General features: G+C 37.7%; 1 protein-coding gene across 5 annotated transcripts; it reads right to left on the bottom strand.

The window, feature by feature from the left end:
- Positions 1-3,218: 3,218 nt before the first annotated feature.
- On the bottom strand, positions 3,219-83,869 carry COBLL1 (cordon-bleu WH2 repeat protein like 1). 5 transcript variants are annotated; one of them, XM_069020790.1, is made up of 15 exons: positions 78,226-78,277; positions 76,998-77,055; positions 40,580-40,759; positions 33,312-33,513; positions 32,159-32,387; positions 30,470-30,508; positions 29,497-29,591; positions 29,132-29,371; positions 20,945-21,089; positions 19,936-20,004; positions 14,838-15,096; positions 12,249-12,334; positions 9,288-10,900; positions 8,477-8,659; positions 3,219-5,751 (listed from the first exon to the last, which is right to left on the bottom strand). In XM_069020790.1, exons 2-15 carry the CDS (start codon positions 77,045-77,047, stop codon positions 5,665-5,667), a joined length of 3,477 nt encoding a protein of 1,158 aa, XP_068876891.1. In that variant the 5' UTR covers positions 77,048-77,055; positions 78,226-78,277; the 3' UTR covers positions 3,219-5,664. The 5 variants fall into 5 exon arrangements, with proteins under 5 accessions (XP_068876891.1, XP_068876893.1, XP_068876894.1 ...); XM_069020792.1 differs by lacking the exons at positions 76,998-77,055; positions 78,226-78,277 and adding an exon at positions 83,578-83,869; XM_069020793.1 differs by lacking the exons at positions 76,998-77,055; positions 78,226-78,277 and adding an exon at positions 83,578-83,869 and having other exon boundaries at positions 40,580-40,756.
- Positions 83,870-107,195: the final 23,326 nt, after the last annotated feature.

Below are 107,195 nucleotides of genomic sequence, written 5' to 3'. Positions count from 1 at the left end.
AGACAGAAAAATAAAGCTGAGGAAAAATTATGAAATTCTGAGTCCAACTGTAGTTTAATAAGTTTTTTTAACTGGAAATATTTTAACTATTACTAAGTATTCTAGTGGTTAATGTACACCAGCACTAGCACACTGAGTACACTCGTACTTGCAAACAGCCACTGTTGGCCAGATTTTTTTTTAACAACTTTTTTAGGTGCAAGTTCGGTGGACTTAACTCCCCCTCTGCCCTGAGCCAACTGGATGCTTCAATTCCTTTACTCCTTTGGATACTCACTACCACATACACAAGCCCAGTCTTTAATATTCCAGTTCCTTTAACTATTATGTCACTTGTGAAGATTTCCTTGCATGTATGGTGTTTTAGCATGTTCTTGTTGCTCTGGCTGTGATGATATCAAATGTAACAGGCAAAGCAAGGTCTGCCCTGCTTAGTACTGAGAACAACTGATAAAATAGATGAAGAGGCTAAAGAAAATTTATTCCATCAGAGTGGAAGACTAGGAATTTCTGAAGAATACACTCTAATCTTGTCTTAACAATAACAGCTTACATATCATGTTTGTTATTTGTGTTAACAGTGACCCAATTCTCAGTAAAACATGGGCATCAAGGATATTGTACCAGTTGTTCTGAGAATATTCAAATGACAAAGGGTGAACCTAAGAATTAGCTTTCCACCCTACCCCTAAACTCCCGTTTTAAGCATTATTTGGGAATGCCCAGACACTCATGGAAATCACCAAGCAGATTTGTTGAAACAGAAGACAGTTGTTCTTCACACAGAACAGCTGCTATCAACAAAATAGCTACTAAAAATACACTCATTGTATAATCACAAACTGGTAACAAGCAAACGTCACTGGCATTTGTGTATAATGACATTGCTATGTTAGTGGCACAAGACTGTTGTCAAAGTTTGGAAAGTTCACAGAGGAATTACCAACTTACATTCAAATTAAACTCTTAGGGATTCTTTTTGGCACTAGAGTTCTATTTCAGTTGGGAATTATACAGCCCTTGTCCATTCATGCACAATCACTCTGAAATAATACTACTAATTCTACTACTAAGTTGAAATTTCCTAAAATTTTTAGTGTCCTTTTCAGATATATGTATTTTTCCTTTTCCCAATGCTAAGAGATTTTCTTCCATCACTAAATTAGCAAATGTGGAACATCTGCTCAAGAAAAGCATCCAGATCAAGTAAAGCAAAATTCCTTTTATCTCTACTATCTCTACCTCATCCCTTCTCCTTCCCTCTCCCACTATTTTTTTTTCTCTTAACTGTCTTGAATAATTTAGGAATAACTTAGGCCATTAACAGTTTTGGTGGTCTTTCCAGGGTGATGGAGGGATGTGAGAAGGGAAGTGTTCATCTCCTCTTTCACCTGAACTCTAGCTGTTGTACTGTTAGTGAATGTGAGGTTTAATACAACTAAGAAGATTATACATCCCTTCAAAATATGCTCTTTGAAGACATAAACCCACCCAAAAGTAAAGTGTTTGTGTTAATAAGTAGGAACAGCTGACAAAAAATAATGCAATTTTATGTACAATATATTGCAATAGACTCTTGATGCAGAGTTTGTGTTAGTCCCCATGCCACATTAGCTCTTTCAAGGAAGACCAAACAAAACTAAGTGTTTAAGTTTTTAACAAACACTTTCCCATACTTGCAAATTTCAAGTCATTTTAACAAGGACACCTTCCCTCTCACCTAATCAGCTACCTAATCAGAAATTTTAAAGAAAAAAAAAAATCCATCTTAGCTGTGATTTTCAAATGAATTGCATAAAATAGTCCCCACAGAAGGCATGCTTTTCAATTAAAAGCTGTGAAACATTTCCACTGATATTGCTACAGCTTTATCATCAAAATAGACTTCATAAGCAATCTGTCTACAAGTGATGTTTCAGCCGTGCTGTCAGCAGCCAAGCACTAACAGAACACCACATCTTCAGAACCTCAGATCATTCACAGCACCCACAAACAGTTTGGGGCCTGTGATTACAGCAGTTCTGGTCCAAACACACCATTCTGACTTCAGCCTCACATTCAGTTAACACAGACAGACAAATTAAGATGCGTGTTTCCTTCTGCTAAGAGTTCTGTTTGTTTGGCTACCAACCCACCTACTTAGTCATTTACATTTAGTCTTCAAGCTAGTTGTAGCTGTCCAACACCTCATAGGATGCAGTCTGGCCAAGCATTCAAGGATGTACACCCCACTGCTCAACAGCACTTTTTCCTTGTTTCCATTTAACAGAAGTATTTCAAATGTTTTAGCAACTGTATATTAAAATAGGATTCTAAGCAGCTCCAACTGAAAGTGTTTGCTTTTGCTGGTAACAGCTACTTGTAATAAACAAAGTTAGAATTATTAGCTGCTGCCATGTGTGATACCATGCTTCTTGGTTCATATCTACATAATTTTCATGTCTTCCTTGGAGATCATGTTGTATGCTACAATTACATGTAGCTGGAAAAACCAGGGCACTGACTACTGAATATATGCCCCATAAATGGAGACACTGAGTGGTTTAACATCTTGCAGCTGCAAAGTAGGAGAGCTCTTACCTTGACCTTACAATCTTTAGTCACAAGAATATTTCCAAAAGTTATCTGGTGATGCTGTCTCAACAAAACTGCTCCCTTTTCCAGGTACGTCTGTAGTCTTAATTTTATTCTTCTGCAGAATAAATTAAAAAATATTTCTTCTATAATTACTAATAAGATCATTTTTAATACCTACCTCTCTTTGCTTCGCTAGCCCTCCTTAACTTACGAAGGCTTGGAGTCTGAACTGTGCACTGTGCTACATGGATACCTGGTGCTTCTTCAAAGAACTCGTACCAGTAGGTCATAATGCACCTTCACTGGGGCCTGCTATTTCATCTGGACAATTACATTGCCATTTCATTTACTTCAGTATCCTGACTTTCATTCCTAAACATTTTGACTGCCATGCAAAAGCAAGGGGATTATAAGAGGTATGGCATAACTAGTTGCCTCCTGTTAGAAGACATCTGTGATACGTGTTGTCAAACTAAGCATTCTTGGGCTCAAAAAATAGTCTGTTTACCCTGCATGTAAGGCATTCACAACAAAAATTTACTGCTGTCTATCTTGGGCTTGCAGTTACCAGAAACACTTACTTGTTACTTGAGCAGAAATGTTTTCATGGTTGAATAATGAATAAACACATCAAGTCCATCAAGAGTTTCTCTGGTAGAATTTAATAAAAGAGTGTAAGAAAAAAAGCATCCCTAGAAATACAATAGCAGTATTTAAAAATGTCTTACATACACATGTTGGAAGAAGAGGCAAAGAGGAAGTTTTGCTAAAAAAAATTGCCAGCTAGTAACAAAAAGTCTCATTGAAAAGTTTTACAGTACTATAGCATGTGTAGACATTTCAGTTAGTTATCAAGCAAGTTCAGTTACACAAAGAAGAAACCCTAAAATTCAAGCAAGGTGGTTTAATCTCTGTTACATAAAATAATATTTGCCTTCAGGAGTTCACATGAAAAGGCAGTTTATTTTTAACATATGGGACTAAGAAACAGACAGTATACAGTTTTGTAGTCAAAACTAAAGAAAAGAACAACGTACAATTATTTGAACTTTCCCCAAAAGAAGAATAATTGGACTCTGTTGATTCATTTGAAAAAAGTGAAACATTGTATATATTTGTATTAGCACAGATGGAGATTAAAGTAATTTTATGACATAACTTTGGTCACCTTGGCAGAGAATACCAAGGTTTGAAAAAAACCCTGTAACCCCCATATACTCAAAGTACAAGGAAGAGACTCTTTTCACAGTGCAACCTCTCTCTGGCGGTTACAGATCAGCATGTTGTATAAGAATGCCTAAAACACAGACTTCAAATATCACAATGAGCACAGACTCTAAAATCCAGGGAGCAAGTTACAATTTTCAAGTCTGTCCCTCAAGACACAGTGAAATCTAGAATGTAAGCCCCAGCTGGAAACTAGAAAAGCCCCTGTATCTTTTATCTCACTATTTTCAAGTGAAAGTTGAAACTTTCTTTTGCTGTCAGACCCTGAAACAGATCTTCTGAACTACGATGTGAGCTTCCCCCACCCTTGGAATGAGCTCTTGATTGGAGGCAAGAACAAGGAGGAGATGGAAGTGGTAACACACACTGACAGGGGAATAAGATACAGGACAGAAAACAGGAGAGAACAGCAATGAAAAAACGTTCATCAGCTCTCTTCATGAATTTTTATTTACTAAAACATTCCTTAAAGGGTTTCAGCATTAAGTTAACACCATAACTTGTAATCAGTAATTGATTCCTTACTACGAAAGTAATTAGACCTCTTTGAGATTATTGCACAAAAACCTGGCAGCAAACAATTTGAAAATGCACATATAGATCAGTTTCTGAAACTGAGTTACATAATGTTTCTAAAGTAAAAAATATATATATTGTTAAAGAATAGAAACTAAATACAGTTGCTTAATTTTAAACCAAGTCCAGCAAGAAAATATTTTTATATGGCAAATACCCTAACACTTGCTGCATGTCTCCATAATGTAGCTATTTCATCATGACTGTGATCGTATTTCCATCCCCTCCCCAAAATGTATAATCTTGACAAGAAACTCAAAATTGATATAACATGAAACACTTTCTTTTAATATATATTCCCATTTTGGTATTTAATGCTTATTCTATAAATAGATGCTCTCTGACACAAGCATGATTTCTGTGTTACAGTGCTGTTTTAATATTAAAATATTTTATATTAATAAGTCCAAAGCAGTTCATTTTTTAGTTATACTTCCAGTGAAAAAAATATATTCTATTTAATTAAGTATCAGAACTGGAATTTCTATTTTATTAGTGACTATGTGTTGATGACTACTTAAAGATATAATTAGTTCACAAAAAGTATTGCTTATCTGAGTACTAGGTAAATGCTATATACAGATATTTAAAGAGTAGTTGAGAAACATCATGTAGTGCTACTGTTAAGAAAAGGTTTTGAGTAGTACAAAAATTTCCAATAATTTATGTCCTGATTTTTTTGTGTGTGCACGCTACCAGGAAAAAAATGACAGGAGAGTAGAAAAAAACCAAAAACCCCACATATCCCAATTACTCTCTGCTAAAGGAACAAATCCATCTATCGTTTATAGACATTAGATTTAGACATAAGATTTCTACTAATTAAAATTTTTTTTTAATAAAGTAATATGGAGGCAGCATGTGGTAGATATAAGTTCATACAATCTGTTAAAGTAATACACAATTGAAAACTAATTATCTGATCTAAAACTTTTAGGTTGCTTCCAATCTATAGTTTCAGCATAGTGCTACGTATTATTCAGTCTTGAAGGCTAAAAGCAAGAATCTTCAATTCTCATTCTATCATAAGCAAAGCTCACCTACACCTCGTCTTAAAACGTTTTAGCAGCACAGTCAACTTATAAAGAGAAAAAGGCAAAATATTACCATAATTTACATATTCTAATAATCTTTTCAAGGCATCAAAAGACCCAGCTTGAAATTCTTATAACCGTTGACAAAAATATATTAACATATACTTGCATTTACACTTTCAAAAATTTGTAGTTAGTATTAAATTGGCCTATGAAGCAGTAGTAAAGTGCAAAATATTTGGTATAATATCTAGGGATTAGCCTTAGCTTCTGTGGAATACAAAGGATTAAGCCTGGCTCTTCCATTGACAGCTATGGTGTTTGATGGAGGACCAACCTGGAAGCAGGGAGGGAAAAAAAAAGAAAGAGAAAAAATATTAAAAAATGCCAACGTAAATTTCCAGATTTTTCTCTCTCTAATATGTTACACAGTGTTACTTCATTTAGTGCTTTTCTCATTGCAATGGAAGACCTCCTATATGATTTCTGAACTAAGCATATATGCTACAGAAGTGGAAAAAAAATATAAGACATTACTTAAAAACATATTTTTTCCTGACAAAAAATTTCATGTATAACTATTCAAAAGATGCCTAATTTTTAGTCCTTTTCCACACCTGGTTGCAAAGAAATACTTGAAAAATATCACTAAACCAAACACTTTTTATTAAATATTGAATAGACCTGATTTCTTACTAAATCTTCTAACACTCCTTTATACCATGGTAATGTTTCATTTATCAGAAGCAAACCATCACTTTTAGCACAGAGAGCCAAAGCCTGATTTTCAGTGGAACTGCACAGCCCAACAGCTCCAGCTAGAGTTAATGGCAGCTGTAGATGCTCCACAGCCATGAGAACCACATACCACAGCACACAGTTTACGAAACACAATGAAAACATTCTCAAGAGAAAAATTATTAAAAAGAAACCTCACTTGACCCATTTTAGGTTAGTAATTACTGAGGGCCCTATTGAACAGGACAGACCAGCAACATAAAAGGCCACAGATCTCAGCACTGCATACTCACAACACATTAAGTAAAACAGAGGGTGAAAAAAATTAAAGAACTTGGCAAGTGGTGCCAGGATTATATTTTTTAAATGACTCTCAGAGCTGCAAGAAGGGAGAGAGTGGGGTAAGAAGTAAAAAGAGAAGCAAGCACCTGACGGATGTCTCTCATAATTCAAATGGATCAGATTATTACTCCTTTTTCTGACTGCAGTATGACACTGGAAGCTATGAGGTGTATGCATTCTCCAAGCCCCCTCAATTCTCAAAAGCACTTTTGGGTGCAAATAACTTATTGTTACAAAATGCTTCATTTCTCTGTCCTACTACTGCCAGTTCTCCAGGTTAAACATAAAATGAGACCATGTTTTTATTAAATTTGCTGTAGGCCAAAAAAATCTCCTTCTGCTGTCAGACATACCTGTACCACAGCATATGCACTCTGAAAGTGAAAAGAACAGCATGTACAATTTTATGCCTAGCAAAACTTCAGTGAGTTCTTCACTGCATTTTATTTGTGTTCCAGGGGGTTTTTTTTAAAGCCTGGTTCGGGTTTCTGTGCTGTAGACTGCTCTTCTTTATGGTTACAGCTTCTTCATTATTAGAATTTCTCCTTAAAATGTACAGCCCTTTCATCACACCCCAGTCTCAACATGTAGTTTACTGACAAAGCACATCTCCCACCCACAGAAGAGAAAGGGAGGGGAAAACCGATTTCAATCATTATCTCTCTCCTCTTCCCCATGTCATTCTTGTACCTAGACTGATAAAGACTACATGGGTCAAATCTACACTAAAACTATTTCTATTAAAAAGAATAAATAAGTAAAGTGTCATATTATTCAGAATGTAATTATGCATTAGAAGAAAAAAAAATATATGCAAATAAAATCCAAACACTATTTCTGGTAGAACAGATTTTGCCTCTAACGGATTCTGAACAATACAGCATTTTCTTAATTTTTTCCTGCTTTTAATGTGATTACTGACATATAGTGAGAAGCAATTCTATGGTGTATCATAAACCATTTGTACTGACTAGAGATCAAAACCTACTTGAGCATGCTTGTAACTTTTCCAGGAAACTCAGTCTTCCTATTCATTGTAGAAAGGATGGGAGATCTACAAGCCTCAGAGAGGCTGTTGCACTGCTACAGTGAAACAAAAACCTATGAAATGGAATGTTTCACTATCTGACCACTCACTGTGAGATTTTGACCCGAGGGAATCAAAGACTTGCATAACACAAACAAAAATGTCCCTTGTATCCACCTACCATACAACATAAGTTTCTTTCAAGTGAAAAAGGGAAAAAAAACAAAAAAGTACTGAATGTCTTTGACCTTCTGCAGTGAGAAATTATTCCTCAAAACAGAATGCAAAATACTAATGTGATGTCAAGAAAACTTTGTGAGACTATGATTGTCTGGTTGCAAACTTAAAACAGTACAGATTTTAGAAATGTGCACTGTTTTACACAATGAGAGATGTGTAGGTTAATTTTAGGAGAGACAATTTTTAACCAGAGGGGGTAGAGGAAGATGGTCCTTCCTGGACCATTGACAAAACATAGAGAAAAATCTTAGTTATGATGCCAAACAGATTAAGGACCTGATAAAGTCTAATAAATAGGAAATAGTCTTCAGAACTGTGTTATCTGCCTGCAAAAGGTTGCAGCCATTTCAGGTCTAGAGCAAAGCTGCTCAGCAGGTTTCTAAAACCATATCATTTCAAACAATGTAAATACAAACAAATCAGACTTTATGGACAAGATAGAAATCTCTAGGTTATCAGTTAAGTATTTCATTTCAAGAAGATTTTGATTACATTTGTACTGTATGAAAATACAGACATTCAAAGCTCTGTGGGTGCATTCACCAGTTTATTCTGCAAAACTGACCCTCTTCCCCATCTCCCTTTCCCATTGTTTAGAGACCTCCTGGCAGCAGTTTGTGCCAAAACTAACTGCTTTTAGAATCAGGCATTAGCATGGTAATTTTGAAGGAAGTACCATGAGTTCTTTGTTTTGGATGCAATGATGAAAACTCACCCTTTTCAATTTGGCAGCAGCTTCTCCAGAGCGGATTGCAGCCAGCAAGCTCTGGTGGATCTGTTCGGGGTCAGCGCGCGGGAGCGTCATCGCGGTTTGTCTCTTAGTGACAGGGCATGGGTGGTCAGGGGAAGCACTTGACTGCGCCTGACTCTTCTGCTCACTATTCACATGGCTGCCTTTCTATAAAGGGAGGAAGTGAAAGGAAAAGAAGCCAAAAACCTTTAATCTGAATTAGTTATAAATGGAAATCTGAATCAACCTGGCACAAGGTTGCATAGCAAACTGCTGCCATTCTAGTGTTCGCTTGATTCAAGACTTCAGAGATCCGCCACATTTCCAGCATAGCACAGTTTCTCTCTCACGTAATTATGCCAGCAAAACTTTGTATCTCCATTCAAGCATGCTTGTGCCATGACCACTTGAAGCCAAAGAGATCACACCACTCAGAATTAAATTTAAGGAATCAACACACAGAACTATAAAGAACAAATCATAAGCACTCCAAGCATAAAAATAAGTATTACACAAGAGGAGTAACTATTTAATTTACAGTTCTTTAAATTAGGGGATGATAATTACGGCAGGAAAAGTTATTTCTGATCATCTGAATGATGTTGCTCTCATTTTAACATTCCCTGTATCCCTGTACTTCATTATAATGCTGTGCTACTGGTGGACACCACAGGGTATTCTCTCTGTACAAATACAGAGCTTTCTGGCCAGGGAGCAATTCAGAAACAAGCCTTTACACTGGTTGCACTTGATGGCAGTGGATCCACAGTCAATTAGTATTAGAAATAAAGTTTACCTTATCCATTAGACTATTTTGTGACCCCGCTGTTACGGTCTGTAAGGAAGGGCTTTTCACTTCAGGCATGGAAGTAGCTGAGGAGAATCCAGCTGCCAAAGGGGCAGAGGAGAGTTCCACTGGAAATTCCTCTCTCGGTGCCTGGCTAGCGATTGTACGCGTCTTATTGAATGATTGTGACCTTTTGACTGCAGATGAGACAGCAAGAGCAAAAGGGGATGGTCTTGAACTGGAATATGGCTTTGGAACTGCAAAAGTTCTGAGAGTTCTTAGATTCAATGGTGCTGGAGGACAGGAGGGAAAACTTAAAAGCTTATTGCTTTTAACAGGAGAAGTGGAAGATTCAATGTTTTTTCCATCATCAACTTTTTCTTGATCTGCTGGAGGAGAGGGAATACTTGTTTTTTGTAAAGCCAAAGGAGTTAAATCAGGTGATGAGATTTTTTTACCCATCTCTGTATTCTTAATTTCATTTTGAACTGAATTAGGAGCACAAACTGTACTTCTGGCAACTGCAGATGTCACATAGTGACCGGAAGCTCTTCGTTGCATCTGCAGATAAAAAGAACTAGGCTTCGTTGTGGGACTTAATGGACTTAATGCAGTTGACTTGTCCTGAGTCTCAGAAGAAGCATTTGTATTATCCAAACTTAGCAGCAGCGGGACACACTGCTTGAAAGACTCTCTTTCCGTCTGGTTGCTCTCAGTAGTAATCTCAGCTCCAGAGGTCACAGTATGATCAGAAGTGCTGCTCACTCTCTGCAGCAGATCATTTGCTGCTGCAGCTTCATTTTGTGAACCAGCCTGTGAAGGACCCATACTTTTTGAAAGATGAGGAATTTCAGTTTGCACTATGAATTCTTTGGGGTCTTCCAAAGTAGATACCTCTTGTTCCTTATGATCTAATGGAACTTCTGATTCCCAGCTCTTCATCATTTCTAGGAATTTTGGAGGCACTATTTTATAAGTAGTCATCCCAATTTTTGGTATGTAATCCCTTGTAATTTCATTAGCAGGTTTGGGTTTAGGTTTGGTGTCCTGTCTATAAAAAGGGTGACCTTTTACAGGAGAATCATCTGGAGTTTCTGCAGTTGTTTCTCGTGAAGCGAAGTTACTGCCATTTATACAGATGTGACTCTGGTCTTTCATTGGAATTACTCTTTCATGAGTAACTTCTTGTGTCTCAAGATTTTGTTCTATTGAAGTTTGTTCACTCTCTTGATGCATTCCATGCATCACTTGAAGAAGGGGGTTCTTCTTATCTCTGTTGTGTTGAGGGACTAGTTCTCTAAATGTGGATGATTCAACACCTTGAGGAACAATAATTTCCTTCTGTGTAGTCCTTCCCAAATTGCTATCCAAAGTCTGGATTCCAACATCCTGAGTTTTTACTGTGTCCAAGCTGGTTTGATTTGTTTTGTCATCTTGCTTTTCTGAAATCAGTTGAGGATAATTTCTATGACTTACAGAGATGTCATTTTCACATGCCTGGCAGTTTGATAGTCTGTCAACTTCAAGCTTGTTATTTTCTCTAAAATCTACTGTTTTAATTTCAGCTGTCTGAAGTTTTTTCCCTTCTTCTGTTGTTGGAAGGAGTTTTGTATCACTGTGATCTTTAAGTTAAAGAAAGGTTCCAAAATTAATACCAATGCCAAATCAAATACCAAAAAAGATTCAATCTTCCTCATTACATTCTATGTATTTAATAACAATGACTGCTTTTCACTGATGCAAATTTTTCCTTAACACTTTTAAAGGCTATTTAAAGATGTAAATATATTTGACTAATATTGCCAAATAGTTGTATTCTGATTCAGGTACTCTTCCTTGATAAACAGGTTACAGATGCCATGCATCAACTTAATAGAAAAAACTATTCTCAAACAATTTAAAAAGTGCTAATGAATTTCAGTTCATTATATAGGCATCAGTGACTCAAGAGCTCAAGGACTATTCAATATTGAGTTAGATGCAGGTTTTATTTAGTTCCACACATTTGTGGCTTCTGTCCTTTAGTTTTAATGTTACAAATCTTATTTGTCAACTACGCCTTATGTATTTGTACAAGGTACAACTGAAAAACATTATGGACAAGAGCAATTTGGCAAACCTATTTTTCCTACCCTTTAGGTGGTCTGATAATTCAATTTTCTACCCCTGGACTAAGCATGTGATCAAATCCCAAACACATGAATATTTGAGTCAAATTATTTTAAATACAATATTGGGAAAAATTAAATTCTTCAGAAATAATCATTTGGAGTGGTATTCTGTAGGGAAAAAAAATCCTCATTTCATGTATGCTATAAAATGGCAGTTAAAATTTGTATCACATATAAACAGGACTTGTGTTGTTATGATTTATTAACAGAGGTATACTGAGTATAAAAGACTATAGAAGGCCTAATATATAAATCTGAAAATCAGTGTCACAAAAGAGTAAAATAAATCAGTCAGGTCACTAAATCCACAGGAAAATTTATGACCCATTAGATGCACAGGATGTCGTCATTTTGTTTCAGATCAGTGTGTCACTTTCTTTTATTTGTGCTTAAAATCATTTGTATTTTCATGCAGAAAACTCACCCTAATTTCATAAGCAAAGAACAACTGATGGCTTCTTCTTCCCCACAGGGGTGTGGCAGCCATGTCACCCCACGTGGCAGGATTACCTTTGTGTTCAGCTTTCCCTCTACTCAGCACTGTCCCACCCAACCATCCTACAACAGCACGAGGAAGCTTTGACTACTGCTAAAACAAAAGTATATTAAAAACAAACCCCCAAAAAAACAAAACTGCAGCCAATTTTTGCCACTTCATCTCAAAGAAAATACACTAGAGCTAGAGAAGGTGTTAAGAAAATAATCTCATTATAACAATTCAAGAATTGACTGTATATCCATTTCTTCAAAGGAATAGAAAAGTTCAAGCTTCAAGTATTAACAAGTGGGAACTACTCACCATCAATTTTATTTTGATCTAAAATTTTAAGCTTCCCGTCTGTTTGAAATCCAGCATCCTCACTGCTTATCTTAGTCTGTAGTCCTCTGCAAAGCACAACAGTACATTAAATATGCTGGTATCATTCATTTCAGTAAACACAAGGAACGATGCAAGAGAACTGGCAATATTCTCCAAACACAGATGGACAAAACAGAACTGCTCTGCCAAACACTGGAATACTCAACAGAATAGATTTCTTTTTTTTTTTAAACAAGAGGAAATGCTGCCATGGTATTTTACCAAAATGACATGCAGCTCCACTTGCTTCTGTGTAAGCAGATGATCCATCTTCCCTTCTCTTTTCCCCCTCCTTTTGTTTACACGTGCAGTTTGAACAAGCCACTTTCCAATAACAACTCCATTCCAGTGAAGCCACAATGGTTTTTCACTTTATATGAAGTGTTCTGACACCCCCCCATCTAAAATGTGTCCCTGACTTTGTCCCCAGCACAATACACAGGAAGCTGCCATGAGACACCGCGTATGGACACACAAACTGAGCAGTACAGACTTCACAAAAGTGAAGTGAAGTCCCTTTCAAGAAATACCTTGAGAACAGAAAAGAAACACACACAACATGTTACTTGCATGCTAAACATCTTGCAAATACATACAATATCTATTTCCCTCATTTCATGGGGGACAAGAGAACTGCAAAAATGCTGAATAAAAAAGTAATCTTTTTGAGGGTGGGGGGCGATATTAAGTCCTTGGCTTCAGAAGGTAAATGAAAAAGGCAAAAATACTTAAAATTTCTTTATAGAAAGTTATTACAACTTCAAACTTTGTTCGAGATATTTTTACTTTATGTAGTTAGAAATACTGGCATTATGAAGATTCCAATTAATTTGCCACATCAAATGTATCAGTTTTCAGAATCAGTGCCTTGAGCTGACACATCTGCTTTGAATCATTTAAAATGATACACTTCTCAATAACCATCCATGCTCATGTTGCCTGTGTAGTCCCAAACATACTGTAAGTGTCCAATAAACCACCAAATGGTTTTGAGAGCATATGCTCTCAAAATTAGTATTGGAAGAAAGTTAAAGCTCAGTCCTGCACTCTGTACTCTTACTTAGCTCCATTCCTTTTAACACAGCTGAGGGACTGAGCTAAAACTATTAACAACAGTCTGAACTAGATTTTTAACAGGAATTAAAAAAAAAATCAAAACAAAACCCACCAAACCCAAAAGCCATAAAACACCACCGAGTATCATTATTGAAATTAGTGGTTTTGACTGGAATATTTTGCATATATCCCTGATTTGATTAAAAAAGAAAACACTTCTCAAAGTAATTGGATCTTATATATAAGATTCAAATTATCTTGTTTTCCAGATATATGATGTCAGAGAAACCCTACTCCTCATTTTGGAATCCCCATGATATTTCAGGAAGCAATTGCCAAACTCTAAAGCCAGAGTGCAGTACATTCTAGCTGACTCTCACCAGGATTATAAAACATGAAAGGTTACTACCAATTCACAGAGGGGAAGGGACAGAAACATCCCCTTGACAATCAGGCAAACTGGCCCAATAACACAGGCCTCATAATTTGCAAATTCAAGACAATTTATTAGATCCCCAAAGAGGAAAAACTGGGACAATATTTGCCAGGACAGAGTATCAAATATTTTTGCAAAGCCACATCTGACTTTGGACTGACAAAAATGTCCCTTCAAATACAAGTTAAACATCTCTTTACTACCTTGAAAGTTCTTGGCTACTAGGGCAGTCACACGTTTTGGCTTCAGTACAATAATCGAAATAGTTCTTTCAATTTAATTTGGGAACAGTAGCCAGCTTAGTTGCCCCAGGGAACAGAGAAATAGTGAATTACATTAACACAATGGGACTTCTCTGGACAATCAACATTTATTTCAAGCAGGCACTAACTCATGTTGGAAACCTGCTGAGTCAGGCAGTTTAACAAACATGCTGAAGGGCAAAGGTACAGCATCACCAGAAGGGAAAAAGAGTGCTTAAGGAAACTAATGTGTTTATTCTTTAAAAAAGCTGAATTAACTTGTTTTCCTGAGAGCAAATGGATTGAGACAGGTCAAGACCACACATAAAGAAAAGAAAAAATAAAAATTAAAGCCAAAACAAAGATGCAAGCAATAAGAATCATGCCCAAAAAACCAGAAATGGCTGATGTATCCATTTTTCCCCATCTGTAAGAATAAATTTGTATATTTTTATTTACCTAATCAAGCCAAATTTTTTGCAGCACACTGCTCTAGTAAATACACTGGACATTTTAGAGCTGGGTTCAGCTTTTCTGGGCTCCAGCTGTTTGAATAGTAAGGAAAGGGAAGATTAAACAGAATAGACTGCAGAACACTTCATTGTCATTTCTGCTGAAAAGCTTCATGAATTACTGTGCACAGAAGAGTGCTACAATGAAAGCTAAGCATATTAAAGCTCATTCCTCTCTCACAATTCTCTATTTTGTACTTCACAATGAAACAGCACTCTGCATTTTATTTGCCTCCCCCATTGTCTCCCCAATGCTCCTTTCTTTGTCACAAAACGTACTTACTTGCCATCTGTGCTCATATTTTCTTGTTTTTCTTCCTTGAAGCTTTGCGAGTTGTCTACGGAAACACTGCCAGGAACGGGAGCTGATGAAGCAGGATCGTTTTTGTCATTTTCCAGTGGTATCTCAGCAGAGCTGAAGGCTGCAGCAACCTCTCCTATCCTGGGAGAGGTATTGGTACTTTCACTTCCCTCTCCCTGTTGCACACTTATCTCTTCCCTTTCATCAATTTCTTCCAGGTTGTATTCTGAGCTCCTTACATCTACACTCACAAAGGAAAGCAAAAGAAAGTGAAAATACCCCCAAACCCAACAAAACCCAAACCAAACCACAGCTCTCAATGCAGGTTGTAGATAAAAAGGGACTGCTGAAGGCAGCCTAAGTAGTTTGAAGAAGGAAAACTGACTTTTTTTTCATAATTCAGGTAAATTAAAAAAACAAAAAAAGAGATCCATCCAGACTTCACAGCATTCTCTAGCTCTTTACAATTATCTTCTGACACAAGAATATGGTCATGACCATACTACTGTCCACCTGGCTCTGTATCTGTACCTACTTTAAAACATTTTCCATGTTTAACCCAAGTACTGGATTAAGATTGTTAAATATATTTTGATCTATCTCATAACCCCTAATTTCATGGAGGCAGACAGTTTCTTTTACCCAGCCTTCTTGTACTTCCATTAGCTTTCCAGTGAGTTTTAAAGTACACAGTTCCTCTATATCAGAGCAGGAATGTTAAAGAATTAAAGAGCGACCCAAATATCAATTTTGCCTGTGGTCTGAACAAGTTTCATCACCATTAGCAAAAATTTCCCATAACCATCCTAAGTGTATTAAAGTGTCTTGTGCAGTTCTTCATGTTACAGTAGAAAAATAAAGTTCATAGAAAAGTGTTAATCCATAAAAATACTGACATTTGCAGTCAGAGCATAGTTAAACTAAAAGGTTGGGTTGCTGGATTAGGACAAAGATAAATCAGTGTACTTGAAGTTGAACTAATAAATACACCTGACTAGGGTACTCCCATCAGATTTGGGTGCACTGATACCTATTAGGAACAAGCCTTGCACTTGGAAAATTAGGTTGCAGTCTTTCTAAGTAGTATCAGTAAATTTCCAAGAGTAAAAGTCAACAAAGTCAACAAAGAAAGCAAAAGCGAGGAATACTGGAAAGTCACAGATCCCAGAGTACAAAAAAAAAATATCTTAGACTGACATTTTTTTAGCAGTTGGTATCCTACAATGCTTCCAGTACTTCTAGAGAAGTACACTATTAGACAAAAGTAATAAGAGAATGTATGTATTGGAGAAAGGCTCAGTACAGGACAGAAACTTTGATGTTTACAATAGAGATCATTTTAGTAATGGCAGTATCATTATGTGTGAGAAGTTAAATATATATGTCAAAATGCACAAACAAGGCATAACAAAATGTGAGCAAACATTAAACCGGCCAAGACTATCCCACAGCCCATAACTGGCTCTCAAGAATATTGCCTCCTTCACTGGTGAGACCTATTACACCATGGGCCTGAGCCATTACCAGCTACAGGAACAAAGCCAGATTTTTCAGTCTGAATACTGAATTATACAACAAAGAATAGCCAGGACTTCTGACAAGATAAATGGAAGCATTCTGGAGCTGTTACGGTTTTATGCCCAGGCACTGCTGTCATTTCTCTGCTGCTTTTCCTCTGGAGAGGAGTGTAACAAAGGCTGAGTTATATCTATACTCCTGGGATGGAAACTTAGCTTGGGTTGGTAGGAGACATTCCTGCTACGTGAAAGTCTGTTCTTTGCTGTGCTAGAAACACTTCCAAGCATTGGGGTGGACTAACCAGACCTACAAATGGATAATACCAAACAAAAACAGCCCTCACACTTCTTAAAAAATGCTCTACCTCATTTGTCAGCATAAGATCAGCTTTGCTTGCTAGTGGGTTTTCATCTGTTACTGGGTCTCATTTCAGACCTGGGCCGTCACTGCTGTAGCAGAATAAAGTCTGAATACATTTGAAAACAAACAACATTTAACAACCGTCCTTCACTTACAACATGCAGTTAACTCCCTAGGGGAGCAGGTCAGATTCTGATTTGTTTCCAAACCCTCAGCCTATAGCTTTTACGTGCAACATACTGCTAGGAAGAACTTACACTAATACTGGCTATATACTGTTGCCTTACTGCTTATACACCCTATCCGCAGTTCCATATATAATATAAATTGCATTTCTACCTGCATATAATTTATTCTCTCAGAACTTTAGTCACTGGGTTTTAAGTAGCCCTAAATCAACATTGTTAGAATCTACAGGGTGCCACTGTGAAGATAGATATATATAAATAGATATAGATATATATACACACACCTGATGACTGACATACCAACTGTGACTCTCCTTTCAGCAGTAAGAATACCCTTTGCCCAGCAGAGAACAGGCTGGTGCTGCTCTGTGAGCTCTTATGCTCATAAGCACCAGAGCCAAAAAGCCTGACTGCATCATGCAAATCTGCTCCTGACTCTACAGCCCTTAACAAGGTGTTTAAGAAATACTGTAACCAATAGGATTATATCAATTTGTTTGATAGAAAGTTTTTTAAACATCTCTAATTTCAAAATTTGTTTTGAACACTGTTTTACCCTCTTCCCTAGAAAAATAAAGACTAAGCATTAATTAAATTTTGGGAAGGTGAACAAAAATCATAATTGATAAAGTGAATTGATGCTTATAATCCTAAATGTTCACATTAATTCTTTGTCAATGCTTATTCTAGTAGATGTGTACCTTCAAACTACTTTTGTCAAAGTAGAGACTGTTTTTACACCATGGGAAAACTGTCATTTCACAAGAGAAATGTTGCCTATTCCATACTATAAAGCTCCACTCAATGTATATGTGTCTAAGCAGTGCATAGTTAACAGACACCAAATTGAATACTTGCAGTGGTTCATTCTAGGGCAAAAGGTAATGCTGTACTTGCAGCTTAGGTTATTTTGCTTATTTGCTGAAGTAGCACTGCATAACAGAACTACTATGGAATGCCAGTCATAGCTGGACAAAAACTCACAAAGCTTCCCAGATGCCCGGCAATCAAAGCAGTATTAATCCAAATGGATGGAACTCTGGGGTTTTTGTAGAGTTAAAATGGCGTCCCACTTTGCAATTAAAGATATACTGAACTATTCTATCCATTTAAAACAATTGCCAAATGTGGTAATTTTCAGACTAGGAATAGGACAAGTATACTGCATCTGATTTTGCTGCAGGTTAATATTGGTTCTCACAGCACAACGGGCTTTGCTGAAAGGACCCTTTATACACAGGCCTCGTACAGTTTCAGAGATGCCACCAGAGAGCAGCAGTATCCCATGAGGAAAAAAAAGAGGCAATGAAGCTGTGCTATGTGACTTGTATGTACATTTTCAAAAACTGCACTACATCAAGTCTTCAGCAAAGGACACTGAATGAAGACACGAGAACTAGAGATTGAAGATTGTCACTAACTGCAGAGGTAAATCCAAGGACTCAATATAGACTGCCCTAAGCCCAGTGAAGGTGATTACCTTTCTCTATTTTATTCCATTACAGCTTAAATTAAAGTATTTAATTACAGAACTCAAATGCCTCAATCAGAAGTTTCTAAATCTATCAAAAAACAAACAAGCCATTTCTTTGAAGTTCAGGGCTGTTTATCTACACAGCACTTGGACATTACAGTGATGGGAAAGGCAAAAATTCTAGCACAGATCAACAATCTTAAGATAAAAACAAGTACAAGAAAACAAGAAAAACTTCATTTAAAATCCCAGTATGATAACCTCGCTCATCTTAGACCCACTGCATGTAGATAACACAGTTTTCAACACACAAAATTCAGTACTAATAAACAAGCCACTCAGAACTGATTATTCTCTTTCATCTGCTACAACAGCTAGGACAAGGAAAGGTTACAAGTTTGTTAGATCTTCAACCTCAGACTCCACAGTATAGGTTCATACTCCCATTTATTATATTACGTATTGCTTCTACTTAATGTCTTTTCCAATAATTTACATAAATTGCCCTAAACACAAACCAAGTCCAAGTTTACTGATTACTGATTTTTTATTTTTCCCCCTTTGCCAGTGACCTACCATCCTAGCAGATGACTTTTTCAACTCTTGTGGTACATTTGTGTTTTAACACTCCAACCAATTTGACTGGCATCCTGAATAAAGCAGCCGGAAAACTACTTAAAAATTCCTGTCAACTAGCACAGTAACTGAGTGTTTAGCCTCATATAATGACAGTGGCACTCCACAGGCTTAGCATTTATATACTTCATTCTTATGAAATGCATTGAAGAGTTATTTTTTCAGATTGCACTGGCACTGATTATTCTAAAAGCTTTTGCAAATTTTAGAAGACTTCTAGATGTTGTATCTTGTAACTGAACCCTACAGTCTGGTGCTTACAAACAACAGTACTTCACAGTACAAACTGCATAAATCAAAAAAAGGATTATGTTCAGCAGCTAAATAATTGTATTTTAAACAGCTATACTTTCATATATCACATTTTTCCCATAACACCCAACAAATAATTTAATGTATAAACAACTATTTATGCATTCAGTTTAGATTTACAACTTATGTTTTCAAGGCTGTTCAGATGCCAACCAAAAGGCAGGCACAGATTTGCTCCTGCCCCTATGTTATGCAGGTCAAGGGCAGCACAAGGCAGGGTTCTAAAAACAACACTGGGCTTTAGCTTTTGAAAAGCTTGTTATGAGGTACAAAAAAAATCACAGAAATTCTGGATAGTTCTTCTCTATAACTTGTGAGGAAAGAGGGAAAACGGGGATAATGTTTAGTTTATTGAATGTAAAGCACAGATACCAATACAAAATATATTGTATTTGTTTCTGTAGACATTAAGGGTAAAATATCTTTATTTTAGAATGCCATATTTTTACTTCAAACGAAAACTTAATTGATCTGAAGCATTAAAATTAGTTCTATACTTATGACACATCTATAGTATAGTAATTTATTGCTGTGAATTACCATAGCTTGCTATGAAGCAGATTTTATCAATACTTTTGTAAAAAGAACCAACCTGTTTCAGGCTGCATTTCAGTGGCTCTTCCTTCCAGTTTAGTGGAGGCTGATTCTGTTGACTCTGTTACTGCAAAAAGTGAAGCATCAACCTTACCACCTCTCAATTTTTGCACCAAGAAAAGTTCTAGATAAAATGTTAGATTGTGGTCATACAGACTAGTGATTTCTTCAAGAAACTCCTCTGAAGCAACTAGTGCTCACTGTCACATTTTCCAGATCTTTTAATCTCAACTCAGGCATTTTTGAACCAGAAAACTGAATTTCTGATCAAACAGAAGAATTACAAAAAAACAATATTGAACTTTCTCCAAGATTCTTCTAGCGAGTCCATTTGCTATTATACTCTTTCTGATCCAGAGAAGCTAATCTTTTCTCCCCACCCCAAGCAGTCCACCTGAGTAACATAAACACAATTCTATACCTAACCTAACTATAATTAATTTGGTATTGTGTTTTCTGATCTGCATGTTCTAAATACCTCTTTCTCTCACACTTGAGGGAAAATAACAGAAGATTGGTGAGGAGGATTGTAAACACACTCAAGTGACTTGCAGTAGGGGTGCAAAATCCCACATATATGATATTAATTGCTGTTTAATCTTGTGTGTTTGACAAGTGGAACACCTGCATTCAGATAACACAGGCCTGTGATAGACTTACAAGGCATCTTATGGAACATGCTGGAGATTCCTGCCCTGCTGTGGGAAAGATCAAAGCACTGTGGTAAATACATCTGGGTGAATCCCTGACACAGAGGGAAGGGAGCAGGTTTGGCAATCCTCTGGCATGTACCGAGCTCTTCGGCGCCTGTGTTCCCACTTGGGTGCCTCTGCTCGGGTGCTGCTTCGAGGTTTCCCCAGTTGGTGAGGTAACAAAAATAAATGTACTTTGCATCTGCAGTTTTGTGGTTGCTCACTTGAGGTTCTTATCTCATAAGGTGGCTTACTTTAATGTTTAGCCAGCTATACTTTCAGTTGCCTTCCAATTAAACAGCATAAAAAGATTACCAGGCTCATTACTGCTTTCACTTTGATCTTCTGATGCTTTAGAGGGTGGTGAGGGTGCCTTGCGCTTCATCCTGCGCAGAGAGGAGTTCACGGAAGCAGTGTCACTGAGTGGCAGGGAACCTTTCCGTACTAATCCCAGAGGGGCCTGCCAAGGGAGACAGGGCAGGAAGATTATTAGCAATCAGTAAAAAACAGCAAAATAGCTCTAGTAATTATTCTCCAAAAGTATTTGTAATATACATTTGGGAAAGAGAGAATGTATTACCAAACATATTGTGGTTTTCATCTTAATTCCTCCAAGGAGTTGTTTTAAAAAAAAAAAATATTTTCTCAAGTAATTGAATATATTCACAGAGGTGCAACATAGAGCAGTAAAAGAAAATCAGTTGCTACATATAGTGTAGAAGAAATCTGAATTCTTTTATGCCCAAAGGCTATTCTACAAACCCAAAATAATTCTTTTCTAAAAGTAGCTAAACTCATTGTGGAAAGAAGTTTCAACTACACCCCACTGTAATGACATAACATAATGTTTCCTTCTCCATTCCTTCAACAGTAGTCCTAATTGGCCTGTATACATAATTATTATGAATTTCTTTCCCTCCTTGAAATACCTGAACTTTCATAGAAATTTTTGGAATGCCTGATTTCAATACTTATCAAGTACAACTGTCTTATTACAATATTTAACAAAGTTAAATTTTAGTAAGTTGCGAAAAAAAATTTTATAGTACCTACTGATGTTATATCATAGTAATGTCTTCATTTTTGTAGTAAAAGTAAAAAGTCTTAATTCACAAATAATCAAAACAATTAAAAAATGGATAAAGGGTACCTGTTGAAGACCTCGTATTTTTATGATATAGCAGTCCAATTGCATTTTGTTTTAGAAACACGTTGTCTGTCTCAGAAAGACAGTAGTAGTAAATTTGCTCACCATTCTTAACTATGGCTTGCCTTATGCTGAAGAAAACTATATCCACATCTACTAGAATGACAATGGTCAGGATCCCAGCAATAAAGGAATGCATTTTGGAACTAGACACAGCTGCCTGTTTCTGATTCCTATCACTTGTCTTCTCAACAATGTAATAAAATCTTACAGTGACATTCATTTCTAGCTAGAAGGATCCACACAACAGCTGGGTGTGGGGTCATCTTCAGAGAACTTCTCTGTGCTTCAGTTAGCCAGCCCACTTCACAAAGCACAATATCAAAGAACAGAGAAGGCATATAAAGACACCTGCATATTCTTGTTTCACTGGCAATCCTTTCAAAAACATCAGACAATAGAATTGTTGACCGTGTCAATTTCCACGGAAAAAGATGCTTATCATTTAGAAAGCTATCACTGAACAAATACCCAAAGATTCCACAGTAAGTGGGATATTAAAGACCTAAAGCCAGAGTATTTGGTTGTACACAATCAAATCTATAAAGAAAATGACAACAGAAAGGACATTGGCACAAGGTGTCTGTCAGGCAGTGTTTGGCAGCTCCTGTGAGATTGCAGTACAACACCTGAATGAATGAACAGGGCTATGAATGAAAAACTATCCTCTGGGCCACCCTGGGCACCCTCAGTCATCTGCTTTGTCTGACCCTGGTATCAGGTATAACATCCACAGATACTGCACTGTAAGGAGCACCACTGTCCAAAAATGTTCACACAATTCTACCCATCACTCTAATGCCAAAGCAGGCAACTCAAACCTTTTACAGAAAAGCAAGAGTCGGGGTTTTAGAGAGAAAACACAAAGCACAGGGTGAAATATTCTTTTAAGAACACCAGAGGATAGGAACACATCACTCCTAATTAAAAATACTTGCATGCTTGAGTAGTTTTTAAATAAGTCAGTTTCCAGATTAAAATGTCACATAACAAAACCGCTTTACACTTGTATAATTTCTTATTCATAGTTCCAAAATAGTTCTTAAAAAGTAAAAATAATTAATAGTATTCAGCCTTTGAATTTATTCAGGAGGGGATATCGAATACAATATTATTTCCCCAGATGACGGGGTTTTTTGTTGCTGAAGTATTTCCTCCTTGCAGTTGGGCAGTGGTGTTTGTCTCCTCTCTGGCAGCTGTGCTCAGGCTCTGCACAAAGCCACATTTCCCTGCCCCAAGGTCTGCACCTCTCCAGCTTCACACAGGCTCCCTCAGTGACTCGGCTGGCACCGCGCTCTGCGCACACTCACTCAGCTGAACAGATGTCACCAGAGTTCCCTTCTGCACACAACAAGTGTGTGTGTAGGGGGGGAATAATGTTCTCAGCATAAGAGCACAAATGCTACTAGATTTTTATAAGCCTTTCTACTGCCCTTTGCATCCAAAGAAACAAACAATTTGCAAAGAGAGATTTCAAGAAAGTACTAAATGTTCCAGTTAAGGTTCAAGTGTTGAACAGATTTTCTCAGGAATTATTCAACATATGAATATTAAGAGCTTTCAAATCCTAACAAAGGCTGTAATGTGAAAATAGTACTTTACACAGATGGGAAAAAATTTAAATAATGTTATTAAGACATATCTGACAAAGCTTTGGAATATACATCTGGGTGTTCATGTGTCATACCAACTGCCTATGATAACACCAGTGCTTTTTCAGTTACATTTACATCAAAATTCTTGTTAGGATCACTAAAGTAGTTAACGGTGTTTATGCAGAAACATCAGTGAACTCTGTCATAACTTCTATAACATAAGCAGGAGTTCTAGTTTTAATACCATACACGCTCTTCATCCTGCAACAAGCAAGGGTGGATATGAAAACTTTTTAGTCTCAAATTTGGCACCAAATCCCACCCAAAGCAAACACTGGTAGATGCCAGTGCTTCCCAAGTTCCAGCCTCTGTATGCAGTGGCAGACATAGTGCCTTCCCCTTTTTATCACTTCAAAAAGCAAATAAAGGTAATTAAGGCACAGTAGTTTGCAGCTACAATGGAAACAAAAATTCAAAAGCATTTGGAAAAGAATATAGTGGTAGTGGAGCATTTCAGTGTGCTGGAAAGCCTACCCCACACCAAAGGTCACTAGACAGACATTTTCCTATCACTACATCCTACTTCTTTTGCTCCATACATATCTAAATTTAACAGAGATATACAGGTGACTGTGTCACGTGGGGATAGAAAAGCACATTGCTAATATTTCTATCTTCCCTTTGTGTATGCAGGCAAATGTATGTCCAACAGAAAAAATATGTATTTGCTCCTACAATGACTCATGCATTCGATTTCTATTACATGACTTAACCCTCCCAAAATACTTAAACTTATCCTCAGTACTACAAAGTAAGTAATGTACCTCTGATCTTTTGGAAAGAAAAGACATACAGAATGTATTTGGAGAAACTCAGCTGGTGATATTCTGTCCAAACAACCAATATGACTATTTTTTCCTAGGATTTATCTTGCTGGTACAGAAGCAAATACAATAAAGGAATAAAGTTATGCATTTGATATACTGAAAAGTAAATGCATGCAAAATTCACCACCAATTCTGAAACATCTCAGAATAATATGAGATTATCTTCATGCAAATTTCAGGTAGTCCTGAGCACTCTCTTCTCCCAGGTAACCCTGACTCTACCCAAACCCTCCCTGCTATCCATAGTGCTCAAAGCATCATTGTCCAACTTCTCCTTTAAAGGGCTGACCATCAAGTTGCAGGCAAGAGAGCCTCCGGTGTAATTTCTTCAGCATGGAACTCACCCCTCACAGAAATCCTAATTAAGCTGTCCTGTGACAGTGACTAAAAAAATCTTTTCAGAATACTTTATGGTTTAGTTGCTTCCCACCCTTCCCCCAGTCTCCCATCTTCTTCTTCCCTTTCTTTTTTAAGAGGTAGCCTGGAGATTTAGATTTCTTTAGGAGTTAGGGTTGTGTAAATAACAGCAATTTGTATTTCTATAGTTGAGAAGATCCATCCGTTATTTTAAACTGTAAATGTTTTGACTAAAAATCTTCACCTAATTTTTTCTACCCAAGCATAGTTTATGCATGCTCCTATACAATACCTGTAAATAGTGTAAGGAGAGAAACATTGATGGGATAAAATGCAGATGTATCAGTCTAGCTTTTATAAATAAAGGAGTAGGAAGAAAATCAGCCACGGCATTTTGGGCATAATCAAATGCTTTTCTTTTAAAGAAGTGCTATTACTAGAAAATTGCAACCACTTTTATGAAAACTGTGAAGATACCCACACTAAATTATACAACAACACTTTGCAAAAACCCTTGAGAGTCCTCTCTACTTGCAAGTGTATTTAAACTTGCTAGTTCTAAACATACTTCTGGCAAGAGCCATCTTGCCCAGAATTAGAACCGACAAATAAGTGAGGGATTTCAATATTAGAGACTAACATGCTCATTTCCCACCTGATTTAACATAGACATTTCCTGGACAAGCATTAACCATTTAAGCTTACTAGGCATCTTCCAAGTCTCATATAGAAGAATAAGCAAGTCATGCTGTGTAATAACTTGCAAAAGGTACCCTGACATGCACTGTACTATTTTCTCCCCTAAAAATAGGACTGTGTCCCTAAAAACTAATTCTGTAATCACCTTGAAATGGAGGCAAAAAAAATTCCAACCCTCATATCAGAATGTAACTACTCAAACAAAGAGAAAGCAGTTTCTGTAACGGAAAAGTAGCAGAGAAGCTGTAGGAAGTAAACATTAAAACCCTTTTTCATACTGTGAGAAACTGGACTACAATATGTTGAGAATTTGAAGAAAGACAACAGTGAGAACTCTGTTCCCTTAAAGTTGGCTCATTCCACTGTTGTCTGATGTTACTACTTTGACATGTTTCTCTCAAAACCAGGCAGACAGTTTATCCAGGCAAAACTGACACTTCACTTTGTCTTCCTTGTGGATGTTACAAAAGAGATTTACCCATAATAGGGCCCATGCAGAAGGTCATCCTGGTCCATAGAAGAAATTAAGTATGTATCCAGTCTGCCAAGTAAACCAAAGGGCAGGCTACAGAACTTAGGCATTCTTAAGAGCAGTATGATTTGCAATGAAATGCTTGTTGTGAGGCAAAAAGTGATGTAAAAGTAACCCTTAAGAAAAAAAAGTATATCTTCACATTTGTAAATTCACTTCATTGGACACTGAAGTTACAGCCAAATTCCCACACATACTTAATAGCCCAGAGAACACACCAATCAGCCTGGTGAGCAGCCTGAGAGAGACTAAGTCCTACCAGCAGGACACACATTTCAACAGCAGAGAATATGACAGACCAAATTCTTATATTGTTTACAATGAAATAATTGTGATCTAGTGTAACCATCATACTGGCCTCCTTACTGAGAGCTGACCTGGATTAAGCGAGACCTTTTGAGATCATTTGGTGCAACTTTGTTGAAAACAAGTTCTTACACTTTATTATTGGTTATTGCAAGAGCCTGTCAAGGAACATCTCAAACATTTCCAGCAAAGAAGCTTCTACCACTTCTCATGAGTGACCTATTCCAATAGTCAGTTCTCACAGTGCTGAGTTTTGTTCTTCAGTCCAAATGGAATTTCCTCTGGAGAAGCTAATGCCCATTGGTTCTCATCCTGTCCCCACGCAGCCTTGTGAATATACCTCTGATTTCCCTTTAACACCATCCAGGTATCAGAAGAACATGATTAGATACTATCTGAGCCTTCTTTCCACTAAAACATTTATTTTCTCCAAACCTTTAAACACCATGGTGGCCTGCTTTCAGTCTCTGTCTTGAACTGCAGGAAACAAATCTGGACACAGTAGTGCAGGTGTAGCATAAAATTATTGGGTACACTGGATTCAAGGTGGATGACATGACCAGACCCCAGCCCATACTGATGCTTGGGATTACTTCACACAGAGAATTTCACATGGTCCTTTTTAAAATCTCATTCAGCCTGTCACTGCCTCCCTGAGTGGTGGCTGGGGTACCTGCCTCTCTGCCCATTTTGATGTCGACTTCAAGTTTGTTGAAGCTGGATTCAGTTCCATGATGTAGATCATTTATAAAGATATTTAACAGTAGTGGCCATACCACCAACTTCTCAGGAATTCCACATTACAACCAGTCTGACTTGCAGCCATTACTCCCACTGTTTGAACTGCAGCCACTTTTTGTCCTATCTTATGTTTTGTCTGTCTGGTTTGTATCATACTTTAAAAAAAAAAAATTGACGTAGACTGTGATTAACACCTTGCTAAAATAAAAGGCAGATGACCTCATCCTTTATCCTTGGATTTCTGCTTACCACTAATTCACAAATTTCTTGCTCTTGACATCTTCTGCCACTTGGAGCACCAGGCTTGCTTTCGCAATCCTAAGAGCATCTCTGCATGTCCAAGAAATATCTCTGTATTTCTCTCTGAGAATTGTTCTTCCCCCTTTTATTTCTGCACTTGAGTTCTCTCAGCAGGACATTTAAATGAGACTGTTTAACAACATTTAACTATTTGTTTTTATGTCTACACCTATTCCCACTCAGGAGAATGGACCACTCTTGTGCTGCAGGAAGGCTGTCTCTTAAAATGTTTCAGTACTTTTCCAATCAGCAACTTGATTCTCCAAGGAAGTCTCTCACAGGATCCTTATTAGTAGTTCCCTGATCAAGTTGAGCAATATGTACTATGCCAAATTCATTCACTAGATGATATTTATTGGAAGGTAGATACCAAAAGACAAAATATTTTACTTGAATAAATAAAATTCAAAGGAAAGAGTAAATATTTGCCCACATTTAAGTCCCAAGTGCTGTATTTTCTGATAAATCACTGTGCAATTGAATCCTAGTGAGATAGAAGTCACCTTAAAAATGTGTGCCAAAGGCCTCTAAGTTTTAAGTGAGTTGCACACAGCAGTACAAAATAGAAAATACACACAAAAATATACCTTGATCTGGATGTCCTCTTTGTGAGCTATTCAACTTCAGTCAGATCACTTTAGCTCAGTAAGAAATTCAGTACAAAATAATAAATCTAAGCAATTGTTTGAGTGACAGCCAAGTAGTCATACATTACTTTTAGACGTAATAGGGTATTAATCATTTAAAGCATGTTGACATTAATAAGCTATTTTTTAAAAAATTGAATTCAATTAAAAGAGAAACATGGTGAAGTAAAAAAAAAAAATTATTATTTTCTTACTCTCCCCAAAGGTTCCTTTTACTAAAACTCAGAAAGAAACCTTTGTCTTCTTCAAATGATAAAGCTTTTCAGCAGGACACAATACACAAAGAGAGAACTTCTGGTAAACAGTGCTCTCTTGTGGTTCTGTGCACCAGTGAGAGACTAAATCATTGTATAAAGATAAAGGTAGTCACAGTCTGAAATTTCTTGTCTCCAAGTCTAATTCAAAATGAATCCCTCAGACTTGTACTTCATTTAGTTCTGCATTTCATTTTTCTAACATGTCAGTAACTTCATATCTAAAGACCATCTTTAGATACTGTATTCAAAGCAATGTATGAAAAAATTTAAAAATAAATATAACAAAAATTTTAACTTTGATCTTTAATTGGAATTCACAATTGACAGTATGTCCAATACCAGGATAGCAGTTAATGAGTCAATTTTCACAAATTCTATTGGCAGAATTTTTGCATGTCATGGGATACATATATATATATATATATATATATATATATATAGGTTACTCAGATAGGTAGCCCACATCTCGTAGCTTCAATAAAATACAGCCCAATTTTTAAAATAAAAACCTTACTTTAACTTGCTGGGAACACAACAATGTTTAGACTGCTCCCCATGTCCACTTTTTTCTACAGTATAGTGTAAAGAACAAACTACTCATTATCCCATGTAACTAAAATATTCAAAATTAACAGGAATATCCCAACCCCAGGTACTACTTATAATAAAGTGAGACCACATTCTCATATTTAAACATATAAAGTATTCATCCAAAAGAACAAAAAGGTGCTTACAATATCAATTTATATAAGAAGTTGGTTTTACCTTTTCAAAATACAGCAGCTACTTCAGTTATAAAGTTTAAAAGGAATGCATCATTCAATTTCTATTGTTATTTTCTAGCTAGAATTTTTTAAAGCAGTTACTTCACTTTTATTTCCCATTTAATTCTAGCCTCATCATATATTAACAACAGGGTTATCAGGGTTACTATGTCTGTACTTATTAAGAGAAGTGAAGCAAATGTAACTAACCTGTTCATCCCTATCAAAGCTGTTGGATTTCACCATATCAGATGTAGGCCTGACTTGGCCTCGTGCGAGTTCCTGGGGAGCACTCTGAGAGTTCGGCATGGGTGGCAAAGGAGCTCTGCGCTTCTTCGGCATTTCAGCGGGCAGAGTGTTTGAGTCATACTGCTTGCTGACAGTGTTAGATCTCGTGATAAATGTTGGCCTTGGCTTGCTCATCAGTGGAGTTGCTGGGGCACTGGCAGCCTTGGGGTGTGGGAAATAAAAAGAAATCCAAGTTGCATACATTTTCTGGAAAACTATCAACAGTACTGACTGCCCAACTGGAATATGTTTCCTAGAAGTTTCGCTTATACAAAGCTACACCTTACTTGTTCTCTTTTCTTCTTGTTTCGTTGAAAAAAGCTGAAGAATCCTTTGTTTTCTTTCTCCTTCAGAACATCCATGTTTTCAGATTGGTAGGAGCCTAAAATAGAAAACAATAGTCCTAGATGTTATTTCATGCAGAGATTATTTCTCTAGCATTCTTACTATTTCACTGTGTCATAAACCTCCTGCAATGATACACAAAACACATCATAAATCACCTAAATTAAATTTTTTCTAGGTGTTGCAAAGTGAACAGTTTGCCTACCATCCATGTTCTTCCTCTCCTTCTCAGAACTCAGGACAAATGAGTTTCATCTGCTCTTAATACCCCCAGCACTTTGTCCAGCCCACCCCACTTGTCATATGTTATGGTTCATATCACAAACATAGTAAAAGGCAAAAAGAGCACTACACTTTTCAGCTCTCCACTCCTACCAGCTTCAATTTATGGCAAAGTGTGAAGTGGGACAAGCCAGGCCCCAGCCTGCACATGGGTGTAAACTACAGAGAAAGATCACCCAAACACTCAATCAGTGCATATATAATTGCATGGCAGTCATAGTAAATACAGTCAGAACCATTCTTGTTATCTTGCAGAATTTATCCTCCTTAAATTGCTGTATTCATGCTGAGAAATTGTAAGTGTAATGACTGACTTCTAAAAAATTTTATTAGAATGAACTTTTTTGAAGAAATCCCATTGAATGCAGATGTAATGAGCAACAAATCAGCAGGTCTGGTACAAGTATCAATATAAACATGATTCTAAATTTAATAAATTGATCTAGGGTAAAACTATTCAAAAATACTTTCTATGTAACTGGGTATATTCAATTCTGCACTATTATTTGCAATATGCATTTAAGATAGGACAGAGATATTACTCATGTCACAGTTAAGCAGATGTTATAGCAGGAGCAGGTGCTAATGTCCCTCAAGTGCTACAGTTTCACCGCCTATTTCAGTAAATCTTACCTTGAAAAGATGGTAAATTTAAATCAACTGGTGATGCAGCTACAGAGACACAAAAAGAAAGACAGAAAGTATGAATCTGAATCAGACACAGTAACAACTTACAAACACAGAAAGTCAAGCTGGATCTTCAACCTTAGGGAAAAATTAACTGGGTACTTTGCAGAAGTAAAAGGATGTGTATCTTTACTGCCTAATACTTAAGTCATTCAAGAACTTGAGCCTGAAGACATGCAACAGAGACTGAAACTGTGTACATAAGGAAGGAGGCTCCACTTGTATTTCTGAAGCAAAGAGAAAAATCAGTATGTAGAATAGTTTGCTCTGGTCTGGATGGTCAGGCAGTCCAAACTTGGAAAATGAACAGGAATGTATAATTAAGATATAATGTTAATAAAATAAAATTTGAATTTAAATTCTATTAAGTAAAAGATACTTCTCGCAATTTACTTTCATAAAGATAATGGAAAATTCAGAGCTTTGAACCTGCCTGCAAAATTGAAATGCTGAACTACTTCTTATTAAGAGAACTGAAGAATTTCTAAATTTCCTAGCAGGGCATTGCTATGTAGAAAGGACATATGCCTTTGTATGCCCTCCTAAGGATTTTTGGCTGTTGATTCAAGTGAAACACACAGCATATTGTGCAAAAAGCAGCTTTGCCAGTCTGTAGATGAAAGCCGTAAATAACCAGACAACAAACCAAATAATGCACTTGGGGCGCATGTAGTCAAAGTAACATGTTTAGGCAAGTTAAAATATGTTGGTTTCCAGTGTGGAAGAGAAAGGTATTTCATTTTTGATTTCTCTATGGAAAAAGGACATACTATCCAAATCTGTCATTCTGACCCTTAGCAAGTAAACTGAGATAACTCTTGAAACTGTAACCACCAAACAGTAAGGTTACCATATTTAGGTAGAAAGAGGGGCAAAGACAAAAAAAAGCCCCACAAGTTTTAGAGCAGAAATAAAATCAAGCAAATAAAACAGTGGTCAAAACCAGGAGTGAGTCAATCAATATTACTGTTTTCTACACTGAGGTAAAATTTTCTGCAAGAAATGTCTGAAATGGAACAAATCACACCGTACAAAATTTTTAATTACAGTATAGTAAACCTGTCACTGGCCCAGATGAATTTAAAATCTGGCCTAGGAATTTCTGTCCAAATATTAGAAAGTTAATACATTGTATCCCTGTTGGATCGCAATTAAAAAGACAATTATTATTCCTTCACAATCTATAAAATTAGCAAGCAGCATTCAGAAATATACATAAAGACCATCAGAATATTCTAACACTTTAAATACAAAACTAACTTTCTCTAACATTTCTATTCTTTTCAGGTCATCATGATGATGTGCAGGAGCTAAGGGAAATAGGGTGGTGTTGGGTTTTTTGGGGAGGGTGTGAGCAAAGGAAAAAAAGGCTTTGCATTTAAGTGAGGATTTGTACTCAGCAACCTCTGCTGGTAGCAAACACTTGGTTAGAAAATAAAACTTTTATACAGCACTTCTGAAAACAAAATTCCAGGTACACATGAGTCAGTTTCAGTTTTGTGAAAGACTAATGAAATATATACTAAATTTCTAGAAAATAATTTCCTAAGTAAAAAACCCAACAACATGTATACATTATTAAAACACACATTATTAAAAATGTTATATAGTAGCAATTTACAGAAGTTATCTTACCTTGACTGACATCCATGGCATACAGTTCTCTTAGTCCGAGGTCATTAAGAGATTTTGTCATATCAAGGGGCTCTTGAGACTGGTAACTCTTCAGTAGTAGAGTGTGCGAAGGATCAAACTCACATTTGCTACTGATAATTGGTATGAGCTCTTGAAGGGGTGAATGTGGACTAACTCTTACTACTGTCTTCTGTGTCTTCTTGTAGTTTATCACTACCCTTACTGTTTGCTAAAGAGAAGAAAATTCCAATAAATACTGGCACAAATTCTGAAAGAACTGCCATTTTTACAGCAGCCTCACAGTAATCACAGGAATTTCACTTATGGACAACTTCACCAGTGATGCAGGTTCAGAAACATTACATAAGATTCAGAAACATAACTATTTTGCTCTTCCTTTCCGTGCAAGAAAAGGACACGTGAAGCAGACTGCTTTCTCCTTCATCAGTGCCATTTGCCTGTGCACCAGGGTACGTGCCTGGAGGGAGATGCCCTGCTGGGTTATACTGGGCAGCTGTAGAAGTGAGGTGATGAGCCACAAGCAAGTGCCTGTGCACACGTGTGTAGGAGGAAGGCAGAAGGGCAGCAGAAGAGCTCTCTTGGCCCTCTGTAAGTGCTTTAGATAAACTAAAAGTCAGTATTCTTCTACACAGCAAAAGGACAAAGGTGGAAGGAAAGATTTAGGCAACACCCAGAAACTGGTTTAGTACTTCTTAAAGCTCCCGCCCTTTTCAGGGTATACAAAAAAGCCAAGAGAGAACAGCATGTATTAAAGGAAAATCAACATACAATTAGAAGGGCACATATATCACAGCATGACAGATGGTACAAGATGTTGATTTTCAGTTTGTTCAAGGCTGTACTCAGCTACACTTCATCTGCAGAATTTTTCAGAAGGCCGATAAGGCATGGGATTTCAAATAATACTGTAATATTTCCTTCTTTCAGCAGCAAAGATGTTTGCTGCAACAAACTGAGATGTATTTTACCTAAGAGGAGCTTATCAAAAACAGACTAAAGCATTTCACAGAGCTTCAAGGTGAGAAGATGAAAGACAACAGGAAAAGCTAAAACAAGAGGATGAGCTACCAGCTCAATATGCTGAATACAGCAGTGATTCTAATTTCTCAATACACTTAATTTTAGTTCTCACCTCTGGTATAACTGGTGCAGGTTTCTTCTTATCCATTTGTTTCGCCTTTACAATCACCTTTTCCACTTCAAGCATTCCCACTGGTGTGTTGGGTTTGAATTTAATCTGGCTATTTTCTGCGGATACCAACTCTATGGTATAACTTGATGGATTTAAACGATACTGTGAACAGAGAAAGATCAGCAAGTCCATCATGGGCTTCCTGTAAAAGACAAATGGAACTGTCACAACAGATGACAATTAAGCAGGCTATAACAAGACGAGCAGCTAAACATTTAATCCAAGTCGTCCTTTCCCTTCCAGGACTAAATAATTACTGCCAGACACCAACTTTAAATATCTTCGAGCTTTAAAAAAAACATAATTACAAAAAAATAGCCAACTCCCAAAAAAAGCCACTAAAAAGAAAATGAAACCAGTTTGCACAAAAGTATGCCAAGTACTTGAGCAGAGTGGGACCTGCTTGCTTGTGTGAAGCTTTTCCTGAGGTCAACAGGGACATGTGGATTAGTCACTTCATTTGACATTTAGTGGGAACTTTAACAGTGGTGATAAATACTCTGTTATTCATTAAAAACAGTTCTTTTGCAGAGCTTGGCATTTTTATATCCATTTTGAGTTACAAGGGACTTTCTTTTCAGAAAGTCTGTGCATGAGCCACTTGAAAGATGCAGGAGAAATGAAGCTTGAGAAAGTCACATTTTAAGAAAGTCTTGCATTAGGGATTCCAGAATTATCTAGGTTCTTAATACCAACAGCAAGAAAAAAGCTAAATGACAATATAGCAGGCAAATGCCATTTCTTTAGAAGCTCTGTGTGATGTAAGGTGTCCTTCCTGCAATGAAGAATGGCCAACAGAATTTGTCAGATGTAGTACCTGTATGTCCTTGTTCCCTCAGTGCTTAATGAAGAACATGCAGAACAGGGTATTAAGATAGGCTGAGTATTTCCAGTTGCTACTGAAATACATCTATTAAAGTTGTACTTGAAACAGAAGTGTCATAGATGTTTAAATACACCAAAAGTAAGGAGAACGTCCTTAATTCAGTTCTGTAACACGCAAAGTAAGTTATAGCACTATCAAATTATTCCTCAATAATTTTTTTTGAGGTGGGTAAGGACAATTTCATCATGACACCCTCTGCATCTTTCAGTTACAGCTGTGAACAAGGAAATCCATCACCTGCTCTGTCTCACAAGGACATTATGAAAATAATATCTTTGTGAAGCAATCAAATGGTATGTTGAAAAAAATGCTGAAGTGTCTATGAGAAATACAGGGTTTGGCTGGTATGGCTTTATCAGAAATCTTAAATTCTAGATGCAATCTCATAACAGAGGCAAGTATTCTGTTAGCACAGCCAAATGAGGAAATAGCTTCTACAAAGAACCATCAGATTAAACAGAATTCTAGATAACAAAGATCATGACTATATTAAGCAGTAAGTTAAAGCAGACTTTTCATATGATGCAGCTCTGTAAAAATAATTAAGAATGACTCAATGTTAAAAGTTACTGTAAACACTGAATTATTCCCCTCTTTAATTTACCCTAGAATATCATTCCTGTTTCCCTTCCTCTTAAAGGACAAATGTTCCATAAGCAAACTGTCTTCTGATTTCTAGCAGCAGGGCTGAACTCTCCAGTGCACATGCTGCACTTCCAGAAGATGGAAACTGTTTGAAAGCTGACAGATATTTCCTTTCCAGAGGAAAGCTTCTGCCTGCTTAAGTGGCAGGAGAACAGTTGCCTCAGGAGACAAAGGCAGGAGGAACAATAAAACAACAACAAAAAAAAAACATACAGAAATGGTACTCCAATGTGTGGGAAAGCAGTTTCAGATGGGCTGAAGAGGCATAGGAGAATGTAATATACTCCCATGCTTTCATCTATATCATCAGTGGCAGCCTGAGGAATACTATGCGAAATGCAGAATAACAACTACACCTCCCCTTTCACATTGCTAAACCAGAAAGTTTATTTCAATTCATCTCCTGTATATAGCACAACCTGCTTCAGTTACAAGACAGAAGGAGGAAATACTCCATTTCTTGTACTTCTAATCCCTAATGAAACGAGTACATCCATGCCACCCTAAGAAGAAAAGGGCTGCAAATGCAAATATCATCATTCCCCCATCTCACTAGGGGCAGAGCAGGGCAGGGCCGAGGAGGAGGGAGCCAGAGGAGGCTGCAGACACTACTTCTGTAGTGACCTTTCTGGATACTTAGTGTATCCAGTAAGTTACTTGTTACCTTTTTTTCTGGTGAATTTCTATACACTGGCTTTAAAAGCTGCCCTTCAGTTACTGTAGAGAAGTAAAATTATTAAAGATGACCAGAGCAAGAATTGACAAGCGAGGATCCCAGAAAACCATCCCATGGAAATGCACCACAGTGACAGGGGCAAGCCCTCACGTTAACCAGTCACACAGCAAGTGACAGAATGATAAGTCAGTACCAGCTGCACACAAACAACAGGTACATGCAAATTAGTACATGAGAACAGTGATTCGGTACAAATTTGCTTTCCATTGGTACTTCCAGAAACAATGTGCTTGACTGGAGGAAGATGGACTTTAAGTCCCCCCACTCCACCGCAGGCAAGACATCTTCCAACAACTGCTTCAGAAAGATATTCCTACAGAGATTAAAAAACCAACCAAACAAGCTCTTCTTGTAATCATAGACTCCAAAACTAGTAAAATGATAGGGACCAAGTCCAGAGAGCTGGCCAGAGTAACGATACGAACACCGATACGATTTGAGAATCGTTCTCCCTTTATTGTTCACCTATACAAGCTTATATCTACATTTGCAAAGATTCACACCCAGTCCCTCTAGACAGCCTCTAATCCACGGGCGAGACAACCAGTGTATAACTTTGCCAAGGACTTTCAGGGCTGCCTGCAGCCAGGTGATTTCCAGGCTTGCCTGCAGCCAGGGGCCAGTTCAGGGGCTTTTCCTCAGCAACCCTGGGTTGTCCAATCTTTCCAGGGGTATCATACACCCCTGTTCCACAAGGAATCCCTCTACAGTAAAACTCTTTTTTCCTAAAGTCTGCAAGGATTAAAGATGGAAGAATATATGTATCACAGTACATTTAACAGCTTCCATAATTAATATTTAGCAAACCACCAAGAAGTGGCCATCAGCTACCTCAGATGACATCATCTGCTGGTCCTTCTTTATCTAACTTCAGTAAAATACTTATTTGCAACTTAACTTCATTAACTTACTCTAGGTTTTCTGGAAATCTCTGAGTGTAAATATATTTACATACTCCTGCACCCCTTCATCTCTCATCTATTTTTCTCTGTTTAGTCAGGTTGTTCCTACCTGACTAAATAACAATAAAAAGTAGCTAAAAGCAGCCTCTCATTACATCACATAGCTGATAGTTAAAAGATGACCCTTCACTAGAACTACACATTCACTGGAATGTATCAAAGCCTGTTATTATTGTAATCAACAGTGTAAGGTGTCACTTCAAGTGCTCAACTGTTTAAAGGGGAAAAAAAAATGCATCAAACTGACAAACTCCTCTCCAAAAACAAGGGCTAGAAATTTGCTACTTAAAAAAAGTTGAGATTCTAGATTTCTGATACAATCAAACTTGAGGAACTATGTCTTCCCATAATGAGATTTCCAGTAAGCACCACCAAACAAACAAAACTGTCTCAATAATCACCAAAAGTATCCCTAAGTAGGGGTGGAATATTAAAAAAAGAGAGAAAAGAAACATACACACAGGCTTTCTATAGATCTCCAATTACTTAATTATAATGGTTTCATGGCCCTCCTTGCAAAAATATTTGCTAATTCAATTCTCTAAAGCAAAAAAGACACTTGTTTTCATAGAGGACAACAAAACCCACCAAAACTCACAAAATTTGTTACGAACAAATTTAAGTACAATAGGTTTTGAAAAGTAGGGCACCACAACAAAGCTTGTTATTCACAGCTAGTTATAGAGAGTAAACCAACGGTTTATTAAGAATATTTTAATAAATGGAAATACTCAAGAATGGAGCAAATGAAACCTCACAAAGGACTCTTATAATACAAAACAAATTCAGCAAAGCTAAGGTCTCTCTAAAAGACATCTGAAACTGAAGCCCCAAACATACTACCCTGCACAACTATTTTTTTAATACACCATTTCCAAATTAAATGTGTTATCATCATATTGGCTCCTGAAACTGCTAAGTTAATTTACTGATGCATACAACTGAAACTATACAATTTCAAGAAAACTTTCTCAAACTCTGCATTTATTCCCTGTGGGTAAATAAAAAAAGCTATCAAACTGATTAGGCTGCTAAAAAAAAAAAAAAAATTCTTCAAGTTGGGTTTGGGTTTTTTTCCTCCTTAGGCTGCAAAAAAATTCTTCAGCTCTATGCTATTAAATCACTCTGAAAAATGTTCCAATTAAACAAAAGCAGAACAAAACAAAACAACCAACAAAAAGCTCCACTCATCTTTCTATTCCTTCTTCAGAACACTGTACCTTCACTTCCTACCACTCATTGCTCTTACCACATTTGAGGTGGGTGAGTGGTTGTTGCTTTAAAACAACTGCTTGCCTGAGATCCCCCTTCACAAACCCTGTTATCAGAGTGCACACGTCCTGTCAGACTCTGAAGAGATGAACTGAATCTCTATCACCAACTACTGCAAAGTACGAATTGGTGTCAAGGCTTCAATAAGAGAATCCACCCATTCCTGAAATTTCAGAATGAGAAATGACTTATTTCAGTTCTTCCTTTTCTCAAGTCTTTCGCTTTAGTTACTTTAGGTCAACCCAAGAATGAATAATTCTTCTCTGGGAATCTTCTTCTCTAATTCTTCTTTTGAATTTCATTCTGATCCTCTTCTACCTACTTCTACGTAATCAGGATATTTGTCTCACTAACACCTTGCTTTGTGCTACACAGCTCTCTCTTGCTATCCACTGTGCCAAAGTAGGGAGCAAACTAACTCAACTTAATCTGAAACTGAAGGTTTCTTCTACTGGAGCATGGAATTTGAGCACATGGCTGTTAAAACTCACCATTTTGCTTTTTCTAGTATGAGATTTAAAAGGCGTTCTCTCCTCAGGACCTTCAGAGCTGCTCACTTCCAATTATGAATGAAGAAAAAGGCAAAGTAACAATTTGTTTGTTTATGTCATTTCTAGAGGGAACTTGCCTATTTGTTCACAATATATGACTTAGAGCAAAGCTGGAACAAATGATAGTTCGAAAAATGTTTCATAGTGCACTGCAGGTCTTGCGCATCTCCCCTCATTCTGAGATGAGCCTAACAGTGCTAACACTGGCTCTTATTTGCAAGACAGCCATGTATGAAATCAATCATATACAGTATCTTAATTGAAAAATCCCATAACTGTGGGATAATAAAACTGATTGGGAAACGAGTGCAATTCTTGATAAGCCTGTAAAGCCTGTCTCAAACACTGAATAATTATATACAGTGTAATCTGACCAAGTGAAGATAGATGTAACATTTCTTTCTGGCACTTTGTTCTGAGCAAAGAATAAGAGAGGGCCCATGGTACTTGTAAGCATGGACAAAGGGAACAAAAAGAAGAACAAGAAGTTCCTGGCAGTGTACACATGGAGCCTCATTTCTAAGAAGGTTTAAAATCAGGAAGGCACCACATTTACAGATTGCAGTATTCCTTACTATAAACATGCTGGAAAGAACACCATAAAGCATCAAGTACTCACATTATTTCAGAAAATTTCTTCTGAGAAATAAAACCTCACATTTAAGTTATCCTGAAAATCACACAGTCAGGGAGAGGTGTAAAAAGAGCCACTGTAGTTCTGGTGAACAAGCTGATATTTGATGTCTAAGCAACAACCTCATGAACTCCAGCAAATGACAGTGTGCAGATTCATGCCAGACTTCATCTCTCATTAAGAAGTAGGTAAAAGCACACATTTACAGTACCTGGCTTGAATGAATAAATAAGTCAGCCTGCTTGGTTTCAGCAGGAAAGACATGGGCCATACACTAACACAAGGATAATATACAAAGAGGTTTGTTTATTTCAGCTTAGGATAGCAACGAACTGGCATCCAAATTGCTGTGATCCATACACAGCCTTGCACAGGATTCTTCTTACTAGACCTACATTTTAAGTCCCAGGATTTACAATTTCAGCTTAACAGTAAATGTTTAGCTCTTTCTGAACCAAAGGCGACTTGACAGTTACATATACAATCTATCCTACCAATTAACACTCTGAAATATGCATTCCAAAGTAAAACCAGCTTAAGCAAAACATAATTGTTATAAGAAATCCAAAGGATTTGGATATGTATTTATAGCTATAAATTTTTTTGAAGCATTACAGAATTTTTCTGAAGTGATGACATGCTTTTTGAGGACTGCTAGTAGTTTACAGTTAGTAATGCTGAGCAAGTGCTGAACACATAATTTTGTACCCAAATAGGATGAACAAACTTCTCTTTAAAAAGCAAAATGTATGTGGGAAAACTCACTGAATCATACAAACCAATATTTTATAGAGATTTTTAGTGACTAGAAAAAACAACAGATGTGGCTACACATACCATCAGGTACCATACAGAATTTTGGAAGCTCAAAAAACCAGGCTTCCGAAATGGTAGGTACATTTATAAAGTAGGTGTTTCCATATCTACCCAAAAATCATAGTAGAATCACAGAATCATTTAGATTGAAAAAGACCTTTAAGATCCTCAAGTCCAGCCATTAACCCAGCACTGCCAAGTCCATCACTAAACCATGTCCTCAAATACCACACCTACATATCTTTGAAATACCTCCAGGGATGGCAACTAAACTAGTTCCCTGGGCTGCCTGTCCCAGTGCTTCTCAAACCCCTTCCATGAAGAAATTTTTCCTAATATCCAACCTAAAACTCCCCATTGGGGAGGCCCATTAGGCAATTTCTTCTTACTCTATCACTTGTTACTTGGCAGAAGAGACAAACCCCACCTGGCTACAACCTCCTTTCAGGTACCTGCAGAGAGCAATAAGGTCCCTCCTGAGCCTCCTCTCCAGGCTAAACAGCCCCAGCTCCTGCAGGTAACCCTAACCCTCCTAACACTTGTGATCTTGACACTTCACTTCGCTGCTCTTCTTTGGACACACTTAATGTTCAGGCTTACACAAGTCATATATTTTACCAAATGATTATAGCCTGGATGAAGGCTGAAGTAAACTTAAGCAAAAAAAAAAGACAATTAAACAAGACTATCATTCTGTGTAACGTACCTCCCGTTAACTGTAGTGTACTTGATCACATCTCCTGGCAGGACCACTGATAATTCAATATCTTTATCAATTACATTCTCTTTCTGTTCCATGATGAGGTTGGGTGGCTCTGTGTTATCAAACGGAGAAACAGCAATGGATTTTGTTTCAGATGGAGGAGGTGGTGCTTTAGATTTTCTTCTGAAATAAATAGATAAAAATTTAAAATCAAGTATGCATTTATATATATGATTCCATACTGGCAAACTAACAAGTCTCCAAACAGAAACCAACAATACTTTATTCTTTTCTAAAGCAATATGTGCAACAAAGGGATAAGAGAATATTTTAAACATACAAACAGTGGTGACAGGAGACAAAACAGGTTAAGGTATCCATCACAAAAAAAAAAAAGCACCCAATAAACATCAAGCCAAAAAGAGTTCTTTAAGGTACCATAAAAAAGTAAATTAGTTAGTTGTTTTGGTTTTTTCCTCCCTTGGGTTATGCAAAGACCCTATTTGTGCATTCTCCTAAGAGATTTACTGGATTAGTATAAACAGGAATACTGTACTATACAGTATGAAGCCAAATTGCACTACCAGTGTGCTTAATATAGGACAGATACTGGAGCAAATAGTGAAACTTTTCCTCCCTAAATTCTTCTTTTGGTCATTAAAATTATCCAAAGAAATCCTACCAGCTCTAGATAATTTAACTTCTATACAGTAATAAAAAACCAGTGTAACCAATTCTATTTTGTTGTAATATTTCTTGACATTTCAGTCACAACATGCTTTCATATATTCCCCTCACCTATGTTGATTTTCTATTCTAATTTTGTTGATACCCTTTCCCATGTCAGTGACCAGACAGTTTACTCTTGAATACAAGGACTGACCACTAAATAAGATGTATTTACTTCACTTTAAAAAAATTCTAAAACAGTCTGAAACTCTCTGCATCTCTTAATATATGCATGTTACAGTAAATTCTGAATGCAGGATTCTCATGTCCCACAACATCTAGTCCAACATCTCCCTTTATTTAAATAACTCTACACAATTATATTATAGAAGGAAGGACATTCAGAAGGAAAAGATACTATTATTAAGACTTCTACCACCAGAAACAAAACCAAAACAGAGTCAAGATGCATTACTTCATGAGAGCTTTTGAATTTCTTACAAACATTCTTGAATGGAGCCACATTCACAGAAAGTTAAAAGACATTTCAAACATAATACACAAAGGTTCCAAAAATATGCTCGTCATTTAGATGGAGCTGTACCGAAGTTTGTTTAATTTAAACCTAGGGAAAGAAATTAACTCCTATAACTGTCCTACAGAATTAAAACAAAAATGCTAGCATACAAACAGAAACACAAACCTTTCCTGGGAAAACGAAGTTTAAAGTCGCTCACAATGAAGAACAAACAAGGTCCAGAGCAGCATTGCAAAAAACAACTGTAACGAGGCTTCACATGACCGATCTGTTGCTGAAAGTGCTTAGAGTTTTGAACTTCAGAACTCTGTGCTGAATAATTAACTATTCACAGCCCCTCAGAGCTAATCCAGAGTACTCACAGGCCTCCAAAAACACTGAACGAGGATCCACATTCAAGATTTATACCTCCTCTCTCAATGTTTTAAATTAGTTTGGTGTGCCCTGCATGCAATTCAAGATGTGCAACATAAGCTGAAAATCTGACTTTGGTCTCTACAGCAGCTTGCCTGGGCTGTTTCAGGGTTACATGAACATTGCAAAATGTATGAATCAAACTTCTTTGTACTCCTCCCTGGCTTCTCTGAGGTTTTTTTCCCAAGATATTTAGCTTTCATATAACTGTCAAACATAAATTATTAGCTAATACAGAGCATCAGTACAACTATTAGAAATAAATAAAATCTCAAAAACACAAAAACTCACCCTATGACATTAATATGAAAAAACCCAAAGTGAACCAGTACTGCTTGTCCCCCCTTCTTTACTCTTTCTTACATCTTTAACTTCAAATGACTGTTAAAAGCTATTTATCTCAGAATGTAATCTTTGAAGAAGGGTCACAGATTGTTTTCAAATGATAGTGGACTCTATCTTCCATTACGCAGACAAATGCAATTTTATCACTGGAACACTACTGTTACCAGAGTGCTTAATGACACACAGCAATAAATGTGGTTTATTCATACAGTGTCTAACTTAAACTGTATAGAGCTAAAACTGACCAAATACTCTCATCAAAACACATATGCAACAGTTGAAATTCCATGTATTTATAAAGAACACACACACGGGGTCAGGTGGTCTAATAAGGTCGCTGAAGCCTCGCAGCCCCCAGTGCAGAGCCACATACCCCACCCATCTCTAGAAAATCTGAATGTGCTTTATGGCTAGTTATGCTTACACGTCCCACCCCACACAAAAGGAGGAAAAATCCCAAGTTTACTTCCTCAGAAGTTATGCCAAGTTTTGGCAACCTCTTATTAAACAACAGGGATCCCAATGCTTTCATTTTCTGCTTCCAGATGCCATGTCTGTTTTTTCTTCAGCTCTCACCAATTCTCTCATCTCTCTTTCTTAGCCCAAAGTATTTGCATTTGGTCTCACTGCTTTTTCATTATTTGAGCTTGTGTCTACCTTACCAGAGGAGCAGTTGCCTGACTGGCAGGCTGGGCTGCACTCCCAGCCCCAGAGCTGGTATGAGCAGCAAGAACAGTTCAGGTGACCATGATTACATAAACAGGTGAAGATGGAAATACACTTGCAGGGGTAGTTTTTCCCTACAAACCCTCCTCTCCTACTCTGCAATTCAAGAAGCTGATGAAAGTGATTTTCTCACCAAGGTGTCCTCCACACAACATTTTATCCTGACACCAAAAGTAACTCCAAGTCTATACCATCACTTCAAATACCTCTCCATCATAAAAAACCAACAGAAGCCTGGTTCTCTCGTCTCTTAACATATACCAGGTACTCAGCAAACCAGCAGAGCTGTTGATTTGTAATGATTTTGCAAAAAAGGCAGAGAGATATTAACCTAGTTTCTTCTCCTGAAAACAAAACCTGTTATTTTTAGTAAGACAAAATACAATCATAACAAAGAGAGTAATTCCCCATCATATAAAAACAACACTTCAGAGGCCAGAAAAAAGGTGCTCAGTAAGTGGTCTTACTCCCAGCACCTTTCATGTTTAGATAGCTTCCAGATGTGCTAGAATCTAAGCCAACCTGTTCTAATTTTCAAAATAAACATTAGAAGGAGTTAGAACAACCAAAAACATGCTCTTCATTTTCATGGCTACTATAGAATTACAGGAAAGCTGCAGGAAGAATCAAAGTGCAGCATATTTAGCTATGAATTAGTTAATACAGAGGGAATTAAAAGAGAAATTTTAACCAAATGAGGCCACAGCTCAATAACAGTAAGAACTCCTCTGGAAATTGTGCTACAGTATCCTACACGATGTGGGTCCTCACTCATTCCTTGTCCCCATGGGTCCCAGTCCCATCAACTGGCTAACCTTCCCTATACACCAGACATTGAAACTGCCCAATCCCAACTCTCTAGAAGAGATGCGCTCCACACTGATTATCATAAGATAAACAATTCCAGAAACATATTATCTTCTACATAAATTTGCTTTTTAAACAACTGCTGGAGCCAAAGCAAAAAAATAAATAAATGTTTATTCTCTGATTCTTCCTAGCCCTGGAAAAGGCAGCCAGAGGGACACCCACAATGCTCTCACAGGGACCCACAAACATAAGGTAGTGCAGCCTGGGCAGAGTTTCTGTTTCCCTTGTTACCAAAGCATCTGGAGCCCACTGCTTATGCCAAGGCACTCAGCTGGTTCCCATCTAGTAGAGATTACACTGCTCCCCAGACAACTGATTCCTATCTCTTAGATTTTTAAATTTCTGAAGTCCCACCTGCAATTCCTGCCGGTCTATATGACAATACAATCCCTGCATTAAAGAATTCTCTCAGCAAAATATAAATAGAAGAATATAATTTTTAAGAGAAACAGTGCATCTTTAAATCAAATCCAAGACCATAAGGTCAACATTTCCTGTGCTTCAGATCCCACTTCAACAGAATAAAATGTCACCGATGTATCTCAACAGCTTTCCGGCTTGCAAAGAAAAAAAATAACAATGTCAGTGATCTGGATGCTTAGAAGCCTTTTTAAAATAAAAGTCTGACACAGTAAATAAATAATGCGTCTATTTATTCGATTTCTCAAAAAAATCCTGTTAGAAAGTTACAAACAGTATATTTTTAACTATCAGTAACTAGAGAAAGGCAACATAAAATAATGAAAAATACTTGAACTGGACCTGGATATTCCAGTTTTCACCAGCACTTCTTTTCAATAAGAACCTCTTTCCCAAAAGAAGGAGGGAAAAAAAGAAAAAGAGGAAATCTATCTGCTGGATTAGTGTACAATCAAAGGCTACAGCATCAAGGAATATTACTGTTTACAGCACTTAACTTCCCATTTGGAACACAATTACATGAGAGTACACAAAGACAGCTTGATAGCACTCTCACTGAAATTATTTTGAATCTAACCTCCAACATCAGAACCTTTTCTCAGGTTTCCTATGGCATTCACCTAGGACAGGACAGGTCATAAGGATCTCACTTGAAATTCGGTCATCGCTCAGGTACTGAAATAGTTCACTAAACATAGTGCATTAAAAACCTGCTAAGCACAACACATACACTTCAGTTGGTTAATTTGACTTACGGCACTATGAAGAACACTGATTTATTCAAAAAGCAATTTTTTTTTTTTTAATCAAACTTTACAAAATTATATTTGCCACAAGTACAGGAAGCACTCTGTTTTATTTTCACTCAAAGTCAGAAAAGGATCTAACTCTACTAAGATCGTAGCATGAGAGGAAAAAGGCCCGTGCAACAAAACTTCTTCTAGATCTTTTCTTGTCTTCGGCCTCTCTTCCCAAGCAATTATTATAATGCTCTCCTGACTATTACAATAATGCTGTTTCACCACCACATCATAGAAGCAGACAGCCAAGGAACAGTTGAACAAGAGTTCAGGCCTATATTAAAAACGTGGATTTGGGTTTTTTAACAATGATACATCAATTTCGGCCAACAGGTATACAAAATATTTAGGCTCCTATTTTCACCTATGGGCATTCCCAGCCCAACACTCATTTTTTAACACTAACAGAACAAATTTGTCTTCTAGACTGAGTTTATTCTGTTCTCTCTTTGTGGATAATGGTTTCACAGCATCACCACTGCAAATCTTCAAGATCAAACACTGCTTGCTAGGAAAAAGCTTGGAGACAACTGCAGCATTACTGTCTGATCTGCTCCTCATAGTCCAGCAAATGACCGAAGTTGCCAAGGCAGGTCACTCAAAAAATCACTGCTATGTATTTCAGGCATAAGTATAGATGAAAAAATACTTTAAAAATAAATTCTATTCATCTTCACTAAATTATTACCAGGCACACAGGTTTCTGTATAAAATTTGGGATGCCATTTAGTGCTTCAAAAAGGTTACTTTGAAGTTAGATATACGGTAGTATTCTAATATTTCTCCTTAACATTAAGCAGCCCAAATATTTGCTGTGCCAGCCCCAGAGCATGACTATCAGCCTTGATACTGGGCTTTCATCTCAACATCAATATCACTGTTTGATATACAATCTCTCTCTTTATTTTTACTATAAAAGCACCAGTTAGATGTTAAGATCAAGGTATGGATCAATGAGAGTCAAACAATGTCCATTCTTAGGTTATCCCCTCAAGCCTGGCTTATGATACTTGTAGGACAATATAAAGAAAAAATATTTGCTGTATCTGCTCCAGAGAGAAATATGATCTTTCAGATTCTAAACTCATCCATTTAGTTATCTGGGGAAGAATGTGAGGTCATATTGTACAGATATGCACAGTCTAGCAGATAGCCCAAGAGGTACCAAGAAAAAAAAACAAGTTCAAAAATACATTTTAATTTCAATTTCCAGGTAGAGGAACAAGCATGAACAGTTTGTAAATATTTTGTGATAATGGGTTATTTTACAGGGCACTTCTCTATACAGATTCTCAATACTGAAAGGATATAAGTATTGTAAATAATACTGGTATTTTAAAAATAATAGAGAAAAATAATATGGCATCAAATAAGGCACTGGGTATATGTCTCTGCCAGCACAATAATTCATTGTGCAAGTGATATATCAACTGACATGGCAGTAGTAACGCTGTTGGTGATAATATTACTAATTAAGTGATCTTTGAAGATTTTCTCTATGGATTTACTCAGGGAGGTTCCAGCAAACAACAAATCACCTGCAGATGTTCTCTGACTCGTGCCTTTATTCAGATTACTGCTATAAAGAAAGTAAAAAAAAATGTAAAGTGCATTTCCACTCTCTTTCCATAAATAAAGTGGATCAAGAAAATGAGGCATCCCTGGAATGAGGACATCTTTTCAAAGATCTTGTGAGAGAAAAAGCTTCCCTGGTCAATGGATGTGTGGATTTACGCCCCCCCCACCCCTCCCCCCACCCCCCAGCTAGCCTCATTGCTGCGAAGATTTTTTTTAAAGTCTTATCCTAGAGAGAAATAAATCACAGAACTGGGACAGTAACCATGACAGTAAGGTGAAAGCTTAATGGAATCTCTGGATGTCTGGTTCACACTAAAAGCAAGAAAGCAGCAAATGAATCCTTCAGTTCCCTCTAGACCATTTGGAACAGACACTTGCCCCCTCTGATTATTTGTCCCCATGGCAGTGACAGTCTTGAAAACAGAAGCGACTGTATTTGAGCCATAATTCATTAAATGTTTTCTCTCATTACAAGGAAAAAGAGGCAATTCTGAGACAACATAAACACAAATCTGTATTATGGGCATGTTTTTAATTGTGCTCCTCTTAGCATTAAAGGGGCAGTAACTCAGATATAAACCTATAATGTAAATCATTAAAGTACAAATTTAAACTTTTCTAGAAAAAATATTAATTCATCGCCCTTCAAAGCTAAATCATAACTAATATTACAATGATCTTTTCAAGCTCACTTAAAACATACGAAAGACCCAACTTCCTAGAACAGAAAGCTGCTTAGTTGTCTTGTACCATCCAACAAAAGACAGTTAGCTCCTCTCTATGCATAAGAGTTGCTTTGCTCTTAGGAAGAAAACCAAAAGCTCAGAATCCTAGCAGGCAAGAGAGGATTAAAAAGAAACAATACTTTCTCCTCTAAATTAGCATGAAGTTTATTATTATTATTGAGGGACTACAGAAATGTGTTCTGATACAAGACTTTTGTTACAAAACATTCTGTTGTGCCAAGAGAAGTATTTCTTTTTCTCCTGGGAAAAAAAACAAAACAGATCAAAACTAACAAATAAAGTGAAGTCAAAAATTAGTTCCAATGATATTATTTCTAAAGAGGTTGAGAACTTAGGCTTCTGAAGTAAGTAGGGCTAACACAAAATACAAATACAAACTTCGCATGCCCATGTGTGACATACCTCTGCAGTAAGCAGATACTTATATCTATTTTTGCAACCTTTTCACAAAGTAAAACATGCAAAAAAGTAGCCTAGATTTGCTACCAAAAGAAAGAACAAAAAATCTGAATGGCATTCAAAACTATTAAAACCTTGTATGGCTCACTTAGCCTTTATTATATTTACAGTTACGAAAACAGCCTGACAGAATGGAAGGAGAGCAGGGAAAAGAAAGCAGTAAATCTGTAACAGTAATTGAGTAATATATAACTGACTGAATAAACAGGAAAAGAAAACAAAGAGCAGCCTGATCTGAAGGGGGGAGCTTAACCTTTGATACACTAATAAATCTAACAAATACTTAAAACTCAAGCAAACGTATGTTACCTCCACTAAAAATAAACCCTCAAATCTTTTTCAAGAACTAAAAAGGTTGCTCATATAGCTGTTTTTCTTCCATTACCAGTAAGAAAGTTCAATTAAGGGCTCTCAAATAGAACAAAACCTGAATCTGTCCTTCTGGTTGTTACCTCCCAGTCATGAAAGCAGCTACAATGCCACTGTCTTTTCAAAGCCTGCAGATGAAGCACCTAGCTCTGATCGTGGCTTTTCCAGCCGCTATTCTGAACATCAATAGAAGTAAGAATTGTCAATTTATCTGAGCTTTGCTGCTGCTGCTGCTGCTTTTCTCTCCTGTTCAAAATCATGTTTTAGAAGTAACACTGGAGGCAGGCACTGGATAGATTTAGAGGCTGGGAGAAGTAAGGAAAAGGAAAGCAGAGCCACTCATATCACAGCAGCCAGGAAAGGGGCTAATACAGACCCTTCCCTTTTCCCTCACAGACATACATGCCTCAAATATAGGTACGTTGGTGTAAATGTAGGTGGGTGACAGATAAAGTACTGCAGGGCAGCAGCTAAGAAGCTCTACACTAACAGGGAACACAAAATCTAACCCCTCTCCTTTTAGCTGCTGTAGAAGGCTGAGTTCAACTGCAACAGTCCCGCTTCCCAGATGAAAATTCAGATATGGGAAGAATAATTGAGAAAGCAGAGCAATGCAACTTTAGAAAGCACTGCAACTCACTTTCATTTTTCCTGCAGGTGTTTCAAACAGAAAAAGTTTCTCCCTGGTAGAAAGCTCTTCATTCACCAGAAGCCTTCTCTTAGCAGTTATATCCTTTATCTACCTAGAGTTTGGTAACACTTGAAATCTTTTGTACATTCACACAACCAAGAAATAGGAGAACTTAGTAAACTGAAGAACAGAGATGACATTAAGCATTGGAAGGGAATGGGAAGCAAGAAAAGTTTCCTATCCTGAAAAAGAAGATTAAATAGAAATATATCTCTGTGTGTGTATCTATGTACATATATACACAGATGCTATGAGACACATGATGAATATATGGTGAGTTCCTACATAGACAACGATGTCAGCAAATAAGGCATCCTTGCTCATTACGGGAAAGAAAGAGAAAAAAAGGGTTAAGTTTAGGCTAAGAAATTGTATGAAACCAAGGATTTTCTTTACTAGATTTCAAGAGGAGCATCTTGGCAGTATCTGGAAAAGTATGATGTAATGAAGAGGTTTCTCCCATAATATGAGGACTGTAACTAGTTCCCCTAACAGAAATACCGAGCATCTTGGGCTAACACTGCTTGCAAAACTAAGAAATGCTTTGAGTACCTACCTGCCACCAGATTCTCCTGCTCATCCTTTACAGCTGCCTTCTATCTTGTGTCTTCACCGTCCTCCAAAAGCAAAGTGGAAAAACCTTTTACCTTCAGGACCAGGGTCACATTTACTACCTCCTCAAATGCCAGTGCTGCTGCTGGAGCCCCAGCCTCATCTCTCAGGCACTCTGTGAGGGGCAATGGGTGGTACAAAGCAGAGTCACAAGTCCCATCCCTGCTCTCTTCACAGCATAAACCCGATCAGCAGTTCTCATGGCCACCTTTGCAGCCACTGAAAGCAGGAGATCCCTCCCCTTTGTCCTACTTTAACTCCCTCATTGGTTGGCAGCTCAGGGCCCCAAATGAATGCTCCTATTTTGTCTCCAAACTCATCCCCATCTGCACACAAGAGCTGTCATTATCCCCTTTCTCTGCTTGTATCTGCACACTCAAAATCCCCTGGATCCACTCCTTACTGGATTCTTGCAACATGCAAGAGGCAAGGAAGAAAGAAGATATTTCTTTGAAGGAAGAAGATATTTCTTTGAAGGAAGAAGATATTTCTTTGAAGGAAGCTGGCTCCCCTGCATTACAGTAACATCAAAGCTATTTTGGATGACCACTTACTTACATTAGAAAGTGTCTGCAGCTTCTGTAAAAAGGTACAGGACTTCAGCATCAAATATGAAGTAGGAAAAAATTCTTATTTATATAAGAATTATTATAATCATCAGCAGTCTCCTCTGAGGAATGTAAAGAAACTTTCCTAATGAATGCTTTGCTGTAACTACTATACTTCACTTTTATATTCACTCCTGCATCCTTCTCAACTTTCACTACCACAGCCAGTTTACAGCCAATATACTTCACTGCTGAGTTTTTAGCATGCTAACAGATGATACAGCACCAGCAGCATACTGACTTTTACAAGAAATTCAACTGAACACTGTTTCTTAAACTCTTTCTTTGTTGCTGTAAGCAAAGTCTACCCTGGCATTGTGCAGTTATTTAGGAATTTAGTCTGTTTAGATACTAGAAAATATTTTAATGCTTTCCATGATAAATGAAAGTGGTATACAATACTCAAGGAACACACAGAATACACAGCAAGGACTCTACCATATTAAACACTAAAAGATAAAATAACTTTTACAGGTTATTACAAGCAACTAGTGGAGCTTTTTACCCCAACAACATTTTAGATCAAAATCGGATTAACGCAAATCAAAGAACTCAGAAAAGCCTTACAGTCTGCATGAAATAACAGCATTCCTCATTTAAAATAATCTCAAAAATCTCATTTGAGCTTCTAGGCACCAAGTATCAAATAAAATAGGCAACAGCTTCTATAACCACAAATGTATCACTGAAATTTCAGCAGTCTGTCCACATGGATAAAGGTCTTTACACATCCTCATCTTTTAGCCAGAGATGGGATTTTAAAAACCTTTTGTACAGTTATTACATCCTTTGTCTGAAAAAGGACAGAAGACATTAATTCTTCTTCCCTCATACAAGCCTATATTTAAGTTCTGGCCTACAACTGGATTCTGCATTCCCTGCAAGAGCAAGGACTTATATGCTACTGCAGGTATATAATTACTGGTAAACATTTTTCCTCACAGCAGGTGTTAGGACAACACAACACAAATATTACTTCGAAGCCATTCTGTTCAGCCTCTAAACAAGGAGAAGGGAGAATAATAGCTAAAATTGATTATTCTACTTTTCTGCTTACCTCCAAGATAGCACAGGTGGTTCTTCTCCATTAATATCAGGTGAGTTTCCTTCAACAGCATATGGAGGTAGAAGGGAGGGTGTGTGTGTGTGCATGGCAAGCTCACTGTTGTTCCCTTCTGCTACTGCTGACATCAGTAAGCCTACCTATTTATAATCCCACCACCTGACCAAACAGCCTACAGAGTACATCTAGAGATTTGTACAGCCTGTAATCCTGACATATCTACTTCAGCCAATTCAAAAGAGAGTATTAAGTAGCTTTGTTATGTCTTCTGTGGCTTTATACCATAGAAAGAATCCAATCCTGTTTCCCGCACCCCTTTTATTTGCGCAAAACAAGTTTAATGGGAATTTTTAGAACCAGGACTAGTCCTTCCATCCATGCTTTTTAGCTTTCCCCATTTCTCTGACTGTGAGATATCCAACTAAACACCTCAGGTGATATTCTAGTGAATATTTAGACAACAGAGGCAAACACCCATTTACATCCAGTTAATTTCATCATCAATACTACCTACAAAGTTACTGACATTTAAGATTTTCACAAATCAATTTCACAAGCAAAGTACAATATTTATTCTATCCCAAAACCAAAACCAACTCAGAAGTGTTTAAAGTAGGATAATTTACAGAAGCGTGACCTCATTGTCAGTTAAAAGCAGAAGCTGCTTAAAAGCAGCTTAAAAGCAATTCTTGATTCAGTTACCTTTACCCAAAGTCAGACCTAATGCATGCAGCCACAGGAGGGCTGCTTGCAGCTGCATCTGCCATGGGACTGGGAAGGAAAGCAGTCAACAAGCTCTTTGGGCAAGTGCTGTCATCACTGGCAACATCCTGCAGGTTTCTATCATTGGTAAATGTTGCTTCTAGATCTGTATCAGGCCACAGTGTGTTTCGAAGTGGCTTGAGTAGTGCTTCAGTTAGAGGAAAACACCTGTGTGAGCGCCTGTGTGCTGAGTAAACAACACTACTGACAGTTCCTTATCTAACCTTTGCTACCTGAGAAGTCCTACCACCAGCATCCATTCTGCATTATGCCAGACAAAACAGAAATCTAAGTCAGCTTTGCCTAAACATGTGTAAGGCTGAATGAAACAATTAGATGAATCAGTTGTGTTCCAAGTCAAATGCACTCTGCAACCAAACTTCAACAGTTAACAGTAAAAGAATAAAAATCCTTTCACTTGTTTGATAAGCTGGAGAGGGCAATAATGCAGATGCAGCCAGGCTTGCAGGACAGGACTGCCAGTAAACGTTTGGTGCATACTGGGTATCAATGTTGCCTAAAACACCAACATACTGCCTATGGCTGGTATGTCCCACACAGGACACAACACTTGAGAATTTCACTTGGAGGCATTAATTATTATCTGGGTCTAAGGGCTGGAGCTAGAAATACACAATTAATACTCACAGTAATAAAACATCTGATTTTTTTTTTTAGTCCTGCTGTTATCTTGTGGTTATTCTACATACAGTTTATCTAGTTAGCATTACCTTCCTTCTGGCTTTTACAGATAAATTTACTGCTTAATCACTGTTGAAAAATCATATGGCTTTCCTTCAGGGAGTGACCAATGGAATTTAATACTACTGACCACAAGCAAGTGTCCAACATTTCAGATAACCTGAAAGGACAGAAAAGTTTTCCAATTTTACAAGTATGTACCTGGCCATTTTCCCTTCATCTGACAGAGGTTACTTTTACTTTTTCCCCAGTATCACTCAGCATAGACTATTAGTTTTTTGGGGGGTTGGGTTTTTTTGTGGTTTTGTTTTTGTTTCTTAGGCTCCCACAATACTTGTGGAAGGTAAAATAATAAGAATTTTAAAAGATGAGGAAGGAGGAGAACTTACACAAGGTATTAGGAAAAAAAAAACCAACAAGCCACCATATAAGGGAACAGAATTTAAAAGTTTTGCTAGAATTTGGTTTATAATTTTAAAGTACTTCTCATTTTTTCATAAAGCATCTACTTAAATTACAAATCCCGGCATTGCCTTGTAGCAAACACTTCCTAAAACTGAAACATCAACGTAATAGTATCAGCAATGAAAGGCAACGTATGTGAATGCACCATAAACTTGAATTTATTTTATAATTTCTTGTGTTTATATTTAAAAGAAGCAAAAGAATTCTGTTTTACTAAACAGAATGACACTATGGGGCTAAATACAAAACACTTCCTAAAGAGGTCCCTGTACAGGTCTCATTTCAGTACAGATCTTACATGCTCTTTAATCCACAGAATTGTTTCCAAGACCAAAAAGATAAGACTTTTATGTACTAGTGAGGAAAATAAACCAAAACCTTTGCAGTATTCATTTTTAGATCTTTAATACTTTCAGATTCACTTGTCAGTGATTACCCAGAGAATTTAGTACTTTTGCAATGGGGAGAAAAAAAAACCCCAAACCACAATTCCAAATGCACTGTTAGAACTCAATGCTTGTGTATCAATAATCTGCATATGGAAAAGCTTCTCAGAATTATCTGGTATTTAATATCCCAAACAGGGATGTATCTGTGAAGCTGGGAACTCTTTGAACCTATTGTCTCTCCTGTTATAAACAAAAGCCTGTTTTTTAAAACTGATACTTTATCTAACCCTGAAATAGTAATGATTATATTTTTTAAATTATATCCATGAGAAATGAAAGTCTGAAAGCAGCAAGAATAGCAGGAAACCCAGATTACTAGGGTAAGAATGGCATTCTTCCAGATTAAATTCTTGCTCTATTAAATACTCTGTTTCTTCAGTTGCTTTGTACCTACTGAGATGACATCTCATCTGTGATGGACCAACACAGTCAAGTCTCCAGGGAAAAGCAAATAGTTTTGTTATATCAAAAAGAATTGGAGAAGAGAGCATAGACAAGAGGCTTCCAAATGGCTTGGAAACAGACCAAGAACTTGTTTTTCTTAGGCAAGCCACACATCAACAAGGAAAGTTGTTGATTTTAGATTGTATCATCACTTAACATTAAGCGGGACAATTATTTTACCATTAGTTAACATTTGGTTTAAGGATTTCATGCATCATCAACAGACAATGCTGTTGTATGTTCACTTTTCACTTACTTGGAACAGATAAAACATGACAAATTGGTACATGTAGAAAAGGTAAATGAAAGAACATGGTCTCTCAGCTCTCATGTCCCTTAAGCCGTATCTCACCTTTGACCATCTCTCTTGATCCTCTCTGAACCTTAGGAGTCTGTTTACTAAATCCCTTTGGCTATGACAGAGACCAGAACCATGCACTGTATTGTCATTAGAGATTTATACACTGACGAAATCCTGTTCTCCCTTTTGTTCCCTATTCCTTTGCTAATGCACACAGCAAACTGATTTGTAGTAAGTCTATCTAAAGTGAATTTAACCTCATTTTATTATCCATTTACTTTTGAAAAACCTTTCTGCAAGTCTTCACAGTCATATCTCCTCTTATTACAATGAATAATAACTTTTTACTGCCATCAAAGTGTCACTTCACTATTCAGCTGCTTTCCTACATTATTAACATGTTGAATTAAGAGTTCCAGCACAAATCCCTACGGAACTCCAAGGCGGCATGCCCTCACCTTCATAGCAGAACATTTACCATATCACTGTTCTTATTTTGGGGCAAATTATATAACCATGCAAGGTTTACTGTCTTATGCCATGTTTGTTTAGTTTCCTAAAAAGCTTTGGGGTAGAGACCAGAAAGAGCCTTTTGAAGGACAAGCACAACTGTGCCAGAGGGCTTTTCCTCAAACATTTGGTCAGCACAGCCCTTAGATTCTTTTCTGTTTTTACAGCTTAAGACACATTGTAGATACACTGCTATATCAGAGTTCCTGATTTTATTCTAACTATGCTTGGTGCATGAGTCTGCAGAGAAACAGATTTTTGTTGTTAAATTCAGCCACCAAATTTAGTTTGTCTTGAATAAGATAGTACTTAAGAGCCCTCAACAAAGCTGTCCTAGTTGCTGTGCAAATTCAGAACAAAAAAGAGAGTGCCTACTCAGAAAACATCTGTGGACCAAGGGACAAGCCTGTATTTTGGGCTGCCTTTTGGCAGTATGACTTCCCATAAATTGGTGCCTGACCCTTTCACTTCTCTACCTCAATTACAACCTTTTATCCTCATTTTCACATTATAGATCCAATCAACACAAAAGGTAACATGCAAACACTAGCCTATGTTTTTACTTTACTGAGTCATTATTTCATCAATCTGCTGCAAAAGATCTGCCTCACTATTCCAAAATTGTTTCAGTATCTTCTTCTGTCCCAATTCCCTGTCCCACCACCCAAAGAACAATTTCTGTAACTTTTTCCATGGGATCACTATGCTCTTCTCACCTACAGCTTCACTTGCATTACACCTAGTACATGACAACTTCCCTCATGTTTAGGGTAAAAGAGAACCAGAAATCAAGGGACTTAGGATAGTTTGTGACAATTAAGCTCTACAGAGGAACACAAGTGTTAAGATAGAAGTGGCAAAAGCATCTGATGAGCAAAATGCTTCAATTCATACTCGCTAGGTCAGAGAACAAGAGCATAGTAATAGATGTTATCCAGAAATTTTGTTCACTTAAAACCAAAAAGAACTGCAAGATAATCCTCAACTTCTGAGTTTTGGTGATTCAGACATAGTTGAGAGAATATGACACTAAAGTTAAGAGGTCATTAATCGCCCAGAAATTATCTGGGTGGTCAGCATCTCCTTCCCCCCAGGTATACAGGTTACAATACAGAAATGTCTAAGTGAACCAAATACAACATTTAAGGAATAAATGACACATTACTACATGGTGGTACATAGTATTGTCATGGGATTAATGGTTGCCAGGAATAAAAGATAAGAAATAAGAGACAACCAGGGTTGTAAACTGGGTGATTTTTTTCCTGTATTTTTCGTATCAATTTGATACAGCTAGGTAACAGATGGTATATTATGTTTTTCCTGCCTTGACACAATTTAAAAACAAGTTACAGATGGCTATAATGAAATCCTCATTAACAGACTTATATTTTCACAGTTCAGTATGGCACTAATGAAACTTTCAGGTCTGGAATTTCCTGTTGGTTAATTAGTGGTTAGGTTAATAGCCTGAGGAAGTGCACAACCCAAAAAGTTTCCTTATTGTTTAATCATATAATTACTATATTCATATTTCTGGGAAAGCTGTCAAGACAGATTTAATGTCACAGTAAAGCTACCTTTATAACCCTCCCTCGTTTTGTGAAACAACTGTATTATTATATTTAGCAGAGCATGTGGGCAGGAAAGCCACGAACAGGCCTAATTCAGCTGCCTCTGGGAAGTTTCAGCTTGTTTTTATTTTGAAGATACCAACTTAGAGAATTCTGCCAATACACATTACACAAAAAACACTCTACAGAAAAGCTAGGATCAACAACTATGCATCTCTTGCTCCAATGTTATCATAAGATCATTGATTAATGCTTAAATAATTACTTTTTTTAAATCCCAGCTTACACTCATCTACCAAAGCTTGATATATGACATATGGTTAATAGCATACTGAGATAGCCCTAAATCTCTGATCTAGAAAGAGGGAAAAAAAAAATAGACTCACCACAAATCTTGCATTCAGGTTATTCCCCCAAATTAAGCTGCTACCTGCTGTAAGTTGTGTTATTAAACAACATGGTTAAAATAGTAGTGAAAGATGTGGAATTCAGCACTAAAAACCCTCTGGGGTTTAGTACCCACATACTAGTTACTACCTGATGACACTGTGCCCTCATTACTGCGCTCCTTACGCTGTAACACTAAGGCTGAAGCCAAAGCCATGCCCTGGCCCAGCCATGCCTTCACCAGGTGGTGCAGCCACACCTCCAGGTAACCCACACCCACACGCGGTGCTATGGAGCAAGGAAGCTGGTGGCTTGGCAGAACTAAGTCCCAAAACATTACTGAGTGCTGTTGGATTTTTTTTCTTTTTTAAGTGCCATCACTGAAAAACTACATTGAGAAATTGTGATACCCTTGTTACCAAGCACAAATGGAAACAACCATACAGTTCTTTGATGTGCTAGAGCTTCAAAAGAGGATAGCCACTGCCAAACCATCATGAAAGCAAATAATGTGGAAAACTTGACTTGTGACTGAAGTTACACAGTTAAAATGAGACAGTATCCAAATATTTAAGAGCTGTAATGCTAAAAATATCTTTTAGGCCCAGCAAGCTCATTTATGACAAAGAGCTGCAGGGAATGAGAATTTGCATTATCTAACAAACATATTATTGTTATGACTATTCTGTACGATTTTACAGACCTCCCATATTTCACAATCTATTTTGACATTAAGGAGAATTGAAGCAGTATTATCTTCCTTAACCAGCAGAAGTGGGAGCCATGTACTGCAAAGACTTTCTGGAACACTAAATGGCACTACTGGATTTGACAGTCCGGTACATCAAGAAACAAATCGGAAAAACCCACAGTGGTGTTTTTAGAGATCTGAGAACTTCAGCTCCAAACGGAGTTGCAGTGCTTACTTAAATCACTCCCAGAGGCCTAGAAAGCTAATTTAAAAGAATGACAGACAAAATAAAGCTCCTGCAATGATTTTTTTCTGGAAAAATCCCATCTTTTAATTCAGAAGCTTTCAGATCCAGTTTCACATGCAAGTTTCCATAATAATATCCATTCCTTGACAGAACAGTCTGTACTGTGACAGCTCTTTCTATGGCACTGCTGCAGTTAAGAAATTTAGATGTAGCTTTAGTTAGAAGTTAAACAAGTTTCTCGTTCTGAATATTTACACACAGCATAATGCAGTTTTAAAAAACCTGTACCTCTGGTCAAGTTCAGTAATACTCACTCTCCTCCTTCCAAAACAAAACATTAAAAATAATTGCAATGTTTCAATGCTAAACAGCAGTTTGTGAAGCAGGGACACTTGTTTTTGCTTCATCCAGCACTCCCTCACTTCATTCTTCAGAACAGTGCATCTGGTGCAACAGTTCTCTTAATGTTTTGAGTTTCTGTGCTTATCAGATGATAAACAGAGAAAATTAAAAAGAACAAAATCTAGTATTATATTACAGATATAAACTTTGTCATGCAAGTTTCAGGTACTTCCTCAAAGTGAAGTAAACACAAGACAATGGAAAAATTATACAGTTAATTGTACTACAAGGATAAATACTTGTAAATACTAAATCTGTACATACTATACTTGTAAATACTAAAATCTGTGTAGAAAGTCCTCCCCTTTTTAATAATGACATCAAACAACTCAAATGAGAGTTTTGTTTTACAGAAACTGAAACTGATTTACAAGAGGGTATTCATCACAGAGAGGTAAGAAGCCATCTGGGGAGCAAAAGTCCACAGTTATAAAGATGGCACGTGGGAAGGAATATGCCTCAGGTTCCCTGCTACCCACGAGACAGGAATGAGGAAGAACAATGCAGTGTTCTTTCTTACTTAATACACACACACATAACCTCCTTAATTAAGATAAGCATCTATCTTTGGAATCAGTATCACAGACAACTAAACTGGGAGTGTAACACACCAGTTTCTGGAAGGGGCAGCTAGTCATATTTGGGGATTCTCTCTGTCATTCTGAAGAAGAAAGCTCAAATCAACAGAGCCCAAAAAATAAAAGATAAGGAAACATGCCTTCCAAAATACAGACTTTATTCTAGATAAAGCAGAGATGATACGGCACCATTACAAAACAGTATAAAATATCTTGAAGAAGATCGAATGTAATAGGTCAGCATGATGAAAATGTTATTTGTACCAAAAAAAATTGTTCAAAGGCTCATTTAGTTTTCTCTGCTTCAAATCCGTAATTCTAAATTAACATTCAGAAATGCAAGTGCATTCAGCCTCTGTTACATGTGGTTTTGACCCAGCACAGAGTATGCCTATCCAAGCCATGAGCAGCCACAGATTCTCCAGTAGAATGCTGTGGGAAATGGTGTCAAAGGCTTCACTAAGGCCCAGGTAAGCAACATCCACTAGACCTTGTTATAGGAGTACGATAGATTGGTCAAGCAGAACCTGCCTTTGCCAAAACCATGCTGGCTGGGACAGATCCCCTGGTTGTCCTGTACATGCCACATGATATCACTCTAGATAATCAGTTCCATAACCTTCCCTAATTATCTGGGGTGTACAGCTCATCACACAGTGCTATACTGCCTGTGCAGACTGTCTGCTCTGTACAAAGGCACAAAAATGCTTAACAAAATTTTGTATACTAATAAATCCCAAGTTCTTCGAAAGCTCTTCACATATTGGGATCATCACATTGATTTTTCACCTACTCCGAAAAGATTAAAAGAGGATGTGATACAAATATTCAAACACTTCTATTTGTGTGGACTACAAACCATAAAATTCTACCAAATTTAAAAAAAAAAAAAAAAAAAAGAGAGAGAGAGAGAAAGGAATCTATTTACACATGCAGTAATAGGCCTCTAATACCACAGCAAGTTCACAAATGTTTCTAGGAGTCTTGTCTTGATGCGCTGGTAGAAAAGCATTATATTATTATGGTTACAGTCACAGAACATTTGGTCTGCTTTATCTGTATTATCTGCTTTTAAACTCAAGAATACAATACACCAAGTTTTTATGACTCAGTGTTTTACTGTAGCCCTGTAAACATTGCAAGCCTTCAACAGAAAGGCAAACAGTTACAGTAAGTGACTATTTCTGGCAATATTTTTTCCTATAAAACATCAAACAGCCCAAGTTAGACAGAGCATATCCCAGAACTGAAGGAACAGCATGTATCAAAACTGGTTGTTTTCCTTTGGGTTTTTTGCTGTTTTCCCCTCCCACTGTCAGCTGTTTGTACAAACCAAAATGCACCTTTTCATAAAGGTTCCTAGAGACAGAAAGTTTTAGAGGTGAGCTCTTGTGGCAATTTTCTAAATTTTATTTTAATTTTAAAGAAAGACATAAACAAAAATACCCATCAAAAGGATATGGCAGGGCTTACAGCACAGTCATGAATTTCATTTCCACAACAGCGAGCAGATATTTTCTTTCCCAGTGAAATAAAGTGCCATAAAAGACACTAGCAGGCTTTTAATCACCATGCTGAAGACTTACTAGAATTTGATACATAGTATACAAGTTTTGAAATGTATTTTTTTAAAATAAAATTACAGTCCTTTGTGATCTATGGTATTGAAGGAGACATTGCACCAGGCAAAATTCTAATACAGGAAGGACTCAGGACCTGTGATACAAAAGAACGTACTTTTATGTGTACATTTCCATATTCTGTCTTCTGATTTAAGGAGTAATCAGAATTGTCTATGACTTATACTTGAGTCATTTTAAAAACAAAACCCAAAATCTAAAGGACCATTAACTTGTTCCTTCCTTTGCAATTCATAGCAGCCCGAAGGACTTCTGCAATAACTAACTTAAATCACAGACACTTTAGTTTACACACACCCACTACTGCAGAAGCCTGATGTGCAGTAGAAAGACTAAACAAGCTTCCTAAATAAAGACAAGTAATCAGAAACGTCTCTGTCCCTTTTCCTCACACCCACTTCTGCCTTTGGTTGTTCCTACATGGAAATCTAGACTTACCAAAACACATATTTAACTGCAAGTATTATAGCACTCCAAACTGTTTCACAAAAATAAAGTACAGTTTTGAACTGCTTCTTTGTAAGCTTTTTGTTCAACATTTTGCTTAGATACACACTGCATTTATAATAAAAATAATAAAAAAAGTGCAACCCTTCTTGACAAAGAACGGAATCATCCTGCCAAACTTGCAAAAAGAAAACTGCATTTTTATTTCTCACTATTTAAGACTTTCCAACTTTACTACAAAACTTTTCAACAAACAGTACAAATATGGACTGTAGTATCAGATATTTCCACTGATGGTTTTAAGATTCTGCAGGAACTCAGACACCACATACATACAGCTCGATTTACAATTTACACACAAAATATATTAATTTGGAAAAAGAAACATCCACTTTCCAGAAAAGACCAAGTATAACTTTTGTAATTAGGAGACAAATGGAAATGTAAGCGCCTGCTTATCAGAGAAAACCTAGACACATTAAGTATACAGCTTGATACTTACCATGCTCTCACATTTTTCGTTTCTATTACTAAAAAATACAAAGCCCTCAGTGACGACGCTGAAGCCCAGAGGTGTCTCAGTAAGGCACGCTGAGGCTTTGCTAGCCCAGACTTGATTTGTCCCCTTAGTCACTCGCCCTGCCTCCGCACAGCGTGAGCAGCTCTGGGGCAGGCAGTGAAACCCAGGCAGCGCCATGGGCCAACAGCAGGGCACGCGTAGGAAGCGTCTTTCATTAAAAGAAATACTTTTGCAGCAAGAAAATACCGAAAGCATGTTCAAAGTGCTACATTAAAAACTCTTACAACACTAAAAGCACTGACTCAAATATGTATCTAAATGTGAGGGCCTGGGGAGTGGCAGGCCTAGGGGTGGTGGACTGTGGCAGTGAACCCAGATGCGGGGATGTTACTGCTCCCACCCAGGTACAAGGGGCTCTTCTGTTGCTCCCTGCCAGAATGACGGTAAGAAAATACAGACAGGTAAACCCCTGCCTTTCATTCAGAGATGTTACCAAACCTAAGCTGGCTGTGAGGAAGGAAAGGTCTCTCCAAGACATGCCAAGCAGGTGCAGTGCTGAAAAGTTCCTTCCTATGTGTTTGCTTGGTGTGAAATATCTTCCACGTGATATTACTTTCTGTATATGAAAACCATTCTTAAGCATTCAGGTACTTATCCCACCAAGATTTGAGCAGCTCTGTAAAATGGTGCAAGGCAAAGCACTACTACTTCAAAGCATAACGCTGCTTTTAAAAACTAAGTCTCTCTGATATCCTTCAGTTTAAGTCAACAAAAATGCAGACTTCTTGAATACAAAATAAAATCAACTACCTCCATAAGCAATGTTGTGTCTACCTAGGCAACCTAATTTTCAAGTTAAACCATCTGCCTAGAAAACTGACTACCTGGAAATAAAATATTTGCATATGTAACATTGCTGGAACTGATGAGATAAATTACCATAGTACCTCAAGTTATTGCTGAGAAGTGACACATTTTGCTTTCCAGCTCCAGTGTGATCTTTCCTTTTCAATGACCAAACCAGGCATTGCTTAGTGATTTGATGCACTAGGTGAATGAACTGGTATTGCTCAGAAATTCTGTTTCTGGTTCTTCATCTAAGCAGGTTTCAGCAAGGACAAATAATGCTAAAGATAGGCCGCAAAAAAGTGCTGTACTACCCTGGTTAGACCAGGTCTGCAGCTAGGAGCAGACATAAATTCACAAGTAACTTTCCCGCTGGGGATGAGGCAGCAGAAACCGGTTGCTTTAACAGAAGCCATGAAAAAAGAAAGCCACAGGGTGGCACTGCAAGTAGGCTGTATTTTGAAACTACTTGGCTGTTTATTCTTTTCCAGACAAATCAGAGCATATCTAATCCCATCTGTATAAAACAGGAGAGTGGTTCAGTAGTTTATCTTCAAACATTGTATTTTCCAGCAACAAATATGCCTAGAATATAAATCAAATCATAACAGAGGCACCTACTTCAGAATTGTCAGGGTATTTTATAAATTCATAAAATGGTATTTAAGAGCATTAACACAAGATTGCTATTGTAAAGACAGGCTAGGAATTGATACCTATTTTGAGGTTTTCAGTTCATTTTGAAACAATTTAAGAAAAAATCTTCCCAAAGCATATGCATTTTCATACAAAAGCTGAAGAATTTTCTTCATACCACGACTTTTTATCCATGTTGAGATGGCAAAATCTCAAACAGGTCTCTCTCTTCCTCTGAAAGACAGTATTAACTTTAAAAAAAGTATGTGAAAAAGTCTCAACACAGCATTCAATACTATCATATGCTTTTAAAACACTTTCCTTCTCATATATAAAGGAATCATACCTAATTTCATCCAATCTAGATGACTTAGTACAGTAGTATTTCAAAGTTAAACTTAGGAGTCTATTTAATCTGCTTTGTTGGCTTCTTCTCTCCCAAATTTCAAATCCCTGACGTTTGAGTTAAAGCAAAAATATTTGCAAAAACTGCCATTCCTGTTCATTTAGTGAAGAAATCGATTTTCAAAGGAAAATTGGAGGTCATCCAGGATTGTAAGTTACTTTCTAATTTATAAAACAAAAAGTCCCTTCAAGATATAAATTTGGTATTTCACTAGATTCTGAACTAAAAGACATTATATGACTATGCACAACCATTTCAGTTGCTGAAGTCCTAGATCAATTTAAGTTTTTAGTTTGAAAGTACCATCACTAACAAATGAAAATAAACAGAAAGTTCTGTTTTTGTTCAGTTGCACCATAATATAAATTAGAACACCAATTCATCTGCTATCATTTTTCTTACTCCAGAGGGCAAGAATTCTAAAAAACAAAGTTTTATTTTATTCCCTCAGACAGACGTTCAAGAGTGGATTTATTAATTATTCCAACTGCCAAGTAACTATAAGCCATTCCTTCTGCTACAAGATTGCTCCCTGTATTTTTAAAACTGTTTGTATATGGAGATTATTTTGCTATTAGATAGCATAACACTAATATATGGGCAAAGAAATATGCCAATATAGCTGTGACTTTAACATTAGATAAGGCAGATTATGTAACAGTATTGATTGCCAAAGCTATACAAATTTGATTTGAGCACATATTTGCCTACTTTGTGGACCCATACTAAAGCACTCTAATAAAGCGTTTCAGAACATATGCCTGACAAAGACTAAATTAAGAAGTTAGTGGCCTGGAAAAATAAATTCCTTTTAGTACCAAAACATCAGTGCCTGGTGTCAATATTGCTTAAAAATCATGTATTTAATAGAAAAGTAATTAAGGCACCTCCCTCTCAAAAAACCCAAAAAACCAAACCAAACCACCAGTCAAGCACAGAACTCAAAATTCTTACTACTATAAAGATTTGTCTGTTATTTCCTCTGCTTGGAATGGGAGAGCAGGGGCTTCTATTGACTTGGTGTGTAGACACTGAGTAACTACACTTCCAACACTTCATACAAGAACTTCCCAGTTCATCAGTTCAACATCAGCTATGATACTGTTGACATAAAACACTGCAAGGTCATGTGCTAAATGCAACTAATGGAAGTGAACTCCATTAATTCTAAATAAAGTAACTATTTTAGCAAAAATAGACACACTGGATGCAAGCCAATAGGCTTCCAATATGCTTCCTAATATGCCTCTCTGTCCCTCTCTACTGACACTTATGCCATTATTAATAGAAAGCTAAATGAAAGTGGACAAATTTGGGAAGTAGTTACACTGTTCATCAAGGCCATATCCTTAAAAGTATGGACGTTGAGGAAGCTGTGTCTAAGAAGATATATGGAAGTAACTAGCATGTCTTTTGTTTGAATTGTAAGAACTTGTTTTCTTCTGCTTTTTAATTTCCTTATTTAAGGCATATTAGTGCTCATAATTAATTTGTATGTATTTTTCACAGCTTTGAAATAAAGTCTCTGGACAGCAGAAACTAGCCAATGCATTAGGCTTTCATAGTTGGACATTAGTAACAGGAATAGCAACTGGTCTATGATAGGCCATTACAGAATTTTCAGTTCTAGATAAGAGGTCACACACACACACAACCCCAGCAAGGGGGAAAAAAAAAAAATTAGCCTAATTTAGACTCATAAAATCAAATACCAAAGAAAGGATTCTACCAATCCTAGTCCTGTCTCACCCAATGTGGAACAAAAACCCAAAACTAACAAATATAATCTAGGTTTTCACATCTTGGGTATCTGAGAACTTCATAGTTATTTATTTATGCAGATGACTAAATACTTCCCTTCATTTTTCAAATATCCTTGAACAGAAGTATTTATTCAAGAACATAAATGACAGAAAATAAATGGCTGTATAGCTCTTGTCACTGCAAGGCAAAACATTTAAGTCCAGTTCTTAACAACTGCAGTATCACACAATTTAACACTTCCTCAAAAGTGCAATCAATAGTTAGTCCAAATTTCTGCACAACCCACAGGAATTTAGATATAAAAAAAATTTTAAAAGCCAAACAAAACCCTTCACACAGCTATTCCTAGCCAGCAGTGAGAGGCACATTCTTACATTCCCATGGAAAGTTAACTGCACGAGGAGCATGGCTGCATGTTCCCTTGAGGCCCGGCACAACTGAACTATTGGACAAAGAACAAGTTCTGGTCCCAATCACTTGCACATACACATAGATCATGGGAACTCATTTCCCCTGGGTCACTTGGCTACACAGCTGCATGTGTGCCATTTATTTTGGAACACAATTTTTTTTTTTTAAATGAACAATCAAGTACTACATGATCAAAAAAAAAAATCCAGAAGAGACAAAAATATCTGTCTGTATTGCTAGTATGGCATGCTTCACAGCATAAGCTAAACACACATGCAAAGCTAGTTTTGTACTGTTCAGTGAAACGATCTCATGAGCTGCCAAGTTGAAAACTTAAGATGGTGACTACTATCCTATCACTCCCAGGAGTCCAAGATCCATGATGCAGAAGCCCCACCACGCTATGAGAATCTTGTCCCCCTCCCAGTTTCTACTCAGAAGTCTTGAAGACTTCTTTAACAATTTCAGTAGGACAGAGGAGTGATGGGGGATGGAAAATTGATGTAATCATGTTACTGCCACTACCCTAATACGTAAGTGGTTCTGTGCTGAAAGTTCTGGGACAGACACAAATTAAGTTTTTTTGGAGAAAGTTGGTCTAGTATTGACTCAGACATATTGACAGGGAGCAGAAAAATAGAATACAGCTTTATTTGACACTTCATTTATGTAAAGAGTCTCAAACAAGCTGTGACTTGCTAGTAAGAGATGCCAGAATTCACCTGTCAAAATAGGAGTTACAGTAGGTAAAGACAGAGGAAACTGAATGATTCTGGATGCCTCTTCATAAGGTCCACCAACCTCTCACCCTGCTCTCGATCCAAGGACGAGCCACTGGCTACACAACCTCACTGGGTCCCAACTGCTAACCATTATATGCATCACAAGACCACACCTTCTAAATACTCAGCAGCAGCCTGGCTGAATCTCTTTGCTAAACAAAAAAACCCCTAACTCAGCTAAAAAATGGATGTTCGTAAGACACACTGTTTCTGTGCATAAGGTCACATTATGTGCTCAAGCTCACCATTATTTATATTCTCATAATTCCATTTTCTGTATATTTGCTGATGTGAAACAGGGTTGAATGGGGGATACTTCTGCCATGGCAACATTTCAGACTGTGTAAAACGTTTTTTCAGACTGCAAGTATGACCCAACAGCCTTTAAAAATATTCTATGTCATTAGCTTTCTGGTGTCAGAGGTGGCTAATAAGGATACCAGGTGACTGCCAAAAGCAAAGAATCATCAAGCAAAGAATCAAACAATGACAAAAACTTCTGAGAAAATTGCAAGACAAATTTTACAGCTAGGCCAAGCTATCATTTCTCTATCTTTTTACAATTACATGACCCCATAACTTTCTCACAATTCATGTTAAGTGATGCAGCTAAGTGACTGGGTGAAGGAAACAACAGAAACATAGAATGATTTGGAGAAGACCCTTAAGATCATCAAGTCCAGCCATAAACTTAACAATGCCAGGTTCTTACCTCCTCCAGTGGAGGGATGAAACTGCCTTTTCAGGTTGCCCACCCCGATCATATTCTTTTAATTTTTTTAAATTATAAAAATATTAAAGTAATCATCCCTTCCATTTTGGCAAAGGTACATACAAGCTTAGTTGCCAAAGCAACCAGTTGCAGGCCTTGGTACCCCACCTTCTTTTATCATGTAGCTCTTTCTGAAAAATCTCAATATTTTATTGCCAAACTCAAATCTGAAACTCCCACTCATGGAAGCTTAAGGGATGTAAATCATCTGCTTCCTTTCTTGGCATCCTGTGTCTCCAAACATTACACTGTTACATTCAAATCAGACTAAATTAGCAAGCCTAGACATTTAAAATGACATTAAGCAGACAACATTGTGGTCAATCCTTTCAATTCTTTGATATGGCAGTTTTATCTCTCACCAGTCTTGTTTATTTCCAACAAAATTATAATAACAATACAATTTAAATAAACCAACAAAGCAGAGCTCTCACTGTTATTTCACTGGATCTGCTGCATATAATTAAGCTTAAAAGCAAACTGAATGATCTCTTATACTTACTATTATTTCAGTATTGCACTAATTGCAGCAGGAGTCCTTAATCAGCTGAACAAATTAAAATAGAAGTTGGGGTGTATCAGCTGAGACTATGAAACGTTATGGTGCAATGCTACTGTTCTACCGAAAAGTTAGTTGGTCAAAACAGCTCAGAACAATAAAAATTGATTCAGGTCAGGTTAGAGTATGTTCCAGAAAATACTGACATTTTTCTGATGACAAAGCCAACATTTAACAATAGGAACTGGTGATATCCCTCACTCTTGCAGTTTAAAGCCTCAAGTGAAGCATCAGAGGTTCTATGAAAAACACGCTCCTTATAGGTTTTTTAAATCTTTTTATTTATTTTTACTTCTGACGATCTTAGCATGACAAAACAGAAGTTTGGTCAGTGAAAGTATCCATCAGAATTTATCGGCTCCTTGTACTTAATTTCTTCTTGATTTAATTCCCAGGATATCAGTTATTTTTCTGTTAATTGTAAGGTCAAAGAGGACCCCATGGAAGCAATAAGCAGCAGGAACTAAATAAACAGAAGACCGGATCTTTAATGCAAATGTGTTTCCTGGAGGAAAGGAGTAAATCAGTGCAGATAATGTAGTACAGAAGCAGGAAAAAAAGTTTAAAAAAAAATAAAAATCACATGTTCTAAAACAATCTGTTCAAAAGTTTTCTCCCTGGAACATAAGTAGCTCTTCAAAACCAGTGCCCTGCTGAGGAATTTACGTACTTGCCAAGGTTTGAGTTACTAATCAAAAGCAGCAGCTATTTGCTTTGTGGATGAAAAGTTGTAGCACTTGCTCAAAATTAAAAACAAACCAAACAAGCAAGCAAATCACAATTATTTTAAGGTACAATGCAAGTGCACAGTGAGAACCGCCTGTGTGAGTGCGTAACTGAGACAAGCACTCCAGAATACATCCCCCTTCATTAGAAGTTTCACGAAAAAGAATACTAGCAGTACAATTAAGAGGCCTTCAGAGTACTGAACCAGTTCAAATAATGCTTAATGCTTTCCAAATCCATCAGTTACAAGGTCACACTAGGGTAATTCCACAGCATGTCTCCTGATAACCATGCTTCTGGCCTGTTATAGAACTATGCATTTATATGAACAGCTAGAATTTAAAATTTATCTTTAATAACCAGAGACCATGACTACTTAGATATTATGTGCATTTTCCAAAATCACTGTTCAACCCTAAATCCTTATCCTGATTTAATAAACCACCACTACAGACACTAGGACATCTGATAACTGACAAATATGTTTTCAAAAACTAAGTTTCTGGCCCCAGAAAAGGTTCCCCTTCCCAGAATTTTATCTCTATATGTAATATGGTATCCTCCCAAGTACATCCAATATAACTTGATCTGTACTACAGAAACTCCTTGTGTTTCAAAAAAAGACTTCACGCCTGATTAGTTCCTACAACTACTTAGTAACGAAATGAAACATTTTCAAGAGTTTGAGCCTTCTTCCTTCTATCCCACCACTCTGAAAAAGCAGAAAGAAGTAGATTAGAAAGGCCTTACTTCTTCAAGAACACATCCATTACTTGTTATTGGAATACAATCAAATCCTAGTTTTAAATATAAAGTTACTTTATCAACATGTTTAATTAAAAAATACTGAAAAAGGGTACCATAAGGAATCATAAATTATGAAAAGGAGAAACCAATAGGTACCTTGAGAGCCTAAACACAGCTGCCTACATAAGCCTGCAAAGTTCCTGCAACATCCTTCCCTCATAGAACTTCAGTTAAATGTAGGTAAGTGATGGCAAACAATGGAGTAGTCACTACGAGTATCAGACTTCATGAAAACTATGCATTTGAAAGATGAATTTATGTTTCAGTATAAAACATAATTGATACTAAAACTATATTAAGTTTGTGCCATGTGAAGATTTTTTCAGGAACGAATTATATCTGCTTTCCCTTACAGTACTGCACAACTGACTCACCATTGCTGCCTTTTCCCTTTCTTTCTTTGTTCCTCTGCTTCCATCAGCAGCATGGTTCCCCATCTGATTCATGGTCAGGATTCTTACTGCAGGGAGGCTAACTCTGCACTTGAGTGCAAATGCTAAGAGGATGACAACACTCTACTAATCAGTGCAAACTGTTATGCTAAAATCACTCTACCAAAATAGTTCCAGCTTTGAGGACTTTTCCAAAAAAATTTCTATAAGGACATAAGTGTATCTCAGGAATACCAATTCAGCCTTTATCCAGGTACTTACTGTTGTTCCAGATTCAGCTAATTCTGTCTGAGAAAAACTTACTTATATTTCCTAAATAATGATCTAGGCCATCCTACAGTGCCCTACAGATCTGCCATGGGGGTTGCCCTAGAAGATCTTCAAAGGTTGGTTCCAAGCCAAGTAATTCTATGATGCCCCTGAAGACAAAAATAAACTGGTGGAAATCAAAAGAAGGAAAGTATTTTGGCAAACCTTCTTCTTGAGGAGAGAAAGTATATGTGGATGTAGTGCTTAGAAGCATAAAAACTATTAAATTAATTTTAAAAACAAAGGCAACAGCATTCTAGTTGGCATTAAGAAACAGTAGAACATTACAAACAGGGCAAAGAAGTCCTTTAAAATAGAGTATGAGAACAAACCAAAAATGGCTTAGGCTATCAAACAAATATTTAAAGAAGCTATAAGTGAATGCAAAAAAACCCAGCAAGGACACCGGCACGGGGAGAAAGCCAAGTGGCCATTTCCAGATGCCACAACTGACTGGATACAGCTTGAACCAGCAGGGTTTAACAGGCACTGGGGAAATATTTCACATCCTCTTCAGTAAAATCACCTTTGACTTAAGTATAGCAAAGGGGTTGTTCTAAGCAATAATAAACAGATAAAAATAACCCCATTCTGTTTGTCCTATTGAATAGGGGATTAAAATAACTGGCAAGGCTTTAAGTCGTAAGATAGAGGTGGATTCACCAGGTCACAATTGGAAAAGGAGAACTGCCAGTCCTTGATAAGCACAGCAATTACCATTCTTTTATATACAGAACTACTCTAAGGGAGTACAGCTTCCTTAAACAGCAATAACAGCATATCCTTTGATTTATACAGCAGTCCTGCAGCAATACAACCAACATCCTGTTTTCATCTTACAGTACAGCTGGGCACTTTGTCTACATGCTTTATTTATCAGAGTCCCCATAACTGAGTGCCTTGTCATTATAAGAAACAGCACCCTTCAACATAGCAGCATTTTATCTTCCTGGTTCTTTCCTTATGAACATTCTTACATGGTACCACCTACCTGATCTACAGAGTACATAGATGTTTACTGTGAGTTTTGGCACAATGTGGCTTAAGTTTATAAACGTTAACCAAATAAAGTAACACACTTCTCCCACCCAAGAAGTCATGTAAAAAACCACCCAAGAAAATTCAGACAAAAAGGGTTTTCTTACTTACTGGATTCCAAAGGAAAGGACAAAAATATCTAAGCTGCCAGATCTCCTAAAGCCTGTAAAACACACAAATTCCTGATATCTGAAACCATCTCTTAAGTTCTTCCTGGATTTAGAAGTTTTCCCTGAATATAACACCAAACCTCTGTAAAATGCCTAAAAGAATATATGTCTAAAACATTTGATCAGACATAACACAGATTACTTATTAATTCTGGATCCTGTGTTATCACAACAGTCAGAATCCTGTCAGAAATGCAGTACTTTCCACATTCTTGCCCATGAAAGTAACCAGCCAAATAGCATTTTGAATGATTTACATGCTGATACTCTGTAACCATGCAGTAACTCATGAACATGCCATTCACATGTTGTCACACTTTAGAAATAGAAAGATCAAGAGTGCTTAACTCTTAACCACTTTATTTGTTCTAAAGTGTTAGAAGAAATTCTTGCTTACTGAATACATTAAACCACTAAAACTTATAAAATGAGGAAACTTTTGCTAGCTACATCTGTAACACATCCACATTTTTTATCCATTCATCCTCAAGAAAGTGGTAAGCTGCGTGTCAGCACAATCTCAGTGGAAACAAAAAGACAATTACTAATACCAATACAGGGCAAACTTCTTATTTAGAAGTTAATGACACTGATTCAAGAGCAACAGAGAACCTTGGATTTGTCTGGTCAGAAAACAGCCTGTGGTAGGGGCAAAGAACAGGCAAAATTACTGCCAACACCATACAGTAAAAGAAGCCAAAGGGATAAGGATACAGATCAGAATACCACCTTGACCAGAGTGTCCTTAGTGGCAGGAGCTAGGTCTGGGGCAAGTTGCAAAGAGTTTATTTGCTAAAATCTCCAAAATTTGTCATGATTTCCCCACACTTAACTGCAGCAGATCAGTACTTTACAGAATGTAAACTGAAGTTAAGAAGTGGGAAACCAGAGCAGTCAATGTGGATAAAAAGTTCATGAGCAGCTATCTATACAAATCATAGAAGCAGAACAAGACATAAACAAGGGAGCACTAAAACTCAGTTGCAAATCTGTGAACTTTTCAAAAGTTCACCCTCACTCTGTAGAGTAAAACTCTAAGTGTCAGTTACTTAAAGTGCATCGACCTCCCCCAAGTACCACATTTTCTCTCTCCCAGTAAGTACAGGTTGGGTTTTGAATGCCTCCCAAAGGAGGAAATCCCTGGAAAGAACTCTGGCTTCATATCAGAGAAGAGACTGAAATTGTGGCTAATGGCCATCCCATTGTTTTTTTGACACACATAAAATGACAATTATCAGAATATTTTAAATTTTTATTACATGGATATAAAGTCACTAGCATAATGCTGTTAGCTTAAAGCAGAAAGGCTCTCTTTGGATACAAATATTGAAAGCTGACACTTCAAAAACATCCCAAACTACAATATCCTAAGATGAATACAGACAAAGAAAAGCCTTATCTAACATTAAAAACATAAAAAGGAACTACCCCAGATTTCCATGATTTGATTACCAGTAACCTATCTCTTCTCACTGAAGAAGAGGCTTCTTCTCACTGAAGAAGAGGACATGAAGTTGCAACAACCTGAATCCACCACCTCAACAGCGGCAGCAAACCTACTCAATTTAGAACAAGCAACACAAACTTCCTTCTACCTAGAGAGTCCCTAAGGGAGGGAGAGAGGTATGCAACCTCTGTTAATTACTCAATGACTATCAAAACCCAAATAAACAAAAAAAAAAATGGGGGGAAGAGGAAGAATCTGAATCCATGTCCAGTGTCAGATCTTTGAAAGAATCAGACTTTCTCATAAAGTCACTTCTTTCTCACTGTCACTTAAATATTTAAATGAAAATATTTGTTAATCAAAGTCACTGGTAAACACAATGGTACACAATACTGGTACACAATACTGGCACAACTACGACAGTTTGAAAATGTGACTCCCATTTTTTGATGGATCTCATTTTATCATCAGAATCCAAAAGTTTTTTAATGAGTTGAGTTAAATGACTGTTTACAATTGCAACTAATGCTATGCCATGTTTAGCTGTGCCCTTTTGTCTTTGATAAAGGATCACGTGGTCTTTTGCAGACAAGACAGGAGATCTTTTGACCATGTTGAGCATATATTCACATGATACCACAAACTCACTCAAGGAAACAGTCAGTGTATGACTGAGATGTGAAATATGATGTGACAGGATGTGGGAAAGGCCCGTAAGTATAGACAGAGTTTTCCAGATCTCATTAGGCTTTTAAAATTATTTTAAAATGAAAGTTAAAACATTATAAAATACTTCTAAACTTGGAGCTTTTGTTTTCCTGTAACAGAAGAACTCTTTACATACTCAACTATTTTTCCTTTCTGAGAGTACATTATTGGCAAATTAATTGCACACTTCTCAATGAACCAGGGTAGAATTTTGCAAGGGCATTTCTACCTTAAGTTGTTAAAGATCTTCCAAGTGGCTCTGACAAACATTTTTACAAAATAAACAATTCACCGGACACGTCATTTCCTACCATCCAACTCCACACCGTGAGCAGGAAGAGGCAGCATCAGCCTATCAGAGAATACACAGATTTCATTCAGGAAATGTGAAGGAATATCCAGCTGCTCTTCTTTAGTGGAGACAGAATGCAGGACAGCTGTCTCTTATGCAGAGGGGCAGAGTGGTGACCAACACTACAGAGATCTTTCCACAAGACCACTCAGTCAGGGTACCAAATAATTTCAAAGACTCCATCTACACTCAACACATATGAAATACTGCTTGACATAGTATAGGATAAAATCTCAGCATTTATGTTATGTGCCATTATTTCCAAACAGTCTCAATTTTAACATAAAATCTTATTCTGGATTAAATACTGGCAAGCAGTCCTCAAAAAAAAAAAATTCCTGTAAACCTGTTAGCTAGCAGGCTTTACATATTATAACTACAAAATCCAGGAAAATGTTGGGGTAAGTAAAAGCAGGAAGAAAACCTAACAATTGGAGCCTATAAACAGTATCTTAAAGAACATCATCAGAAAAAAAAAAGAACTGATTGATTTGAGTATTTCTAAAATGATCATAGTATCAAATCCCCATTTTCTTTTTCTAAAATAAATCATTATATACTTTCAAGGTTTAATTGTAAATTTAACATTTACAATTCATTGTGTTTCTCTCCTCCTTTATTAACTTAAGATTTATGGATAAAGATGCATTACAGCAGTGTATTTTGGGAGGAAGACTGGAAAGTTTGTAAGAATGTTTGGGCAGTGGAAATATGAGAACAGCCAAAGAAAGATGCTTAGAAATAAGACAGATTCCAACAGTTCAGACAGTGATGTCAGGTCCTTATTACTTTTCCAAAATAAGCCTCCTCAGATTCTCTCTTATACCCTCACTATTGACAACCAGCTCTGAAGAAGTGCTTATAAAATGCTTTGGTTTTCCTCATCTTCTACATTTTCACCTTGCTTTTCTATGAAAGTGAAGAAGCATTGCATGATATATTGAGAATATCTCAACAACACGTGCAAGGGGGGATTTTGTGCCCTGTGCTGCAAAAGAACCATCAAAATAAACCACAAAAATTATCTAGATTCCAAAATCCTCTGATCCCTGCACATATCACCTGGAAGAAAACCAGAGCCCTCTCCCTACTCCCAAAAAAACCCCAATCAACCACCAGGAAACAAGAGAGAAGCATTAAGAAGCTGAAGGAGTAAAGACACATCTGACCCATTCATTTCTACTACAAATGTCCTGATAACCTATCATGCAGATGTGAAATTATATATACATATATCAAATTCTGAGAAAGGACAGCATATAATACATGAATAAAATTACTACTACTGGCCCAACAAAGTCATAGGTAAACTCTTAACTTACTTGAATAAAGAAAAAAAACCATCCTACTTTATATCTCTAGCTATCACTGCCTGCCTTAAGACCTCAGCTTCAAGTCCTGCAATGTCCAAGGCAGTCCTGCAATGTCCAACCATAAATAAGCAAGCAGATGAGATCAGAAACTGCAAAGACAGTCAATGACTTCACTTCAAAGTGCCACATAAACGGGCCTGGGAAACCCTTCTCCCCTTCAACAGTGTAGTGAAAATATTCTCCATGCCCATGTAAGTACAAGGGAATAAGATGCACTGAGCTAGGTAAAACAGAATACACAATACTTAAACACAAAAGCACATTTACAAAAAGAAGAATTTATATTTTCAGAGTGAAGTCAGGGAAGAGGAATTAGATAAAGGCAGAATGGGAATAGGGGGAAAAAAAGAAAAAAAAAACCCAACGAAACAACAAACATATGGAAAGACCAAGCTCCTTTTAAATCCGAAGATTTAAAAGAATGCACAAAGCCAGAATCCTAAAAGATCCACTCAACTTGTTGAGTTCTTACCCTTTCAAGAAAAATTAAGTACATCTTTCTTTACTAGTAGCTGTAGAATTACAAACTTATTGAAGATTTAGCAAAAAGGAACTTTCTCCAAGCAGTGAGTACTTTAAAAACTGAATGAAGTAAAATATAGCTTAAGGAGGGTGCCAAGGATGGAATTAGTGAGGCTGATTTGTAATGTGGGTGGAAGGAGAGGATCAAAATTGCAGGCAAGTGGAAGTATGAGACCATGAATCAGAGACCAGCAGAGGATACAGAAGGGTTTGTGTCTGGAGACTTCGGAGGGTAAACGGAAAAAGCAGTAACTCTTCAGAAATTAAAGTTGGGAAACCTAGGAACAACTTTCAACATATAACGGTACCTGATCTATGTGGAGTTAAAGATTCTGAATTTAAAAATTTTTTTAGAAAAATTTAAAAATTAAAGCCCAATTTTTTTGCATAGGTTGAATTTCTGATTTTACAACGATGCCTGAAAATCATCAGAAATTCCACCTCTGGAAATTCCACCTATTACACTGTTGTCATCAACTAACACACAGCTTGTTTATCTTACTAACTAAAGAAGTAAAAAACCCATCCATCCAGGCAAATAATTTCTATGTTCTCAAAGCCAGAATGGTTACATTTCTGATTCTGCACAACATTAATTTTTAATAAGACAGAATGTTTAAGTCCATAGCTGCTAGTAAGGAAAGAAATACTTCATCATTGCCTCAAAGGGTTACAACGCAGCATGACAAGTTGTAAACATTTGTTTTTTCAACTTTGTTACTAACAGATATTTTGGCTCCTTTTTTTTTACTAGATCAGAGACAAAGCATTATTCCTCATAAAAAGTGTTTTCAACATCACTGTCACAAGAACAGTTAAACAGTAGCCAGCCCAGTAGATTATCCTATACTTGCAATATTACGCTCAGTTGTTTTGTCAGCCTAGTTTGACAGTACAGAAGGACTGATGTAGGTTTTACAAAAGTCAAGAGCAATACAATGATACTTAAACAAATGGCAAACTAGTGAATGACAAAAAACCAAACTCAACACGCCATATTCTTTCCTAATGCTCTTCAAATTACTTTAATACGTACATATAAAAGGTTTTGGGATAATAGTAACACAAAGCTTCCATTGCTACTCTACTGAAGGTCCCATTTCCTTGAACATTCTTATTTAACTCACTTAATTCAGCAAAGATCCCAGCACATCAAATGGGGGATGGGGAACACCAGGGAGGGGACACAGACGGACAAAAAACCCAAACAAAACATGGAACAGTCAAACTGAATGAAAAAAAAATTTGTAATTCATTTTGTGAAAAAAATAGAAGAAGCAGTTCCTCCAGAAAACTTTGTCAATGGGAAGTCTGTATTAAGGGGAGAGCTGAAAATGCTTATGCTCTTCCCACTGCAAAACATTTAGAAGTTACCTGTCAAGCCCCGTGTATAGAAGAGCTTCAGTCTTCAGAAAAAAATCCATCTGAAGGTCTGACATTAAAGTAAGGTGAATTATCAAAAGGGAAAATTAATTCTCAACAGAAAACCAAGGCCCATAAAAAAAAAAATTGTTAAATCAATATATCAATAACTCAGGAATATTAGATTGAAAATTGATTTGATTTCAAAGAAAAATATGCATATTTCTAATGATGTTCTTTTAAGATAGGATGGTGTTCTCCTTGTTGGAGGTTTTTTGACTCTTTCTGTTGGAGGAAAATAAAAGCTCACAACATTTCTTATTTAACAGAGCAACTGTTTGCATTGTTTGGGAAAAAGAGGTTTGTTTGTCTATTATTAAATAAGATTCCAAACCAAGTAGCTCTATTTCCAGCAGAGAAATGAAAATCAAATAAACGTGCAGAAAGTATTTTTAAAACACAGCTAAGAAAGCTTCCAAGCTGTACTATTTCTTCAATGAGAACCTCTTTAGAGCTAAAGCTTGTGACAAAACCAGTGCTTTCTCACAGAAGAAAGATTAAGCACAGCTAAAAATACTCACATGCTTTATTTTCTTTAACTGAGAATAGTAATCCTGATAACCATACACAAGCAGCAGAGTTGACATTAATACAAGTTCCCAAGGGAAACATTTCATAGATAGATTAGGGACTCATCCTTTAACCACCTATGGCACTCTGATCATTTACAACAACCAAACAAAGCACATGCTCCTTCTGAACTGGATAACCTCCTAGCAAATAAAAACAAATCCAGGAACCCTGAATTCTACAAAAATTCCCATGGTATTCCATTTCTGCATTTAAAAAAACCCATTTCTTAAGCCATGAAAAAAAGCAGTTTTATCCACCTATCCCATGAGGATTTTAACTCAGAACACATCTACTGGAACTCCAGTTAGTAAGTGTTTAAATTTACTTCATAAAGAGCTGCATGTTTAACTGTGGGACCTTAACTCAGGAGAGAATTCAGGTGAAGTGTCAAGTTTTCAATTCGTTGCTACAGCTCAGAACAGCGGGGGTGGTTCTGAGCCCTCCATTGTTGCACACTGCACAGTCAGAGTTTCCTCTTCATTGTGCTAAGGCTGGGCACAGCCACAGAACTCTACAGGAATCCAGGAGCCAACATCTCGGCTTCTTGTCATTCTCTAATGCCCTGACGTCAGCTCTGAGTGCTAGAGCTGTACACAGTGATACTCACAGCGAAGAGCAACTTTCTCAAACTCCAGGCAGCTATGTGAACTGAAGTTAGAGTAGCAGGACAGCTGCTGGGGAAGAAAGTGAGAGCCAGGTGAAAAGAAAAGAAAGTACACAATCAGATCTGGTTTAACTTGCAAGCAGCCGTAAAAGAGAACACCTGGTATTCCTTGTATTCCCTACGTTAACACAGCAACTCATTATACTGACTTGTCAATTTCTACAAAAAAAGAATAAATATTTAGTTGAGCATTCTAACTTTGTTACAGCTCCAAGGGCTGGCTGGATAATCTGGCATCTGCTGTTCCACAGTACTCACAAAACTACAACAGTGGCAGCTCAGAACAGCAGTCAGGCCAGAAAAACCAGCATGCTGAGAAATTTTTTTCCAAGCTACAGTCAAGATTGTCAGAAACAAGCACTGCACTTTATGGAGGGAGACCTATTTAAATGTTGCCAGATTACAGGAGTGATCTGGCATTTTTTTTGTTCCTGACTTGAATATTCCTAGTGAATTACTCTATCTGTCACATGACAGGAGTTCCGTAGAGACCTTCAGTTTCCTCTGGAATCTAGGGTTTTGGTCTCCTACAACGGACTCTTTTCTTCTTCCACCCAACACAGATGTGTCTACTCAAAACAGTGATCTTCAGGTTTACATAAACATTGTGATCTCACTTAAAGTACATAAAAAAAAAAAAATCCAGTAACAGTCGAAAGAACCGATCCTAAGATAACACCAAAACCCAGCTTCCAGTCTCAAGCACCTTTTCCCCTCAAATGCTTTTGATACCTCACTATCTTGCTCCCACTTTTCTTTTTCACAGGATACCAACACACTTGGACAAAGCTTGGAAATAATTCTGCTGATCTCTATTTGTGTATTACCCTCCTACACGTTTTTTCACCCTAGTATCCACATTCCACCCCCTAATGTTTTTTTGATCTCATTCCCACAGCAACACACTCCAGCAGGGAACATTACCAGTAACTATTCCATAGGCACCCAGCTATGACTTCAGACTTGACAAAGTTTGAGTAAACAGCTTTTAAATACAACATTCAGGTAACAGCACCAGTGTCGTTCCACTATTTGAGGTTGCCTTGCTTAAGGCAGATACATTAAGAAAAACAACATAATCACCCCAAGAAGAGTTATGTGTACATTTGGAACTCAGCTGGCAAACTGGCCTCTGGAATGATTAGCATTCAAGTGGCTCCTGATGGGCACCCACCCACAAAGGAGCTAACTACCTGCTTCAAACATCCAGCAAGCTCTACATTCCCAAATTCTAAAAATTCTTTCCATTTTGGTATTGCTCATTTACTTGTTCTTCATCAGTGTCATTAGGGTGAGAAGAACATGTAAGTACTATCTTGAAGTCCTCGGTCTAAGAAATGAAGCACATCTGAGAAAGGACTACTTGTTAGACCCATAATGGCCTAACCTCTGATCCTAGACAGTGCTACCACTTAGTAGCACAAGCAAAAAATGTCTTGCACTTATTGATAAACATGTGCATACAATATACAGAGAAACGGCAACAGCTAATTCATTGCAAAAGAAAAATGTAGTTTCATCCTTATTTAAATTTCACCAAACTGAGCAAAGTCAGATGCATACCCAAGTCCCCACCCCCACTCTGCTGCTGTGGCTTGGGCATAGAATGCTTGTTTGAAGCTACTTGCTGTCCCTTCCCACACTGCAACAGGAAGGACTTTCATTTATACTTGAACAAACCTGTGGCTATGTTGTGAGCTGACTCAACCAAACACTTGAAAGAGAAGGAAGAGAGCTCAAATCAGTATTCCAAGCTTGACACCAGACATTTGCCAACACTGCGCCACAGCTGATATCTCCAGAGACCCGAAATGTGATTGAAATGATTTGATAAAATCTCAGTTACATGCAAGTGAAAAGGTAAATTTCTTGGGTTTTCTGAAAACATCTCTCACTTCCTGAGACAGCCCTGGGAATGATGTGAAAAACACTTCTCTCCTGCTCTCCTTAAATTTTTCAAATACATCCACTAGGCCAAGCAACAGTGAATGGGAGCCTGAAGACACACAGAGAAGTGTTTCTGGCACTAAGGTAATCAAAGCTGTTCGGCCCTGCCCCTTTCCCCACACAACCACCTCTATCTCCTAAGCATGTTTTTGTTAGACACACAATGAAAATGACAAAAACAAAGGGGGTTTGCTTGGGTAAAGCAGGTCAAAAGCTGATATTTTGTATGCAAGCACATAGTTTTAAATATGATTTAAGGGAACAAATTAAATAATGCAATATTCTCAGAAACACCACAATTGAATTAAAGGTGGATCTCAACACGAATTCTAGTATTTCAAAAGATATCAATATTACATCTACCGAAATCCTCATTTGCTCCAATATTCTAATGGCATATTAAGCCATAATACAGTTCTTCATGGTAAAATTCTGTGTCAACTACTGGCATCTACTTGTAATGTAAAAAAGTATCTACTCCAGGGTACAGGATTGCTGCCCAGCAACAGCAGGAAAATTGTGTTCAAAAGGTAGAATACCAACTACAGCCACTTCTTTTTTTATTTGTAAGTATTAAATCACACATTTTCCTATCACTTTATAAAGCAAATTCAGCTCTGTGATGAACAGGAGCAGACTTTGTCAACTGGCCTGGCAGGAGCTCACTGCCATGAGTGCTGCTCAGATTCAGGCTAAGATAGATGAGCTATAAAACCACCTTCAAAGTAGGTCCAGCCAAGTTTCTCCTGCTAGGGGAAGAAACTATGTGTCATGGCCAGCCAGTTACTGGGCACACCTCCTATTCATCATATTCCAAAATATTCCAGCCAGTTGCTGGGCACACTCTCTATTCACCATATTATAAACAACAACGACAAAAAAATCCAGCAGAGGCCATTTTTAAAAAAATCTTTCCTTATTTACCTTGAATGTTCAGAGAGAATAATATGGGCATGTTTCTCACCAAATTCAGGCAAATATTATTATCCACAACCAATTTTAATAAACAATTTTTCAATAGGAAAGCATAATCTTGCATTAAAAAAAAAAAAAAAAAAAAAGACAGGATCCTTTCCCAAAGCTTGTCTCCATAGATCTGATAACAAAATTCTATATTAAAGAGCCAGGAGTGATTAAGTTATATAGGGGTTCCAAGCCTTAACAAACATCAGTGCTTGAAAATTCAAAACACTACCTTCTTAGCAGTCAGCATAAACAAACTTTCTCAGCTGTTAAGAGTTACCAGCAATTACTCCACAGAACTTCAAGCAGTGATTTAAGAACACACTGGCTGGTAAACAGTTTTCAGCTGCAGATTAACAATACTTTCAACCTGGCTAGACAAGTTAAGAAGAAGTTAATGCAGTATATTACATCATTTTGTAATACATTTAAAGAAAAATGCTATTTCAACTGAAATTCTTCCCAGATTGCACAAATTTTCCTATCTCTCAGAGAGGGAACCACAGTAACTGCATACTATTCAAAAATGTATCTGTGGACTATTTTCAGTAAGACTGGGAGTTGTCTGGTATATCCACATTTTTTTCCTCAAATTCAGCGACTTGGTGAGCAAATTATACCATCTTAAGGAAATAGTTAAGACTGTCAATAAAGAACTTCTGTAGCAAGAAAGTCATGGCAACTTGATTTTCTAAGTACCAAATGATATGTGAACAGCCGATAAAGGGCCTGAAAACCTCTCTGCAGAGCTAATGCAATGAGCACTATTGTTAGCTACATGTTTCTCAAAACTGAGAAATGGATGCTGACAGATGCTTGAAGACACATAAAGGGAACTTAGACATCAAGCAGCAGCCAAAACTCACTACATGAAACAGCTTTATGGCCGGCAACGGGCCTAGAGGAACTGTCAGAACAGCCAAAGTTTTAATTGTGTCTTTTTGCTTGTTTTGAAATTCCTGATCACAAGTAAAACTGCCACTTCCTAACTTGGAATAAAGCACTATTATCCTACACCCAGTCCTTCCAAATGTGCTTACGTACCCAGAGTCTCAAAAATGCAGTAATTATCTATACATTAATTATACCTTCTACATTGATTAACAATGTAAAGTTCATTTCTTAATGGTTACATATAAATGTGGAACGGTGACAAGGCCTTAAGTGAATACCCCTCCCTTTTTGAGTCTTCCATACAGCCATGACTTCAAACTAATTTGATTATTGCTGCAAATACTACAGTAAATTGCCATCATCTGCACCTGTTTACACTGTAGGCACTTGGTCAGAAATCCAAGTAATCCATTTTTGTAAACAGCATGGAAGCTTCATGAAAATGTTCATGTTAAAAAATACACCCACCATGTATTTTGTCCACTCTATTTACAGATAACTCCAGCAGTCTTGCCAGTATTTTTATTCACTCTCGTTCCTACTGGAATCACTGAGTGAATTAATTTTCTTGAAACGTACCTGACTAGTTAAGGAAAAATCCTCCTCCTACTGATCTATAACTGAGGTAGTTTTATTTAAGATTTAAAAAACATATTCTATAAAGTTGTATTTTCTGACATACTACAAGCAAAATAAAAACAGAGGGCCCTAACATGTAAAAAGAAACAAGTCGGCCCTTTTACTACTGCCAACAGGTGCTGCTTGTTTTCCCCAGCGTCGGCAGTTCCCAGAGCACCGAGGAGGGCACAGTCGTCCCACACCGCCACCGCTCTCACCCAGAGAGCTGGAAGTTGACTCCGCACACCTAAGGATGCTCCGACTGGCAAGCGTCGACCTGCAGGGATTTCCCAGAGGCGCCGATCCCGGCAGTGCCGTGCACCCAGCAGGTCCCGCGCCGGCAGCGCCACAGCCTGGCAGAGGCAGCGGGACGGCGATGCCGGCGGGCGGCTCGTCCCTGCGGGAGTGCCCGCGGCGCGGGGCTGGCGCTGCAGCCGCTGCTCGGTCGGGCACCGCCAAGGAGGGCTCCGGCGGCCCGACGGCCCGGTCGCGCAGCCCCAGCCAGGAGGAGCGGCCGAGGTGCCCTCGAGGCGCCGCTCCCCCGCTCCCGCTGCCGTTTAACGGTCGCGCCGCTCCATCTGCCCGGGTCCCGCCCGGGGCTTCCGCCTCGCCCCCGCCGCGGGAGCCCCGGGAAGGGGCACAGGCAGCATCCGCGCCCCCGGCGCTGGGGAGCCGCCTCTCGCCGCTGGCTGCCTCCCAAGCGCCGCACCTCACAGCCGGACGCGCGCGGCACCGGCCTCCCCGACCCGAGCTGCCCCCTCGCTCTCACCTCACCCCACCCCACCCAGCCCTGCGCACGGCCGGGCTCCCGCCGGCTGTTCCTCTGGAGCCGGGGGCGGCCGCGCTCCCGCCCGCGCCCTCAGCTGTGCTTACCCGGAGGGTGGCAGGGCGGCCGCCGGCCGAGCGCCGCCGTCCATGCCGGCGGCCAAGGGAGCGCAGGGCGGGCGCAAGCCGGGGACCCGCCCGCACAACCTCGGCTCCCCGCCTCACCTGCTCGGGGCGGGCTGAGGAGGGCGGCTCTGCTCGGTAGCCCCCGGCGCCGCCTCACCCCCGAGCCCGGGCATTCCCCGCTGTTTGCAGCGGGGACACTAGGCGTCTGCTCGGGGCGGCGGCCGTGGTCACGGGCTGCGACAGGCTCCTGCCGCTCCCGGAACCACACCTTGGGCGGAGGGGAAAAAAACACAGAAGAAAAAAAAAACAAAAACCAACCCAAAACCGAACTTGGCGGCGAGAAACTTGAAAGGCGGAACCTTCCCCGCTCCGGCACGCGCGGAGACACAGAGACTCCCTGTTCCCGTTCCAGCGCCTCCTCCCGCCCCCACACACCCGGCTGTCCCTCCAGCTGCGGCCGGAGTGGGGACTCCGCTCGGCCCCGGCCGCGGGCTGTCAGCGGCCAGCGGGGGCAGGGCCGCTCCTCTCGGCTGGAATTTTCCTCTCCCCGAGCGAACCGTCCCGGCGGCCGCCTCGGGCTCAGTCCTTTCCCATTCCAGCCACCAGGGCGCGAGGCGAAATCCCCACAGGTGGGGAAAGCCAGGCGCGGAGCCCGGGGCCGGGATGCGGTCGGACCCCGCGGTGGGGTCCGGCACCCCCAGGAAAACCCTTCTGCCCGGCCATCGGGGCTGGGCCGCCCTGTGCCCGCTGCCGAGCGCGCCGGGACGCGGCTGAGCCCCGTCACGGGTGACGAGCTCCCGGGGTCAGGGGTGATTTCAGCCTGATCTGCGTTTGCTCGCCGAGCATGACGGCACTTCAGCTTTTCTATGCAGTAACCCCTGAGCAGATCGGGCACTAATGCGCTGCGTACCTGTGTCAGCACAGAGCGCCGTTCCTGCTCTGCCGTGGGACCAGATGATATTGCACAGTACATGCAACTCTTTATACAGGTAATATTTTGCCCAGTGCTTAACAAAAGTTAAAAAATAGCCAACGTCAAAGCATTTATACCTTTCTTCTTTTCTCCATAGGAAGAAAGTAGAACGTTGCATCCAATTATAAAGTCCTCTTTTTGACTAATTCTAAGATTATGTATCTGGAAAAAATTAATATCATTGACCATTCGATGTTAATATTTATAATACTTGATGTTAATATTCTTCATAGCTAGTGTAATACTGTATGTAGCATTGCACAGCTATTGTACTTTAATAACATTTTGCTTCTCCCTGTATATGCCCTCTCATCTGCACTGTGCTTCTTCAATAAAGATTTTTTTTCTGCTTTTTCACAGGAGACTAAGCCTGAAGCCACCTGTTTTGAGAGACCCTAGAGGTTGTTCACACCCTGAATAACCACATGCCATTATCAGGCACACCTCATTAATCTGTGTATGTTTCTTAAACCAAAAAATTAATCACTGGTGAGTCAGATGGATTTTCCATGGTCCAGTTCTCAGAGAGGCAATGTTCAATGAATTGATCAATTAAGAGTCTCAGGAACCGTTTCATTGAAGACCTTATGTAGGTTTTGGACCTGTTTTCTCTTTTGACAGTCCACTTTCTATTCTCACACTCCTCAAATTGTTTGGCCACTTCTGCTTGAGATCGCTCAAAGAATGACCAGCAAAGCTATGAGCAAAAGTTAGATTTATTGTTAAACTACAAAGCACAACAAATTCCTTGGCAAATTTCATTCTACTTACAAAGAGCAACTAAGGCACAACAAAGGGAAAGCAAACAACAACAAAACCAAACAAAATCCAGGCAATCAAAACAGGAATTAATTGTAACTACCTAGTGTATGTGTGTTTCTGTGTGTAAAGACAGTGTAAAAGAGGATGAAGGGAATGTGGCCTAAAGCTTAACAACACTTTAACTTAACTTGCACCTTAATTTATATTTTAATCTTAACAACCTAACAGAGAAATAACACTTAACAGCACTTAGTCTAAATTATAACTATAACTTAAACTAACTTCCAGATTTGCTACAGCATATGTGCAGAGGGTATGCACACAGGCAGAAAGAGTTAGTGCAAGATAAGGTACCTGTGGAAAAATTTCCCTCAGAGGTCAGTGAAAATACTCACTTTGGATGCTTTTGCATCTCCTATCAGGTGAAGGATCGGGCCTTGAGGAGTGAGGATATCGGCCCAGGACACGTCATGGTTCAGTGATCCTCCAGGTATAACAAACCTCAGGGTTTGCTGGCTCTGAGAGGCGTCCCACTCAGAGGGAGATGCTGGTCACAGGCCCACTGTGGTCCAGGAGAGCTCAAAGGGCCCCATTTTGGACTACTGTTTATAGGGTCACAAGAGAGTGGGCTTTAGTCATAACAATGTTTCATCCCGGCCACAGTTTGGGTCGGCACTTTCTTTGAAATCATGAGAATAGGAGTGTTATGCCATTCAGGCCAGAGAAATCTTTTCCAAGGCTGGTCAGGAGAAAAACAGAAGCAGACAGTGCTTTTTATAAGCTCAGAAAGAGCTGAGCCCAGGTGATGTTTTCAAGGATGAGGCCTAACAAGCATTTTCTCAGATCACACTGCAGCCTGGAAAGGGGCTGAGGGGGTGAAGAGGGAGGATGCACCAGCACAACTTCCTAGATTAGGACGAAGGTTGACAAATTCTTTTTTGACTGTTCCTGCAATCAGGCCACGGTAACTTTCTGCATTCAGTTTGCAGCGTTAGTTTAAGTACAAAAGAACTCTCTGTTTCCAACCAGCTACTTCTTGAGCAAAACCATTATGTGACAGCACCTTCTAAATTGTAATGAAACTTCCATGCTGCAAAGGTGTGAGATGATTCAAGATTATAATGATGTTTCAACCGAAGACCCTGTAGCTGATTGTGTATTAGTTAGAATAATTACATGTGTTTGTGTCATGTTGTCATCCCTTCTAATAAACTTTGCTTCACCACCAACAGATAAGGAACTGTTGTAGCACTCCCTTTATAATCTCATTTGAAAACTAGTACATGCTATAGTCTAATTCTTTTGGCAAGTATTAATGCCAGAAAGATTGCAATCTATTGAATAGCTCACATGGGCTCATACTAGAAACTCAGCAATGCCAGGCAGAAAAGTGACATTAGGGAAATAACTAAAAAAAACCATTATCAGTGGTGACAATTTCCAATAGAGCCTGGGAGAGTATCTAAAAATGCAGTTCACTAAATAATGCCAATCTCATTTTAAGAGGGGAGAGGTTATGCTTATTGTCTTACACCACCACATGTCTTATCTTGGTTGTCAGCTAAACACATATGAAATTCTGATCACTAGAAGCACTGTAGGCTCTAAACTTGAGTGCCTGCAGGCCATGTTCTGCAGGGGCAGTTTTACAGTAACTAGACTTAAAATAGTTGAGTTACTGGAGATACCATTTCTCTTAGGGGTCTCAGTTCTTAGAGACAGATTCTGGACTCCTATGGCACATCATTTCTTTATCAACAGAAAATCAGTTCTGTGTTCGAATTTCAAAAGATGTTGACAGCATCAAATGCTCTTTTTAAATTTTTTAATTTTTATAAAGTTTCCAACTTTGTCCTGAGCTCAAGACATCATTCATACAAAGCAAACATAACTCTCATACACAATAAACAGAAGGCCACATCAGAGAATACCAAGTGGGTTATTAACACACTATTCATTGTCTCTCCTATTGAATAGCCAATGGAAAAAAACCCCACAACAAAACATTTAAAGTTCCCTCGATTTTTCAAGCTGATCCATGAAGATATCATTGTAACAATCAAGTGGTAGATTATTAATTGCACCATTGCAATAATGTCATCTTTTGTTGATGGTTTGAGGTAAAACAATCATTTATCTGGAGGCATTAATCCCTGTGGCAAGCTGCCAGCCACTGCACTTGGTGAATGTACTCAGTGCTATTTTGTATTTAGCATAAATGTTTGCAGATTCTGATTACTGTTAGCATAACCTTCAAATTATGCATGTAGTGAGAACTGCTAATTGCAGTTTGTATTTGAAGGAGAACTTCTATCTTAGGTAGAGACGTTAAGTTCCAGGTGTCTTACTAACTATGGGATTTTTATATAAGTTAAATCACTAAAAACAAAGCTTTGCTTGTTCTAAAACAGCAGCAATATCCCATGGCATTTTTCGTAAGAGTCCAAAGTCGTCCTAGATAGCTTCAGTACTTGTGGTTGCTCTCCTCTGTTCAAGAAGTTGCCAGAAAAGTGAATACAAATATTTTTGAATGAAAGATGTAGAAATGTAATGTAATGTAGAAATGTAATAGACAGTATGATTTTCAAAGAGGTATGCCCATTATTGCATAAGGTGAAAGCTTTTTGAAGAGTTAAATAGACCACAGGAACCTTAGAATATTTTTCACTCCTGTAAAGGTCTGCTTACAAGGTCTTTTAAAATTTCTTAATAGGTAACAGGTTATTAGTGACATTTTGTGATTTAAGGATGGAACCTGAATGCACTCCTAATGTAGTTTTGTACATTGAAAATCATACTGTGTCACACTGTAGTTGTTTTGAATAACACTGTGCAAAGTAGGTATGATTATGAACTGAAAGGTGTTCTTCTTAAGTTAATTTTCTGATGCATAATTAAAATATATTAGAAAGCTGAGCTGTTTATTCTATACATTTTATCATGTATAGCAGACATGATAAAAAACAGGTTTTTACCCTTCTAGTATAAAGATGAAACAAGGAATTATTATATGATTCTTCATTTTGTTTAAATGAAAACTAAATCCACGTGTAATTCCTTTTCTACGGAGTAGTCAGTCAGCTTATGTTGCGTGCTGTTGAACAGCTGCTGTTTCTGTGTTTGCATTCCAGAATGCGGGTTCGGTTTTGGGAGGCATGCACACACATGTATACAGCCACTGAAAGCGTTGCTGTAGGCACAGGGACAGGTTTGGGAGCCCATTTAAACTGTGCCCTTCACTGAAGAGCACTGTCCCCCATACACAGCACTGGTGAGGCCACACCTCGAATCCTGTGTTCAGTTCTGAACTACAAGACATTGAGGTGCTGGGGCGTGTCCAGCTTTGGCCTGATAGACTAAGCAGAAATAAGTCTACAAAAAAGTACCCCACGACTATTGGATATAGGACTAAGTAATTTCTGCCTTTTTGTTTTCCCAATAGTAAATACTACATATAATACTGTCCCAAATAGTTTTTGCTCCTAATACGTGTATTACAGGCATTCACTTTCTTAGAGATACATTGTTCTTTTAGGTCGTGTTTAAGGCCTGAGTGATAATACTATGATGTACTCTCGTTACTACCTTTGTGTTTTCACTCTGGTAGTATTTTATTTTTTCCTTTGGATCATCAAAGCAAATGTTTTACTGCTTACATGTCATGATTTCTAAGTTTTGTTGTTGAGCAGTATTTTTGGGGATGCATTAAATAAGAATTAGTGAGGTATTCCTGTGGATTAACATTGCAATTGAGTAATATTAGAAAGCTTCAGACGATGCTGAGTAGTGAGTGATGTAAGGTGTAGAATCACATATGCTGTGAAGGAACCTGTTGCAAAGTTAATTATTTTTTAAAACAGTTTTGTCTAATTCTTTCAAATCATGTTAGCCACAGTAGTTGCAATGAAACATAGATAAGAATTAATTTAAATGTTAATCTTAGCTGGGGTTTAGAAGAAACTACAAATTCACTAAATTGCTCTCATGCACTAAATTTCCACATTATGAATGCACACAGTGTGCAAAATCCTCAACACTGAAGTCTGCAAAGCCTAAACAGTAAAAAACATTTCTGAAGAATACCACCTCTGGAAAGAAATACATTCATAATATCTGTTCAATTGATTAGTAATGCATTAACTTATGTCTTATTGTATCATATAACACTACAAGAAACATAATGTCCTTTTTCTATTAGAAAAATTCACTTAGATCCAAAAGAGATTTGGGGATTTCTTCAACAGCGATACAGAAAATGTAGCAATAGCTACACTATAAGCAGATGAGTTATCTTAGGTCCCGAAATCTATATTGCTATGGTTGTATTGTGTCATGAAAACAAGATACATTAGCCGAGGAGAAGCCTTATGCTGCACAAATTTGTATCTCTTGGTACTTAGCCAGCTTGCTCAGAACTAGCCTGCGTAACTTTACAGCTCTCATGCTTCTGGACAGCCTCGGAGGTGCTGCATACATTTAGTAGAATCTAATGCCGTATGTTAAGATGCTTTTGAAGCATGGAGAGGGAGGTAAATACTTCTACTGGATGATATGAACTGTGTACTTTTATAAGACAACTGAATAAATCGGGAGGAGAGAGGGAAGAGATGCTCCTCCTCTGGAATGCTAACAAGAAAGTGAAGTTGTTCTGTGTGCAGTGTGCTTATTCAGGTCTGCTTTAGGGACCTATGGCTGGAAGGGGCCCCACAATGAGCTCCAAAGGGCCACATCATGTCTATTTTAAACACAAGATGGTACTGAGATGTTCAGCACAGACAAATCAAAGAAAATTTTGATTACATATGTGCACACAGTGAATTCTAAGGACCTGGAGAAAAGTATTTGTTGGGAAAAAAGGCTCATCCCACCTTCATATGCTGGCAGTTTCAAGAATACATCGCACCAAGTTCTATTTAAGTCACGTTGTAGGCACATATTCTTCTTCATAGATCCAGAAATTATTAGTGTTCTAAGCTTTTGGAAAGCTGGAATTTTTTTTTTTTTTTCCCAATAAACATTTGAATAAGAGTCATGAACATATGCTTACACGAACGTTTCAGTCAGAGTACCTGGCAGAGTTCACCAACCTTTTCAAACACACTGGACAGGAGTCCAAGGCTGTGTATTACAATTGAGTGTGGTTTTACGTCTAGTATAAGGTTCATCACGGGGAGATGAAACATTAGTTACAGTAATTCTTTGAGGTTTTGATCTGAAAATTATTCCTGCTCTGAGTTTGAGAGCTTGCATAAATAATTTCAAGTAATTTCAAAGCCCAGCTTTGACTGCTTCTCTTCTGCAGTTTGCCATTGTCTCCTTGCAGAATTACCTCGGTAGTGAGCATCTATGTGTAGTCAACACAGCTTGTGCAGACATGTCAAAGACAGTTTTAAATTAGCATATGTGTGAAGCTCAGCTCAGCTCAGGCTAAAAACTCAGTTTCAGAGCCAGGTTTCTGGAGAATGTAGAAGAGAAATTATTTCTCTCCTTGGCTATGCTTAGCAACAGTACACAGGATAGGATAGCTCAAGGTATATTCTCTGGTAAGAATCCACCAGATATCGCTGTATCTGCCCTGGAAACAAAAAATGGTAATTAAGTAGCAAAGTAGTCTCGCATGTAACAATATGCCCCTGGCAACACAGACTGAGAAAGCTGTCTTGCCTTTGTGTTGTAGAAAAACACAACTTGCATCCATACCTATTTATTATTGTTGTACCAGACTGCAGTGTATATATTCGGCATCATTAAATGCTTCTAATTTAAGCAGTTAAGTTTTAGCTAAGTCTAATTTTATTTAAGAAATGTTTGAACAATTTTCTAGCACTAGTTTTCCCATTTTTTTTTAATGGAGGGATACTGTCTATACACCATAGGAAGCACTCTTCCTGGCATCAGAAATGCTGTTCTTGCACTCTTCCTTGATTCCAAATTGCTGTGCTAAAATCACTGCTTACTATGCACTGAGTAAGGCACAGTTTGGAAAGTTTCATTTGTATCTTGCCACAATCAGGAGGGAAAAAAGGGCTTAACAATCTAGTTTGGATTTGTTCTGTTTACTATTGCATGAAAATAAATGTAACCATGCTTAGAATTCTCACATACTAATTACCATGTATACAGGCAGCAATTTACATTGCTTTTTACTGTACATTAACATCTATCAATTCATTCTAGTTAAGTACTGTGTACTAATCAGAAACAAAAGTTGCATAAAAATGTCCAAATATTTTCATTAAATATAATGTAAAAATATTAACAAGCTAGGATAGGGCTTTAAATGCTCCATATGAAACCTGCAAAAGAAATGCCCTTAGCTCACCCAGTCTGACTCAGGCATTAGACCAGATTTAGAAGATGTTCTGTGCAATCTTCTATTCATAGCAGTATGACTGTACAATTAAAACATCTGAAGATTCAGCTTTTAAGTAGCACCTTAAAGGTATTTTTAAGCTTTTCCTTGGGAAAGAAAAATCCAACTAAATACAGCAAAACGATTTTGAATGCATGTCAGTCCCACTCCATGACCAACCTGTAACTCCAGTGTCTTGCATTTATGCCAGGAGATGTGAAATTGCTATTGTCATTCTAACTGGAGCCATAGGCCACTGAGCTGCTGTAACAGCACTATAGCTATTTCTGACTTTGTGGAATGGAGCCAATGTTTTTCTCAGAAACAAAGGTTAGAAAATGAAAAGAACACTCATTTTATTCCCCATCTCTTCCTGGAGAAGACTGGGCAACTTAATGGTAAAGAAATCCAACAAGAGTTCTTAAATACAAAGCACCATCTCTGGCTCAGGAAGTTCCTGAACCACAGACTGCTTGATGATAGGAATATTTATGGAAGTATATATGTTTTCCCTTCCTTTTCTAGTGTTCCCTCAACATCCATTTTTTGGACATTGCCTGAGAAAGGATACCAGGCTAGATAAAACATTCAGTCTGACACAGAGAGGCCATTCTCATGTTTCGTGGTTCTTTACATGTATTTGGAAGTCTGACCTCAAAACAGAAAGACCTCATTTTTTAATAAAGGTAAAGGAATGCTATAGATGTAGGCGGTTTCTTTGAACCTACTGTAATTATTATTTCGAGATTTCGCTTTTGGTCTTATTTTTTACATTGTAATGCACCACACCTTTCAAGCACTTAAGCATTCAAAGAGCTGGTGAAGGCAGTTTGGTGGTGTTAGAAGGTAAATTACAGCTCTGCTGAACGACTTACTTGAGTATTGACTTTAGATGCTGTGTAAAGTGGCGATGCTGAATGGCCTCATTAACAACTCTGAGGCCAGTGTGCCTGAGAGATGGCACCAGGACAAGGAGATGTTTTCTCTCTCTCTAGGAGTGTATGAAATGCTTATTGACTGGGCTAAACCTTAAAAGTCAGGCCATTATAGGCAAATCCAAGTTCATGGGCTTCATTCCAGACTAAGATTCACAAAGATAAACATGTATATGCTAATTAATGCTTCAGAGTGTATTTAGGCCAAACAGTTAAAGAGAAAAGACTGAAACAGGATTGAGCTGCCCAGATGTAGAAGCAGGAGAAAGAAAGGGTAAATAAAGAGTCACCCTAAATAGTTTATACTGTTTTGGGGGTTTTTTTTACCACTTATGAAACTGCATTTGAGAAATAAGCAATTGTAGACTGATCAAAATGATATAAACATGAGCTGAGTCACAAAACCACTTTTTAAGTGAATTTTTGTCTCCTGGTTTTACAGACAGAACCCTGCTGCATAACCTGTTTTAAGTAATTCAAGATGCACCTTAGAAAATCCTTGGCCCAAGGGCAGAAAATTTTTGAAACATTTAAAGTGAATGAAAAAGAACAGGAAGATAAAGCTGCAGTGGCTCAGGAGCTAGATTTCTGTGAGGGCAGAAGGAAATTGTTTTAAAACATAGACTGTGCTTATCAAGGATAAAAGGAAACATGAGATTTTTCAGCATAAATTATGAAGACTGAGATGAGAGACAGCATCAACCAGTAAAAATGTCTGGCAAGGCCAGATTACATGGTTAAGGAACATAAAGGTACAGGAACAAATTCATGGCACAAGTAAAAGTAATGTCCTTGGGCTGGACAGATGGTTAACTTTGCTTACTGAGGCTTTAATCCCCAAGTCACTCTGTCGTCTTTAGATCAGAGCAACTATTAGGATAGACTGTATAACTATCATGATATTTATATAAGAAACAACAGCAGCAGCAATAACAAAAATAACTTTAATAATACTAATGATAATAATAATACCTATTCCTTTTCTAAACTTTTCCATTTCACTTTTTTTTCCATTTCACGTGCCACTGATGAAAAAAAACTGCTGAGTGCATAAAGAAAAACTGCAATTGAATTTTGCCACAATTTCATCCTTAGTCAAGACTGAAAGACCTTAATGCTAGTATTCCTCAAGATCTGTGCTCCAATGACTTGATCAACAGTCTTCAGCAAATCAGATTTGTTACTGTCTTAATGTATGAAAAGAACAGAAACAAAGTGATGCAGCTGTATCAAGTAACTATCATTCCTATGTAAACTTGAAAGGTATTGAATATGAATATGAATTATGTATTTCAAACTGAAATAGCAGAAACAACTAAATTGCTCATATCTAGACAACTGCAATTTTTGGTTGCAATTACTGAATATAAAATTAAATTATTCTTGCCCATATCTTTTAATAAAATAACAGATTTTTACTCTTCATGATAAAAATGGTATCTGTTACAAAATAGTAAGAAAAAAGTAAATTCTAGTTCATAAAGACTTACACCAATGATAGTTAACATGAATACAATTTATACAGCTATTATGATGCTTCTGAATTACAAATCAGACTAAATATGTGTTCTGTTGAAAGCAAAGCAAACAACAAAAGTGAATCTGTTCTATTCTAAGAGTCACATCACAGAGACATGTAATGCTTCTCCAGTTAAACATAATAGAAATTACTCTTGAAAAAGAGGAGAACCTATTCTGCCCTATTCTACTGACTCACCAATTCAGAACAAACACACACCATGGGTGAACTCAGCCTATTGGCTTCAAGGGCAAGACCAAGATCCTCTGTGATTCCTAAGGGTGCAGATTTACCTGATGTTTCAAGGTGCATGCACAAGTGTTTTCAAGGTTGCTGAAAGTCTCATTTTTCAAAGGTTGCAGATATTGAAATCTCCATTTCCCTTTAAATTACACACAAGCAGGTAAAAGACTGGACTTAGGGATCACTTAGATGGAGAATAATAAGGAAGGGGGAATTATCTTAAAACTATTTTAAATTTATGTGGAAGCTTTTAAATTTTTTCTTTCTTTTTCCTAATAGGTTTTATTTTTGTGGACAACATGTACCTTGCTTTATATATGACACAATACTATCTTGCAAACTTCTTATTTTATTAAGAATTCATGTCCTAATGCTACATACAGCAGGTTTTTTCATGCATAGTTTGTAACTGAGACTATAACCAGAAAATCGTGCTTGTTCACCTGCACAAGGCAGACAGCTGGAAACTGCTGTCCTATCTTCTGAGTGAATTTGTACCAGCATATCCATATGTGCTATACATGTGCCTGGGCAGGTACTGACAAAAATTACTGATCATTGCAAAGATCCCTCCTAACTGATGGCTTTTTCAATGTAATTTTTGAACACATTCCACAGTTTAAGTTCAGAGAGACACTTGAATCAATGCTGTAGGAGAAAAAATCCAGGAGGTAGATTTCAGAGCAGCAGTTTTGTGATGTACTGAAGTTCTATCCTTACAGATGCCCATTTTTCTAGTTTTAACTAAGCCTCTCTCGTAACTCTAAATTAAATAATGAGATATAGTCTGAAAGTTACTTCTGTTTAAGAGTCCCAGACATCTGGCGTTTATGATAAGAAGCCCTTCACAATCTTCAGCAAAATAGAACATGGGGGAGATAGTGAGGGGCAGCATTCAGAATTCATTATCACAGTCACTGTTAAGAGAACTGTGTAGCAATTATGTGTAGCTAACTGTTAGAAACACTAATCTAAGTTGCACACAGTTACTTCAAAAAAAGACTAAGACCTGGAAGCCTTCTCTGATGACTGTGCAAATCAAATCTCATCCAAGTAAAAACCAAGAGTACAGCACAGAAAAGGTATCCAAAGTCGGTATGATATGACAGAGAACTCTAGTAATCTCTAGTGTGCTTAAGCCGTAAGAACTTTAACCTGATGCTGGAAAGAAGAAAATGAAATAGTATTTCTTAAATCCTTCTATGCAACACAGCTTACTTCTTGTGTTTATCCAGCAAGCTGGCCTTTCCAGAGATCTCTCCAGGTTGCACCAGATAGCAGCGGGTATCACACATAGCAAAATACCACAGCGGATTGCCATCTGATTAGAACTGTACCATTTCATTTGCAAAGTGTACTTCAGTTACAGATTAACAGAAAGGATTTACATTATTGAAGGAGAAAATTTATAGCTGGTAAAAGAAAGGTAAGAAAAAAGCATGCTGGAAATTATAAGGAAACCTCAGGACTTGATTATACCATATGTTTTAGCTTTTGTGCACAGTTTATCATTTTTATGTGAGAAGTCTCATCAAGACCTAATCTACTTTCCAGAGATTATTAACTTGTCCAATGGAAAAAACCATAGATATTTTACTGAATTGTAAGTCAGCTCAAAGCCTCTGAAGTCAAGTCTCAAATTTACATAGTTGGCATGACAAAAAATGTGACCTATTTGGAACAGTGGAATTATAATCTAATCTATTTAATTTTTTATGGTTGCCACCATGGAACTGGTAGTAAAGGCATGGGGTGGTAACACCTTTTCCCATTACTGCTAGAAATCTCTCTCCTCATCTGCTTCAAGATCTACTTTACCAGCAGATCCTTCCTGAATAGTACCTGTGTTTAATCTGCAATACATGAAACAGAAAAGATGGGTAGAATCCCTTGCCTAACTTAAAACAGCAAGTTCCAACAGCTCTTTCAGGTCTCCCTTTCACTACCCAAAGGCATACAAAAGTCAGGTAACTGTTGCAATTTAATCTCTTTAGCAACATTTGATCCAGCAGGCCTAAGAGTATTTTTTGTATTCCCGTACCTAAATACATGCATTAGGCACCACAAACCCAGTATTATAGAGCCCATTGGAAGGATGAGTAGATTCTACAGAAAAAGATCTCTGTGTCAGTCAACAATAAAAGCTTTCCTGAATTTCTTCCACCTGGCATTCACTGTAACCTTAGTCACTTCTCAAATTGTTAAGGCTCATAAACCCTTTTACTGGAAGTGTGAATAAGCAGAAAGGTTTCAGTATTAAAAATATGATTAAGAGCAGCAAGTCTTAGCACACCATCTGCAGTGATCACACTCAAATATTTATTATGTAAGTTCCACTACAGAATAGTCAATGAGGTTTGTCAGAGAGCTGAGGAGAGTTCAGAGGAGAAAGCTGTGTCAAGCAGGTTGTGACAGTATAAAGAGACTACAGAAATATATGCATCCAAGGAGAGAGCTTTCAGGCAGTGGAAGTTGAAATATAGCATTCAGTCACTCAGTTTCATGAATATACGCTGGATTATTACATGAAAGGAAACTGCAGTTCTAGCAATTCTGCGTACTGCAATCCAGGTCCATCTGCTGCCAAGGATGACCTCCTGACAGGCACCTTATTTTCATCTCAGTGCCCTGGATTCTCAATTAGATACTTCACAATCACTTTGACATAATGAATACAGACTTCCTAGAATATTGTCTGATAGTTTGTGCTAAGAGCAAATCCCCAAAAATAGAATGCCTGGTTTCAAAAAGCGGCAGAGACCACTCTTGTCCCTTTTTCTCTGTTCCTTAAAACTCTATTCTCAGCTATTAGACTGCTAACTTTGTAACAGTCATCTTCACTTCCAGAGGCATCCAAGGATCAACAGCTATATTACGAATAGGTTCTCAAGTGTTCTGTGCTTCAGCTTGTCTCTTGTGCAGACTAATACTGCTCTGCCAGTGTTTATTCAGCAGTTGCCATTGTCTGATACAATGGGCCTGGGTTACCATTTATCAGACTTGTTCTTCCAGCTAGTCTACATTCCTTGTCCTTGCCACTTCCAGGATCCGGAGATAACTTTATGAAGATACTTCTGGAGCCTGCCAAAGGGGCATGCTCCCCTCTTCAAAAACGATGATCACTTTCATAATAAATTTAAAACTGAAACAAATACTTTGAAAAATACTTGATTAACAGCCCTGATATAATTATCTTTTTCTTCTTATGCTTTTTGGTTCCAAGAAATTAAAATATCATCTTTCTACATTCTAGCTTGACTTCATTATGTCTTTTCCAAAATTTTCATATTTATAACTTTTTCCACTCTCTGCAAGTTCAGTACAAGCTTTGTGGAGTAGCTTTATTAGGAAGGAGTTTAAGTGTTTTGTACTGTGCACAAACTATGTGTAAAAAATTATTAAAATGCAAAGGGTTAGAAATTCACAAAAATAATATAAAACACTTTATAACTAAAATGAAAAAGTAGTTCAGCTAGCAAAATGTATTTTTGCTTAGGAAAATACCCAACCAGCTTTTACAACTCCTCTCACAACCACATTTTTCATCTGTTTCATATATACTCAGCTATAGGTTCTCAGAAGCTTCACAGAAGACAGGTATGCTCAATAATCCAATTATCATAAAGCTCCCGATTCATGCACCCTTAACTGACATAACCATAAATAATCCTTTTACTATCAGCTGGAGAGGAATGATGTACTGAACAGTATGAATGCCCTCTGCAGGTAGAACAGAAAAACACTGTAATTCTGGACTTAATTCCAGTCTGCCTATTTAAGTAGGAACTACATAAAGAGGTCTACACTAGTCCTTGTCAGCCTGCTCTGATATTGTCTGAAAATGTTAAATGGTACAATAGCATCTCCAGATATTGTTGATAGGCAATTGATAATCTATCACACACTATTCACCAAGGCAGACTGTGTCTATACTGCTGAATTAGACAGCAACATAGAGCCAGATCAAACCCTGGTGTGGTTTGACTGTACCAGCTACTATTCTTTCCCATACCTTCTGTATAATGCTACCTATAAGTCTTTTACCAGCCATGAGGTACCAGGCATGTTGTGCATCCTTCCCACCTGCACACACAAATTATGCCTAAAGCCAGAGCAGTGTTCTATTTTGTCCAGGGGACATCAAGGACTGATGCATATTGTGGATACAACTAGTTCTGTGCCATTTGGCCTCTGATCTAGAGAACAGTCCCCCCTCTCTAAAGCCTCAATAACCTACTGCAAGAGCCAGCTTTTGAAATAATCAATACTGCATTTTTCTGAAGGGCCAATTTAGTGTGGGGGACAGCATATGTTAGGTAGCACACAAGCATCAGGTGAAAAGAGCTTCCTGTTGAAGCTGTTATCAAAACATGCTAAACCACCAGGCTTGATTAGGCCTGCTCTGAGCCTACTGCTGTCTTTGTCCACTACATGTTGCCAGAGGTTTCAGAGCCTGTGTCACAGCAATCTCCTATTCTTTAAAGAAAAACAGCAGTCAGCAACAACTGGATGCCTGAACTCCATGACCCTCAGCCCCATGACCTCCATCTCAGCATATTCATGCTGGTTTTCTGACTGGCCAAATCTACTGTGAATGAGATCTACAAAAATATAAAGATATGCACTCAGTTTAAGAGAAGAATGATCTCATCCCTTAGCCAAAGATGAATGTGAATAAAACTGTTTGAAGACAATTATGAAATCAGAGCAGGAAACAAGATTTTAAACACAGTTTTTACTGGAACAATAAAACTGATGAACATCATGTGGAGCACAGTAAATGTCATATGCAACAAGAGTAAAAAAGCAACAAAAGCACTAACAGTCAAAACCAAAAAAAAGATGACAGTGTGACAAAGATCTGTGGCCATACTTAACTTACCCACCATCATTTTTGTTATTTTCACAGGAGCTTCTGACCTCTTTCATAAGAACATGCCCAAAGCATCTCGCCTTGGTAAAATGGCTCTAATGGATGGCCTTTACTTCCAGCTGCACATGAGCTGCAGCTCTAACTTCATGTGCAGTACAGAGTAATAGGTGTATTCAAAGACTCCAGATGCACGGACAAAATACTTGCTTGTATTTGTCCCTAACTCAGCCATGGAAGTTCAGGTAATTCATACAGTCCACCAAATCAGTACACACAATTACAATGCCTGTTACTAAAAACATGAACAAATTACTTCATTCCTGTATTTGAGAAAGCAAAATGTGGTATTCTACATACAGGAGCCTCAGCTGCCAGCAGAATAAGAACTGAGGAATAGAAAACTAATTAGCTTTGAGTTCAAAGACACATCATAGCATATGTAACTTCCAAACTGGATTATTGTGACATGGCAGTTACAAAAACAGTTTCCTTTTTCTGTCTCAGCCTACAGCTTGCCAGTCACATCCATATACATGGCTTTGGACTTTCTGGGTAGTCTGACTCATCCTCAATCTATCAAAAGTCTTGAGTCATACATTTAAGTTCCATGAAAATCACTTTGTTTGTATGTCTACAGAGCTTTGAATTGAATCCTGATTTACATTTCAGCAATTTGGTTTTTTTTCTGCTGGAAATGCAGCAGTCTCGGTAGCTGTCATCAGAAAACCAACAGAGACACGCTTCTCATGGATGCTACAGGTGTGCCAAGAACTAACTGAGGGATGTGCAGAGCAACTATGAGAGCTGTGATTACTTGAAAATGCTTTTCTGAAGATCCTGTATTAAGGTCCCTCCTTTTATGTGCAACCTAATAGAGAACAGAAAAATCCTTACTTTTTTTTCCCCTGACACATCTGTTGAAACACTAATGGAAAGATTATTTTTAAGATTGTGTCTATGACAATAGGCTATGCAGCAAGAGACAAAGACCAGTACCTTGTTTTATTTGCATATTGTTTTGCAAGTTTTTCTTGTTTCTAAGCTGTGTTTTCTTCTTTCCAAAGAATGCACAGGTGGTTTTGATTTTGTGTGTATGCACATATAAAATTTGTATGTCCCAAACTCCAGTGTAGTGCACACTACCTGCCTTTTCCTGGAAATTAGGTAGCCCAAACTTTGTTACTTGTCACAGACTTCTTACATTGTGAATTCTGTAGCTGTCTCCATTGATATGCAAGTTAGCACTGTACACAACATGCCTGTCCTGCCAAAGACCAGTCTAATTCATCCTTCCCCCACAAAATGTCCCCACCACTACACCACACGTCACTTTTTTCATTTTTCATCAAATCTCTCTCTCCTTCCCACTACAGCTACCTCAAGGCAGTTACTGCCAATGTTAAGCTTTCACTATTCAAACAAAATATCTTCGTTAACTTGCCAATATATTTAATTAAAAATAGACTATATACCTTGGGTGGGGCTTACACAGCTCCCAAGTTAGGTTAATCTTCACACTCCATAACATAAACTGAAGTGGGAATTTATCAAGGTGCCTGCAAGTGAAATATCAAAGAAAGCAGGAACTAAAAAGCTGCCAAGTTTCAAAGTACCTGGGCATATCATTCACAGAACCTGCAATATAGCATGTCAACAGGTCATCACAGCCATAGACTGAGCGTCAGAAGCATGGCAGAGTATGTTAAATTTACTGCATTTTAACACAGGCCAATGCTTATTTTCTGAACACAAAATTAACACATAAGTACAATGGATGTTCTGACTTGCAGAAAGTTTTTGGTTAATGTACTGTGTATAAAATTCCCAAGGCTCTTAAGATTACTGTGTATCATTGCAGCTAAACTTCAGCTCAAGCAGAGAATTTTTCTATTTTTTTTTAAAAGTTAATAACTATCATCTGCATCTACCATCACCCCTTCAAATATTATTACATTTATGCTTAAATCTACAAGACAAAGCATGTCAGTCTGATTATGAGAAAAGCCAGAGTTTGAAGATAAAGCTGTTAGCATTTGAACTGAAATTAAGCAATATAGTAAGATAAATGACAAAATTAAACCCAACAATTATTGCTAGAAAAAAACCCAGTAAGGATTCAGAGACTGATTTTCAAAAATTCTTGGGTATTCTGTTCTTCCATCCTTATTCACAGTTCCACTTAATGAAGAAAGGTGTGTAATAGCCGTTCTATAAACAGCAAAACAAAACAAAAACCCAAACAAATAAAAACAAACAAAACAACCAAACTGAAAATGCACCACTTAGTTCTGATGGCACTAATTTTCGAGCACCATCTGCTGGTCTACGTCTAAAACAACAACCAAATTTCCCAGTTTCTGGTAACACCTGAAAAATCATCAGGGCTGTATTGACTTACCACTTATTCTGTTACATATTTATTAAAAGTTCCCACGAGTCATGGATTAGCATCATAGTAGAGGGAACAGCAGAATTACTGTAATAATGGATGGCTACAGAGGGGATGTCTTGGGAAGTTTAAAATGCCTGATGTTACAAACGCATTCTGAATTCCCAGATTATATCTAAATAAAGAACAAGAACAGTGTTGGCGGCTTTTTTGGCTTTAGTTTTGAAAGCCTTAACCATTAGTTGAGAGTATATGCAAATTTTCAACGAAGTTCCTTACACAGTTCCAGGAGTCTCCTCTTTTGATGCCCTACTAAAATTTCGGGATGTTTTTCTTGTTGCATCCTGCTTTAGCTCCAAGATATAAACCCTCTTGGAAGCACCTTACAAGTTTCACAGTCTTCCAAGGGGAAAAAATTACAATGGAACACCCATCTAAGGAAGAACTGCACTCCTATAAAAGAAGGTGGGAACAGACTACCAGCAATTAATAATACAAAGTAGCATGCAACAGAACTCGGAAAATCTTTCAGAGCAAATTCTGCTCCAAGAAGTCCAGAGTTCTTTACTTCTACAGATTGAGTTATGTGTGTATTAGAGGAAATTCCTATCTATTATTCCTGTCTATTATCTATTGCATTTTGAATGCTTATATTGATTTCCTGGTTCAGCTGGTTTTTAATAGCAGCAGAAGCAGCCAAATGGAAAGATCTGTTTCAAGTTTCCTTGCATCTTTCTGCATTTCCCTGCCCTTTTAGTCAATGGCTGCAGCAGACTTCAGAGTAGACAGAGGTGACTAAATCAATCCCAGGGGCTTGAATTTGTTTACAGCAAGCAGAGTTGTTAATATCTTTCTGTTGTTATTCTTAGGCAATACAAGATTGGATATTCACAGAAAGTAGATTAAAATATTCCTCCTTTATTTAAAACAACAAGCTTTCTCTGCCATGTTATCTGTATCATGTGCAAGAAATTAAATGTGTTCTCTTGTTCAGTTTCACAATGAGTAACTTCTCCATAAGTACAATGGCACGTGCCTTCAGAGCACCTGCAGATCCACAGGATCCACAGCTACACCATTCCCTCTGCTCAGCTTCTCATACTCTCGTCTCTACCTACAAAGTCATAATACTGATCCAGCTTACTCACTCTCATGGTCTTTTCCTATTGCAGTGCCCTGTAAACCACTTAATGCAGTAGACTAGAAACACAGGGCTGAAGGGAGAAACTGTGAGGAAGAAATGTACATTTTGCCAGGAATTTCCACTGCTTTTGTAGCTGAACCTAAATTAAGAAAACTGACAGTGCTTTATATCTCCATTAGTCTAGATCCCCTTCATTTCTCCCAATGGGCTGGTTTAAGACTGCTGCATCCACATGCTCTTCCCACAGCTGGGACAAGTACCACAGAACCCAAAAGCAACAATTTGATATGCCATCAATTCTGTATTTGCATTTCACCATTGAGGCCTACTCTTCTTTTATAAAATCTGGATTAAATTACATCTGATTTCTGAAAGACTGAAAATGCCAATTATCCTATGGTAACTAGGTAACTGTACACTTGTCCCACCTTCCCAGGAAGGCTTCATGGTGGTTATGAAGTCCTTGGAAGGACCAGCACACTACAGATTGTTCTTGGATAATAAGATTTCTGCACAAAATGAGCTATATCATAATCTTTTTGCATAGTTTAAGAATTACTGTCCCCTTAGACAAGATAATATTCCATTCCACTGCCCAGTCATTAAATGGGAACAGATTTAATATATACTGTTAAATAAATGAATGGGAGTCCACGAACACCATTTGTCTCACACTGCAAGGCAGACTAGCACTGTTACAAAAGTTGGTGTCAACATACAGCATGCCACTAATTTAAAATGCTGGAAAACACTGTTATGGTATTGTCTTACATGTTACCTCCTTCAAAACTTAATTTTAGGGGTCTATCTCTTTAGGGATTTCTCTCTTCTCTGGAAGACAGCTAACTATATAGTTCAGGGAAGATAATAATCCTTCTATAAAAACTCCGGTTATTTTAAGATGTCTATTATTCTATAGTAGGCTGATGCTAAGAATATTAATGTAAAAAAAATAGAGAAGACTTTCCACTTCACACATCAGAAAACTGAGCTGTGATATAAAAGGACCCGATTCAAAAGACAGATGATCCTTTCTGGGAAAAAATAAACCACAGAAAATCTAGAAAGAGAAGGAGCAAAGCAGAAGTGAATTTATGTGACCAGAACATTGTTTGCATGTGTTCATATTTTATAATTTCTTTTCAGGTTTTTTTTTTTTATGTGAGTGCCTAGTCAAGTGACTTCTTCAGTCAAACAGCATGGGAAGATATTTGTCACCTCTCAGTAATGTATCTCTTGCAATATGATAAAAAGAGCCTGAAACTACTTGATGAAGTTCATTAGACACATTCCTTTTTTTGTGACAGAAAAAGGTATGATGAAAGGAAAAAGTTAGCGCTCAGTATAAGGGAAAGAGTTTTAAATGTAAATCCTTGTAATCATGTAACTTATGTTGCCCTGTAGAGTATAACCCATTTTTTTCCAAGCAGTCAGTTTAAGCTTTAAAATATTTGTCTTTTGTCCTCAAAATTATCATTCCAAATGGGTTGATATGAAAGATGGCCAAAATTAGGCAGCTGTCACTCCATCAAATGTCACATGACCCTAGCTATTCCTCCTTTGATGAGTTAATTATTGTTCCACAACGGCCATAACTGCCCTGTATTTGAGGATATTCTGCATAATAGACAAGGTACTGCTTTTTCACAGCTGTTCTCATGCAGCACTGCAAAAACTAAAATAACTACTAACCACTTTGACTACTAATAAGGCATGTGACACCCATGTCCTTTTATGAGCCACAAAATGCAATGAACCAAACATTGAGAAGATACCTTCTAAACCTTCTTCTCCCCCAAATATAACCAAAAATAAAAGCAAAGGGACCTTCTGTCACACAGTAATGTATTTATGTTACCCATTCATGACTGGAACAAGATATAATGGTAGAGAAACAGTAAAATATGACCAAAGTATAATAATTACTGCTTATGCTACTGGCACCTAGAAGGCCCTGTCATCAACTAGAAGTCACTGTGCTAAGCAGTGTATGAATACAGAGAATAAAATAAGACAGCCCCTGCTTCTAGAAACAAAAGTCCCAAGAGGTGGTTACAACATCCCACTATGCAAACTCAGGCAGGCACTCTTGGCAACACAGCAAATCACCACTGTCAGCTTTCCTGCCTCCATCAGGACAAAGGACACTGCTGAAGAGTCTGCCCAGTGGGCTGTTTGTGGCAGATGTAAGCTGCTCATTGAAAGATAATTTACATGACCCCATCTCAATGCAGGTTTTACAGAACGACATCTGTAATTTATTCCTACAGTATCTAATAGTAATTTTCACTTGTTTCTAACTTTCTTTGTCTTCAGTTCATTACTTCTGTATTTGTATTAATACAGTAAGTCCATGAATCTTGGTGGGGATTTCCAGTGTTTAGTGGATACTGTCTCTTTTAGGAAATCACATGTGAAAATTCAGACCTTCCTGAACTTTTCTTCAATGCAATTTTGGAATTCCATACAGCAACTACAGCTTTGCCATACGATATTGTCTTATGAAGCACCTAGAATCAACATTTAGTTAGGAGAGAACAGAAAGATAAGCAGAAAGAGGAATAACCATATAGTCTACTTTCTCTCCATGAAGAGTTTTGAGTCATGTACTAAGCATGTACCTGAATTTCAACTTCTCCAATAGCACTGAGTGACAGACACTGAAAAGCTTCTACTTATTTCCTTCACTGGCCTGAAGTCAAATTTTGAATATTTTAGAATTTGCACCAATTCTTAAAAAAAAAAAAAAAAAAAATCTAAACAACAAATGTTGCAACACACTTTTTCGGCCAAAACTCAAGAACTGTTTTTATAATTAGATCCCTACAGAACAGAACTACTATAAAAATATAACTCATCTGTGCATTATGTTTCGGTTTGGATTTCTCCCTCATTCCTGCTATGGGAATTGTTAAATTGCATGTTTTTCACTCACAATACATTTGTTTAGTCTGCCACTTTTATTACTTTCTCCCTAAATTTTACCCGATGTTCACACCAGACTCGAAATAAATCCTCACACTACTTTTAAGTTTTGTTCTCCAGTGAGTCACAAATACTAAAATAGTGTATTTAGTAAATAAATATCCTTCCCCTATCAGATGCAGCTAATGTGCGTAATGTATGGATGTTATATGAGATATAAAGACTTTGTGTGCAAAATATATAAAAATATGTCAGTTTAGCAAACCTGAGCCATTTTGCTCCCCCCTCCAGAGAGAAACTTAAGGAAGAAGGAAAATTCCCTAGGGAATCTCAGGTGGTACATGGTAGGGTAATATGACAACTTTCAGGAGGAAGTATTTTGTGAATGCTCAGAATTCTGAGATCAATAAGAAGCATGCTGCCTAAAAAGTGACAAACTGTCTGCTTAGCTCCTGTGAGAATGGTAATTGTACATCTGGTGTCCTGAAATGCCTTCTCAGCTGGAGAGAGGAACTTGGAGAAATAGTGAGCCACACTACCAGCTTTTGATGTGAAAATCCTGCCAACAAGTGCTTGTGGAACATTCTTCTCCCTCCATGCACTCCGTGAAGTTCTGTCACCACTGAGCATTTGAAGTTGGGGATATTGCTACTCCCAGCACTACTTCCACTTTTGTGCACAGCACACCTCTGCTTGAAGTACTAAGACTGTGGTGAGATCCTGCACATGCTGAGGCCTGTGAGAGGTTCCCAATAAATTTTACAATTTTATTTTGGGGAGTCTTAAGTATTTGCAAAAAACAATGGTTACCACAATTTTTGTTATGATGTATTATCTTTCTGTATTCAGACCTCCTAGGTTCTGAGAAAGCACTTACCAGATTGCTATTATTTGTCATTTCAATAAAGGTAAGTTAGACTATGTAATATTGGAAAGGAAGGGACCATAGGTTTTATAAAGCCATTAGGCAAATAGCAGTTAACTTTAAATTCTGGCTTCCATGACACCTGACTTCCCCTTTTCAATATACATACAGCTGGGAGAGCCCCATCATCACCTGGGAAATTCATGAATGAAAACCACTAAGCATATTATTACATTAATTCAATTAGATTTGGCAAAAGAAACTTCCAAGGGCAAGAGAAGCTTTATCAGCAATGAAAACATTTAACTGACCATTACTACTTCAGACTTTACACTTCAAAAATTAAAAAGAACAGGGAAAAAAATCTTTAAATTTTCATTTATGAAGTAGAAGAGCATAGAAAGACTCATCCTTCATAAAGGACAAGCAAACATGATTTCATATCAACACAGCCTCAGTAGAATGAGATGGAAATTATTCCATTGACACTCTAAAGCAAAGATAGATTGTAATTAATGCCTGAAACAAGGTAACCTACTTCAACATTGAAAAAAAAAATCAGAAAAAAACAACAAAGCTCATGAGAGACTTATGATAGATCAAAAACATCTCATCAGCTG

This window comes from Aphelocoma coerulescens, chromosome 7 (assembly GCF_041296385.1).
Source record: "Aphelocoma coerulescens isolate FSJ_1873_10779 chromosome 7, UR_Acoe_1.0, whole genome shotgun sequence".
In the NCBI taxonomy this organism is placed as follows: Eukaryota; Metazoa; Chordata; class Aves; order Passeriformes; family Corvidae; genus Aphelocoma; species Aphelocoma coerulescens.
Note: the sequence above shows the minus strand (reverse complement) of the source record. Positions and strands in the feature narration are given on the sequence as shown.

Bases quoted from the DNA above. Each gene is read 5' to 3' on its own strand.
- COBLL1 (XM_069020790.1), bottom strand. From the start codon at position 77,047: ATGGATTTTTTTCTGAAGACTGAAGCTCTTCTATACACGGGGCTTGAC. The intron at 33,514-40,579 runs GTACGTTACACA...TGTCTTTTACAG, and splicing joins TACACTACAGTTAACGGGAG to GAAGCCCATGATGGACTTGC. The intron at 5,752-8,476 runs GTGAGTTTTCAT...CCCTGCTTCCAG, and splicing joins CTGCTGCCAAATTGAAAAGG to GTTGGTCCTCCATCAAACAC.